Source organism: Asterias rubens, chromosome 15, assembly GCF_902459465.1.
Source record: "Asterias rubens chromosome 15, eAstRub1.3, whole genome shotgun sequence".
NCBI lineage: Eukaryota > Metazoa > Echinodermata > Asteroidea > Forcipulatida > Asteriidae > Asterias > Asterias rubens.
This window is the reverse complement of record NC_047076.1, coordinates 1610578-1754756: the sequence shown is the minus strand read 5'-3', so window position 1 is coordinate 1754756 and position 144179 is coordinate 1610578. Positions and strand designations below refer to the sequence as shown.

Sequence of the window (144179 nt, the reverse complement as noted above, 5' to 3'; positions counted from 1 at the left end):
AAGCTAAGCACATTTGTATTGCTTACAGGCTTTATGAAATTGAGCCATGGTTAGGTGTGATCAAGTAGGCCAAGTACCCATGATTTATAGCTGGCTAATCAATATCATCGATCCGTCCTTGATTACCTGCCGGACAACACGACATGGAGACCGTGGGTCTCACAGTGTGTCCAAGACAGTAGAGTCTTAGAACCCGAGCTTTACTTGGGCTCCTCAGACTACAGGCGGCATCGGGTTCGTACGAGGGGGTTCACTGCGGCTTCCTCTACGGACCAGCCCGATGTCACGAAGCGGAAGCACGGCGTAATATTTAGCCAGGAGGAGGGAGGGTGAGCTGGGGTCAGGTTTGTGGAGGGTTGTTAAGACGTGATTTGGACGATTGTTAGGGGAGAGATCGCGCCGATAACATGGTATTTAGAGAATGGTAAGTAAAAATGCCGCGGGAGTGTTTGAAAATGGAGATTACATATTAGTTTAAAGCCTCTCAGTGTGATCGCTTCTTTCAACAGACTATTTCATGTATCCGACATACCTAAAGACGTGTTCTAAAGTATCCCAAAATGGAGTTATGGGATATCAACATCAGAAGTTAAGAGTTAACAATGAATGAATTAATAGTAAACTTGCGGATACAACCATATATTAAATCTCGTTTGTTTCAGTGCTGGCTCTGAAAAGAGCCGGTGTAGTCTCGACGTTTGAAACAGTAGTCTGCTCGTCTACAGAAATTATTAAGATTTCATGTTTACTTGTTGCTCTTGTTCAAGGATGCTTCAAGCACTCTTGTAGGGCAAATGTTAGGATGATGTATGAACACACATTAGACAAAGTCTTAGATCTCTTCTGGCAAGATTCACGTCCCAGTCAGCAGCAAACTGCATCCTCTGCTCTGAGATATTCGCCCAGAATAGATCTAACAATATCCAATCAAACGTGTTTATTGAATCAGACCTCTTTTTGCTGAAGGGCAAACAAATCTCCCCATTTCCTTTTCAAATCATCCTTGATCCATGTTCTTGTAACACCTTAAGCAACTCAAGCAAGACGACGGTCGTCTTTGATGTTGACTGGGATTTGGGAAAATAACTATTTAGGTTCGAAGTTTTGAAAACCTTCAAACAGAAGCTTAAAGAGATCTTGCAAATGGACGTTTAATCAGCTCATTTTATACCTTAAGATCCTGTGGTGATATCAGAAGCATCTTGTTCACGTCAAAACTAATCTCTTCCTTGAACTTGGTTGAAAATGAAAAAATCAGCTCACTTTACTCTGAGATCCTGTTGTGATTTCTCAGAAACCTCTTAATTATTCACGGGAAGATTATTCCTGTCCTTGAACTTGGTTGTGTGATCGTGTCTTGGTCATATTTGACGTCTATAATTGGGTCACGAGAAGGTCATTTGAAGAACTCTGGATATCAAACTATTTTCTGAGTGTGAACAGAATAATTAATGCTCAGCCGTATTCACATGTCCTTTCTGAATGATTTGCTTCTTATGCAAATGGATGTTAACCACCCCCAATGGTCTGTTTTAGGTCCGTTTTCGTTTATTGTTGTGTATTTATTCGGTATACATAATGTACCTCCTCCCAGTGAGGTCGTAGGTTAGTTGCAAGTGTTTTATTATTTTTTTTTTTTTTGAGTGGTTATTATTGTTCCATAGTCCTTTTTGTTTGAAATTGTAACATTATGCAAAAGTGTTGTTTAACTGACCAAAACTGTAATGCAATTGAATTACAGGTAGCTGCAATGGCTGAAACAATTGTATAGTTTTGATTGGAAACTGTCAACATAATAAAAAGGCAAAAGATGGCCATGCCATTTCTCTCGGTATCTCACTTTAGGTAAAGTTCTCCAATTGCACTATGTTTGATGTTGCGGAAATAAAAATAAAAATATTATATTAAAAAACGACTCATAGGTGATGGTGAAAAAACGCACATTGCTTCCTCAATTTTTTTCACTTGGAATGAAATTTCCATCAAGTCGCCGAGTCGAAATATTCAGTCGATCGATGAAATGAAATATAAGTTATGAAAGAAATCAAGGTCACGTATAAAGGCTGGAAAAATACAGGCCGTTTAAGCCCTTAAAATATACTCAAATGTATAGACCATGTGAACTTTTTTTACAATAAGTGTGACCTTGCATATTCTTTGGGCATTCTGGCAGGCACAATACTGCACAGGTCATTACGGGACAGTTTACACTTTGTGCCATAATTTCCACATAAATCCAAGAATTATGAAAGTAACAGCCTGACAAGTTTTGAGATGTGCCCCCTTTCATCATATCAAAAGTTGATAAGAATTAGACAGTGCAATCTCCATAAAATATAAGATTTTCTTATTTCTTCCATTAGGCTGTGTAGATGAAGGAAGTCCAGGCTCTGTGGCTCATTGAATTTCATTCACAAACATCGGTTTTGTTAACATGCATTGTGACAAATAATATAGCTGTTTCGTAATATTGTCACAAAGACATCAGAGCCATATGACATGAAATATAAGCACAACAACTTGCTAAGCACAGAAGAGTATTCATTACAGAAACTGGTTACCATACAAAACAATATCAAGTTAACATTCTTGCGACTTGTGCCCCACCCATTTTTGCTTATCATAGAAACTTGCCAAGCAATAATTTCTGTTAAACAGCTTTACGAAATTGGGCATTGCAACTGATGAATGGGAGTCATGGTCCCAGGCCAAAGTGACGCGTGCATTTATTGCGTCTGCATCTGGTCCACTTATATTAATCTTCATACATCATTCTCAATATTGCATATGGATGTTATATGAAATTATACAGCAGTGAACGTGGAATCTGGGTCATTGTGATGCGTGGTATTAAAAGGTCGCTCAGCATGTAGCTGGAGTCAGGCTCGGTCTGGTGCCTGGTGGAGGGTCAAATACCAGACCGAGCCTGACTTGTCAAGTCTCTCTGTGACATACTTCTGGTTATAGTCAATCATCTATAATATATGATGTTAAATTTGTATCAGGGATAAAGAGTATTCATTTTAGTTGATCCATATAGTACACAGATGTGTGTAAGAACTACATTCTCGGCCTTTTCCCGAGTTTTGTTGAAAAACACATTCTTATTACTCTGGAGGGATTTGAACCCAAGACCTTTGCAATTCTAAAGTAGTGTCATACCAACTAGACATAGTCAATATCTTATAAATTCTACAATAATTAGCATTTCCACACAAATGCAGTCCGGGGTACAACATTCATACCGATAAACATTGATATCTATGAGTATATAACACATCCATTGATTCAGAAGTTAAAGTTGATCAATTTAATAACAGTGGAATAATAATGTTGGTTAGTCTGATAAATTTCTTACTCCAAAGTTCCGTCGCACGTTATAAAGCTCCTTTAATATTATATCTTCCGCCCCGATGCACTTGGCTTTTGAAAACAAAACAGCACGTGTGCTCCAGTTGTGATGTCCAAGGATTGACATGTATGAATTAACTTACAATGCATATAGGCCTATAATGTTGTTCTAAATTTATAGACGATAGCAAGCACGCTATTGTTTATATTGTTAGTTGCATGATCGTTATTTTAATTAAAGTAAATGATCAGTTGCAATACAAATAAATACCTATACGTTGAAACTGCCCCAGACGTGTACTTTTTTTAATGAAGTGCAGAGTCCATTTCTTTTACGCAGAATGTAGATAACATGTTTAAAGGGAAGATGTATAGCTTTGGTAACACTCTCTACATTAATGACTATAAAACATTTTTGGTAAAGAGCCTACATCAGCTACAGTATAAAGTATTTTGCGAAGGTTTCACTTATACCACGAAGTATTAATCTGCGTTACTGTCAGTATCCTTTCAGTATCTTAAAATAAACACGTCATCATCTTGTTAAGTAAAAAGTCACTCGCCCGTTTCAAAATGTTAGTGTAATTAAACTACCGTTTTTATTATAGACAAGACATTCAATCGTCTTCAGAAAACTTACTTCATGTAAAAAGTCAATTCTCCCCTAAGCTTGTGTAGAAACTGTTAATTTAAATTAGAATCAACTTAAGTCATCACCCGTGTCATCGTACTATATAGGTTCAGCAGTGAAGTCTATAACCCAAGCGTGTTGTGTTGCATTCCTAGCTATAACCCCAAACCAAGATTTGTATCTTCATTTCTTTATTGTTTACCGAGTGTGTCAAATTTTTATTAGTTTTGAGCCTTTTATCCACCCTCGGGTGTGAATTTATCATTTTTCTTGAATGAGTTATTTTTGGAGCTATTTGGACGTGTCTTTCGGGCTGTACGGTAGTTTGTTGTTTCATGAAACGTGCTTCGGATCATGATTGCCCTGCAGAAAATATTTAAATATATCAATGTTAATATTTGTACAGTTGTACACAAATATTTTCACTTTAATCGTAAGTTAAGTTTTTTTCCATCCCTTTAAAACATTTAAATCGGGTTTCTTGATATATTTTAAAGCAAATTATCGACAAAATAACAAATACTTCTGAGTGTAATGGTGCGCCCTTTAATTGTGACCACGTGCTAGTTCGTTTGAGTGAGAATATAATAGTTTCCTCTTACAAACTGATGTGAACATCTTTCACTCCAATTGGGAATGTGATCTTATAATCTTTGCCCAGATCCTCCACTGAGATGATAGACGTATCAGTAGTACGTTATTATAATAATAATAATGATGATGATGATGATGATGATGATGATGATGATGATGATGATGATGATGATGGTGATGATGATGATGATGATGAAGGCCTTTGCACACAGAGCATGACGACATATAAATAAATAAATGATAACGACCAATGTTAATGATTTTTTGTTTTTACATTTTCAGACAGTTCCTTTAAAACCTTATTTTGACACATTGACATAGTTTGTTTAAATCCAATATTGTTGTACCTTGAAGGATTCTTGAAAATCCTAACTCCGATTTTATAAACTTGAGACCCCACAAGCTTTCATTTAACTCTGCAAGCCCATTAGTTACGAAAGTCTGTTAAAAACCAAAAGTGACATATATTTTGGATCCCGACATTAATTCACGGCCATCAGCCAGGTATGTTACATGTGTTTTGTGTATATCCTTGGCAAAGGCCTAAATGCGAAAGTTTGTGAGGCTTCCGTTCTGAAATAGCAGTATTTACGTGTCAAAATTTGTTCAGAGAAAAAATACATACACAAAAATACACATTTATTCAGAAAAATTTGGCAGCGCATTTTAAAAACATTTCGATTACCCCATAAGGAAAATTTCATATTGAATTAGAATATTTTAATAACAATCTTTTACCCTTATCTAGTTTAATAACAGAGGTTTGTGCACACTGAATGATATCTAAAGAACAAAATCTACTCAACAAAATAGACACACAGAACTTTACAAACGCAGACTGAATATAAGGCCTGCATTGATACCTCACCATGCAATGCCTCACAAACTATTATAATAATATCTAGCCTAGATGAACAGAGTTACCTTAAGTTCATTCCCCCTTAATCTATAAAAAATATCTGAGATTTGATGTCGATTTCCTTGTCCCCTACACTTGGCCTATAATAGCTTTGAAATGGCTAGACAAACAATCCATTCCATTGATGTGTTACGGGACTTAAGCAGCCCTCTCCACCATTTCTATAAAAACAATTTCAACCAGAAAAGAAAGAGAGGCAGAGACAGCGAGAGAGAGGTTGAAGAAAAAAAACGAAGTCTAAATCGGGGACATGTTTTCGAATTCGCCAGCACACATACTAGGGTCACCAAATAGCTCTGCCTGACACCAAAAAATCTTTAAAAAATTGTAAAATATTCCGAGCACATTGTCTCGCTGGCACCATGAGCTTCCGTAACTACTTAGGTTTTCGACTCAACTCCGTGTCTGTTTCCGGTGTACCGACAGAGGGCGTGTCATCGCATAGGAGTCGACCAATGATGCGTCTAAGCCGTCGGCTGAAGATTATGTTCTTGGCTTGGGGCTGATAGGGACTGTTTTTAGATGGTCTTATGGTGCTAATTATTTCACTGTTGTGGTGAATAGCAATGACAACAACAACTGAGCCGGATTTGCAATGCTTCGTGTAGTATGGAGCTAGGGTTTAGATTATGCACAGAAACTATCATCTGAACATTTGCTAATCATTATACTACACTTTTACAGCCCTAATTCCAGTTGACCTCCTATATTATTTTTTAAATCTCAATTTATCCAACTAAGCCTTCGGGAAAGACTCTGTTAGGGTCGAAAGGTCAGGCCATTACCTTATTTATTTTATTCACACCATAGGAATTTTGGTTGACAAGCAGTTTGCAACAGTTGTACCTAATGTGAGGAGTTGTTTTAGGTTTAAATACACTGGACACTATTGGTAATTGTCAAAGACTAGTCTTCTCACTTGGTGTATCTCAACATATGCATAAAATAACAAACCTGTGAAAATTTCAACTCAATCGGTCATCGAAAAAACACCCTAGTCACACGAAGTTGTGTGCGTTTAGATGGTTGATTTCGAGACCTCAAGTTCTAAACTTGAGGTCTCGAAATCAAATTCGTGGAAAATTACTTCTTTCTCGAAATTTATGGCACTTCAAAGGGAGCCGTTTCTCACAATGTTTTATATTATCAACAGCTCCCCATTACTCGTCACCAAGAAAGGTTTTATGCTAATAATTATTTTGAGTAATTACAAATAGTGTCCACTGCCTTTAAATAAAAACATCCGGGGAAAAATAATTCAGTTTACAAATCTTAAAAGTTATAGAGTTTGTACATGTACTTGTGAAATATAAAGTGTTAAGTAAAAACAAGACTTAACGATCACTCTTAAGCCATTTGAGACATTATGGTAGAAGCATTATGGTGATACTATGAGGCAGTGGACACTATTGGTAATTAATAAAAAATAATTAGTATCATAAAACCTTTCTTGATTACGAGTAATGGGGAGAGTTTGATATTATAAAACATTGTAAGACACAGCTCCCTCTAAGTGATGTAGTTTTCGAGAAAGAGGTAATTTTCCACGAATTTGATTTCGGGACCTCAGATTTAGAATTTGAGGACTCGAAATCAAGCATCTGAAAGCACACAACTTCGTGTGACAAGGATGTTTTTTCTTTCATTATTATCTCGCAACTCAGACGACCGATTGAGCTCAAATTTTCACAGAACTATTATTTTATGCATATGATGAGATACACCAAGTGAGACGACTGGTCTTTGACAATTACCAATAGCGTCCAGTGTCTTTAATAGGTAAATATATGTTTGTACACTAACCCCAAAAGTGCACTCCATTAGTGTCCACCGACCACCATACCTCTAAAAGGCTAATGAGGTTCGTGTTTATACCAACCCCACGTGAAAGAAGACACCGTCATCACGCGACTCGAGAAATAACTTGCAATCCGTTACCCCAGCCACTCATGCGCGCCTAGTCCAAATAAAGACGGGTATAAATACTTCCCTTCAAGACGCTACAGCAAACTACGATTTCCATCTCGAAAACCATCTCAGGATTTCTGCGCAATCAAACGTGCAAGTTTATTATTTTTTGAGAGCATATTTTTCCCCCTCCCACTTCGTAAATACCTCCGAGGCAGAAGCGGTGTGGTTGTTTTGGTTGTTGATTTTGGGCGAAGGTTTAAAGGCATTCAAAATAATTGTTAAAAAGCACTGGAGAGCTGTTGATAGTATAAAATACTGTGAAAAACGGCTCCCTCTGAAGTAATGTAGTTTTCGAGAATGAGATACAAAAATTCCTTTCAAAATATTTGAATTCGATTTCGAGACCTTAGAATTTACTTTGAGGTCCCGAACTCAAGCATCTGAAAGCACACAACTTCGTGTGGCAAGGCTTTTTTTCTTTCATTATTATCTCGCAACTTCGACGACCAATTAAGTTCAAATTTTCACAGGCTTTTTATTTTGTGCATAATGTTGAAATACAGAAATTAAGCAGACTGTTCTTTGACAACATTACCAAAGGTGTCCAGGGTCTTTAAAGTCAAGTGTAAACATTGCGAGGCCTTGACTGACGAGATAAACCCAGTGGGTGCGCCGTGGGGCTGCCTTAGACTCAGGAGGTTAAAAAAAGAAAAGCCCTCTGTCACTCCTACAGGCAAGTTAATTTTTCCATGTAGGAAACTTCACAAATAATTTGTTTAATACTCCCAAGGGGGAAAACAAAAAAAGTGCTTTCTGATGGAGTCAAACAAACAAGCTTTCCAACCCAAGCCCTCACAATTTGTATAGCTCTATTATTTCCATTGATCAAAAAACACGAACTGCTTTAGAAAGCTTTCTCCAGAAGACGATAAGAGCATACTGATCGAAACATCGAGTTGAAACCAACGGTTCTTTTCAGAACCACCCAAACTCATTAAAGATAGACATTACATGGTGTTACCGCAAACCTTTCTACTTCATAGAGCTGCTTAATCAGAAAACATTGCTGAACAATGTTATGTTTGCTTAGCAGAAATGAGCAGGATACCAGTCACACATGGTACATGAGACATTATGTTTTGACTGGTAAAATCACTCCAGTAAGCATAAGTTTGTTGTGCTTAGCTACAACGGTTGGCTTTATGTTAAGAGGTGTATGACTAATAATTCAAAGCTGATGGGGTATTGTATATTATTTGCTATATTACCATCGCGCCATCACCTTGTTTCATATAGCTATCATGCTTAGTTTATGAACATCCATATTATAGACGCAAACAAAGTCATACATGCATGCACCATTTGCTACGTCCATCTGATGTAATTTGTAATTAACACTCATCACACTGAATATAACTCTTCCATCGTGTGCGTTCTCATCCATCAAGTATTGTCAGAATAGCTTATACAACAGAAAGTACGACCACCATCCAAGGACTAGAAATGTTTTTTTAAAGGCGAAGGAGAGCGTTCCTTTGAGAAATAATTTATAAGAAAACAAAGTATTTTTATTGCACAAAATCCACAAAATAAGTTGCTGGCGCATGAGAAAGAACCCCCACACAGTAAAGAAAGAGGAGAATCAGACAGAAAGCCATTACAAAAAGCCATATCGTAAAAAGTATGTCGTCGTGTGCCCGGCAAAAGGACGTAAGGGAAAGTTCCCGGCAGAAGGACGTAAGCAATTTATGTTAAAATTTGTGTTTCAAGAATTATGAGCGGGAAAGTTTGGTAAATTTGTTGCCATGCAAAAGTCATTCTAGAAAGGTTAAATTCTGCATGGGGAATGGGGAAACATGTCTTCAGGGTAATTCTAGCAAAAGAACAAACAAAAATGACATATTTTTCATGTCAGGAGCCATTTTGTTGCTTACGTCCTTTTGTTACTGGGACGAACTACTTTATGTTCCCGGCAAAAGGGCGTAAGGCCTTACGCCCTTTTGCCGGGCACACGACGATGTTTTCAAACTTAATATGAAAACTTTCAACACTAGAATAAGAATTCGTTGTGGTAAGTCATTCCAGAGAGTGGGTCCACATGAAAATAAAGCAACAATGGTGGGCCTTCCCTTTAAGATGAAGTGCAAGATAACAAAACCGTCTTGGGCAATAAACTTGCTTCCGACTGCAATTCTTGGAGAGAGCATCGGCAATACACATTTACTGTGTTCTCCACCTGCATAAATTGATCCAGTTCGTCCTCTCGCAAGACTCTTTTATTCAAACTTGAATTTCTTTTCTGGAAATCGATGTCTCGCGGGGTGGCACGCTGCAACATTTTTTGTTCCTTCTTAAAAAAAAAAAGAAAAAAAAAAGGGAATTGAACTGCTTCTCAGTCATTAGGTAGATGGACAAGAAAAACCATTCCATTCGGCAACTCTGGTTTCTTTCTCGTCCCTTCAAAAAAAAAAAAAAAAAAAAAAAAAACAGACGCCGAAGAGCATGGTGAAAATACCGACGTAGCAAGCACGGATAAAGCAACGACTGAATTGATTAGGATAAAGTGCAATTCGGACGAAATCTTTCCGTAGAGACTCTCTGGTATACGATGCCGCCATAGTTCCAGCGAGATTCCTTTCAATTTGTGAGCGATACTGACATGTTACACCACTGGTCTCTGTGTCTGGGCCTCGCGTTGGGGTTCTTCTTTTTTGACCGCAGAATTGCTTTAGAAATGGAGACTTCCTTAATACAGGGATCTTGAACTTTGGTGGACAATAGCAGATGAGGAAGATCAGAATGGGGATACCACATGGGAATGGCGTTGTAAGATGGTCGAATCTCAAGAGTGAAGATCCAATTGTATTCGTTTTTTTTTCCTTCTGGTTGACATCATTACCATCAGTAGAGGCTGGTGGGAGATTTCTTCAATCCAGTTAACAATGTCAGAGATACATGACTTGCAACATGAGAGATGAGACTTGGTAACTTTTGGGGGTACAGCTCAATACGAAAAGGGTATCGGAATTAGATCAGCCTTTCCGTTGCGTGGCCAAGCGGATAAGAACACCAAACTCAAGCTCTGGTGTTTCTGATCAGCAGAGTGTGGATTCGAGTCCTGATTGTGACACTTGTTTCCTTAAGCAAGACACGTGCCCAAATTATTGCGTCCTGCGGATGGGACGTAAAGCCGTTGATCCCATGTGTTGTGTATTACACGTAAAAGAACCCAGGACACTTTATCGTAAAGATAATGGGTATGGACAGGTGTTTCTGGTATGATCGGGCGCATATTGCGCCACAGCACCTTGTAAACCACTACACGATTCTATAGGTCCCACTTCAAAAACGTAATGCTCCACATAAACCTTGCAGGACACAAAAATGAGCGCTTTATAGGGGTGTAAAAAAAGCGGTATATAAGAATTTATAACACCCCTTACCAATATTCTGCCTTTTCATCGGTTTAGAGCGCGTCACATGATATGTCGTAGTTTTACTAGACGACGGCCGTGTGATAGTGCATCGGTTTGCCGTGTGATAGTGCGAAGACTATCACACGGCGTGCAGTACCCAGACGTCCGTTGCGTGTACGAGGATGATAAATTAATGGTCTGTAACCATTTCGGATTACATGACAAAAAGTTTTCGCAATCTGCATTCGCGTCGTCCGTGGATGATAGCATTCAGTATTTAGAAATGTTTGGGGTGTTATAAAACAAATGTTGACTACTTCTACTCGTGCAATGGTTAAAACTATGACTCCCGAGGTGATCCCCGGAGCGTTCTATTTTCGCCTCGGGAAAATAAAACCCTCCGGGGATCACCTCGGGAGTCATAGTTTTAACCATAGCACTTGAAGCAGTCAATATTTGTATAATAGTAGAAGTTATTAGTCCCAAGGTTTGACATTGACAAGCTCCCCCCCCCAAAAAAAAAGAAGTCGATTACGACTTATACACAAACTTGTAATTTTCGCCTAACACAGAGTCCGCTTTATTCGTACGGCACCTATTAAGATTGTTTATATTATTTTCTGGTGTACATTTCCAATCTTTGTGCAAAAGGGAGAACTGCACCCTTGAGAGATAACTTTTCTTAGAATTCTATGAATTGCTATCTCTTACGAGACGTGATCAAGAATAAAGACACACAGAACAAAAAACAATCGTGCATTTCCACTTTGTCACTAGAACGCAATTCGTCTTGTGTCAACACTAAATGTTTGTCTTGGCTGATTTCATTTAGTTCGGAAACTACTGTGCGCACTTGTTGAATAATCCGAAGTAAATTAAATTAAAATTCAGACGGGGATTTTTACGGTCCAATTCCCCACAGTCGGTCTACTCAAGTACGGCCCGCGCAGCGTGTTCAGACATTAATGACCGGCCGTTAGATCTCAATATTTCTCCCCCACGAGGCAACTTGGACCCAAACACGAACCAGCTTCGGACAACAACAGGATAAAGCGCGGTTAATTATTGCTAATAGCAAATATTAACCTACAATCAGCCTCTGGTTGCATTGATCTAAAACCTGGGAGTATTGAGGGAAAGAATTATCAATAGTTATCCATCCTTGGCGGACTGTCGTGGTAATGACATGGAAACAATTCACGGAAAAGCTTTGAGAATTAATGTTTAAATGCGGCTTAGGCCGGCGGCCGTCCTTTTTTGATTTGTAAACGAGTGCGTATTTAGCCTACTTCTGTATTTGGGTCAAACCCTTAAAGTCTCCGCTGAGTGGGTCAGGGGTCATACTTTGTAATCAGACTACGATTGGTCTGACCTCTATAAAGGTCAAATCATGATTACACTATTAGCAGTCCGTAACCCTTTCAACTCTGGCTGTCTTTGTGTACACATTTATTTTAAAGGAATTGAGTGGGAAATTCATACAAACCATGTATTTTTTTTTTAATACTTACTAACATGTACTTATGTATCGTCTATCATTATATCTGGCTTTTAAGCACTCAATCTCTCTCCAGACGAGTGTACTCATAAATCAAAACCCAGAAAGCAATTTATATCTAATGTGCATTTGTAAACATATAACCAACTTATCCATTCGTTCAAGGAAGCTGACAGTCTCCTCGTTAAATATGTTTTTAAAATTACAGCTGATTATTAAATGTCTCATCATCAGCAGCCGTTATCGCCTGAGCACCGTTATCATAGCGTACACGCTGTTGTTACTAGGGCAATCATTTTGTGCCTTTAGGGCGGTTTAGGCGCCAATGGCTGATTCCTGAGAGTGTGTGTTGTGGTTGGTCTGTTATCATTATTGGTGGGCAAACGGCTGTACAGTTTTAAGATTTAAAATGGTATAAACTCTGATAGGATGTTTTGCTGTTAAAGGGAAGTTACATCTTTGGATTTTTGAACCGTGCGATTGATTACTCCCATATTATGAATGCACGTAAAGCAGTTGGTCCCATGTGTTGTGTAACGCATGCAAATAACCTGGTGCGCTTATCAAAAAGAGAAGGGGGTTCACCCCGGTGTTCCTGGCTGTGACTGCTGTATGCGCCGTAGCCTCTTGTAAACCCTTATACGGTGCTACATAATTGGGTCTCAGAACTCATCTGTGCAATCCTATCTTTCTGAAAGTTTGTATATGCTCAGCGCCTTGAGTACCTTGTTTGGTAGATACGTGCGCTATATAATACTTCGATATTATTATTAATAAAACAAACCTAGTGAAAATTTCATTTCTAAAGGTGGTCGCGTTTTTTAGTCATCGCCGAAACTCCGGAGCGGCCATGTCCACGCAGGTAGAACAATCCATTACACAGTTTGAGAAATCAAACGTATCTGAGAGCAATGACTCTCAGATTCACATTTAGGGGGATACAAACTCACATCTTTTTCCACAACCACATTACCGCAGCGAAATGGTCCTCACAATGCTTTATAGTATCGAAAGCTGATGTACTGCTATATAAGCCAAGTAGGTTTGTGTTGTCATTATTTTTAAGAGTGATCGCTAAATAGGTTCTTTCCCTTTAAATGCGAACTGATGGCTCAGTGGCTGAAATGAAAACACCCCTTCATTTACGGCTAATTGGTTGATGTATCATAATGGCACAACATCGCGTCTGACACATGTTGGTATAAGGATTCCCTGCTTGTTGTAATAATCTCCTGGGTCATTATTGACCCGGATTCCGGGTCCCAGTGGACTTTTTCTGGGTCAGACTGACTCAGAAAAATGCGAGCACAACTGATTATTATAATAACGATTACAACTCGGATACAGCGTCAGTTTGACCTAATTCTGGGTAATTTTAACACATAATCCGGGTCAGCCTGACCTAGACATGGGTCGAGCCCCACGAGATACGAAATCTGGGTCAATTCTGCCATGGGAGGGCTTTTATAGTGCACAAACGCAGTCGTATGTATGCCTTTGAATGGATTTGAAATTGGCTTCGTTACCTACTAGGGAGTGCGAAAGACAAACAGAAGAAAGGACAAAATAACCAAGTTACACAGACAGGGTTTGGCTTTACAAAATCCTAGGCTAAATATGACTAAAACATAGTCGAATAAATAAATAAAAACGAGCCTTGAGAATACAGTTGAAAGTGGAGGTCACTTTTGGAGGTACCATTTAACTTAGGAGTTGCATTTACAAAAAGTTCACAAAATCATCCTGTCCAAAGAAAATATTCCTCAAAACAAAATTAAGATTGGATCTCTTTCACTAATCATCCACGGAAAACAAGCGTTCTCGAGAATTCAGAGGCAAGTGTAAAAATGTTAAATTCAGTGAATGGCACTTTTGATTTATCATTCAACTGAGGATACCACGAAATGATCAAATGTAAAACAGTACGTGTATCAGCAAGGCTTGGTTTGATTCCCAGTAAACACCATCACTGCAAAGATGTCCACAGAGACGTGTGTCGACGTACGTCGTTCATCAAGCAAGCAGTAGTCTACATTTATACAGCCCATAAGATTCACCATAATGTGCATGTGAACACTCTCTAGCTGTAGTGACTTAGCGGTGATACTGGCAGCCCCTCCCCCGATCGATTTGCCACTCTCTGCCCGGGCTATTAAAAGGAGCCCTCACGCAGATGGGTCCATGATTCTCGGAGATGTAAAAACTGAAGGCGCCTGATGGTGACTAACGCTAAGCCGCTCACTGACGTGCTCGGTGTGTCTTGAATGTGCATCTTTTGCACCAAGCAATGTTTATTATTTATCAGTACAATATGTTGTTAATTAACCGGTATAAGAAGTTTACTGTTCCATCATAGAGGGTCATTTCTCTATTATTTGATATATAGAGAAGTGTACGAGTTGAATTGTTGAGTACCGTCTTAAGAAGTCATCGCACTGTACATCACGTCTCATACAGCGTCTCAATGATATCATTTTATCTCCAAGATACATCAGCTGGTCTCTCTCGCTCCCTCTCTACTAACAGTCATCAATCAGTGGGGTTCTCCGGAGTTATCATGCTCATTACAGATCGCCGCGTCCCAGATGTGGACAATCCGTGATGTTCCGGTTGAAAATTCAGCGCTCACCAAGTATCCTTGGGCACACGATTTAATAAATGTCAAAACGGAACGCCTGTTTGTGAATAGGCCGGAACATTTGTTATACGCCGCGACGAGTAAGGAATACAACCTCTAATTGCCCACTGTATTGCAGAGGGATAAAAGATGACTTTAAACTTCAAGACGCTTGCAGTTCGTCGCACATTTCATCGGAGGACCTAAGTGTTCAGCGAGGCTAGCAAAGCATGCCCTTTGATTACGACTTATTGCGTGTGACGCGATTTGCGTGTAGACTGAGCTATATACAGGAGAGCAAGAATCAGCTATGTTCTTTCAACTAGCTGATATACACAAGTGAGAAGCAACTTTGCAATGACCGTGTGAACAGAGTGGTGGATCAGAGTTTGAGAGATTTAAACTTCGGTTAAATCGAGGTGGTTTAAACTTCGATCAGATTGAAAGGGCAGCGTTCTACTTTGACGACGCAAGGACGACGCAGTCGAAAGCTGGCCTCATCCGAGCGTTTTACTATAGTTTAGATAACTGATTTCGGAAACACTGAAGCCACGAAACTTATATTTATTTTATTAGGACTCTATCAGAAATCTGACTGTTAAGTTTAAGACACTACGTTCAAAAAGTCATCATCACTTACGGGATCATTCTACAAATTTGAAATGGCTGGACGGCAAGAAAGACGTGTTAGCCAACGCGGCCTGCACCACGGCGCAGTCCAAGCAATACCAAGGTAAGTGTTTACCAGTTTCTACATGCGTATTCTACGGGGAAATTATCGATGTTGCACTTAGGACCAGGAAGCTATAAAAATTCAGAGGTGGACTGTCAGAGCTGCCTGAGCAATAATGTCTTCGAGCCTTTGTTGTGTATCGGTCAGAAAAATAGGAAAGGGATCTGGAAAGGTTAAACATTGCGGCTCGATAGGACAGGTCCGTTCGGCTGCATAATGGTGCACCGTTCGATCGGATCTGTAGGGTTTCCCAGTCTTTTTTTACCCGCGCTTTTTTCTACCGGCGCTTTTTTTTTTTACCCGCGCCTTGGTCCGTCAGATTGTGGTTCATGATGACGCGGCAATTACACGCGGAGGTACACACATCAAGCAAGGTTTAAGAGGACTGTCCCTACGTGTCTTGAGGCCTCAATACGATCTGGCAGCATCTTTACAATCGGTTATCTTCCGCGTCGAGTGTTCCTCAGATACTCAGGGTATCCACGCTAGGCAATTAGATGCTGCGGAAGACATGAAGGGCGAGCAAGTTCTAAGGTTCAGATTTTGTCCCCATCTTATTGTGAACTAGTCAGCTAGTGATGAAACGGGGTCAAGGATTCGGGAAGTTTTCAATTAAATAGGTTTTTAAATGCAGATTTACACCTTGTCAACAATTTTCTGTAATTGTTTGAACAAGTTCGACAAAGCAAAATTCCATTATACGGGCAATAAACATTGAATTGAGTTATATATTGTGTTAATAAAGGTCCTCGGTAGTTAGTCTCAACGGTCACACAGCTGTTTACACATGTAGGTCAACTAAAACGATTCCTGTATCTATGCTTTGCATGTCAAGTTATTGTCGTTACGGTAACACTTGCCTCATGGTCGAATATTTAATCAAATGTTCAGATTGAACATGAGGTGAAAAGTGAACATGAGGTAAAAAGTGATTCAGAGGCCAAAATTGCCTCACTCTTTAAATGACTTTACAGACCTGTTTTCCCCTTCTTTGCTTAATTGATACAGTTAGTGTTTCGTCTGGATGAAGTATGTCTTCATTTTTGCCTTCGGGTAAAATCTGAAGCGTTGTTTATTCAGCAAAACACCTCCACAATTCCCGCATGACCCTTACACTCATTCCGGTGGGAAAACTCCTCCACACTCCCCTTACGGGTGTTTTCTGCTCCGCGTATACTACACACGAGTAGACCGCGTCTGATTTGAATACCTAAATGCCTTTATGACCAAATAATTGTGTGGAAACGAAAGTTGTATAATGTGAAGGTACCCCTTTTGCGGTTACTGGATCAGGGGAATTCAATCAAGGGGAATAATTTATAGACAGAGGAGCAAGATAATCAGAAGAGAACTAGAACGAAAGTGACGCTATTCTGAAATCATTACTAACACAATTGGAGCTTAGCTCGACACAAGGTGATCGCGTTTAATCAAATGTTCTTTCTAAACGGCAACATGCCTTGGCGATTATCGCATGCGCGTTTTGAAGTCAAGCTGAAATAATTGAGGTTGGTGTTAACTTCATGATACATATAAAAGGATATTCCAACTTAACTTGATACCCCTATATGAACACTACGGGGATTTTCCTTAACGTTGGTAACAAAACATAACATGACAAAACATAACATCTTCAAGTCAAACTCGTTTTACAAACTTCATGAACATTTCCAAACAGTATACATAGTCAAAAGAATGACTTTAAGTAGTAACGAAGAAGAAAACATTTTTACAAAGCAGAAAACTAATTAAGTATGTGGAGGTATCATCTAGAGGCCAAGGCATGTGGTGAGATGCCTGATGGACAGACAGGTAGAACAAATACAGCATTGATGAAAATAACAATGACGACAATGATAATAACAATGACAACAAAACTAGTAATAAACAATGGAAGTGGCATCACTAATAAGTAAAAATGCTTCTTTGTGCGCGGATGAGTTTTTAAACTTTTCATGACTCTGCCAAGTGGGTTTGAAAATGTCACAGTTTCAGTAAGGAAGTGCTAAAGCCTCGGTGCTGCGCATGTGACCCTGAACACCCATGTGAAGGTACTCGAAATACTATAGACCGGATTCTTTTTTATATAAGAATGTTAAGCGATTTCTGCCTGATGTATAAACCTCTCACGTATTTGCAAACAAAGACTATTGCTGATACGTTTTTCTTGTAAATGTCACATAAATTTATCCTTAAACGAAGATGAAAAATTGGTCAGGATTGTCACTTTCATTTCAAGGGTCAATTCGTAGGCATGGTTACGTCTAAAGACTTTTAGAATTACAGATCAACTAACAGATTCCATACAAAGATGAGAGAGACTGTTCAAAATCATTAGCCCATATAGCATGGGGAAACAAGTGAGTGATGTCAAGTGTGGATTGAAGGAAATCTAGAGGAATGTAATATGACAGTAAAATGGAAAGAAAGTTCCTCACAAAGGCTAAAAGCCACCTTTGGTAAAAGGCTACAAGAACAAATACTGAAGATGAAAATAACCCAGGGGAGTTGAAGGTAACAGTCTAGATAAAATGATGGAAGGAAATATGCACTTGGCACGGAGTTTTAAAGATTGAGTAGTACAGGTGTGGGAATGGCTATTTGTTCCCAATCTCAGAAAAGCAAGTGGGTGAGAAAAAAAAACAGAAATCATGTTTTACGCTCAATTGTACATTACAACTAAAAATGACACATACAAGTAGTATTTACAGTATCTCAAGTCAAAAACTTGTAATGTTGGTGTTCCCACAACAAAACTAAACGTCAACTGAGCATCACTTTAAATCATTCTCTGAGAATCAAACTTGAACCTCGAGCGTGCAGCAGGAGAAGTAATTCGCAACGACTTGATTTACATTATGAATGAAGATTATTAAATGGTCCCTAAGTATTAAACTTGATCGAAGGTCAATACTGCCTGAGTAAATATTAAACCATAAAGCAACATTAACAACAGGGGGTTATAGAAACTTTTCATTATGACAGGAACTTAAGGAGCTTGTTCCGTTTGATCCGGTTTGGATCTCATCAATCATACCCCCAGAGGATGTTAACGGGACTTGAGACTGCCAAGGTGCTCTTAAGATGTAAAGTACATCCTCTGCTTATCATTATACCGTCTTGAGCCTGGTTCTTTCAAGCTTGCATGGTCGGTGTGGCGTGTTTAATAAAATAGTGATGGGGATCTTGATGTACATAGAATGTGTGATTGAAGACTGCTTTCGGTTCTGTGTTAATAGCAAAGCACGCAAGTGAAAAGTACAGTCGTTATGATAGTGTCAATCACTTCAGAAGTGTTTTAAGAACCATTTCAAGATGTAGAGAGACTTTATCAACAAGTCAAATCGAAAACTAAGGGGCACTCCAGAATTAGGACCTTTAACTGACGGTACAACTTAAAGCCACATCATTGGCTGCGGCTATGTGTTATCATAATGTGTAGGCCTACAATGAAGGAAGGAATACCCATAGCAACAGCCGTAGCCGCAGCTGTAGCCGCCAAGTCGGATCCCGCCCTTTCTTTCTTTTTTTTCGCTGGTAACTGGAGAAACCTTTTTTGTTATAGAATACCGGTATCAATGGTACCCGTTGGGTCTTGTCGTACTCCATACGGTAATACGAGTTGCCAGCGTCTACAGGAGTAATCACATTAGCAAACAAACTTTGTAACCAAATATTGAAAAGTTGTGTTCTCTTTTCATCACCCTTATTTAACAACTTGCCGCCTCTTGCGTCTCAGAAACAAGTTCACAGTGTGAAGTCATGGTAACTTGATCGTATATAAAGCTCATGTAATACACCATGTACATGTTGAGGTATTTGCTTGAACACAGTCGATCCAAGGTGTCATGTATACAACCTCGATCCCAGTGATCGGATCTTTTAGCACACTTAACCCCAGGGGAGTTCCGGGATACGTTGGTTTGATTCAGTACTCGCAAATGGATCTTGTATAGTGTGCATATAATCCAATCCAATATGATGTAATACAACCAATGTTATCCAATACGCACCTCTGACAAATCATGTGTCATGTTCTCATGCTGCCGAGTTTTCCGGATTTTGAACCCTTTCAGCTTGAAGTCGGGTTCACTAGGGAATGGTTCCGACTTTAGATTTACCTTTTTTATTAGAAAAGCCCCCCCAAAAACCACCTTTATTATCACTGATGTAATTTAACATGATTTGACATCCTAGAAAATACCACACAGATACATAGTTTATTGCCCTTTGGTTGTTGTAAAACGCGTGACGTGTCATCATTTATTTTGACATGCTTCCGATTCCGAGACGCCCCAACATTTTATGTTGGAATCCAATATGGATAATTATTGGACACTACTAAGCGTCGTTTCCAATATAATCGCTCCCGGCAGTTTGTCCAAACGGGACAAGGTCATGTCACGGAGGAGAAGGTTTTTGTCTAAATGGGGTTCAAGTTGTGTAGAAGGGGGTTGTAGAATTGTCAGAGTGTGATGGAGTGGACGAGTTATGTGTGGTTTTGTGTTTATGTAAAAAACAATTGCCTCGTAAAATGGAATAGTCCCGATTTTACCTTGTGACTGTAACAATGTACTCACATGCATCCAGTATCTGTGTATAATTTTACGAACAGTTTGATGGCATGTCAGAAAGTTAGACAATATTATTCATAATAACATATTAACAAACTTTCCCCAAATCGCACACACCCTTCAAATCCTATCCGAATACTACAACAAAAAACGCCCTTTTTACAGCCTCGCTACCATGGGCAGCGCACCCCATCGATTTGAGCGAGCAAAGCATGCTGGAGAAAATGGCGCGGCGAAATCTATCACGCCCTGGGAACGAAGTGCGCCTTTTTACGCTTGTTTGGTTATAGTCTCAATCCCATCCGAACTAAAAATCGACCTATTCCCCTCTATACCAAGAATATAAATGACCGTGAAGTGATTTGACTTCTTAAGTTTTTTACGCAGTTAATGTTCACTCCCCGTCCAGGGGCGAGAGCTCACGACCCCCCCCCCCCTTCAACCCGGGGCGCCCCTGGCACCCGAGTCAAATCCGGAACAACACCAAAACCACCGGATCGATTAAACCTATACTCACGATCAAGGGTGTTCCGAGCAAGAGATTATCCGGTGAAAATACGTGTAACTGATACGACATTAATGCACTATCGGACACCAAGTCACCAGGATCGACAAAACTAGTCCGGGAAAACCGGGAACCCGACCCCGTCACTTCTCACTGTATTTGCTAGGAGGTTTTTTTCTTCGTTTTCTCCTATCTTTTTTCTTGAGGCGCCACCGTCTTAAGACGCGATTGATGAGCCATTGCAATCTCATTCACTGAGAGGAAAAGAATTGAGAAGGTCTCAGTTTCATAGAAGCTGAAGATATCGCTTGGCGTCTTCAATCGTGATGAGAAAGCCAAGAGGAGAAAGCCAGTCTTTGACAGAAAAATTACAAGATGCTTTGGCCGCTGGTGGCCTGATGAATTGCTATGTATTCCCAGCTGACGATCAGGGCCCAATCATAAAGCTGTTAAGTTTCTTTGCTAAGCAAATATTGAGTGAGGCACCAGTGACAACAATGTAAACTTAATGAAATTATGGATAGCAACCTATATTTGTGTCTAGCAAATTTGTGTGCTGATTTAGGCTTTATGAACTTGAGCTCAGGGCCTAAATTCACAGAGCTGCTTTGGCAGGAAATAGTGCTTAACCATTATCTGCTATTAAAAGCAACAATTGTGTGCCTATTAAACACAGCTCCCATGACATTAAGCCCAGCGCTATGGAACTAACACGGATAAGATGACTTAGTGTCATCGTTGACCATGATGACCATTTATCACTGCTCATTAACAAGGCAAATTTAATGATTTATATATACACACAGAAACCCCATGGTGTGTACACAATTTGTTAAGTGTCACAACATTCATACATTTGTTATGAGAGCCGTAAAGATACATTGCTTTTCTCATTACTAATGCGATATTAACTATAATGAGGTGATTGTACTTTGCGTTGAAAGTAGGGCGTATTTGGATGGAACGATCGCACAATATGTTTAAGAAGAAGTTGTTGTGAGATGAGTTTTTGATTTGCAATTTCTACTCTTCATCCCTGCTGTGTATGAACGGATTGATATTTGCAAATAGGGAACGCTCAACTTTACAAAGGGGTTGTTAAAGCCATTGGACACTTTCGGTAAACAGTAATGTCCAAGGCCCACACTTCGTGTATCACAACGTCTATATAAAAAACAAAACCTGTGAAAATTTAGGCTCAATCGGTCATCGGAGTCGGGAGAAAATAACGCGAAAACCCACCCTTGTTTCCGCACGTTTCGCCGTGTCATGACATGTTTTTAAAATAAATCCGTAATTCTCGATATCGATAACTGATATTGTTTTAATTTTTTCTCAAAAAGTAAAGCATTTCATAGAATAATATTTCAAGAGAAGTCTTTCTGTAAACCCTATAAGTTATTTGTAAATCTGTGTGAACTTAAAAAAAAAAGTGTCCAATGGCTTTTAACGGTTAAAAAGTTACCAATATTTATTGAAAAAAAACAAGTAATGTTGGTTCGTGTTCTTAACAGATAAGTTATTTTAACTAGTAGACTGGTTTTGACACCAACACCGCATTGGTTGTATTTCACCAAAACTTCGGAGTTTTTCTCAACCAATCTGTTTTAAGGGTGTGATCATAATCGAGAGAAAAAAAGAGTTACTCAATTTAATTGACAGCGAGGGAAGGTGGGTCAAATGCTCTTTCCTCTCATGAAAATATGATTCAAAGACTTGGAACTGACCATGACACAACTAAAGCTTCGCTGGAACTGTATTTAAATTAGGGAAGTTTAATTTCGTTGCCCCATTTCTGTGTCGAAGTATATAAAATAATTAAATTATAATTATGGAAACTCCTTAAAGTGTTAATCTTGTTAGAAGCTGTATACTAAACAAGACGAAACTTGTGAGTCACAGTAAAAAAAAAATCCATAAAAAAGAGAAACAAATACAAATTCCGTTGTCCCACTTCTGAGTCGAAGCAAAGAAACATACAAAATAATTAGATTTTATTAATGAAACACGTTTGAGAAGCTGTTTCCATGAAACAAGACGGGACCGCAGCACACATCAAAGACAACTGGACAATTTTGGAAATGGTTTTGGATGATGAGGTCAATGCCATTAGGTTAATTACTGGGCATGGACGAAAAACTAATTACAACAATAGACAGGATTAAGCCTGAGAAATCCAACTAAGCTTGAGACTAGATTCGTTTCCTCTCAATCGCCCATCGATAGACGGGTCGCTTCACCGCTCGATCGTTAGCCTAATTCTTTAGAGTGCTTCTCCCAGACACAGCACCTAGGCAAAACACTGCCTACAATCGACCATCCATTGTCGGTGTATATCACAACGAGCATTCCTTGAGAAACGCGGAAGCAGATTTCTTTCCTCTCTGGCCCTCTAACATTCGGTTTGTTTTTTTCTTGAACGAGCCGAGAGGGTGAGTTTACAGGAATTGTTACTTGATGCTTCTGTTTCAAATCGAAATGATGTCTAGGACTTTTTGGTGCACGAGTCGGATTTCCATGTAAGTAATTACAAATGAAAATGTGAATGGTATAGAGAAATGATCTGTGGCTGAGTGTTTCTTGCTTATGATAAAATATTTTCAAGGAGTGCTCTTTCGATCTTGCCCTTTAGAATAAATAACCGCTCTTCAATCGTGAAAGGTGCAGCCTGATTTGCATTCATCTTGTCTTAAAGTAGCTTTGCCATGTATATTGTTTCTTCAACTTGATTTATCATGATGGTATACTGAAATCTTGAGACCATTAAAAGTGCAAGTTGTGTGGTATCCCCGTGTACGCCTGAAGATACCTATGTTCAGAATAATGATGACGACCTTTAATGACCTAAAGATATTTTTTGCAAAATCTATGTTTACATCACATGAAATTCCGAAGGTAGGTTTGAGTAAAGGGCGTGACCACTTTTGTCCTGAGGAAAGACAATTTAGATTCGTCTTGTATGTAAATTTGGTTTACGATTTCTTTCAGCTAATTAACCACCAAGTAAATTAAGCAGTTTTATTAGGCTTATGACGTGTTACAATGCTAAGTATTTTTCTTGAGAGATTCCACTGCTAACTTGAAGTTGCTTGGATACTATTCTCAACGTGTTGACTTGCACAAGCAAAGGCAAAATTCCCTGCTAACCCGTGAAATACGCTTGACGTAAGTGCAACCGAAAGCGCCGATCATTTGCTAACGGTAAGCACAGCCATGAAATTAGGTCCTGATCTTAACTGCCATAAAGTGCACGTCTGGCTATGCTCTTCGGATACACAGACTTGGAATTAAACCTAGCGTCAAACGAGCCATCAAACTGTTTACACATCTTCCCGTCTGGGTCTTTATTCAGATTAATCCGCTTGATGGAGTCGATATTGAGGACAAAGTTTTTTTTTCTTCTTCTAACTCTCTGCCGCTAGCAACTGCTCTTACATTTCAAGACCGCATCAATTTGCGAAATTATAGATCGATACCGAATACACCGTACACGAAAAGTCGATTAACCGAATAGTGAAGTGACTTTTGTTCGCGTTTGGCGGGCACAACAGGGCGAACGTTTTACCTATGGCCCTTTTCGAAACCACGGCTTCGGCTTTGAATTCGGTTCAGGCTATATAGCTTGGCCCCGTGGTTGTTTTGACAATGTGCGTGCTCAGGGGTTTAGACGAGGACGGGGCCTGAAGCCGAATCCAAAGCCGAAGCCGTGGTTTCGAAAAAGGCCTATGTATGTGCTGTGAGGAGTACCACGTTTGTAAACATTTGTTATGATATGCATATGGATAGAAAGATGTTTTAAAAGTAGAACGTTAGGTTCCACACATATGCCTCGAAGTTGCACTGCTTTCCTTACACGTCAATTTGTGGAGTCAATTTTTTTGTCAAATTGGTTGACTCCACAAAATGGACCGTGTTAGTTCGCAAAGGAAAAGGAAAACCATATGCATATCATATCAAATGGTTACAAACGTTTTCCATAGACCAACTCGCCCGATCCAAGGTAACGCGTCCCTTAAATAAAGCGCGAGACGCAATTTCCGGAAGTCTTGTCTTAAGACTCCGAGGCGTTCAGTTTAAGACCGAAGACGAGTTTAGAATCAGTGTGAGACCGAAAAGAATCGAGAGCATGAAGAGTCGAAGACTGGGATGTATCTTCCGCTGACTAACCCTGAGGTAAGCTCACATACCGTGTTTACAGGACTTAAGACGTGGGTTTGATTCCGCTGAGTGTGGTCAATGGCCTATATTAAACCTCAGTGGAATGGTTAGTGTCTATGAAGGGAAAGCTTTACGGGTCTGGCTTTGTGGATTCAAAGTGTTTCTTGTACGGACCCACATGGGATAGTAAGTCAAGTGAACGCCGTGATCTAACTCTATCATCACTCTTGTTCCGAGTTTGTGCTGTGGTCTAGTTTCACCTGACTGTCGTGCATGTTTTTGCATGAAATGTTTTTTTTTCTCCAATTGTTAAGTTATCTTTTTTCATTCTGACTGCATCTTCACTACAAACAGATCATATTATATACTTGTATTAGTGGTTGTTTACCTTGTCCTGTATAACACTCCCAAACGGGCCCAATTTCATAAAAAAATTGCTTAGCATGAAATTTCTTCCTTGGTAAATCAGGATTACCAACCAAATTTTCATTTGTTGCTTATTGCTCGATACTGCTTTTCAGCTGTTGTTTGCTAAATCCTGAAAATCACGTGAAAACTCGGTTGGTAATCCTGTTTTTACCAAGGAAGAAATTTCATGCTAAGCAAATTTTTGTGCTTACAGGCTTTATGAAAATGGGCCCTGGTTATAAAAGAACTGTAGTGTGGTCAGATGAACGCAAGTGGGAGAAATTGGAATCGAGTTAGGACCTTCTATACTCTTGTCCTCCCTTGTCAGCTTGAGCTCCTCACGGGGATAATAAGACAACCGAGAAATTCGGACAATCTTTGACCAGACACTTTTCCATGAGATTCATCTGGAGTCTCTATACCCAATTGTTATTTTGGGGAAACATTTATTGAATAAAAGTAACGAATAAAATAACTTTTGTTGGATGTTTAATCCAATCTTCTTGTTGACATGACTGGTTTGCTTGTCAGGGATTGAAGTATTTTCCTCATTCCGTCAACTCTAGAATTATAGACTCTTCAGAGTCAGAATGTTTCGTCACTAGTTGTTCTACAAAATATATCTTATACTTGTCTCTCTCTACCCTTCCTTAACACAAAATAAATGAAGGAATGACTTGTAAAAAAAAACGTCTCAAAGGAACTGAGTGTTTGAGCACTGTTCTGAATCTTTGTTAAGAAGAATAATCAACGGAAGTTTAAGCATAGACAAATGTCTCTATTTTATGAAAAGGGGATTTGGGGGTAAAATATCAGATGACTGATATTAAGCCTGGTGCTTATTGTATTCGTCTAACTGCAATACATTTTAATGTGAACCTTGAGCACTCACACGAAGGTTCTCAAAATACTGGACCGCTATCTTGTTTTCTATGAATGTTAAGTGAATTTAACCTGATGTATAAAATCTCTCACGTACCGCCAAACAAAGATTTCCTTTTAAAAGCTGAATTGTTTTTCTTGCAAATGTCACATAAATTTATCCTAAAACGAATATGAAAAATTGGTCAGGGATTGTCACTTTCATTTTTAGGTCAATTCGTTGGCGTGAACACGAGACAAAAACAACACAAAAATTACCTTAAAACAAAATCGACAAACAACTAGATCGAGCGAGTTCACCCATTGCACAAACACGCATGACTTATATTTGACTATGAAAGAAAACAAATATTTACAAATCTATAAACAAAAGCAACGAAACTATAGATCAGACTAGATCATGCCAGAGAAGGTACCAGCTGTCGACTTCACCAAACTCTTCCAACTTAGGATTAATCTTAGGACTTTAGGACGAGTTTAGTTCTGTTTCCAAAGGCGTGGGACGCATTGAACCCATCCTAAGTTAGGACGGGTTTATACTCGTCCTAACTCGTGATAGGATTAGTCCTAGCGTTTCGTGAAATTGGCTGCAGTACACTTATAAGACTCTTTCAGCAAATGCCCAACCAATTATTTTGCAATGACGTCACGACGTCCTAACTTTGATCTGTTTAGATAACAATGTGCTATTGTCTCATTACCGGGTTTAATTATTAAAGAAATGATTGTGTGAGTAAACTGACGGGTACAACCGTGTGTAAAATCTCCTTTGGGAGGAGTGGTATTGACGTTTGCAGTACCTTTAAGAAGTAGGCCAACTGTAAAAGTAAACTTGTGTCACTCTGAAAAGAGCCAAGGTGGTCTCGACGTTTCGAACAGTACACTTTGCTCGTCTTTACGTTTATTTTTGTTGTTTGTGGATTTTTACGAAGCCAGGAATGTCTTTGCAGTCGAGGTCGACTAATTTCCCTTTTGTGCCCTCGGTTTGTTATGACAACAAACACAAGGAGAGTACCGTTAATTACCTTAGTTGATTGACGTTCTTCCTGTTAATGTTAATCCTTAAGTAATACCTTAATTAACCGGACATGAATCAAATACCGAATACCTTTATTAGTATTATAATCATCTGTTTTGTTAAGCTTGTTATGTGAGTTCATGAGGGTTTCATGATAAGAAAATAATCAAACATGCAAACTAATAGTCGAACCTGGTGCACTTTAAGGGTTAAGTTAAACTTCTACAAGTCCCTACAGCATTTACGTCCCGTTTTAAGCTTCTAGAAAATCTGTTAATCCCGGAATCCAGAAACGTCTTGGACTAGAAAGAAAAGAGAGAAAAAGAACTAATGCCTCATCCCTTTGGAATTAAATCACACCGTAGGGTTTGAAGTTGTCATTGTCTTTTCCCAGACACATGCATTCCGTGAGAGGGAATAAATTAGAAGGAAATAAATATATGTAAAAACATGTTTTTCATCTGTGTGTAAACTCTTAAAACAAACCAGGGTGTCATGTTGCAAAGTCTATAAGAAAAGAATTCAAACTCAAAAGGATTCAGGGCGGCATAATGAATAGTAAACACATAGGGGGAAGGTGCATCACCATGGAGGAAAGTAGACTCGTTTCAATCATTGTCATCATTGGAAATGATTTTGAAAGGCAAGAAAAGTTATGCTTGTAGAAATTTGTTCATCGTTACTTCAAAGTGTTTTCTCATGTATGCCTATAACGACTTACAATATTTTGAGGAACTCTTTGGTCCGCTACTTGAAATCTGAACGTAATCACTTGATAAATATTTCATACAGAAATATTTCTGTTATTTAGGGAATAATGTCTCCCTCTATCTAAGATTCCAAATTAATCACTCTTTCTTAAGTAAGATAAGAAAGGCACAAAATTTAATGTTTGAACAATTGTGTTCATCCTTTCTTCGAAGTTTTCTCTTCTTTGGGCATACGACTTACAATCTGTTGACTTCTTCATACAAAAGTCGGAAATAATATGTCAGATTCCACATTGATTATTCTTTCTCAAGTAAGATTTCACATTCTGAGATTCATGTTAACAACAGTGGGTCTTTATAAACTTTATATATGATAACAATTAAGTCGCAGTTTCAATACCTCAACTGAAATAAACTGCGCTTCCGTGAATAGACGTTTCTTGTGTGTATTAAGCTTACGGAAGTGCTCTTGTGGGGGTCTATTGCACAATGAAACAATGGACCACGCAAGGGAAATATTTGTTCAACTTGAACCCCTCGAAAGAAATCTTTCGAAAAGGGATAGATAGATAGATAGCTAGATAAAAGGTTTATTGACAATAGCCATCACAGCATAAAAACTGAATTGCAACTATGATACAATATTTTAAAAAGATTAAAAGGACATCATTAAGAGAACAACAATTAATATACACAACAAAATTATATAAAATACACAAGCAAAAAGGGGAATAAAATTAAACAGCAACCACACACCTTTGGCAAGACACACACCACACCAGCACACACAAAAAGGAACAAAAACGCATGTACACACTTGGACTAAACAAAAACAGCATTTTAGAATTAGAACAGTAATCGCAGGAACCCCACAACGGGATCCGTAAGCAGGCCTGTATGGATATTGTAAACTTCTACTGGAGCATTTCAAGGGCACCAAGGCAATGACCGGGGGCATGGAGGCAATCGCATTCGTTGCCTCCTTGAGGTATCGGGCATGCGATGCCAGTCATCTCGCCCCCTTGCAAAGTCGCCCTCTGCAAAGTCGCCCCCTACAAAGTCGCCCTCCAGCAAGCTCGCCCCTCCGTGTACAAACTCGCCCCTCACAATGTCGCCCCCTACAAAGTCGCCCCGACACACTATGCACAAACAGGCGCGAGGTCCATAAAATCAAGTCATACCTTCTATATAGATTACAGATAATACGGTTAAGTTGGATTATTTTGTAAAATAATAATCCCATCAGGAAAAATGCTTTCTTTTGCGGTCCATTTCCTTTTAAATAAACCTCCTTTTTCAATTGTCTACTTTTGCTTTTCAAGTCTGCAGCGCTGGCTAGCGTCTCTTTAATGGGAAATATATGAATCGTAGATTGATATCTTAAGCCCTTAATTGGATGTGATATTTAACGGCAGGGAAGTCTTAAAGATTGTAAAGACACGGGGGATTTGTGTTTGTAAAGTAAAATTGCTTGCAAGATCAAAAATGAACCTTTTACTTGCCGTTATTTGTCAGTTTTTATTAAATGCTGTTGTTTGTATTGTGTATGGCTTTTTACGTCAAACGTAGTAACATGTAAGCACTGGGTTGGTGTCTTTTTTGAAAATCAAAGCTATATTTTGTTTGCCGTTAAAAAAAAGTAATTAATTCAGTATTGCAGTGTAAGTGAACTAACAAGTATACATATTGGTTAAGATACTTTTTTTCACTTCACAAATATATGACTATATGACTGTTAAATAGTTCTTTTGTAAATTACACTGTAATTTACAAAATAGTTGTTTAACAGTCATTATAAATTAAAATATTTTTTCAAACTAGGTTATTTGAAAACACAAAAAGAAGATTTGAAGCGATCGCACAACAGACAAAACTTGAGTTCATAATTTAAGTTGACAAACTACTCTAGATAACACGTCCCCACCCACATGTTTCTCTCTTCACAGTCACAAACAGTTTAGGGTAAGATGGCATGTTGACGGCAACCTGAGCCCACTTCCACAGATAATTTTTCCATTAGCGTGTTGATTACCAGTTACAAAATTACAATGGGGTCGATTTCACAAAGAGTTAGGACTAGTCCTAACTTAGGACTAGTCCTATAGGAAATACCAAAAACGTATAGTTAGTCCCAAGTTAGGATGAGTAACTATTCCTAACTCGAGGTAAGACTAGTCTTAACTCTTTGTGAAATCGACCCCTGGTTCCTTGCTTATTTTTGATATACGCACCATTTTACTGTTTTTCTGCCAGCAATGGTTGAACCTTGCTCCATATAATTTACTGACATTTGGAAACGAGGTCGTCCCTGTGAGATGAAACTCAGCAAGGTTCTTCGGGGTGAATGTACACGTCAACAGCTTATCATACTATAGGGGACCAGACTTTAAATCTGGCGATCAGCTTTGTCAGACGTCGTATACGTATTAATTATTAAAGAACTGAATTATAAAGGAGTTGCCAGACTAGCTTTCCCTCCAGTCTGTTGCTTGTGTGGAGTTGTATGGAAGAAACTTAAGCTAGATGGAGTAGAAATCGTGTCAGGATTTACCGTCTAATGCGAACAGGACTTCTGACCTCATCTTCTCTCTGATTGTAAAAGGGTTGTCTGCCATATGGCTCTTGGGAATAGTGAAAATTTCACTATTTTACATAAAAGAGTAGGCCTATGGAGTTGTGTGCATGCGTAATGCGTAAATGCGCAATGTCTAGATATACAACTGTCGTTAATTGGCTTGTAGTTTCCCTAATTTTGACAAGACACGTTTATGTAACCAGCATAGTGAAGTATCTACATTCTAAAAACTTCCAGGTCACAATTGAACCCCAATCTTGATCCTGTGGGGCCTGACCCCTTCTGGGTCAGTATAACCCCATTCTGTGCAACAAAGGTGTTTTTTCTTTCATGTTTTCTTGCAAAATGCGATCGTGAGCCCAAATTTTGACAGGTTTGATATTTTATGCATGTCTTGATACACCAAGTGAAGATACTAGTCTTGCAGCTACCCAAAGTATACCCTGCCTGGAATATGAGTTAGACATTTGTATAAAAGTCCTGAAGTTAACGTAGCCCATTCATGATACGACTCCAGACTAATTATGTCAATTCTTATGTTTACAAGCGACACGCGTGAACACCGCTCATTACACCAAAAGCAATGTATGTCCGGTCCGATGAAACATATAAACCGAGTCCCAAGTACAGACATAAATCTGAAGAGTAGCTCGACAACTTAAATGACAAGTTGCTATTTGCCATCACGGATGTCCCAAAGAAGAAAAAAAATACATTGTCAGGCCCAATAACAACACAACATTTTCACTTTAATGACTTCATGTGCTTTCGTAACACTTGCTTTCAAAAACTCCTACATGTCAAAAAGTACACCTCTAGCGTACTGAAAGTTACAGGTGCATAAGATCTCATTCGATTTTGTCTGCGTTCAGAGTCAATGAAGTTGAAAAGGACATTTGGAGACGTTTCTGCACGCTTTCGAGCCTGTAAATTGTCAGCCCTACCCCTTAGAAAATGTGAAAAGCTTACGAGTGTCTTAATTTATTAAAAAGCAAGAGAGGTTTCCGAAGTTGACGAACTTTTAATGGATTGATTTTGATGTCTACCTTTAGTACATTCTGGAAGTACAGGTTTTTCTGAGGCGTGTCGTTGCACACAGTTGACCGGTTACAGAAAGCGAGATCGTACTTCATGTGAATTACCCATGTATAATTTAAAGAGGGTTTTCGAATTTAGTTTTATTGGACATGGGGTTTAAACGAATACCCCTACTGTTAACAATAATTTCTGTTGGGTCTTGCCAAGGGGATCCGGCGTGTAGTCAATACACGAACCAATTTGAGAACCACTGAGCAGTAAGGAAGAGTGGAAGGAAATGTGCGGAGAATACTTGTATAAACAGAGCTGTTTATAACAAAAGGCAATTAAAGGCATGGCCCAATTTCTTAGAGCTGCTTAAGCACAAAAAGTAGCTAAGCACAAATGCTTGCTATCGAACAGGGTTACCAGCCAGAATACCATGTTACATGTACAAGTTGTGACTGATATCCTACTATTTTCTGCTTAATATACTATTTGTAAGCAATATTTTTCTGCTTAAGTAGCTCTATGAAATTGTGCGCAGGCTAAACCTTTTGCAATTACTTCAAAAAAGATTAATGACAATAAAAACTTCCTTTGTGAGAAGCACTGCAGCTGTTGACAATGAATAACAATTTGAGAAACGATTCCCTTCAAATGAATGTGGTCAAATTGAGAGCGATTAGAAAACATTTCAATCTGAGCCACGTTTCTCAGATTGTGTGTTAGATTTATGAATTGTTCTTAATTCTGTGTGGACAAAACCGCTCCAGATGTTCGGCAATATCTCAAAGACGATACCAACTATTGAAATTAACTTTTCACAGGCTGGTTGGTTTTATGGTTTATATCAATACTTGAGCATGGTTAAACAATCGAACGGACGTAGACGTGTTTCAATCAAAATTTTCTATTTGAGCCAGATTTATTATTAGGTGTATCAAGTTATCTTGTACAATCAGCACTCCCGCACGACTCTTTGACTAAAAAGTTAAACAGATAAACTTATATCATTGATCAAGTGAAGGGAAATTTTTAAAACTTAAAAACTGTCGGGAGGATTTATGCCAATTACATTGCTTCGAATTGAGCGAGACGTCACACAAAGTTACGAATTAAATATGTATAGAATGCAAGTACATTTGCGATTAAGTTACCATCATAGCGGTATAGACCTTTTCGCAAATACCGGGGCGCGCGCGTAAAGCTTGGAATTAGGTGCATTGTGGCTTAGCTGGTACCCAAATTTGATCCATATATATCCCACAATGCACCTCATTCAACAGTCTGCGCTTGCGCATTGGTATTTGCGATAAGGTCTATGGGTGTAAACATTGGCAGGGGAGATGGCTTTATATAGCTTTCAATCCAAACCGGACCTTCTTCAGAGGCATATATATATTTAATGATATATCTCCCATTGTTTGCAGGCTGATAACATAATTATAGTGCCAGTGTGATAGTACATACTGGAATGATTAACTGTGTGATCATGTTTCTTCCGTGTCCCCCCTTTGGCAAGTGACAGCTAAAGTAATCAGCCAACAGATATCCCAGGCAACGCATCATCAGGACAAGGTCCTCTTGTCCAATTAGGGCTATGGCCCCTTTGGGGATGCCCGGCCTTGTGTTCGTCTTGTCTCTGCAGCGTGTCCTGAGGGAGGACGCGCTGGGGATCGAGAGATGAGGCTATACGTACTGCCGAGGCCAATGCGGGACTCGGTGCCAAACGAGAACCGTAAGCCCAGTACCGAACATTCAGGCACGGTTGGCTCAAAGAATACAGCCTCGTCTTAATGGAAATAATCATCTTCCTGAAATTGTCTCTAAATGTACACAGGCCAATGAAGCCTCTTGAAGATACCAATAACAATATTTAGTCTTGCATGGGGCACGTAATAGAAATATGCATCTGCCTATTACCAAGCTCATTGGCATCATCTTGCCAAACCATTGATGGATTGTCAAAAACAGAAGACAAATTACGAGCCAGTGAACTAACCCATGGACCAACGTAACCACGTTTCAAAAGCCAGAAGAAAAAACAAGCACGAGAATTTGAGAATCACGTTTGGTCTGAAGAAAAACTGTTGGCCACAAATTGACTATATACCAGCCATTGTGACCGGTTGTTTGCTTAGCAGTATTCATCTAATACACCAAAATAACAAAATATAATTTTCTGTTTCAAACTGCTTACTAACCAAAAGAATAAATGGTATAAAACCAAAGCATATAAGTAATGGCCTAACGGTTTGACTCTAAAAGTCTTTCTCGAAAAATGACAGTAACACCAATTGGTTATTACCGTCGTGCACATTCACTCTGATTTTTGTGATTATAACAACTTATCAAAGCTAATAGTTTTCCGAACGAGACCCGTTCATCCGTTGTTGATATAGCGACGTCTTTATTGTTTAATCAATATCAATTTTTGCCGTAAACCTTTTCACCTTCGGGTTCTAAGTGTTACTCAAATTACAATTTCATTACATGAAATGTTTGCCCCTCTCTAGGCTCTAGTGAATCATCGCTTCTGGTGAACAAACAACAATGTTTCTCTGGCTTTGATGAGACTATACAGTGGATGTTGATTGCTACAGTCAATAATGCGATCGACATTCATCTCTGAATCTGTCAAGAAACACTTCGTCGTTGCCGTCATCCCAATGAAACTAATTTAGTTTTGTAGCAGAGTTTGTTTGTTCAGTCAGTTAAAACTCACTGCTTTTGAGTGTCCTTCAAAGCCTTATCATAGCCCTGTAGAGGAGAGTGATATCTGGTTACCACGGTAACTTCTCATTAACAATAGACCTTTTCCAAGGGTGAATCCATCTTTTGCCCTTTTCGAAGCCAGTGTTTCGGCTCCAGGCTCCGTCCTCTCGTCTGGAGCGTTGAGTGCGTGCGCAAAGCACGCGCAATAATTGTCAAAACAACCGCGGGGGCAAGCTAGCCTGAGCCGAACCCAAGGCCGAAGCCGTGGTTTCGAAAAGGGTCTATTATCTTCCTTGAGACAAAACCAAGGCTATGGAAATAGTCAGGTGCCTGTTTGTTTTCTGAGTGATTTGCTGGGGGAACATTAGGTTTGCGTGACAAACATAGACTGTTATCATGGTCCTCGCTGCCATTAGTTCTCTTCCATAGTAATAAACAAATTGTGTCTGGAATAAACATTTGAATTGAAGCTACAGGGTAAAATTGACATGCTGTAACTTCAACACTTAGCCATCTCAAGATTGATGCCAATAATGCAAAGAGGTACCTATCCTGTCTATACACTCCTTATTAAGTAAAAACCACTCTGAAGATGATTTCCATGGTAATACACAAATTGTGTATGGAATAAAGATTTGAAGCTGGCAGGGGAAAGTTGCCACACGAGCCCACCTCATTCACAAGAAATGTGGCAAAGAGGTATATCTTTCCAGCCTCTAATGCTCATTAATTAGTAAAAAAAAAAAAAAAAAATACATTTCGAAAAAATCATCCTCTGTATACGTTTCTCTTTTGTGGTAATAATCAAATTGTGTATGGAATAAACATTTGAAGCTACGAAGCTGCAAAAGAGAGTTGGCATGTTAAAACTGCAACACTTGAACCATATCTTCCCATTATCTTTAACTTCAACACCTAACCCATCTCATTAAAAGAAATGTGGCGATGATGCACAGAGGTAAATCTCTCCCGCCTCTGTCCTTCGTATGAAGTAAAATCCACTCTCAAGATGATTTCCAATTTGTAAGAGAAAAAATGATTGATTCCATTTTTTAATTCAGGATATGGCTCCTATATAATGCTTATCTTTCCACTGCCTCTAGCTACAACCTGACACGAAACCGTGTTAGTTGATTGCTTTAACATGACTTCCCTTTTTGCCTTTGGTTGCCGGCAGAAACTTGAGATGATATTTAATCATTCCTGTATGCTCCTTAAGAAATTGATGTGAGAATTATCAAGGCCTCACTTTGTGGCGGTGAGTGACATGTAGGGAAATTAATTCAAGACAAAATAATGTTCAAGAGGATGAATGAACGAAAAATGTCCAATTTCGATTAACAAAAATTCACAATTTTGTTGTTGCTGATTTTTCAATCTTCAATCAGTATGTTTTAAACTGACAAGCTACATAATTACTTCCTGAATGTCACTGTTGATCGGAGTTTCCAATTTCCTAATTGTGTCCGGAATTATTAGCAAGCATTGTGATTTTGTGTGACAGTTAAATTAAGCTTGCAGAACGTAAACCTTTAATGCCGTATAACTACATTTTCATGACTTTAATTTCAATTTATAAATCGGTCGCAAACCAACATTGCCGGTCGATTTGACATTTAGGTGATTTTTTACGCTAAACAGACACCATCACGATATTAACTCTTTGACAAAAGAAAGATTGACTGGAGCGGGACTTTAACCAACGACCTCCGGAGTTATATGCCGGCGCTACAACTGGGCTACTAGCCCTATTAGGCAATTTTGTTGTTCGAGGGTGCCAGCAGACAGAAGGTATTTTCAACCGTAAGCTGCGAAAAGTCAATATATTGTTTTCTATGTCGGCGAAAAAGCAAAGATCAATCTATTGTTTCTTATGTCTGCGACAACACAATGCATTCAATGCCAGCCAATCATCCTTCTGAGAGCCGCTTTTATGGAGCCCCTTTAAATAAAATGATTTCTTTGTTTTAAACAAGGACGATTCGACGTTGCTTTTTCTGCCCTTGGTTGCTTCAATTTACGATCCATAACAAGTTTTACATCCGATTAACACTTCAATCTTTCTTATGTTATCTCTAAATAAGTTGTCCCTATATCACCACAGGCAGAAATACATAATATGCATTTATAACTCCACCTCTACCTTCTTTCCGCGCCAATTTTCTTTTTTCCCGCCGTCAATTTACCTCCCACCTGTTCGCGCAATTAGATTTTCTTCCCCCGCGTTTTTATTACCGTGTAACTGAGGGAACATACAAATGGTGCTCACGTGGGGATAAATGTTACCCAAGTGGGGCGACTGGTTACTGAGGCTACAACAACGGCACAAATGTTCAACTCAAGTGAACAAGAATTATCGGTTTGTTTTGTTTGCAAAAGCTTTGTTGTATAGCACCGAGGGAAATTGAGTTATTTTCTTCTTCTTTTTTTCGTAATAACTCGATTTTTGTTGCAGTGAGTTGACGCGGTTCGAACTGGATTAACCTATAAAGAATAATTCAAGTCGGATGTGAGTAAAAATAAGTCTTGAAATACAATTGTATGTAGTAATAATTCAGATAGGATGTGACTAGCAATAAATGTTGAACTAAAAATTCATGTAACAATAATTCAAGCCGGATGTGAGCAATTATAAATCTTAAAATAAGAATTCATGTTATAGTAATTCAAATCGGGTGTGAACAACAATAAGCCTTAAAATAGAAATTCTTGTTACAATAACTCAAACAGCAATAATGCGAGCAATAATACTTATTGAAATAAACTTCACGTTCATTTCGGCAGGATGATAAATGAATGTGTCACTTTAGCTTATACGCTTATCTTTTTGAGGTTGACATTTCTTTGTCACTTTGTCACATAAGCGTGCAAAATGTATCAACTTCAGATGACAATTTAATTTCCCTAGGTACAGGTAGTCGTTATATTCACGACAGCTCAATCTTCCACCATTGGATCCCTTTAAATTACGGATGATGTCATATAATATTATAGTACTGTACCAACGTAGCACCGAAAAATGCACAATTACAGACAATACAGCATAGTCGAATTCGGAATTTTTACTCTTGAAAAAACTGCTCTCTGCTTAGTGTCGGTCACGATTTATTGTTTACATTTTAAATAATAACTGTAATAGTACGCATTTGAAATGCGCCAAATCAATCTAAAGAGATATGGAAAATACTGTAATTCAGAGTAAACATTTCTTACACATCGATGGGAAAGGGTATAACATTATAATAATTTTCAGCACCTCTATCCATGGCAATCTTTCCTTTGATACGTATAGTAAGAGTCAAGGTGGGTATCATTGAACGGAAGCCCTCACCCTATTCATTTTTCTAACGATGGCGTTATGAGAATAGAGAGAACAATCACTGATGGTACCGACAGTGAACAGCAGTTTGGGTTACTGGATATGTTCTTAGCCACTGTGAAAAGATTGTTGTTACTGTCTTCCGATATCATCTCCAGGGTTAATATAACATCAACTACAGTATCCACCCTATCTACAGTATCTTAAACACAACAGCACGTGTCGTCTGATTTTTTCCCGCGCTTTTCAGCTAACCAACAATGTCTCATCGAATTTCAGGCCTGACTTGTTGTCAGCGTATAGTCTAGTTTCCCGAGGCAGCCGTTACGTGAGAAGTCTTTTCACGTTAAGAATGAAATTTCCAGGTAGGTTCGAGCCACAGACGTCAGAATCTTTTTGTATAGACCACGTGCTCTTTTCGGACAATTCAAATGGCCATGAGGTAGTTTGTTAATTTGTATCCTTACGTGTAGGTTACTCAGTCAGCTAGTTTCACCTTGTTTTCATGACTCAAGAAATACTTTACTTTATACTAGAGTTCAGTTAAGGTCTAGACAGTAATTATTCGTGATTACACTGAAAGGTTTTTAGAAAGCCAGTATTGAATTTGGAGCAATCCCTGGAAAAGTTACATTGTTTGAGTGTGACCTGCTTAAGTTCAGGTTTAATCAGTAATTATTCGTGATAAATGTACAGTGAAAGCTTTTCAGAAAGTTAGTCTTAAATTTCGATTAATCCCCGAAATCAGGCAAATTACTTGATTGTGACCACCTCCTCTATTAAAAGATTTTATCAAACAAAATTATGTTTAAAAATACTGTGTATCCGTAATGAAATCCCCAAAATATGTTAATATCCTGACGTTTTGACCATAGCAGACTCGCTCGAAGGCTAAATGACAACACAATACATGAGGATTGTCTTACATGAACATGCGTAAGTGTAACATCAGCAGTTAAGTGGAAATACATACTATTTTTGGGTTCTTTTGGTTGATTGGTAAGCCGTTTGAAACAGTTCTATTTTCTCGAAATGAAATCCATGAGTTTATAACAACCAGTCGTTGGTTGAACCAAGCTAGGAGTGTTCATTAACGTAAACCCTTCAGTCCGTATTGTACCCTTGACTCTAGTTAAGAGTAGAGACGTAAAGGCGCGCTCTGTTGTGACTAGCCCCTCGCTCGTCCGTTTTCATTTTCCTGTCTTTAAGCAAAATAACAAATCGACTTCAGTTACGAAAACATCCATACGAGCTTGTGAGAAGTGTCAGCCATTTTGTCAAACCTACCTCCTGTTAGATAAATAGATCGATAGCAATAAGATTGAATCCCACCCAGTATAAGATACAGCATAGCCTGCTCACATTGTGAAGTTAAAGACAGTAGTGTTTGCGGATTCATCAATAAAACAGTTTATGCACCCCATGAGCCATATTTTAGTTTTAGCGTTATCACAATATTGGACCATGTGTTTCTTACGCTGTATCGATTCCAGCGGGATACCTGTTCAGTCGACTTAATTTTGGACACTGTGTCAGCCGTAATACAATTTCAAATTACATTTTGATGTAAGATTCTTTCATGCAACATACTAACTGACAGACCGTATCGCAGAAATTTGCTCACAATCTGAAGGTTACGAAGTCTACTCTGTAAAAACTCTGTTTAGAGTTTAAAGACACATTATATTATGTTATACCCACATTTTAAAAATGTTAAGATGCTTAACATGTTTATCATTTTGTGAAACCTTCTGGAATGTTTTGTAGCAATCAAACACACACAAGAACATAAATATGTTATAGGTTTTACATGTGTAACAAGTGGGTAACAAAACACTTGCTTAGAAATGTGTTGCAAATTTAACCAGTGTATTTGGTAATACAAAGGAGAGGAGGCGTATATTATTGGACTGAGGTCACGTATTGGTGATTTTAATCTCTTTTTATGATCTTTAAACTATACGAAGGTCGCATAATATAGACTTTACCCTTTGAAGATTTATTTGTCACTAAAATAAACCTTAGTTGAAGTTTATGGTGTTGTTTTGCGTTAATCGCTACTGTTTGGTTTCAATTTACAATCTGAATACGCCAAACTGAAATGAGGTATGGATGAATAGACGTTTTCCAACCGTAAGTTCAGTCTTCAGGATGGTGGCTTACATGATGTTCATCCATGTAATATGCAATTAAAGTGGTTGGGCCGACTTTAAAGGCATTGGACACTATTGGTAATTACTCAAAATAATTGTTAGCATAAAAACTTACTTGGTAACAAGCTATGGAGAGCTGTTGGTAGTATAAAACATTGTGAGAAACGGCTTTCGAGAAAGAAGTAATTTTCCATTAACAAATTTGAACTTGATTTAGAGACCTCGGAATTAGATTTTGAGGTCCCGAAATCAAGCATCTGAAAGCGCACAATTCGTGTGACAAGGGTGTTTTTCGTCCATTATTATCTCGCAACGACCAATTGAGCTCAAATTTTCACAGGTTTGTTATTTTGTACATATGTTGAGATACACCAAGTGAGAAGACTAGTCTTTGATAATTACCAAAGGTGGCCAGTGTCTTTATAATTAAGGCATTCATCTCCTGTGTGAAGTATCCGGTGCATATTGTTTTGATATAATTTGTTACTGTTCTGTGCCACTTTACGCTCCGAAAACGCCAAAACTGAAATGAAATATCAACGGCTATAGATGTATATTCCAACTGTAAGTTCAAACTTTTGATGGTGGTTTACAGGCCACCCGTCCATAATATGCAATCATCAAGTGGTATGGTTGGGTTGTACTTTATGGCATTCATGGAAAACGCACTCTACAAGCTGCAATCAAAACGTAACCTTTTGGGACAGGATTATTTTGGATTACATTTTGTTGGATCAGACCTTCCTTTGATCAATGGATGAATGAGGCTCAGATCATAATGAGACTGCCAATCTTTTCTGATGTTGGACACGTAATGAGAAGTTTGAGGTAGGGTGGACACATGACACTGTTAGGTTCGGGTAAATTTGTCTGAATAGCCACCCAAACAATACAGTGCAATGCCATTAGTTAAAATCTGATTTCGTGCAATATCACACAGCAAAAGTGCCGATTGAAAAAAATGTAGCCATACAATACAAATTATACAAAAAATAGGATTTGACGTAGCCCTAAAATAATATGACTCTTCCTCTGTGCTGTACACTGTGGTATAAAACGAAAGTGTAAGGCCGCCAGGGCTACATACGTCGATAAATCACAGTGACAAAAATAGTCTAAAAAATAACATAGCATTTATCTTAACCATATCTTGTTTCTTCTCTTTATTATATTGTGCAGGTTCACACCCAGAGGTGATCATACAAGCATCTACAAGAAACCTGTCCATACCTGGCTCATTCTCGTTCTAGTTGTTCTTCTAAACGTAAGTATGGCGTAATTCTGACGTCACGTGTTCATTGTTATGTCGAAACGATTAACAAGACCCGCCAAAGAATATCAAACGTAAAATCTCCCAATTAAAGTCATGTTAAAAGCTTCAAGAGCTTGATTCATTATATCTTTGTCATGAATTCAATAATAGATTGTTGTCCTTAATTTGTTTGAACACCATTATAAAAATCATTATTTGTTTTCGTTGTACCCTTACGATGTGTATTAAAGGCAGTGGACACTATCGGTAATTACTCAAAATAATTATCGGCAATATTTGGTAACGAGTAATGGGGAGAGATTGATATAGTATAAAACATTGTGTGAAACGGCTCCCTCTGAAGTGACGTAGTTTGTCTTTAAGCACTGTCTTTATTCAGTAGTAAATGCCGTGGGATTCGAACCCACGATCTTTGCATTGCTATGGCAAAGGTCGTGGGTTCGAATCCCTAACGAGTACTCGGAAAAGGACTGAGTGTATTGGTGAAAAGGTTAGACAAATAATTAAGATGACATTTAAGTTAGGTTTAAGGTCGTGTACACACTTTTTCCACATAAAGGTCGTCAAACACTTTCAGTGACACTGAAAAAGAGTGTGTTTTTATCTGTTTTAGGCCATGTTTTTTTATTATAAAAAACACCAAAAATCCGTTCTTTCTATTATGAGCGTCTTGTCGTAAAGGTTAACACGATAACAAGAAAGACTGATATTAGGTTTGTATATGGGATTTTGTATAAACACAAAATGGCCTTAACCTTTGTCAGTGTCACTGAATGCGTTTGACGACCTTTATGTGGGAAAAGTGCACCGTACTGATTTATTTATTCATATTGAATTTCTATGAGCAGTGACAATTTCATTACAACACGCCACGCGCTAATTGTGTTGACACTGAACCAGAAAAGAGACATTGAGTCCACGATACACAAGACGTTCACTTTGATTCACACACAAGGAAAATGCAATTTACTCGTTTGATGTTTGACTTAAACATGTTTTCAGAGTCAATAGTGCATTTCCTCTACTCAAGTAACTAGATCAAAATAACATGGAAACATCTATGCACTTTGAGATAAACTTAGAGTCCAAATAACCTGTGAATCCGAATACATCGATGTATTCGATTTTTGTTTTGGTGATGGGTAAATCTAGATAACCACTTAGGCTTTCGATGCTCCGTAGGCGACCTTTTTTTTGCTTGTGCAACAATTTAGTAATAATAGCAAATAAGTACTTTCTGTCGGTGCCGACGGCTATTTGGTGCATTACCGAAATATAGAGGCATATTGGTTATTAGATGTATACACAGCCGAAGGGACTTTTACACACATGGGATTCCGGTTATAATTGATTGATATTAATGTTACATTCATCTCAATCAACAGCAGATGGTGAAGATTACAGGAAGTTACCTACAATCAAATTAATTACTTATAAAATAAAATAATGAATGACTAAAACAACCGTCGGCAAGATTCTATCGATTCTTGCAGATTACTTGTATATTAGGGATTGCTTTAAGTTACAGTAGGACTAATGTATACAGTCACCTAAACATATCGTATTACAAACTGGCAAAATCTATAGTCAAAATATTATTGTTGCAAACAATAATATGGATAGGTCCTTTGCTTTTCTCAGTATAATTGTTTGTGTGAAAATTGCTGCAAATGTGTCTGGTCTGGTCACCGTCAGACAGTAATTTGTCAAGCCATCACAGTTAAAGCATATTTTACCGAAGCGATATATCAACGTCAGGGTACCAATCATAAATGTTAACATTGTGAGAAAGATTGGGTAAAATATACACTTGAAGGAGACACTAAATTTTCAAAGAAGCACCGAACATATTCAGTCTCCACATCTCGAGTAATTTAGACAAACCTAGACTTGTACAAGAGAAAGTAATTGCAGAATCAACGAGGAACAACAGTGTGACGTAGTGGGGGAAAAACAGCTATTGACTAGTCTGGTTCCGGCCATTAAAAAGTACTACAAAGTGACGATCGTGCCGTACAGTAATTAGGTACTCGTGCAGTAGTTCACCCATGCATTGATTCATAGACATTGATTCATGTGCCCTTTTCGAAATCATGGTTTTAGTTCAGCTCCAGTGAAGGCTCCGTCAGTGATATTGAAAATGTGCACTTTTTAGTACATCCTCAAATAGGCAGATAGCGTCTAAGCCGTAACTCATTTTACGAGCCGAGAGTGGGTTTTCTTTTGGTTGTTCAGTTATTAAGTAATAAAGCACATGGGATCTGAATGTGTAATGTTTGATTATGGTTTGAACCCCCCGAAATGACAGGAGCGGGACTTGAACCAAACGACCTCTGTTGGCGCTCTACCAACTGAGATATCTGGTTGGCGGTCTTTCTAATAGTCAATATCTTTGTTTGTTGTATATATTGCCAACAGGCTGGGGTGATCTCCGGCGACAAGATGGACACCCAGACTCCACAACAACGAGAGAGACACATAAACGAGAGTGTTCTATGTGAATACCGCATGAGAACAGAGCTACCGCCAGATGACGGTAGGTGTCACTCATATGGGTCGCAGTAGTAGGGGTCAGTTTTGAGTGTCAATGGGGAATTTATGCGACGCTAGGTGGCAACAGAGTTACAATGGGTGCGTTCGTTTAGCTTCCCTGGGTCGACCCCGGTGTATGACGGTTTTATTTTCCAGGACGAACATGTGCAGATAATTACCCACGTTCGTCCTGGAAAAAAAACACTCCACACACCGGTAGACCCAGGGCAGCTAAACGAACGCACCCTTTGTTCAGAACCACTCAAACAAAGGAAAGTTTCCTGATAAGTCTGCTGCCACCTAGCGTTCCAAAGTCTCCAGTTAAACACCCATCTGGACATCAAGGTGTCTCGGAAAACAGTTCCATTTTAACCAGAGGGCAACCAAAGTTATCTAAATCATTAACTGAAAATGATAAACGTGAAGTTTGTGTGCACATGACGTCACTGCAGTGAGGCTTTCTCTAGTAGAGGTCAAAAGGTTGTTGTTCATTGGCTTATCTTATCATTGGCTTATTACATCATCATCAAATATGGCAGCAAGATCCATTAGTAAATAATTACGTTAAAACGATCGCACAAGACAGCTCTAAATCTAGTCTCGTCGTTCTCTAAATGTCACCTTACCATTGTCTCTTCATTCAGAATACGTGTACTGTAATATGACGTTTGACACGTGGGATTGCTGGAACTACACACGTGCTGGATCCACCATAGTGCAACCATGTCCGGAGTGGATACCAGACTCTAATCCAAACAGTAAGTGCCAATTTGTGAGTCATTATAATGCATATTTAAGTGATTAGTCATTGACACTACAAAGACAGTTTACGCATTGAATCAAAACTAGAATCATGATTGATGAATACAATTTACAAGAGTCAAGAGTCTACACCACACCCAAGAGGGATACAGAAATTTTTGAAGGAGGAAGGGGGGCTCGATTTATGTGTTTTCAGATTATAACAATTTTTACGACAGCTGGAATTATTTAACAATATTGGTTTTAGTGTTTGTCTGGCACAGTTATTGTAAATCAAGAGACTTAAGATAATGATGTTATGGGGCAACTGGTTCGGTGAAAACGGTATCAAAATTCGTTCTAATTGAGGGACTAAAGCCATGTATGAATTATTAGAGACTGTGGCAGCGGCAATGTGTATGGCTTTGTCTATGTTCGTTGTCGACGACCATTATAGCCACTGCCGAAGCCGTAAGTTCGCAAGCACGGCTTCATATTCAGTGATTGTGAGGGAAGGTTTAACTTGGTTCGTGGAAAACGTTGAGGTGTTTGGGTGGAAATGGCCAATCTGCTCCCACCCCAGCACAACGATCCCACAAACGCCATTCGGGGACTAGAAACGTATATAGCACAAAGACGTGACTCTACATGTTATGTACAAATAAATATCAACTTTATGAGCCCCACGTCTCAATTGGAGACATCCGTTGAGAAAATTTGATTTTCAAAAACATTTTGTTGAGAAAATTTCATCGTCGGCACAACCATCAGAGAAGCCAGCATGGAGGAATTTTGATCGTAACTGAAGAAATACAAAGCAAAAAATGTTCCTCATATTATCCTTATCATAATGTTCTGCTATATTTTTTTTGGCAGAGACTGCGAGCAAAATATGTATGCCGAATGGGCAGTGGTTTCGACATCCTGAGACGGACGACACGTGGACAAATTACACGTCGTGCAACTACCGTGTAAAAGAAGATCTGGTAAAATGCTATAATAATATTAGCACAGCCTGTGTGTAATGTCTCGTCAGATAACTCAAGGAACAAAACTTGGCAGCTGCAGTTTTAAGTGACATTATGAAGTTGATTTTGTACCCAAGTCCTTTTTTACCGAGTCAAAGTCTGATAGTATGAAACCATATCGTTCTAAAGAATGAACCATCGTTCTATGCTCTTAAACTATCATTCATAGCCCAAGGCGAAGATACCTATTTTTGGACTTAGCTATGGAAATTATTTGATTATTATGGTGAGTTCTCTCGCTTTGCCATGAAAGGGAAGCACGTTGCATTCAGAATTACAACTTCTTTAAGATAAACACAAGTTAGATGGGAAAGCAAAATATCATATTTGTACTGTTTGTGTATTCATGGGTCTTAGGGCCTTGTCAGAAAAGGGAGACACTTTTTACAGGCAACTTGGAAACAACCAACTGCAGTGCATGCTACTTTGGTAGCACATGAGCCAAATTTCAAACAAACTCTTACGATCCTCAAGAAAAATTTGTGAACGTTCAATTTGAATGTGAATGTCCTTTCTTTTTCAAGGAGAATTGCCTTGAATTCATGAACCACTTGCCTGTAAATTACCTCGTGTGAAACTAGTTATAGCACTGATAAGGCTACCCTGACTAAATAAAACTTCAAATAAAACATGACGCGTGGCTACGTGTCCCATTATACCAACAAAAAAACACCACAGTTTGCTCGAGGACGCGGTAAACTTCAAATAGATATCAAAAAAGATACCTTTTAATTTTGTTTAAATTGTTGCATTTATATTTCTTTTTCAGGACTCCAACGTTCACATTGTCTACTACTTTGGCTACGGACTCTCGGTCATATCTCTCTGCATCGCCAGCTTCATATTCTTCTATTTCAGGTAACCAAACTACGTCATAATGACGTCATCCGCAGTTCAAATAAGGCGTTTCTACTTATCTGTTCAACTTCCCGGTTGTGATTTTGAGATTTCGAGTGGGTCTTATCCAATCCATACAATAATGTTTACAGTCGATAAGCAAGAAATCTCGCAACAATCTGTTTGCCTCTTGAATATTATTATTGCTTGGAAAATATTTTGCCATGGGGAACAAGTGTATTGTATTGTTTTGTCGTCAATTTTGGTAAATCTTTGACGGTGCTGGAATCTTAATGGCAATATGTAGTGGACTCAAATTGGAATGTTAATGAAGTGGCGATCCAAGCGAACTTTCTTTTATTTCAATTAAAACTAAAGTGCACTTATAACGTGCTGCTGAAATGTCGAGTACAAAAGGAGCAAGCGAAAAATTTGATAAAATCTGAGGAACACGAGCGTGAACTGATTGTGGACTCAGGCCTGGTTGAATTCAGCCACTCTGCCAGTGAACCATGGCTGAATTCCAATCGTGGACAACAGATACACGCCTCTGATCAAAGTACAGCCATTTAGATTTTTCTCTCATTTGAAACGGTGTACTGATATCGAGGCTTGAAGGAAAAACTGTGCGACCTTCTTAGAGAATGGTCAGTCGCTGTCACCACTGTGTATGAGATTCAAAATTGCACTGGTATATGGGCTGACGTTTCGACCCAAGCACAGTCATTCATGGAGAGTAAAATCTGAGAGTGTATGGTCTATAAAGAGGCGGATGCTAGACGGCAACGGGCGCCACGTTTTCAACGTGTACTGTACAATCGTTACCCTCAAAGTTGAAGGCCGTTGACTTTTTTTGTCTTAGTTCATCAAAGAGGAATGTCCTTTCTCTACATGGTTCAATAAAGTATAACAGGAAATAGTGAATTGCCGGCGTTGGGCTTGCACCTGCGTTCAGTAGTAAGATACTATAAGATTACTGCTTGCATTATTTACATGAATTCTAACTCATCATTGATGTCATTCATGGCTTGAATAACCTAGAAAAGTCACACATTTCTTTATGAATGTTTAAATAGGTTCGATGTAAAGTATTCATTACAATTTAGCATTTAATGAGCCATTAAATTTCCAATTATCTCGCTCAAAAAAATAATGTTAATCAGGTTTGTTGAAGCATGTAACCTGAAAACCTCCTGTGGGCATGATTTGTACATAACCAAATACAGAAGAAATGAGAAAATCTGATATTTTTGTGACTGCATATTATGCTATACTAAGCCTTCAAACACAGCAACAAAAAAAGGTTAAAAATACTGGCAGTCGTTGACTGAATCTAACTAGCTTAAGGGCAAATATCAAATTAATGTATACGCACAAAAAGGTTAGTCTGAAATAAAATTAACTCAAAGGGAAAATCTAATTATATTGTGGATATTTCCCTAAGGTAGACTTATACAATAGACAAATCGCAATAAATTAAAGGGCACAAAGCTCCAACCGTATGAATTAAATGTGCGGTTATACCGTTTGCGTTTGTACTGCACAGTCAATGGAAACATTTTACAAATACAATTCCAAGATATGTATTATAAATTGTACTTGATGCCTTCTGCAATGCAGCAGTAACAATTTCCCTTCTTGAAATTGTGACATCCAAACCGATCGTTGATTCATATTCACTTCATGTTTGATTTGTTTATTTTCAGGAGCCTAGGGTGCCCTAGAGTGACGATTCACAAGAACCTCTTCATTTCCTTCATTCTGTGTGGTATCGTGTGGCTTCAGTGGTTTGCATTGGTCACGCAAAACCCAGCCCTCATCGCAGACAATCCTGTAAGTCTAAGTGTGGTGTTTTGTAGATTCGTGTGCATGAATCTTTACGCGAGTCAGTTCTCTTCACATAACAACACAGCTACAGCTATCACTATATGACTTTTTTTCTTTAGGCTGTACACAGATACATAAAATAAGAAAGTGAAAGGCTGACACGCAAACTCCAGCCACCATCGCAGACAATCCTTTAAGTTTTGGTGTGGTGTTTTGTAGATTCGTGTGACCATGAATCTATTACACGAGTCTATTCTCCTTCACATAACGCCACAGCTACATCTATCCATATTTTATGACTCTTCCTCTAGGCTGTACACAGATACAAATAATACGAAAATGAAAGGCTGCCAGGGCTATAGCCACATCCAATGCTGCTCATTCTTAACCTACATCTACCTTCACTGCCATGGAAGACATTTGCCTTAGCAATAGCCAAAGTCACATTGACTTGGATATGGCTATGATGACTGCATCTTCCTACTCTTTCATAAATGCTACTGAAGCCATAAGCCAAAGTCACAGCCAATTCCACAAGCTTGGCTATGGCTAGATGACTGCACCATCCTATACTATGTCAATATTGCTGCAGGAGACAATAGCCACATACTAGTCAAAGTCACTCTGATTTGGCTCTTGGCTAGATGACACCTTCCTCTAGGCCTAATCTCAATATTGCTGCTGATAGCCATTACCAAAGTCCACGGCCGACTGCATCTTCCTAAACGTCAAAGATGCCTTCGAAGCAAAATGCCGATGGTTCAGCCATAGTCAAGTCCTCCCAATTAAGACACATCTTCATTTCTTATTTCTGTGCAGGCCTTTTGTAAGATACTCCTGGTGCTTGGTAACTACTTCAACACGTGCAACTATTTCTGGATGCTGAGTGAAGGGTTGTACCTCCACACTGTCATCGTGGTGGCTGTGTTCTCCGAGAACCATCGCCTTCACTTGTACTACATTATTGGATGGGGTGAGTAACTGACAGTCAAGGTCAAATGAGGGTCAAGGGTCACGGCAAGGGTCAAGTGTATTAAGACCTTTCAGATAATGTAATGGTAGTAAATTTCCGATGTGTGGTTCAGGAGTTATGTGAACCATCGCCTCACTTGCTTGAAGGGGTAAGTAACCTAAACAAATATCATGCCATAAAGATGTCTCTGTTGTGTTTCTACCAACACTATTATCACTTTTATCATCAAAGGTGGCAGCCTACTTCCACCATCTTGAAACGTGTCAAATGCTTCTATGGACAGAGTGCATGTGAACGCTGATCCAAGAATACAAAGTTGTTGTACTTGGACACGTTAATCGACCAGATACAACAGAGGGCGCCATAACAAGTTCATGGATATACAAAGCGATAGGATGCACAGTGTGGCAGTAAACTACTGTAAACTGCCTCCTTCTATGTCTTCAAGAGAATAAACAATCTCCCAAATCTCTTTCGAGGAAACATTATGCATCTATGTTATACCACTCGCTATATTCCTTCTATTTCTTGAGGATTAGTTTAATAGTGTAATTTTTTTTTTTGTTCCAGTCCTTCCAATGATTCCCGTTACAATCTACACAAGCTTCATGCTGGTCTACCACCAAGGAGTGTAAGTTCTAGATATAAAGCATTTTATTACACTAAGAATATACCTCATTGCGCTGAACAAAATGTAGAATTTGCAAAACAACAACCTTTAGCAGAAGTGCAAACCATTCATTGCAGATAAACAGCACCAAATACGGTCCCAACTGGATCCAATCGAAAACAAGGTTACCATACAAGCTACCTTATGACATCTACAATTAGTGACTGGTACCCTTTTGTTTGTTTTGCTGCTAATCAGAAACTTGTTAAACATTGGTTTCTGCTTAAGAGGCTCTATCACATTAGGCGCCGACGGATCCATAAAGGTGTAAAGCTGGTTATGGTATTTGGTAAGCTATAAGAGGGCTCACCGTGAGCATATACTACTGTTTCATTAATATAGACCAATATACCCTATAACTGGAGTTTCTATTTGGACCCGGCAGGACGAGGTCCTCTAATGGACCTCCCGACCCTATTAAGAGAATCCAATGAACACAGAACAACTCGACTGAAAACTTGACAAACAAACTCACTTAATAACATTTAGTAATTTCGTGTTTGTTGTTTTTTCTCCCACCAGCTGTTGGCTTGCGGAGAGTGAGTACGAATGGTGCGTCGCCAGTTTTATCATACTAGTTCTTTTTGTAAGTATGAAGCGAGATGCTTTTTAGAAAAAAAGGATATACTAAAATTGTTTGAAAATTGTTTTGTAATTTGTGTTTTTCAATGATTTGATATAACTGATGTGCGTTTGTCAATTTTATGCCGTTTATTGTATTTTTGCTTTAAATGTCATAATTACGTTCCAAAACACATTTTGAACTTTCTTTATAAACGAATAAATTATCGCTAAATTTTTAGTTAATCCTTTAAATTTGTAGAAGTTCGTTTGTACCTTGACTTAAAAAACACCTGTTTTTGACATTTCTGATTTGTTTCTTCTTCAGGTCAACCTGATCTTACTGCTCAATATTGTTCGAGTCTTGGTCACTAAATTGCGTGCAACTCCTGCATCAGGATCAAACACCTACACGTAATTAAACCTTTTTAATTTTTGTATGCGTCTGTTGCTTTTGTTGCTGCTGTAAATTTCTTTCGTTTTTCATTTGTCAGAAGGCTTTTCAAATACAATTTTTGATTCCTTTATAACTCACTGAAAACTTCAAAGCAACTTACCCTGTTTGAACAACGTCTAAGATACACTGAACACATCAGACGTCCTTATGAGTACATGTTAGCAGCAAAGCTGTCGCCGAAGTTTGTTCCTCATTCAGGTCTTGGCGCATCAAGCTAATTTCTAGAAATCGGCTCCAGGCAGTATCTAAAGAAAAAGTAAAAATATTTACATATTTTCTAGAGAATGGTGAGAAAATGTTTCAAAAAAATGTACTACGCATGCTGCCAAAGTGCTCCTTTCTGTTGGCAGTGCTGTTTGAGAAACAAAATTCACAATGAAGCAAATCGGTAAATAATGCGAATACACTAAACGAGGTTTACACATGGTGCCACCACAAACACCACATGGTATTATGGCATTGTTTGCAGTGAATTACATTTTGTTTTCTTTCTTTAGGAGAGCTGTCCGAGCCACCCTGATCCTGCTTCCATTGCTTGGCCTACATTATATCCTCTTCCCAGTCAAACCCAAGGGTAACAAGGTGGCTGAAACCTTTTATAACTACTTCATTGCCGTCTTGCTCTCATTTCAGGTCAGAATACATACTTTTGTAACTTAACAACTTTTGTACGGTTTATTTAATTTGTTTACATCCAATTTACACTTACAATTTCCAATAATTGATGCTTTTAAGCAAGTCAAAAGGAGCCCCATGTAACAAACGGCCTACGCAACATTTTAAAAAAAATCTCGGAAACAAAAATATAAAAAAACGGAACAAATAAATCCCCAATAAGCCCACTAAGCCCCACAGTGACATCAATGTAACATATGTAGCGATCTCTGTTGACGTACCTCTTAAATTTTGCAGCCTTCGCCCTTTGACGCATCCCTTAGTTTTTATAAGAGAAACCTTGGACTCCCCATGGTTTTAAAGATGTGGCGGGAAAAGTAAGATATATAAGTTAAATGTCACACACGATGAACCAGACCTTATGGTTGAATATCTTAAAATATCATTCCCAACGAAAACAAGTAAGAACTTTCCCACCTAACTAAACCTTCATTTTGTTTTAGAGCATTATATTTCTGAGCTTGTGTTACGAGTGTGCTTTATCAAATAATTACTGTGCAGTGAAGTGTTTACATTTTCCTGATGCTGTTTCTGGTTTTTTCTACTTTCCAGGGTTTCTTCGTTGCTTGTATATTCTGCTTCTTCAACGGTGAGGTAATGACAAAGATCCGTAGGCGTATGAATAATTTAACTCTGACGCAAACCACACATTCTACAGCCGGCCGCCCGCGTCAGACCAAAGTTAGTCGCTGATTGGGTAACTCCTCGTCACGTGGTCGGTGTCAGTCGTTTGACTTCACAGCCTTGTTGTTGTGTGTTACCAAATCCCTACGCACACTAATTTTACTCTTTTTTTTAATTCAAGTAACAGCACTTCAATTTTTCTTTCTTTTTATAAGTATGAATAATTTGTTTTCTTTTTGAAATTTTCCGCCCCATTTTTGCATGAAAGCCTTTTCATATTTTACAAGTATGACTGTGTTTAAAGTAGAAACACGTTTTCTTTTGCATGCATTCTTGCACCTTTCTTTTTACTTAAAAAACAACATCATTATCTGATGAAGTTATGATTTTATACCAGCTCTGTTCGGTCAGTTTTCAGGAAATTGTCTGAACAGCAGTAAACAGCTTTTACCATTTGCCGAACATTGCTTTTAGCCATCAGCCAGTTTTTCGTGACCTTGAGACGAATTTCATCAAAAAATGCATGTTTAAAAATCAGTTTTTTTATAACTACAACTAAGCAACTAAAGGTACATTGAATGGGGAATGACAGAAGTGCAATCAGGTTTCTTTCAATCGCTCAAGATTTCTCGCATGTCGACTGTACGCCCATTCATCCTGAATTGAATAATCATTTTTCTGCAAACGCTTTCCGACAACATTGGTTACAAACGACTGGCACTTTGATGTCAAACGAGGGCGCCCCATCCCAAGACTGTGACTTCCCTGAATAGTGCGCGTTATAATTACACTGAATATTTATTGTGTGACAAGTTGTCGTTACTCATCAACATTTTTACGTAGTTGCTTTAATTTTACAACTGCTATCAGAATTGTTTGAAAAATTAACAAATTCTAGTCTATTAATGGCAATTAGCAGTAGACGTATGTAGGCCTTACCTGGCAGAGTTTAACATTTTCTTTCTTTATGCTTTGCATTAATTATTACAGCATAACAAAGAGCTCATAATCATTAAGCTCGGGCCTATATTGCACGAGGTGCAAAATGATATAACTTGATGTTTTCTCACTAATAGCCAACTTTGGTTTTGGCTTTAAGCTGCGTCGGACGTTCTTTATAGAGTAATTTATAATTTATTTTTGGCTTTATCAGACACAAAGTAATGTGGCACTTGTACGCACCAAGTATACATGTATCATTATTTTGTTTGCATCTTCATGATATTGCATTGCTTAAAGCAATACATTAGAAACAACTACATATATATACTCGATTTACTAAGTGGGAAATAAAACAAAATTGAGATTAAATTAATTTTTTTAGACCAGGCAGAAGTCTTATTGATGGTATAACCTTCGAAAAAAACGAGAAAGAAAAACATTATCTAAAATGAGGGAAGGGACAAGAACCGTTTCTGGACAGCAAGACATCTTTTTATATCAACACTTTTGGGTAAAGAATTTTATCTAAATGACGGAGTTTTTGTCTCTTTTCAAGGTAAAAATGCAAATCCGTCGCAAGTGGTATTCCTACCGGTGGGGCCACCGAGGAAGTGTATTCGGTGGTCGCTATGGCAACATGAATACAACTATCACTGAAACAGTATCAACCATGTCCCCCAACGACAGAAGGAGTATCGACAAAGGACAGAACAGCCCGTTATTAAATAAAGCGCCCCCACCGGTTGTTCCCACCAACATCGGAAACGGGAGGACGACTGTGTCTGGGCGGGAAATCGTTCCGGACGAAGGGGGCGACAACCCGAAAGAGACCGAGAGCCCAGCAGGGGAAACTTACAACCTCGAGGAGAACAACACCTGGGATTGCAACGCGAATGCAGACCAAGACGTCTGTCCTAGTATCCTCATAGAGGACCATGACGAACAGTCGTCAAAGACAACCGAAGTCTGACTAAAAAACTTGTAACAGCCCTTGATCTCGCTGAGGTTAACTCTGTTGGACACCCTGTATACCACTGCGATCAAGGCATGGATAACCGATACGGGACCAGTCGTCGAAGACAGTGAATTCTGACGTAAAACGCGTGACTTTAAACAGCCAATTATCTCGCTGCGGTTAACCCTGTTGGACACCCGGTATACCACTGCAAACAAAGCATGGATAATCAATACGGGACCAGACTGTTTCCCTGGACATTTGGTATCGCTACAAAACGAGAGGTCACAAGTGATAACGGTTTACTTATGTAACATACAAGCAGCTGTAGAGATGTAAATAAACAAGATGTAGTATACAACATGTTCTTTAGATTTCTAAAAAGGTGTCGGACTGTATACTATAGAGATATGGATATTTATGTCAATTGGAACCGAGTGAAGATGCACTTTGGAAAGTTAGCTCCGCCCATCTTTACCTTAGAAGGACAAGGACAAGGTGAAACCCTATTACGTAATAACAATTCCAGCTTGAACGATGAGCAACTTATTGACAACAGTTTCCGATCATTACAGAAGTTCATCTGGACTGTTGATACTCATGGATTAATCCATGACAACATGTTCACTCTGAAATGATCGCAAGAGGAGGGCATTGCAGAAAAAAGGTATCATCGTGAAATATTATACACTCTTGATGAAATACTACAACTTATAACTGTAGAACTTTTAACATACTTTCTCAGTGATATTGTAAATAAGAAAAGAGTACTACATATTATTATATTAGTGAAAGTGGCCGTGGTATAGTTACGATTAAACTATAGCACCATTGTAGATGAGAAAACTAAACTTGCATGATTTTTAAATGACTTTTGCCTTATTATCAAAGTTTCAATGCATGAATTGCAATTAATGTATAATGATAGATGAAGTAGAAGGGTACTTCACGAGTAAATTAAATTTACAAACTTGATCATTGTAACAAAGAAAGTAAAACATGGACTAAGTGGGACTGCGCATGCTAAGCTAAGCAACTCAACTGTCAACTATTTATGAACAAGCATTTTAATGTTAAAAACATGAGCAAGCATTTTACTATTTGAAAACATTTTATCTGTAGATCGAGAAAAAAACATGGTGACTGAAGTAACTACTGCTCTTGAAAAATTCAAATATAGGGATTATGGTTTTGGTTGGAATATTTAATTAAAACCAACGAGAACTACTGTAAAAAGTATGAAATTAATTTCATATGGAAACCTAACATGAGATGTAAATAATTTTCAGTCCGTCTAAAATGTGCATGCTTGCATGTTGTCTTTCTAGTTCGAAATCGCATGCTTTATATACAAAAATGAAGGTTACTGGTCTGTTAAGGACCACTACATGAGGGGTGGTGAAAGACCAAGCGATTCTGTAGGCCTACTAGGGTACAGAATCACAGTGCAACATTTTAATTTATTTAAACTCAAACGTATTAACATGGAACAAAGTTTCCTTCCACAACTTTTTCATTCATTATGAACTAAATTAGTATCTAATTTACTCAAATGAGATATTCCTTTTTGATAAAATTTTATTAAAAAGTGGTGGCAGGATACGGCTACTGTAATTTCCCGTGTCATTATCTGAGTAGCCAATTTTTAATTATGTTTTATTTAAGGGTGCGTGTTTTGACTGGATCATACCCTCCTTTTGAGACCTGTTATTGGCACTTATCAAAACGAATTTATACAGAGTATTTTACTCACCGACACAGTGCACCATCTCTGGCCTGTCTGCGCTGCTCGTGTAAGTATGGGTTTATAAACGGCCGGCTTGTTGAATGTTGAAGAGCTGTTTTGTAGTTATTATTGCCAGCTGTTTCCATCCAGTCTTTTGTTGAGTTTACGTTAGTCTTTTCCTTTCATTTGCATGAAATCTTTTCAACGCACTGCTTTTGTTCCCAAATATGCTGCACGCATTCCTTGTGTTTAAGTTACTGTCGCAACAATGGTGGCTCGTCGGAGTTTCCTTGCACGGCAACGACTGTTGAGCACGCGTTGCTCATGTTGGTGGGTCTTCTGTAGTGTTTCAACGGCACATTGACTGTCAACGTATGTCCAGTTAATTGTGAATTTTAAAGTTGATGATAATTACTACCTCAATTGAAGGTCAACAACCTTCCATCACAGCACCATCGTTGTTCCACTTGTTATGCTTTAAACTGTACGTGCGACGTTGTTGTACATGAGCACTATTTTGTGTCGGCACGAAGTTGCACTGCCAATGAAATTTGTCCGTCTCTTTCCATAAAATACCGTTACCTTCACTTCCTTAAGACTAGTCTTCATTGTCCACAAAACCAAGGAACTTTTCCCAATGATGTCAGAGTTTCAATAGAGTCTTTTAGTCGAATAAAACGCAAACATGTCTTCATTTTGACATGCGGGAGAACCGAGCAGACGTTTTAAATATGGTCACATTTCCACTATCGCTGGTTACGTACTGTCATGTACATCGTGTATCCAGCGTTACAAACAAGATACCAGTGAACTAAAGTTCGGGTTGACCTTTGACCCGTTGATATCGCGCTTGGTTGGTTGCTGGCGCATAATTGTAACAAGCAGAACAAGCAGGATACCAGTGATCTGGTTGTTAGTGCATATAAGAAAAAAGAAGTGTATTTGAAGAAAGATAAATATATTCTGTGTAAATTATGTCTGCGTAATCGAATAAATAGCTGCATGTTTAGTTTGCTTAGCAAACAAAACGAAGGAAAAAGACTTCAATCTTTGCTTTTAACAAAATGTAAATACAATTGTAAATCATGGGTTATTTTATATTTCTTAAAAACTTGTGTTTCGCAGGCCTTTTCATTATCTGTCTATAGTATCTTTATTCGTTGTGTATTAACCCTATGCTAATGAACGGGTGCTCAGATGTACGTTCAGAGACAAACGAAATAAGTAGTAAACCACGTGATGGCTAATTTAAAATTATACCTCAAAAAACAAAATTGATCTCTGTCAAGATTATTTTACTGCACAGAGATAAATAACAGATTTGCGATTTGTTTTCTAACACTGTATTCCAGCTTATGCTACGAGTGAAAATAGTCTGTGCATCTTTGGAATCCATGCATTTGTATTCATAAAGTGTTGTTCAGCAAAGAGCAAAGGCTTTCAAAGAAATATCGTAATAGTTACTTGTACCCCGTACATAAATGTAACACAACAAATCTAACGTATATGTCTATCAAGATTTGTTGTGTTGCACTTTATAGTTGTTCACTTTCGTTGAGTCCTTTAAATCAAGCATAGAAATATAAAAAGACAACCCACGTTGTTTTCCATTAGATCAAATCAAAGACTGTTACACCTGCAGCTTATTCAAATCTCGTCACAGTCAATCTGAGATTGACTGTGTTCATTACGTAAGCAACGTTCATTGCGATCATTACGTAACAACTATTTGGAAGATCTAAATTCAACCATAGATTGTGTCAACGGCGGCATTAAGTGTGTCTTCAACGTGGGCTTGAATCTCATGTATTATTTCGATTATTTTATTTTAGGGACTGTACCCTCTGCCCCCGATGGGGCATGGCAGTACACGGTGTACCCACAAACCTTACTAGAAAATCTGGTGTTTTCTCGTTCGCTAATTTATGTAGTAAAAAATGCTATACAATACTGCACAGTTGTAGGGCCTACTGCTACGGCGTGTTACTATTAAAGACAGTGGACACTATTGGTAATTGTCAAAGAGCAGTCTTCTCACTTGGTATATATCAACATATGCATAAAATAACAAATAAAGATCAGTTGCGAGATAACTATGAAAGAAAAAACACCCTTGTCAAACGAAGTTGCGTGCTTTCAGATGCTTGATTTCGAGACCTCAAGTTCTAAACTTGAGGTCTCGAAATCAAATTCGTGGAAAATTTCTTCTTTCTCTAAAACTAGGTCACTTCAGAGGGAGCCGTTTCTCACAATGTTTTATACCATCAGTCTCTCCCCATTACTCGTTTCCAAGTAAGATTTTATGCCAATAATTATTCTGAGTAATTACCAATAGTGTCCACTGCCTGCAACGGTAAATATAAATTGTAAAATCTTCATGGAACGAGTCACAAGTACAAGTACAAAATGTTACAATACTGCAAAGTTGTATGCCCTACTGCTACGGCGTGTTACTATTAAATAGAGCACCTAAATAACATACATTTGGTGAAAACTATACTCGTTGATTTTGAATATCAAATATTTATTTGTGTATGTTGTGTACGGATTGGATAGTTGTACTTGTTTGAAGGTGAATATAATGTTTATGTAAACAAGAAATTTAACCAGATGTTAGGATGTCAATTTTAAGTGAATTGTATTTAATATTATCCGTGAGTTTCTTTCATTGTAATGATAATTAATTGATTTAGTTGTATGTTCATTTCTTAATTTTTTTGTTATAGCACAACCTGTAATTTATCTGATTTTCATTTTAACTTAATAATTGATAAAGTTTTAACAGTCACAGTATTTTGGTGTTCAAAACAATGTGCAAATTTGATTCCCCCTCCCAATTCATTCACTCAAACTGACAGGTTCAATATGAAAATGCTTTTGTGTAATTTGGAGCCAAATCACACGACTATGTCCAATTACTGGTTTCACTTAAACTCTCATACCCATTCGCAACGCTAAGTCAAATCATACAGCACGGAACCATATTGATTCTGCCAATGCTCGTAAATTGTTAAGTCACCATACAAATGAGTAGGATTGGAAACTTTACATGGTGGAAGTATAAATAAGATTTCACTATGTGAACATCCCTTTTAAGTAGCGTTGGTTTTTGGAAAGAACCGGTGGTTAACGACTCAACGTTTCGATCAGTATACTCTGATCGTCTTCAGGAGAATGCTGAAGCATCAGTCTCATGAATACGATTTTATTTTATTTATTTTATTTTATTTTAATTCTTCGGACAAAAAAAAAGCAAAACAATAAAACAAGCACAGGCCGTCCAGGAAAGGGCAAAAGTCCAAAAACTGTCATCAAAAAAGATGTGCTCTCCCAGACCTAGCTCATAAAAAGAGCATACTGATCAAAACGTGAAGTTGTCAACCACCATTTTTTTCAGGACCAACCTTTACTTATTTATAAACAGAAAATTAATCAGACCACTATTAAAGGCAGTGGACACTATTGGTAATTGTCAAAGACCAGTCTTCTCACTTGGTGTATCTCAACCTATGCATAAAATAACAAACCTGTGAAAATTTGAGCTCAATTGGTCGCGGAAGTTGCGAGATAATAATGAAAGAAAAAACACCCTTGTCAAACGAAGTTGTGTGCTTTCAGATGCTTGATTTTGTGACCACAAATTCTAAATCTGAGGTCTCGAAATCAAATTCGTGGAAAATTACTTCTTTCTCGGAAACTGCATCACTTCAGAGCGAGCCGTTTCTAACAGCGTTTTATACTATCAACATCTCCCCATAACTCATTACCAGGTAAGGTTTTATGCTTATAATAATTTTGAGTAATTACCAATACTGTACACTGCCTTTAATGGTAATAGAATATTCACCAGGAGAGAAACATGGAATTCTTTAGCGTAAGGTGTATGATGTCGACTCAGAGATTAAGACTAATACAATTAACTAATTAACATTATAAAGAGGTTTAACTATTTATCAGTTTCAACGAACATTGTACAGATATCTTGAAAAAAATATAGGAGTTATTAAACATGCTACTGTGGTAATTTTCAAAACTCCTTACACTTGCACTGAGAAAGTTTATTTGCTTCGTTTAAATTATGCAAAGTCTCCATTCTGACCTGAATATGCCATGTTGTGAGCGCCCTCTGTTGATCTTTGCATAGAAAATGCAAGCAGGATACTCGACATCGGTTGTTATATAGACCTTCATTACCGGGCAGTCTTTTTGACGGTTTGCTTCATGGTGGAGCGATGATAGTAGTAACCCTTTAGGCTTGCATTCCGTGTTGCTCCCCTTTGAGGCTGTGTCCAAATTGGCGGCTATGACTACAACAACGGCTAAATTACCGTGTCTAAATGCACTAGGATGTCCTTTTAAAATAGCTACAAAGTTAGCAGTGTAGCCGCCAATTCGGATACGGCCCAATTCACAATTCCAACAACACAAGGGAAGACTTTGGAACGCTAGGTGGCGGCAGACATACGAGGTAAAGTGTCTAACAGGACTCGCCAAACTCTTAGAATGTACACATTTCAATGAAAAATATTTTTTTCCCTAAAATTCTGTTGCTAGGTATCCCTAGAAGTCTCAAAATAATATTGGTAAAAATTAACGGCAAATACTTATGTCACTTATCGGGGATCCACACTGAAGTCAAATCTTCTGAAGATTAAAAAGTTGTGACAACAACAGAGGGCGCCCTGAGTGCTTGCAGCAGAGAGTGAGGTTGCTTTCAAGAAAGAAATACAATGGTACAAAAAGTTATACTTTGCATTGTCAAGTTAAATGCTTTTATTTATAAATAATGTATACATAGTCAGTGTATGTACAGAGCGGAACCATCGATCTTTAATTGATAAAATATGTTAAGTGTGATATCTTTACAATCTATTTAATACAATACTTAAAGATAACCTCTGTTTGGAAACTTTGTTTAAACTTTTTGTTGAAAGTTAAAACAAAAAAAATCTAAACAAAACTCTCATCATCATTCAAATTAGTTTACTCTTGACGCCATTTTGAATTGTTGCGATCCAGCGCAGTTCCAATCTACCAGCCACCCAATGTTTGAATTTGAATTCAAAGCTTACGGTTCAGTAGATATCAAAGTGACAAGTGGTTGTTAAATTTAGGTTAATTTGATAATTGGCAGTAAATGTTCTTAAGGCTCCTTTTTAACAAGCAAACCCACACTGAGGAACTACAAGACAAAAGGGCAGTAGGGAGAAAACAGGTCACATTTCTAATCATCTATATCTGAATTTTTAACGGATATATTTCTAGGAGCAACCAATGGCTACCTCCAACCCTGGTTCGGTGCAACTGATTATTTCTGAAGAAACATTAGATGGCCATACATGAAAAAGTCTACTGACATACCTTCGCCACCACGACTACCAATTCTCAATTCTCAATTATTTCTCACTTTCTCTCAACTCTGCACTTTTGCTCCTCTCATTTTTCAAATATTTCCTTTCAGCGCACTCTAAAATTCCCTGCACTCTTCCATACACATTCCATCTTCTCTGCATCCTGCCTTTCACAAAAAACCTCAGAAAATAAAAATATAAAGCAAGTAAAGACATTTAATATTTTCACCGTCAACCTCTTAAAGGAAACTGATTACAGTTATTCCACCAAATGTTACACTTGGCACCATAGGCGTTGTCGCACATATACCTCGAAAGAATACAAACGTGCGCCATATATGGTGTTAAAATAACACTAATTTCTGTCAAAACATTATTGGTGTTATATTAGCACCATACAACGTTTATTTTGACACCGTCTTCGGTATCTATGTGACAAAACCCATGTTTTTGTATCCATACAGATTTCGCTGGCGGTTATTATCAGGAGACTCCTTCCATTCACACTTTTTCACATCAACTCCTCAAAAGCTGCTCAGCACTTTCACTCCTCACCTCCACAAAACTCATCTGATCCTCACATACTACCCACTCCATCAACTGGAATGGGTGACTTTGGAACGCTAGGTGAAAGTAGATTTACCAGGTAAATTGCCCATTGTTTTTCTTAGTTTACATTCTTTAACGAAACCACGGCTGAGGCTCCGGATTCGGCTTGAATTAACTTGGCTCGCGGTTGTTTTGACAATTGGCGCGTGCTTTGCGCACGTGCTCAGTCAGGCTTTGACGAGATAACGGAGACTAGAGCCGAATCCAGAGCCGAAACCGTGGTTTCGTAAAGGGCAGACCAATGGATTTTACCTGGTAAGTCTGCACTGCTGCCACCAAGCGTCCCAAACGTCCCCCATTTGCTCTCCTCGTTTTACCATGTCTCACTTTGTGCATACATCGTGATGATGCATTATTAGAAACCGACTTCTTTAGTGTTAATAAACAGTGGATAAATCTGTAAAGTGCAATGAAATATCATAAAATACTTAATGTACAAGATAAATATTACAAGTCAAACACTCAGGTTGAATGTACAAAAGAAAACATCGTATAATGCTTCCTATAACAATAATACCATCAATAAACGGATGCTTTAAGCATACTATTCACAATAACTGTGCATAAATTATTAAAACGAATGAAAGCACCAAGAAAAAATATTTGCCACAATCAGAACTTTAACAGCACAAACAGCAATGAAAGAAAGATATGAAACTAATAATATAAAAGTATCTTTTTACATATTATCAACAGCTGCTCGGAAAAGTAGACTGGTCCCTTTATGCTAAGTGAACTGTACTTTATAGCGCCTCATTTCCGGGATACAACATAGGGTACTCATCGTCAAGAGACGTTTGGGGAAAAGGAAAACCAACACTGTAAAAACTCGGGTGTTAAAATTGACTTCTTTACTTTTGGCCAATACTTTTCGAGCCCACATCCTTGTGCTCGCAAGTTCTGCAGTCTAACCAATGGACGATCATGGCAAACTCTCTTTGGTATTGTTAATTTTAACACACTGATTTTGCAGTGCACCATTGCCACATGACGAAAGACATTTAGTTTCTTTTCTGACAACATTACGAAATTTGCTGCAATATTGTTCTTACTTCCAAATCACCTATATGAAGAGAGACTTGTACCAAATTTCACTCGAGAAAAATGAAACATCAATAAATAATGTCTCATGAAAATGTCTGATTCTTGTTCTGGCAAGTTTTAGGGGTTAGGTTTTGAAATACCTGCAAGAAATCTTTCATGGTATGATGTTTCGACACTAGCAGAGTCTTTCTCCTAGGCTAAATGGAATACCTGTTAATGAAATACCTGTAAGAAGATGTCCAGAACATAGGTTGACGAGTCAGGCTATCATTCTTGACTTGCTTCCCGTGTGCTCGGGGTCGAATCCTACTGAGACGGAAGCCTCCAAGATGGCCCGATAACACGCGACGTACAACCCGCTCCTTGTAGGCCATGTTGGGTTCCCTTAACTTGCAGCTGGGTTCCCTACTTCAGTGAACATACGTAAAGACAAATCTTTTAAGGAGAACAAAGGTCTCCGAGACGATGGTAACATTCAACAAATTTGAATCAAACTTTAAACAGTTCCTCATTCTACACAAAGATCAATCGAGTCTAACACACTCCATGGAATGTTTCTTTTTAGTGGCAGTGGAGACCATGAAGCACGCCCTCAGCTTTCAGCATTTTCCGTATGTTTTGTTTAGTAGTGTGTAGCCTGAACATCTGACGTCACACTTCGAGGCTCGTGAATAAAGCCAGAGGCCTAGGCCTCAGGCCTAGGTCAATCCCCGTTCATAATCACCTTTCACATACATTGATAATACAGACGACCGAATAGTGCAGCTGCCAAACGTACTCTTGGACCAATCAAAACACAAACAAAAAGCCTACGTCACTGCACGTTCATCCAATGAAATCATTGTATCCAATGAAATCTCTGGTTCTGAAAAAGCAAGTACCTGTCTGTATCCTTGCGGGTAAAGACAGGGTACCAGTCTAGTGGAGGTGGTGACCATGAAGCACGCCCTCAGCGTTCAACATTCTCCGTGAAAGGTTTCATCTCCTGTGACAGTTGATCTATTGATGTTGAACCACCAACGTTCTTGCGGAATGTTACAGCCAGAACTACTTCTGATGAGGTTGCCATCACGCATGAGCCATTAGTATGCGTCCGCCGGCGAGATGAAGTTCCAAACTTGTATCGACTCTTGTCGATTCGACGCCTGATGGCCATCCGAACCTGAGGGGTAAAAGAACAAATATATTGTGAGGGGGGACAATTTACCAGTTTTACTTACACTTTATTAAACAACTCCAGTATATTAATTTTGGTTTTTACCCATAACATCTATTAACTCCAGTATACTTAATAATGATACAAGTTGTTTGAAGCCAAACCTGACTTTTTACTTTTGTCGAAAGTAACTCAAATTTTTAACTTTTCCAAATAAAAAATTAAGCTTTTCAAACTTTTCAAACTTTAAACTCGGCGTTTCATTCAAAATTCAGTCCGGCTTACTAAATTGAATCTTGATATCTGCAAGCTTGTTTAACAAAAATACACAAACTATTCTTCGGAGTCAGGCGAGCTTATTAAATCCATAACTTGGGCTCCAAACTTTTAAAATAATTTGTATAAACAAAGAGAGAACCGTTTATTCTCAGAGGCTGAAACTCAACACTGGGTATAAAACCCTGGCCATTTTCCTATGATAACATGTAGTCCATAACATATGCATATGACCAATGATAAAGAGAGTGGTCCCAACTGCCCTTCCAAACTCCAGCAACAAGACAACAATTATGACAAAGAAAGCAAGCATTAATGTTTGGGCAAATCAACCCACCTGCATGGGTCCGCAAACCACAACGATTCAAAAGAAATTCTTCGGAAAATTAAACTCACCTCTGCGTTCATGAAACAGTAAATAACCGCCACGAAAACCCCCTGTAAAAAAAAAAGAAACAAATCAAAACTTCATTAGATCATCATCAACCACCAAAATGTTAAATTTCCTTTCAATATCTAGAAGATAGTCATCTCGGTTCCACATTTGCTTCTATTTCATTTATTGAAAAAAACAGACCCTAGCATTTCTTAGGAGTGGGATGCAATTTATTTTCTTCGTCTGTCGGCGACTAGCCACCCACACATGTCAGGGGATACCCAGTCTTCCCTTACAATTTGTCATCTTGTCCAAACTGAAAGTTAAATTTCCGAGGATACTAAAGCCTAAGTGAGACGTGGCGTGTTTCGGAGATTACCGATCCAGCAATTTTATTTCTATTTTTAATTTCCAGGTGAGGGGGTCGGGACCATGGGGTGAAAAAGTTGCCATCAGTAGGGACTTACTGTTGTTAACATTGTGTTCAAACTTGTCTAAAGAGTTCCATTGGATGATAGGGTTCTTGGTGGATTAATATCTCAAGTCTGCAGAAAAGGTTGACGGGGTCGAGTCTGGGAACGAGTGCGAATTGTTTTATTAGAAAGTACCAAATTAAGACACGTGGGAATTTCAGAAGTGGGGCTGTTTTTCTTTTAAAAGATATTTAAGAATTGTTGTAAATATAATGAGTTAGTGAATGGAACAAAATAAAATTATTTTTCCCTGATGCAAATTTAGCATCTATTAAATCGTTGCAGTATCTGCTGCTAGACTGGCAACGGGTTGTGGGTTCGAATACCACAGGAGTATTACGCTAGTGATTTTTGTTTACAGAACTCGGGAAAGTGTCGAGTATATAGTGCTTAATACACTAATCAGGGCAAGGTTAAAATTCAATAATATTCAGTTTTAAATGAATAAGAATAAAGGGTGTATCTTGGACTTTGATCTTCAGGGAAATATGCACCAGTACGACTTTAACATGTAGTAAAGTTACTGTTTAACACGCAATAAATAGCGAGTCATATATTTTAGATCAAGTGGAACATTTTACCTGTCCCGATTGGAGCACAGCGTTTGTTGCGTGGTACATCTGTTGTGATACACCGCCCTCACTCGGTATATCCCAGATATAAATCAGATACGTCATCCCGAGTAGCGGGAAAAGTACAGCCACGGCTTTCACGGATTTCCTGTTTCAAAGAACAAAGAACAGAAGTGATTTGAGGCAATGGTGAGGTATCAATATGTACTTGGTTTGCTGTAACACCATGTCTAATCCAGGCCTGAAAACGTCTTGACTGTAAATTTACTTGCTGGGTAGATTATGTTCATTTGAGAACGTGACTTGCTATATTATATTCTACTGAGTAGATTGTTTCGGAACTCGGGAAACTTCTACTTTACTTCAGAGTAGATTTTCGATCGAACGATAGAAATAAAAATGATAGAAACATCAACATCAACAAGCAATACTGTGATAGTGAGATTCAGTTTCACAGTTTCCCCACTCCATACAAAACTTGCCTCACCTTAGAGTAAATTGAATCCCACACAAAAGTCGTAGGTGTGGAGGCTGGATAGCATTCTGAATGCTCCAGCAAACATTATTACCATTGAAATCCAACACGTGTTGATACAAACTCAACGAGTGTGCAGTCAATGACATTTCTATTGCTTCAAATCTATAGATGTGAAAACATTGCCACGGTAACCCAAGAATGACATGTAAGCAATGGGTAGAATATGAAAACATTAGTTGAATTCAACTACGCAAGGATGGTTGTCTACTTCAAGTTTGTTTAATATCAGGGAGTTTGGTTCGCCGAGGAGCCAGGGATATCCCAGGGGTTGGTTTAGCGCAATGCTGCCCCCAACAAAACACACACAACATCACTTACAAGCTCACAGTCAGGTTTGAAACTACTAGGGGAGAAGCAGAGAACGGGTCAACAAAAGGGATAAATTTGTAAGAAAAGGTGACGAGGAATTGAGGAAATCGATTGCAAAGGTCGGGTTACCTCATTTGAGCTGTCTCTACCGTGTTGCTAGCTCGGAGCTTGGTGACTAGAATTCTCACTATATTGATCAGGAAAAACGAATTCACCTGTGTGTGATGATTAAAGAAAAAAGGTGGAAAGCAGAGAACGTTAAAGGCACTGTACACTATTGGTAATTTACTCGAAATAATTGATAGCGTAAAACGAACTTGTTAACGAGCAATGGTGAGTTGTTGGTGGTATAGAACATTGTTAGAAACGTCTCCCTCTGAAGTAAACGTAGTTTTTTAGAAAGATATATAAATTAAAAGACTTCAGGCCTAATTCCTTCTATAGGGCATCTGAAACCACACGAACTATTTGTGCAACAAGGGTGTTTCTCTTTCATTATTCTCTTGCAACTTCGATGACCAATTGCGCCAAACATTTTCACATGTTTGTTATTTAATGCAACGTCTGGGATACACCAAGTGAGAATACTGGTCTTTGACAAAATGCTTCAGGTACCCAGCCGTCAATTTCACCAAACTCGTCTTAACTTGGGATGAATATTGGGACTTAATCCATAGACGTTAGGACGCATTGAACCCATCCTAAACTAGTCCTAACTCGAGATAGGATTAATCCTAGCGTTTCGAGAAATCGGATGCAGTGCCTTTAAGGGGGAGGGCGGGGGGTGTTGGAATACAAGACTGTGTAGATAAAATTGACTTGGATGTAATTAGCTCAGGGATATCACTCTGTGTGGGCTCAATGATCACTTCAGAGAAGGGAATTCACAACTTGTGGTTAGTCGCGAAGTCCGAGTCCAATCACCATAAAGATGATACCTCACTTGAGACCGATACCCACCGCGTAGTGTTAGGGCTAGGCACCAGTCTGTCTCGAGACCAACTCGTCATTGGCTTTCACATGCATACGATATGGACAAATTCAAGTTTCAATTACCTGGTAATTGTTGCAACTCATGGAGGGGGGTGACCGTGACATTTGCACGGCATGGATTCTTTAGTCAGAGAGGGCTAGATACAAACTTCATTTGGATTGACTATGGCTGGACTTTACCAGTGTTTGTATTGTACTATGGCGTCACTTCACTTTACAGGGCTTTGGCCATGAGGGCGCTTTCATTAGGCAATCATTTTGAAATATGGTTGCCAAAGCAGGAGTGCGCTGTTTGGTTTGGGTGTAAACAGACAAATTTATCCAAACCTAGATAGTGTAACAGTGTTATGTCCAATGTAACTCAAAATCACCGCAGTTTTATTATTTTTTTGATTGCCATTTGATGTTATGTCGTATTACTAAATAAAACAACAAATAAAAGTTTGTTTCACTTATTTTGAACCACGTTGCTCAAACATGCCCACAAGAGGTCAAATACTGCGATGAAATTTTTTACAATTTTGAAAGAGGTTTCTTTTTTTGCTTAAGCAGCTCTAATGAATCTGGACCTTGTTGATCTGTACTCCTCACTATAGTTTCGACACCGATGCCCATACAGGGTTCGTAGTAACCACTTGATATCTTGGTTTTCTTACAAAACAAATCATATTTATTGCAAATCTGCAGGCATGATTGAAAAAGTGTAAATTACTAACCAAAATGGCAGCGATCATTGGCACTCTGATGAGCCAGATGTACGGAAGCTGGTGATACCTCACCCAGCATGGATCCAGTTCGTTATCGTTGAAGAGTACCATCAGTAATGCCCACACATTGGTGAAGAACAACGGGGAACCTACAGATGAGAAAAAAAATATTTTATTTAAATATTATTTGTATTATTTTTATTATTGCATTGGATAATGTTTAGCGGCCTCAAACCGGTCTGCGCTATATTATATATGAAGAAGGTCCGGTTTGGATCGAAAGCTAAGGCCATCTACCCAACTCATTGCATATATAACATAGAACTGTATAATACCAAGGAGGACAATGAAGTACATTCCGGTTTGAGGCCGTTTTTGAAACCATGGTTGCCTTGGGCCCCGTCACTATTTTAGAAAATACACTTTCGGCTCGGGACGTCATACAGACGGAAAGGGGTCAATTTCATAGAGCTGCTTAAGCAAAAAATTTGCTTAAGCACGAAAATAGCTTGCTTATTTTACACATGATCCTGGCAAAATTTCATGCCATATACATTGCTTGTGACTGGTATTTAGCTGTTGTTTACTTAGCATAACAATTGAGTGGAGTCTTAGCCGGTAATCTGATTTTTCTAAGCAAGGATTTGTTTGCTTAAGAGACTACACCGGAGGGGAGGCCTTAGCCCAAGCTGGAACCAAAGCCAAAGCCGCAGCCGAAGCCTCGGATACAAAAACTGTCTCCTCCTTAATACAAAATGAATCGTTCGCACCCACAACGCACATTCGCTAAAGGCATATTTTAGTTCCTCTTCTTTAACAATAATCCATGACGTCACAGTTCTCTGTCGAAAGTGCACAAGGTGTTTGCCAAGACGACTAGAGGAATCTGGTTCACAGCTGAGCCAATAGTGCATCCCCAGTTATATTGGTTTACTTTCCAAGTACGTCACTGATTATCCACATTAAAACTGTATTATGACTAATGGGCGAATCTGTTTCAGACTGCTTTCGGGATGGACATAATTGCCCCCAGGAATCATCCAAATTAAAAGATTTGTTATGACTAAAGGAATTGATCTGTTTGTCTGCGACTGTTTTGCTTGGGAGATTTAGTTACATAAATGCCCCTTGTGCGTCAACCGTTCTTTATGGTAGATGCCTGAAATTTCTGTACCTGCATTTCTAACAAAATTATACAGTACATTTCCCATATCTTGAAATGAATTTATTATTATTGATCTCGATTCTGAACAATCTAGGAACTATTTGAACAAGACGCGTCTTTGCATTTGGTCGTCACGTACGAGTTCACGCCACGTCTTCCCGATTACTCCCAAGTCTTAAGGCTTCCTCAGCCTTCCCACCTCCCCTACCCTAGCCCTTAGCAAATGCCAGTCGTTTAAAGCAATGCCTGGAAGAGTACATCTGAAAACCACTCACACAGAACTATTGGTAACATAAGCTAAATGGCTTTTACAATTGAAAAAAAAAATCGTGATAAGTATTCCTGAAAAAGAACTTATTGTTGTTATTATTTTGATTATTGGTAAGGTAGTCTCTTTCAGAAAAAAACGGTTGCAAGTTTTCAATAATTGAAAATGAATCTTTTAGTATTGATCTCGATTCTGAACAATCTGTGAACTATTTGAACAAGACGAGCTTTGCATTTAGTCGTCATCACGTAGTACGAGGAGACGCACGTCTAACCGATTACTCCAAGGCTTCCCCAGCCTTCCTCAAACCAATTGCAAACTCCCCTTCTGAAGTCCTGAGCCAATAGCAGTCATTTAAAGCAATACAGGTACACACATGCTTTGTGGATGGTACATCTGAAAACCACTCATAAGGAACTCAACATTAGCTAAATGGTTTTTACAATTTAAGGGAAAATGAAGAAAATTTTCATGATAAGTATTTCGGAAAATGAACTTTATGTTTTTATTATGATTATTGGTAAGGGAGGTTTTATTCTCGGGGAAAAACGGCCGCACGTTAAATTTCTCCGTTTTTTAAGTTATTTTATTTGCCGTGCATGATATATTTGGTTTACGTGCAATCGTTATTTATGCGCTTTTGTAATTATATTTGATATATTGCTGTTTGTATGTTTATATGTTTTAGTATATTTAAATTTATTGCTGGGCTCTTGATGACCAGCTTGAGAGCAGAGCCTCTTGCTGGGTTTCTTTTAGGCAATCTTTCGGACTCCAGCTGTTTCTTTTCCCTTCCTCTGTGTTTTAATTGCTCTTTGTTGTATATTTTAATGTTTCTACATAAAAAATGTGCATTATTGTACTTTTGTACTACCCTTGAAATGAAATAAATTAATATATATACATATATATATTTTTTTTAATAAATCTAAACTAGATTCGAGTCACATGGGGCTTGACCCATTTATGAGTCAGTATGACCCCTAATGGGTTAATTTGGCAGAATCCGGGTTAAAACCCCATATTAAAACCCCATTTTTGTTTGCCATTATAACCGATTCAAGTGAAGTCTTTTAGATTGTAGCATAAACACTGTGTTGTTTATGCTAATATGATATTCATCTGCTGCGTATTATTTGGTACCAGTACAGTTTCAAAACTGATGATTGTTTAACATTTATATCATGAATTAATACTTCAATTTAACGGCCAAACCAAGGGTATTCCTTTAAAAGGTTTGTTACCTTTTGCATATCACATGTTTTGCCATGACATGAATCCGTACTCACTGTGAAAGAAGATGTATGCAATAACACTTACCTGTAAAAATTTTAGCTTCATTAGCGGTCACGTTTTTGAGAATGTTTGTATAGTTTTTTTGGGTGAGAAATACAGAGCGATGTTGTCAGGAGAGTCATACTAAAAAAAGTTGTATTAGTCTCCGAAAACGAAGATGATTTTCGTTACATTGTTTTACTAATTTCTTAAAAACTACAGCACCCCAGCAAGTAGTATATTAAGGGAAGCTTTCTACCATTATTATTGTTTGTAAACCGTGTAAGTTTAAAGTAAATCTGTTGACATTGTGTTTTGTGTCGTACAAAAAGAACCAAAACCCTTTAAAACCGAGTGCTCTTGAACATTCACCACTGACTGACCGTGAAAAGTGCATTCTGCTCCGGGGAGTAATGATGTATGTACACAGGCCTAGTCTTCCGATCAGTCAATAATACAGACTCCTCTTTCTAAAAATTCATTTACTCATTAACTTCATGATGGAACGAGATCCTGAAGATTTGGATGACGTGTTGATAGTGAGGCTAACCACTTGAGATGTAAAGGATGCAAATCGAGACCAACGCGACTGTGTCATTTGATCCAGATCTGGGGCCAATTTCATAGAGCTGCTTAAGCAAAAAATTTGCTTAAGCACGAAACTAGCTCGCTTGTTTTACACATGTTACTGGCCAAAATTCCATGCCATTTACATTGCTTGTAACTGGTAGTTAGCTGTTGTTTACTTAACATAACAATTGAGTGGAGTCTTGGCCGGTAATCTGATTTTACTAAGCAAGGATTTTTTTGCTTAAGCAAAATTTTGTGCTTAAGCAGCTCTATGAAATTGGGCCCTGCACTTGATAATAATCTTTGATCTCTAACTTTATAGATTTTAAATGGTGAAGTACCAACAAGATTAATGATAAGAAGGTTTTTGAAGTGCGTTTTACACATAAATATTACATTTCCGTAATTAAAGGATGGTTACAGAAATTTATGAGGTGAAAAATGCTCACAGATTATTTGGTTTGTAAGAGTTTGTTTCAATCGTAAATTGTGTACACGTTTCTCGATGGTATCTTTATTTCAGGACTCAAAGGACAGTTCACTGGTGTCAAATTGTATGTTTGAGTATGCCAGGCAGCAAGAAATACGCCAATGGTTTCGTCTGTCTTAAAAGCGACCCCTTTCCTTAAAGACAGTGGACACTATTGGTAATTGTCAAAGACCAGTCTTCTCACTTGTGTATCTCAACATATGCATAAAATAACAAACCTGAAAAGCGACCCTTTCCTTAAAGACAGTGGACACTATTGGTAATTGTCAAAGACCAGTCTTCTCACTTGTGTATCTCAACATATGCATAAAATAACAAACCTAAAAAGCGACCCCTTTCCTTAAAGACAGTGGACACTATTGGTAATTGTCAAAGACCAGTCTTCTCACTTGTGTATCTCAACATAATATGCATAAAATAACAAACCTGTAATTTTGTTTAGCTCAATTGGTCGTCAAAGTTGCGAGATATGAATGAAATAAAAAACACCCTTGTCACATGAAGTTGTGTGCTTTCAGATGCTTTATTTCTAGACCTCAAGTTCTAAATCTGAGGTCTCGAAATCAAATTCGTGGAAAATTACTTCTTTCTCGAAAACTACCCCACTTCAGAGAGAGCCGTTTCTCACAACGTTTTATACTACCAACCTCTCCCCATTACTCGTTATCAAGTAAGGTTTTATGCTAATAATTATTTTGAGTAATTACCAATAGTGTCCACTGCCTTTAACAAAAGTTGCAATCTAATTTCGATTCTTAATATGTGTAATGGAGACTGTATCACAGCTATGAGTATTTCAAGTCTCAATCTAGCACAGAAGTTCAAGGGTAAGCAAAAGAAGGGTTCTATACACAAAAACTGTCACATTACAAAATTGCTACCAAAGAGTAACAAAAAGTTACACCATAGGGTGTTAAAAAACACTAATGTCTGCAAAACTATTACACTTATGTATTTTAACACCATTTGACGTTAATTTTGATTATCTTGGCCCAATTTCATAGAGCTGTTTAAGCAACAAATATTGCTTAACAATTTTCTGCTAAGCAAAACCGAGCAGGATACCAACCACCGTAAATGTAATGGTGTATTTTGGCTGGTAACCTTATTCTAGTAAGCTTAATTTTGTTGTGCTTAACTACTTTTTGTGCTTAAGCAGCTCTATAGAAATGGGAATTGTTTTGTTTATATGTGACAACAACCATGGTGCCAATTCCTGGGATTGTTTTATTCAGTGTATAGGAACAGTGGAATGTTATTTTGTCTATGGTGCCTGCCGTACACTCACCCCAACCAATGAAGAGATATAGCTTGAAGTTAGATTCGTTGCTAAACACAGCCACGGCTATTCGACTAGTCAGGAATAATCCTTCCACGAACATCCAGAAGATGTTTGCCATAGTGAAGTATTCCAAGAGTACCTTCAGGAGACGGCAAAAGGCAACCTGTAATGAACAGCAATTACAAGAAAAACAAATGGTCAATCATGATGATTAAATCGCCCAGACAGTCTTTGTCGTACAATTCCCACTGTAAAATCTACCAGGACTCCAATTCACAGAGCTGCTTAAAGACAGTGGACACTATTGGTAATTGTCAAAGACCAGTCTTCTCACTTGGTGCATCTCAACATATGCATAAAATAACAAACTTGTGAACATTTGAGCTCAATCGGTAGTCGAAGTTGCGAGATAATAATGAAAGAAAAAACACCCTTGTTACACGAAGTTGTGTGCTTTCAGATGCTTGATTTCGATACCTCAAATTCTAAATCTGAGGTCTTTGAAATCAAATTTCTGGAAAATTACTTCTTTCTCGAAAAGTACGTTACTTCAGAGGGAGCCGTTTCTCACATTGTTTATACTATCAACCTCTCCCCATTACTCGTTGACAAGTAAGGTTTTATGCTCATAACTATTTTGAGTAATTACCAATAGTGTCCACTGCCTTTAAGCTTGAAATCTAGCTTGTCAATTTTCTGATAAGCAAAAAGGAGCATGTTTCAATCATTAACTGTACACCGTGAATTTGGATGGTAACCTTATTCTTATAAACAATTGTTTTGTGCTTTGCTTCTTTTTTGTCCTCAAGCAGATCTATGAAAGTAGGCCCAGGTCGGAATCCGGATCATAAAAAGGTAGTTACAACGGTATTTCAGCTTTGAATCGGCGTCATTCTGATCCCTTTGTGGGTCATTTTGACCCAGATACCCGGTCATACTGACCCAGAATTGGGTCAGGCCCCCATGGGATCCGGATCCGGGAAAATTCTGACCCATTTTAGAGTGGGTATTTTATGGTCTCACGGGTTGCAGTCATGTATAGTTTGGGATCTTTTGGTTTTATTAACAGATTTTAAATATAATTTTAACATTACTTATTCAGTACTTCATCATTAACCCATTAATATTGGGGTTTCCACCAAACAAACTTTCTTCAAGGAGAAACTTCCACCACTTAGTAATTAAATTGTATACAAAATAACGATTGAAAAAAGCAAATCGAATGAGTGGAAATAGACTGACCTGAACTGAACAAACTTGTCTTTGTTCAATCCAAATTAATAAACATCTTTTTTTTCTAAAACGAACCGAAGTAAAACCTAATCACACACGGCCTAACACACTCATCTAATATCCAGAAACAACTTCAAGCCTGACAACAATTAAACAAAAAAAATTCAGAAAGCTTCCAATCCAACAAGCCACAATTTACTTTCAGTATTTTGTCTCGTGAACCACACACAAGGACAATTATTAATACCAGCATTTATCTACGATAAGGGAAAACCATTACTCACGACACCTGTTCGTCATTAAAAAAGTACATTTCAAATTAAATCGTGGCACAGGAAAAGGTTGAATGCCCAAAATAACAACTTATAAGGACGAACGAATGCCTGGATCGACCGCTTTATCCCTACATCGTCAGACGGGATGATTATAAACTCTAACGGCTGTGTTACTGGCTCGGGTAACATATACGGCCGGTGTCAGGTGCAATTGTGTCCGCCATGCAATGATGTCCGCTCCGGACACTTTTGCATATGCAATCCTGTCCGGGGCTATGCAAAAACCGTCCGGCGGACATGTACATGACTGTACAGAACCAACGTTTATGCAGCATGAATATTCACGTATTTTATGATTGCAGCGAATACCCAACGGCCGAACATTTCCCATGTAATTCATGACATGCACTTAGCTTGTAAAAAACAAAACAAAAATTGCGAACGTGTTCCGTCGACCAAAGGCGTTTATTTTACTGAAATGACGGTTGTGCACGGGCCGGACACAACTGCATTATGCAGCAGCGTCCGGGCGGACATGATTGCATATGCAAGACCGTCTGGCGGACATTATTGCATATGCAATAATGTCCTCCGGATAGTACTGCATAGAGGGCATAATTGCATGCGACACCGGTGTTAAACGTTGGTTCTATGGCCCTTTTTCGAAACCACGGTTTCGGCTTTGGATTTGCCTCAGGCTAGCTTGGTCCCGCGATTGTTTTGACAACTGTGCTTGCTTTGCGTACGCGCTGAGAGGGCTTCAGACGAGAGAGCGGAGCTCGAAGCCGAGTCCAAAGCTGAAGCCGTGGTTTTGAAAAGGGCAACAGATATACATCAGCTTAACTCGAGGAACTCTTATGGTTTGAGTTGCAACAGACCCTCGAGTAGGACTTATGGTGATATTTCTTCCACTTTGAACAAAATGGTTTAATTTTTAAACTCTGGAAGTTTGAAAGAAAGGTGATGAGAAGTTCCGTTGGAGAGTTTCGGATTGTTTTATAAATTCGCAATCCTACAATGCATTGTTTCCTTTCAACGTGAATGGGAACTACATTTTAGATGACGCAATGTCGTCAGTAGGGTGAATATTTCACTAGCTGTTTGTTGTGTGTCTAATGGTACAGACAAGCACGGATAAGTCTTGGGTGCACCTCATTTAATTGGGCACAACCTCATGAGCCAAACCGATTGTTAATACATGTGAAATTGCCCTCACAATTATTTGTAATAATAACGTGTATGGGGTCATGCAATTAAAATTATGTGTAATGATAACAATTTATCAAAACCAGAGGCTCTATGCTTTTTAACGTTTGAGGAACTTTTATAAATTTAGGCTCAAAAAGTTGTTCCTATTTGGCTTGGGAAATGGAGGAGTGCCTCATGAAAACTGAAAGAAGGCTTGGGAAAAGCATTATTATCATTTAAGTTTTGATTTGATTTATTTATTAATTTTAATTATTATTATTTTTTCTTTTTTTTTTCTTTTCTTTTTCTTTCTTTCTATTCTGGGGTAATAAGCAGAATTTCCAGAATGGCTGACCTACCAAAAATTGAAAAGAAAACCGAAGTTTACTTCTTGATTGGTTTTCAACAGGCTGGAAGACATAACATATATTTTGAGCAATTCTAGCATTAAGCATCTAGCATTTAAGCATTGGTTGCTGTTTATTTTGTGTGGTACACCACTTTAGGGTAACAGAGACACTGCCCCTGCGGGTGTCTGAAACTCTAGGTAAATCTTCCTTGGTAATATATATTGGGTTTTGTACCAATTGCAGCGGTGCAACACGAAACCCCCTTCTCGCTTGTTAAAACTTCATGGGTTTCAATATTAGCTTACATTTTATAGACTTGTTAAGAAAAGTGTCAACGATCAATTAGATTTTAATACTTTAGTATGAATCCAATATGTTATTTAAAACTTTAATATAAATCAACGCTATCTATTTCAGTGATATGTATAACTTCCCAACCACTTTATTTCTACTTTTTGTGGTCAACTTGTATTGTTTTTTGGCGTTTAATTACATATCAAGATTCATAAACTCAAATTACGAATTCAAGGCGAGAAGATCAACTTCTTGATAAACAGGAATTGCTTCAAAGCAACTCTCTGGATGTCATCTTAAATTGTCTATATTCATTTTGGTTTGCGCATCCTAAAGACTTAAGAGAGTTTTGGTGACGACAGAAAGTACTCAATTATATTATGTAATAATGCTGGCTTCTTATACTGCGCTCATATCCCTCACTCAGTGAAGCTCAAGACGATTCAATGTTCAGCATTTTCCTGCAAGATATTGTAAAGATACGGTTTTTCAATCCAGAAACCACATTCTCTTTTCGAGAAGAGCTTGAGTCCGGTTATCTTATCCACTCGGCCCCGACTCAAACATGCCGGTGTCGCATGCAATTATTATGTCCCCCATGCAATACTATCCGGATGACATTATTGCAAATGCAATAATGTCCGCCGTACTGTTTTGCATATACAATCGTGTCTGCCCGGACACTGCTGCATAATGCAATTGTGTCCGCCCGGACACATTTGCATATGCAGTTATGTCCGCCCCGTGCAAAACCGTCATTGCAGTCAATTAAACGCCCTTGGTCCATGCATGGAGGTAGAACACGTTCGCCATTTTTTTTACAAGCTATTAAAGTGCATGTCATGGATGACATGGAAACTGTGCGGCCGTTGGGTATTCGCTGCAATCATAAAATACGTGAATTGCTGCATATACATGTACGTAGGTTCAGTACATGTACGCTCGCTTACGCGCGCACAGTACATGTAGAGTCATGTGCATGTCTGCCGGACGGTTTTTGCATAGCCCCGGACACGATTGCATATGCAAAAGTGTCCGGAGCGGACAGTATTGCATGGCGGACACAATTGCATCTGACACCGGGTCTAATTTTGCATGCGGAAGTATAATATTTTAAAGGCCGTATTCGAACTGGCGTCTACAGCTACGGCTACGGCTGTTGCTAAGGGTGTTGCTAAGGACATCCTATTCTTCAACTAATGATGACGCGTAAATCTAGCCGTAGCCGTAACTGTAGCCGCCAATTCGGACACAGCCTGAGGTTGATTCCGTTATGGAACTCAATACAAACCACGACCGAACTTTAAACCAATCACTGAATAACTGTTAACTATAGCAAGAAACTTTTAGATAGCAAAGAACTCGTGTTATTTAACTCACTTGTTTCTACTCTTGTTGCAAGTTGTTTCCGATGATATTAATATTCTAGTGGTCTTTACAGCTGTACATTTTTATATCTCTGTTGCTATTAAATAACTGACATATGAGTAAGTTATACAATATTCCCAGCGTTAATGTCAGACCATGGAGGAAGGATGAGACGAAGTTAATACAAACAGAAAACGGGTAGGTGATCAATTTCGAAAGAACTTCTAGCTAAAAAGTTCAACACAAGAGAGAGGGATGGGGCGAGATGTGTATGCAACATAGCTTAGTTGCTAAGCTTCGTGGGTTCTGAACGCAACGACCCAGACTCAATGACAATCTCTGCCATCCACCGCAGTGGGATTACACACTAATCACTTTGTATTTTGACAAAATACGCAAGACCCCCTGTCCAAGAAACCTCTATTAATAAAACGATTGCTATGGCAACTTCAACCTGTCATGCAACATTTTTTACATGGGCCGCCAGTTATATTTTGCCAGGCACTTTGGGTTTCATGGGACAAAAAAGCCAATGTCTCAATGGTAGAGTTTACAATCAAAATACGTCTGCTGAGGGGAAATTTCAATTGGAATTTCTGATATTTTTGTTTTTGTTTCTTTCGCATTCGTGGAAAAATAAAAGATGATCCTCGTCCAATTCATTTCACGAACCTGTCGAGTATGTCTTTGAATGTCATCGGGTATCTAACCATAGACTGTAAATAGAAACTTGCTGGTCCTCTGGGTTGGATGGCTTCAGACAGAAAACATGTTTTCTCCGTACCGCGTTAAATTGTGTAAATATAGTCAAGCTCATGTCAATATCTAGTCGTGTTGATCCATGAGTTTGTACTAGTATCTGGCACCCTTCGGTGAAAATAGATACAATATTCGAGAGCACTTAAAGACAGTGTACACTATTGGTAATTGTCAAAGACCAGTCTTCTCATTTGGTGTATCTCAACATGCATAAAATAACAAACCTGTATAATTTTGAGCTCAATTGGTCGTCGAAGTTGCGAGATAATAATGAAAGAAATAAGTTCTAAATCTGAGGTCTTGAAATCAAATTTGTGGAAAACTACGTCATTTCAGAGGGAGCCGTTTCTCACAATGTTTTATACTATCAACCCCATTATTCGTGACAAAGTGAGGATTTATGCTATTAACTATTTTGAGTAATTACCAACAGTGTGCTCCGCCTTTAATGCTGCCATTTTATACCTGAATCGTTTTGTCACAGCTCTTGTACACTGACAGCAGTTAACATTTTGTATATTTATCCCAGCCAGAGGCTTCAGCTTTCTACACATCTTTTTTATGTGAAGTCAGCTCATCTACTGTCGTGCAAAGACTGTTTATTTACAGAGTTGCGATTGACATAGAGAGACCAGGGCCCAATTTCATGAAGCTGCTAAGCACACACATTTGCTTAACATGGAATTTATTCCTTGATAAAAAAAAACAGGATTAACAAATCAACCAAACTTCCATTTGTTGTACATTATTGCTTGTTACTGGTATTCAGCTATCCAGAAAATCACGCTGAAATTTGGTTGCCATTCCTTTTTTTTTTTTCAAGGAAGAAATTTCATGCTAAGCAAATTTGTGTGCTGAGCAGCTGGTAATGGTTACTTCAGAGGGAGCCGTTTCTCACAAGGTTTATTTTTACTATCAACAACTCTCCATTACTCGTAACCAAGTAGGTTTTTATGCTAACAAATAGTTTGAGTAAATACCAATAGTTTCCACTGCCTTAAACAGAGCTCTATCAAAATGGGCCCTGGTCGTGCACGTAGCAGATAGTCCAAATAAAACTTACCGCATGGTTGCTAGTTTGCTCTTCTTTAAGCTCCATGAAGGGTATAATAGTGCCTTCGAATTGAGCATCAGTGTCTATGAACTCGGAGTAAGAGTTGTTCCCGATGAAGGGTTGTAAGATAACGATCATACAGATGTACTTCAAGATGAATGAAACCGCTAAGTTTTTATGGATTGAGATTCGTGTGCATTGAAGGGACCTGAAACAGTGAGAGTAATCAACAACAAATTAGCATAAAGCAGTTTATGGTCAACGCACGAATTTAATCGAGTAACGAGAAGAGAGCAAAGTAAACCAGGGGAACTTACTCTTCAAATGAGGAAGGAAATTGTGAAAGACCGATTTTTTGTTAACATGATTATAACTAAGTGGTTTTTTCTTCAGATTCACGTGCAATGAAGGGACCATGGATGGATTTCACAAAGGTAGTCCTAACTTAGGACTAGTCCTAGGCAATCCTAAGAGATAGGACTGGTCCTAAGTTAGGAGGACCAGTAACTCATCCTAACTTAGGACTGGTCCTATCTCTTAGCATTGCCTAGGACTAGTCCTAAGTTAGGACTACCTTTGTGAAATCCACCCATGTTGACAGTGAGAGTTAACAACACCAAATAAGCAAAACATATGTAACCAACCGACCTTGCATTCCGCAAATTCGTCCGATTATTTTTCCTAACATATGCAGGAGTATAAATAAGTCAGTAAGGCTTTCAAGGCTAAAATAATGGTTAAAATAAGCAATCAAGTTTATTTGTAATCAACTAATGATAAGAGTACAACGTAAAAGGTGAATGAAGCAATTCGTTGAGGACGGAAATTTTGTTTACATGATTATACCATTAGTATCTTGTGCAAGTCATAATGCTACGTATATTTGTTTTAAAAAAAGGTGTCACTCAACAAAAAACTTAAATTTGAAGAATGACAGAACATGTGTTCTAAAGTGTTAGACATCACCTGGAATTCAGCCACTCAAATGGATCGCTACACAGATCATCTCTGAACGTTTCAAATTGAATCAGTTGTCATTAAATACACTGGACATAACTATTGGTAATTGTCAAAGACGAGTCTCTTACTTGGTATATCTCAACATATTTGTTTAGCAAAGAGATACATTCAACGTGAACATCATTTCCTTTCTAATTAATACGCATTTTTCATATGAATGACCCTTTTTTATCATTAGGAAAATTGTCATTAAAGACCTTAGAGATCTGAGCAAAAGAACTGTATAATTCCTTTAAAATGTGTTTCTCATTTGGTGCAAGAATCATCAGTGTGGATACACAGAATGATAGGTTATCGTTCAGCAGCATCCATAAGGAGGTAGATAAGACGCAATAAGCATCTTTTCTTAAAGACACGCTAGACCAACCCATCAACGACTACCAGACTACGGTTTCGTCTTGACGGAACACGTTGCCTTGGATCGGACGAGTTGGTCTTTGAAAAGCAAGCGTTTGAAACCGTTTGTTATGAAATGCATATGGTTAGGTAGAACGTAATTATCCACACACAATTTTGACTCCACAAAATGGCCGACCGTGTTTCTTCGCGACTTAAAAGGAAAACCATGCAATTTCGAGGCATTTAAGTGTGGATCATTATATTCTACTTTTAAATTATCTATCTAACCATTTGCATTTCATAACAACGGTTCAACACGCTTTTCAAAGACCAACTCGTCCGATTCAAGGCAACGTGGTCCTTTAAGAGATGGCGAGATCAAGTCTCAAGTCTGATTGATCTTAATAGCCTTACAAGAGGAGTCTTCTTGCTTGTCGAGAACATTCATTTCCTCTTCCTGTGACTCACGTAGACTTGTTTTGTTTTTCTTTAGTGTCCCCAATATCATATTATAATGAATACATGACAGAAACGCATGTTTGAGTGTCTATACTATTGACCCAAAATAGAATGATTTAGAGGAACGTTACAGAATTTGTAAGAAACAAAAGTCGTGAAGATCACAGATTAACATAAAACTTACACGGTCAAATGATGGTGATAGTAGAAAAGATCCCATGAAATATTATTGTCTGAAATATCATATGTGTAGAGAAACAAAATGTCTATTTCGTGTTTGTGGAGTTTATCGCTCAGTGAGCGTTTTATTCATTTTTTCTTAACGCATAGATTCCGTGCAAAAATGGGTTATCGGGTTTTCACTATTTTCTCGTCACCCATATGGCCGATCGATCTCAAACTTCTACAGGTTTGTCAGTTTATGTATATTATGGTGGCTTACATAAAGTGCTTACACTGCCAGCAACTGTTTGGTTAGCAAAAACCAATTATGTAATGTCCCTTTAATGTAGGTAATGAGGCTACGCCAATCCCAGCGACTTTGGTTCATGCCTGTATGCTTTGTTTTAACCGGGGCAAAGGCACCAACTCATTTTCTTCTTGGTAAGTGGCACCAGATGAGGACATTGAAAATTTCTACTGAACACTTCAAGGGCACCAAGGCAATGACCAGGGGCATGGGGGCAATCGCCTTTGTGAAGTACGAGGCCTGATGGCTGAATGGCTGGATCATAATGTCAGTTGCTAATATTAATATATTAATCAGGACAAACCTTAACCACTGTTGGGGAAAGCATGGCCTCAATAGGTCAAGTCGGGAACAAGTGCCTGTGGCTCCACAAGTGACAATGATGAAGTATCGAAATATGCTACGGTCAGGCCGTGACCGTCGCCTATAGCTTGCTCTATGGTTTCAAATGGCTTCAATCGAGGACTTTAAAGTGGTAGATATATAGTCTGGTACCAGCACGGTGCACTGTTTCCACATTTATACGGAAATAAAGTTCACAGGCTAGGACTGGTGAGAGCCATTGCTGATAACCAAAAGTCTCACATTATTATCAAAGGCTTGCACGATGGTTTCAAATGGCTTCATATTCGAGGACTTTAATTTGTTAGATATAATAGTCTGGTAATATTCTTTGTATAATAGGATATTATAATTCAGAGGTGAGAGTCATCGCTGAAAGAAGGATAAAACATGGATCAAAAAGCTTGCTCTACTGGTATCAAGTGGCTTCATATTTGATGTGTTTAAATTTGTATATATAGGTTTTCTCGGTCAAATTCGGCAAATGGGCAGTTAATTTTATTTTCATGCGTTCGAATTAAAGCTGTTTTGCCTCTCCAGTTGTTACTGCGTTTCAAATTCAGAATTCGGTCATTCAATTTCGTTTAGAGTCGAGTCAAATTCCTTTAGCACTCTGTTCAATTTAGCGTACCGTCATTCTTTTTCGTGACACACCCGCCTCAAGAAGCGTCTGTGAATTTGAATGCTGCTTTGATGAATTTTAAATTGAATGACTATTTTGTTAAATCGAATGACGCAACATTACATTTGACTAATCATAAAACGAAATCGAATGACCATTTTCAGTAGCATTCGATTTCGCGCGAAATAGAATAGTCTTCGATCCAGTGCATACTCGATGAATTAAAAGTGGTATATATTATAAGTTTTGTATCCAAGCCACTTTATTTTCATATGATTTTTAAGAGATGAGAGTCATTGCTGACAAAAAGTCTAAAAACCAAGGATCACTAGAGGTGAGTTAAAATGATGTTGCACCTTTTAAGATTTCACAGATTGTTTTGGAAAAGTGTCGTCAGCACTAGAGAAGTAGATCAGAGAGCAGGATTTCATTATAATGTGACAGAAAATAACGGCTGATTTTTTTGCCACATGGCTAATTATCTTCTAAAACGATGAATCATGTTAAACGATTTCACCCCTGTGGCTGTCAAAGGGTCATGAACAATTCAGTAACGCCTGACAAGAAACCGAGTTTCCAAACTCGATTACCCTAAATTGGCAACTTTATACTCGAAGCTTTTCCAACTGAAATAAATGCTTCCTCCCAAATGTGGTAATTTAACCCGTGTATCGACAGACTGTGCCTCCTGGTTTTCAACAATGGTGGGTTGAACAACCACATCAACACACCGGGGTAGTTGTGTCAGATGGTCGGATGAAAGGCTAGGCTTTCTCGTTATCAAATTGAAAGCAATTAAGAAAAACAAGTCAGGTCACTCCAATCTGGTATTGTGTGTCTCTCAAAGGATGAGCAAATTTGTAAGACAATTTAAATATTGGGAGACAAAACACGTCTGAATGATGTAGGTTTATATTCTGGGTCACTTCATACAAAGGCGCAACACAAACTAGACTGGCGATATCACACATCGTATAGGTTGGAAAGCAGAAATGATAGACACTCAAACAAATCTTTTTGAAGAGCTGCTTTTCTCCCAAGAAAAGGTGTATCTCAAATAAACAAGGATTAATCAGGTGAGGTTTTGCAGTAGTCCCAAATGTCAATCTCTTTTGAGTAATGTGTGCTCACCTTCGGTGCCTTATGGAGACCAAGGACAAAACAAAAGAGAGAGTAAAATGTCTCCCCGTTGAATTGCTATTTAATGACCGCGGTGGCCCACAAGGAAACTTGTGCACAAAGTCTATGGGAAACTGATGCAAGGACAAACGAAAGAACACAAGAATGTTTCACAAAATATGCTTTTTTGAGAATGACTCTCTTGGTAGTGGTGGTTCTAAGAAGGCAAAATACAACAACTCTTTTGTCTTGGAAGTTTATTCCTCTAATGGTTTTGGGTTCCTTTTGTATATCACGTTTTTGGTCATGACGTTGATCCTTTGTCACTTAGTATAATTTATCTGTAGAAGTCTCAGCTTCATTTTAGTCGTTAAGTTTTTGAGAACTAAGTGCAAATCACAGTGCAATTTGTTTTTCAGTAGAGTCGCGTAAAATACGTTGTACATGTACAATAACTGCCGTCCTTCGAGACGAAAATTATTTTCGTGACAGTGTTTTACTAATTTCTCAAGAATTACAGCATCTCTCACAGCTAGTAATATTTTAAGGGTAGCTTCTGTCACAATTACCTTCAACTAACTAAGTTAATTGCAATTATGTGGAAATTGTGTTTTGTGTTCTACAAAAAAAGTACGACTATCCCTTTAAGATTTCGAGGTGAAACTCTACATTGCACTATACAGAGGATTTCACTAAGGAGAGCTGAATACAAATGATCCCATATTGTGTGTTAAGAGGTTCGCGTGGTTTGTGTTCTTCCTCATTGACCGAACTCCCCCGTAGGAATATTGAACGTTACGTCGACCAAGCATGCTGCGTTACACATCAAACGGCCCGCAACATACGTAGGAAGTAAAAACAAATGTTGTGATAACAGAAAGGCTAGGCCAAGTCAACAAGGCAGCGTTGGTTAATCGTGTGTTAGATGCCTAATAGGAAACCACATCTTCGCTGGTGTTGAAACTGTATAAATCGTGTCGCGGTTGGAATTGTTACAGTTTAAGCAGATCGATCGATTTGAATTTTAGATCAGACACGTGGTTCACGATTTCAGACGTTGTATCCAATATTAACTGACCCGTTGTATTGGTTTAAGCAAATGGAGCCTGACTAATGGTGGTGTTAATGTGTGCACTTTTCGATGTCAATATGGAATCTTACACTGATGAATTGCAAATACCCTCAATGTTTTTAGTCTGTCATTGACGTAAACATGGTTGACTGTGTTTCTATTATCTAAATTCCTACCTGACCTATATTATAAATCAGTATACACAAATACATTTTGAGCTGTTGCAGTACGACCGGCTTGCGGTTAATAACTTAAGCTCTTGTGGATTGACTAGTTCCCCAAAACAGAATCATCTTGCGAAATTAGAATATATTAGAACACAACTAGCCTGTAAACTTTAATCAAACATGCAGATCTGTGGCTGATTAACCGCACCGGTGCAGTCTTTAAGGAGATGCCGTGTAATATCGAAAAACGACGGTACCTGGATCTGGCGTGGTCCCGCTAATGAAATTGTGCCTTCGTGTTGTCTTTTACGTGGGTATGGAAAGATGACTTGTCCCTATAGTTTCCAGCCCAATTGTTTCGCAGCTTGATCCAGACCGAATTTTCATTATTAAAAATCAATCACTGGATTAAGTGAGGGGTGAAATTTGATCTGAGGGACAGTAGTATACCACAATGAAAACAACCACCTCTGTTGTACAGTAATTGCCCAAAAATAAACTCAGGTTTATTGGGCACAATTAAGTGTATAAATAAACACAATAAATTGTCATCAATGTTTATCATTCAGATCTTAGGGTACACCACAAAAAGAGCAACATTGTCATGGACACCTTTGTACACAGCTTTTGTACACACTTTTGTACACACTAAAATAAATCGCATATATTGGAGCACATCATGTGACTTACTTGAAATAGCAGAATATGAAGAGAGTGATCGTTAGAAAGATGAGTGAGAGGACACATCCAAACATCCAGACGTACTGCATGGTCTGATGGCTCAATGGGGGATTCTCAAATACCTGCACCAGAAAAACAGAAATATGACTTAGTTACAAAATTGTGGTTTAATATATCCAAATACCTGAACCACAAAACATTATTATGACCCAGAGCAAACTTTTACCCTACTCAAATACCTGTCCGAGAAAAACAGAGATTTTACCAAGTACCAAACTTTTACTCTTTACTGAAATGCCTGAACGAGAAACACAGAGTTGCAAACTTGTACATTAAAGTCGAAAGTGGCAAAATGATGCAAAAAATAATATATTGATTCAATACTTATGTTAAACAAATTAATTTCAGTCTTTGTGGAAAAAAAAACGAAAAAAACCCAGGTGATACAGCATAGTGAAGGTGAACAACTTTAACAAGTGTCTACAAAATAAAATAAACCAATAAGAAATACTATTGTATTGTAATAAGGTGAGGTTTGCGGTAATAAGGTGAGGTTTGCGGTATCACCTATAGTATTGGTTCCGAAAAGAACCGGCGATTTACAACTCAGAACCAACACTACTCTAAAGAAATTTACACACAGTGCTACCGTCACCTGACTATCCCGCAACGCAAAGTTATCAATCCTACTTAAAACATATCTACCAATTAATTAGTATAAAGTCATTTAAAAAGCGTCAAGATCTTAGGTTTTTCTCCTGGGCGTTGATGAGGCATAAATGGTGAGTAAGTCTGCTGGACAGGTGAGCTTCGAGGAGTTTCTTGAGTGTGCAAAATGAAATAACATCTCTTATATAATTATAGAGCAATCTTCTTAACAGGAGGAATATTATCCAGAGATACTGATAAAGGTCACAATTTAAAGATGTCAATCATGAGAAACTGTCGTTAAAATGCAGCAGTTCTGTGCTAAATCCTTTGAGAGATGTATTGGTAATCTGTGCTCATCTTATTACTCTTCAGGCGAAGTGGCTGTACACAAAAAGGTGAACATTACACACAAGTACAGAAACACGATTCAAAACTATTAACAAAAACCATAAGCCTTCTGAGATATGAAAGGAGACAATAATTGCACTGTTTGCTATGGGTAAATCTGCCTAAATATACCCAAACCAAGCAGTGTATTCATATGGGGCTATAGCCATACCTCAAAGATGGCCGAGGTTGTTGCTGCTGGGCAAGTATATTGTCATTTGCAGCTACGGTGATAATTTTCTGGCGATACCACCAAACGAATGTTTTGAAAGTGTTGACGGTTATTGCACGTGTTTTTATCGAGTAGAACGAGTATGGTTGTGCAACATGGCGCGTACGTCATTTGCAGCTATGTTAATAATTTTTCGGAGGTATCACCTAAAAGGTTTTGAAATTTTGTTTGGCGCACGTGCTTTTATCACGGAGAAGTGGTATGGTTGTGCCACGTAGCAAGTATGTCATTTTCAGCTATTAACTTTCTAGAGAAAATTTTCTGTTTGCCATAGCGGACCTTGAAGCCTACGTAAATAAGCAGCATCCAGCAACAGGGGCCAGCATTCATCTAAAGACGGTCAGAGCATACTGGTCCACAAATTGAGTCGTAAACCAACTTTTCAGAACCAACACTTTTCGAAAGAGATATTCACTAAAAAGTAATACCGAGAACCTCTCGAAGAGATATTAACCTGCAAGATTTGAAATTTATTTTTTGTGCTCGTGCTGTTATCGCGTAACACGCGTCTGGCTGTACCATGACATAAATAATAAATTTCAACACTTTGCAAAATGCGCAATCTGGACCTCATTATTAACGGTTAACTGCATTTTCAGCTCCTGTGTTGATTTAATTATCGAGAAATTGCATGAACCCAATTAGATTCAAACAACTTAGAGACCGTGAATATATTAATGAGGACAATTGAGTTGCCACCTGGTGGATCTTGGAGCGAAGACATGTCGACCTGGACATCGTGCGTTCCAGTTGAGAGCTTTTTCCAATTCACTTTCAATGCTCCCTGGTATTAAAATGTTCAATGGAAATGTTTCATCGATTGCACCGTTTCAAAGATGGAAAGAACTGGCAAGAATGTGGAAGGTGGTAACACTTTCATGCACCATTTGTTTTAGTGATAAATTGATCATTATGAACACATTAAATGCTATATTGGGTGACACCGGAACCCTCACGAGTCCTCTGTACTTTTCTGAAAACTGTATGGCCGTATGATCTGTTTTTGTTGTTGCTGTTGTTGTTGTTGTTGTTGTTGTTGTTGGTTTTTTGTGTTTTTTTTTTTTTTCAAATTTAAAGAATTTAAGTAGAATTTTGAAATATTCATGGTGGGATAATAAACAGTTAAGGTTTGCGGTAGCACCCTGTGTAAATCTCCTGTGATAAGTGTTGGTTCAGCAAACATCGAAAAGACGACATTCAAGCTGAACTTAAAAATTGAATTCTTTAATTATACAGAAAACATCACAGAATAAAAACTGAAAACAGTTCAAGGTCAACTTACTGGAGGCGTGTATGTCTTCAAGCAGTCTTTGTAGTTTGTCCAACTCGCCCAGTTACCAGTCTCTTCGCAAGCTCTGTACGCCCTGACGTCTATCAGATTCAAGCATAAAAGTGTTTCAACTCAAAAAAAGGTAACACAACATGAAAACTTCAGAAGAAATCCATAAAGTTACTAGATTTGTGATGAAAATGTGATTGTCCGTATTAACGCAATGGTTTTTTTTTTTCTGTAATCCAAAAAAGCCACTGTCGTAGTGCTTTTCAATGGGGCGATAAAAAAAATAGAAACCTTACAACAAAAATCAGGAAAATGGCTGATAATTGAAGGCAACTCTAAAGTGCGGGGAAAAATGCGTTTGGGACTCGAGCTTTTTTTATCAATGAAAATAGTCTATTGAACTATAACAACTCTTTTGTATGTCCATTGCCATGGAGGTCTACGATGTACACTCGTACAAAGAAATCCGTCAGAATTGACCCATTTAAACATTTTGGGTTTCCGTGGGTCTTGACCAGGGTTAGTATGGTCCGGAATCTGTGTCAAACTAACATAGAAATGAGTCAAACGGATACACAATTCGAGCTTAAAACCCCTTTTTAACAAGTTTTGTGGTCAGCCTGACCTTTGTATAAATCAGTGAACATTTATTTTTCATCTCACCCTTTACAGCGCGAGACGCGGGCAGCCAATTTTCAAGTCTCTTAGTTAATAATATTTTCAGCACTCTATTTCTCAACACTTTATTCATCCATGATGAAAAAGAACATGTCAAATATTATGCCTGAAGTCTTCTTTGGTATTACGACATCTCCCGCAATATCCATTGCCATTAAGGAAACGTGGCTGGTAATTTTAATATCATGGTTGAGAGTAATAAAGAATCTTAAAGTTGTACAGGATTAGCAAAAATTTATTACAAAATTACAAACAATTCACACAACTTTATAGCTATATACAGTGTTAATGTTTTGTGTGGTCGCATTAAATAACAAACCTGTGAAACGTTGGCTTTCACGGACTATTTTCAGCATGTAGGCACATTGTCGGTAATTTTGGTTGTTACAGCCATAGAGCTAGGTCCGAACTCTATGTTACAACAGAAATCAGCTGTTGCTTTTTTTTAAATAGGGTTTTGACTTTCTTTCTTTTATCGAATATGACTTCATTTCAAAGAAAATATTTCCATAAAAACATGTTTTTCGTATGAACTTTCTAATCAGTAATCTTTCAGGACTTTACAACTAATCAATGGTGTTGTTTCCTTATCGTGTATAACACCTTAGGGAATGTTCTTGATATGTCTCATATAGGAATTTTAGTGCATCTGAAAGAAACTTCTAGGATACAATAATATCATCAATTGCTGCTTGAGGACATTTTGGAAATTTCCGGCTTTCCAGTAAAAGCAGACAAAGGGACAATCTCGACAATGTTGTACAAGACTTTTGCTGAGGTTTGCAGGAGCAAGTTGGAAAGTTATTGCTTTTGAAAATGTCATGGCCCCGTGTAGGAAATATAAGGTGTTTGCTCGTGCGTAAGAACTACTAGCGCATCAAAAGCTGTTTAGTCAGGCATGCAGGATCCGGTATTAAGATAACTTAATCTGTTGGAAGTTTCCCAAATTGTTTCATTAAAGGGAGGTAATACCTTCAGTAGTTACTCCCAAAATTAATGACCATTATCACTTTGGTTGGCCAAGTGGTTAGACGGCATGACTTGCAATCACAAGGTTGTGGGTGGAATCAGCGGTTAGTTGTCAGGATTCGAACCCACAACCTTTATAGTTTTACATAATTTTTCAAATTATTTTTAGTTTTCAATGTAAACACGTAACATTTAAGTCGTGTTAACTACTGTCGTGTTTTATTTGTAAATGAATACGGACCTTAATGAAAACAAAAACCTTCAAAACGCACACACGCGGAACGCATGCAGACACCCAGGGAAAGTCATAAGACAATATAAGATAAAATGTTACAAGGCTAAATCAATACGTACATGTTGAATTGAACGCTGGGCATGGAATGCTTTCATTGTGACCCGCAGCCTGAGCAGGCCAGCACAGTATCCCATCATATGATGTATTACACACAGGAACTCCTACACATGAACAAACAAGCAAAAATACGAAGAAATGTTAAAGAATTCAGCAAACGTTTAAGAATGCCACCTGCTAGTTTGTTGATTTTTTAGAATGGTGTTCATTCTCCGATCGAGGAACTGCGCCTGCCGGAACGCCCACAGCATACCTCCCCCGGGATTTGGAGCATGGGCACGGTCGAGAAGGTGCCAGAATCTTCGGTGAGGATTCATGTATTATGCTAAAAAGGTACAGAAGGGGGAACATTGGGACGTGAGCTTGCACCCTGTGGCTTATGTAAAGAAAGCTGCACGGTGTTCAGAATTAATCCAAGCCTCCAGATTTCATTAAAAAATCTGCGAGACTTTTGTACCTTAGGTTTGAGGGTGGAGACAGTTTAATGATTGGTACCTTTATGTGAAAGGTGTTCTTATTAAGTGGTGTGTAAACACCCGTTGCACACGGAGTACATGCAGAGGGAAAAACTCAAATTTTGCGGTTGTGTTTTTGCTGGTCTTTTTGCTCAATAGTGAGAGAGTTGTTCGCTTTGGGGTATTCTGTTTTGTTTTTGCTGTATAAGGGCCGTTTCACATGAAGCAATTTATAGGAAACCAGTTTCATGCAATCTCAAAGAAGAAGAGAAGCCATTCATATTAAAACTTCTCATAATGTTATTAGGAATTGTAAGACGGTGTGATTCAGAATTATTCATGCGCTACCAAAGATAACATGCACTACAGTTGGTTGCCTGCAAGTTGGTTGCCTATACAATTGCCTGTAAAAGTTGCTTCGTGAGGCAAGGCCCAAAGAGTTATCTTTGAGGGTTAATAATATTTTAACAATTTGTAATTGAGCCGACAGCTGGTCTGACCTAATTTGTATTCTTGTTGGGTTTGATATTAGAACTATACTTGTTTTGTTTTTGTAAGTTTTGTTTTAAGCATTTCATTCGACTACAAGCGCTTCGAAGAATTTTCACTAATTTTTCACTATTATTATTGTATTATGCTGTTTAGGTGTTGCATTTGTGGCGGCATTTATTATTCAAACAAGATTCCAGTAACGGCACGTATAATGAGTTTACATTTCAGAGAGTTAATACCTAAATCTAGTTCGGGATCTCAAACCATGGGTATCTAGCTCAAACTTAAGTGCGACTCTCCGTCACTGCACTTTTGAGGAACTTCAATCCAAGGTTCTCAGAATATCCCATCAATTTAGAAACTAAGGCGCTTCAGGTGATGTGAAAATAAGAGTTTCTGTAAATCTTAATTTGCAATTGTCCTGGCTTCAAGATGTCAATAATAAAAACTGAATAGTTTATTTTATAAAAAGATGCCTTACAAAACCCTCCCATTCTAGGGACCTGTGTGCCATTAGTGGCAATAAGTTTAGTAGCAGTGTCTATGCATGCTACATTAAGACACGCCTATAGGCCAGGCATGCTGTTGATACAATTCTCCCTACTCTAGACCGAACCGACTACAGTAGTGCCCTATGAAAAGCATGTATGCATCACTGGGGCACGTTCCCGTAAAACGAGACCCTTCCCACTTGGTCACGAATTCCACTTGCCTCTGGCATGAATCGTAAACTATGTTCGACCTCGCGCCGCAGACGGCAAGCAGGCATACCCATGCCGTTTCAAAACAGCGCGCGGTTTTTTCATTTTGGCGCCAAGAGTTCCAGAGTGTAACAAATTCACCGCCATCGGCGTAGTAACCTACGCATACATGATGTCTATCGGGTGGATGGCGACATGGGTATCCGACTACTAGAGGAAAAACGTTCGCAAAGCACGAACCACTTGCAAAAGTACAAGCAACCGAGTGCCACTTGATACTATAACAAGGGGGTGGGTAATTAGTGTCTCTTAATGACCAGTCAATTAACATTCTAATGACCCAGTTTCTAGGCTTAAACGTGGCGGATGGCAACCATACGGTCTCAAGTGGTTATCGTACGGCCTTTGATGTTTACCTACAGTGCATGGTGCTACCCGCGGGAAATTAGCCGAGCAATTGGATTCAATTGGTCTCTGGTGTGACGTGCACATCACACGCTGAAACAATTCCATACATTTTAGCGTTGGGTGAAAGTTGGCAAATACCGCAAAGTGGCTCATAAAAAAAACCCATAAACGATTAACAAGTATCGGGTTTTATTGTATCTAGTTTGTCCGTTTTTAAATCTCAGGGGTTTAATACCCACATGTATATACTGAAATAAAAATGTGTTCCACTCTCATCTGGGATAGCGCATCATGAGTTTTTATTACATCCGCTTACTTTCTATCAACATCATATAGCGTATGTGATGATTAAATTTTCAACATCTATAGTATTGGGTTTCTTCACTGTTTCGATTGCACAAAACTCTTCCTAACTTAAGACTAATCTTATGACTTGGGACGAGTCCCAACCCTGCACTGTAGCATGCAGACCTTAAGATTAATCCTAAGTTAGGACGAGTTACTCGTCCTAACTCGAAATAAGACGAGTCCTAACTCTTTGTGAAATCAAAGAGCTGCTTAAGCAGACTATTTTGCTTACATAATTGGTGCTTAGCATAAGTTAGTGGGATACTAGTGTAACATTGAGCATGTAACATGGTATTATTTTGGCTGGTAACATTAATCTGGTAAGCATAGTCGTGCTTAGTAACTGAATTTGTTTTGCTTTTTATAGCAGCTCTATGAAATTGGGTTGTCACTATAATTATTTCAACATTATGCATAGCCAAAAACAATTTTTTTAAATAAAAAAAAAAACTGGTCATCGAAGTTGCAGGAGCATAACGAAAAAAACCTGTGTTGCAATATTGGGTGCTTTCAGATGCCTAGTTAATGGCTTCAGGCCCGAAGTCTTTAAACATTTGAGCGAGAAATTACCTTTTTCCAAAAGAAAAAAAGTTACTTCAGAGAGAGCCGTTTCTCACCATTTTTTTTTAATTTTTTTTTTTTTACTATCAACATCTCTCCATTGCTCGTTACCCAGTAAGTTTTTTATGTTTACAATTATTTGTCAGTAATTACCAATAGTGTCCAGTGCCTTTAAAACAAGTCACCTTAGACTGGTATGCCGTTTTATTTTCTATTTATTTATTTAGGGAGGGATTGACTTTTGCATGTACAACTGTGATATTACTCAACGTGGATTAGACGTTTTTGCAAAATGGCAAGCCTCACCTCCCCACCTGCTTGGTTTTTTAAATGAAAGTTTGGAGTTTTTGTCAATGAACGTCATCATGACGTCAAGACACATCTTTATATGAGTTCAAACTATATACAGTTTGCGAGAACCGGCGAGCACCTCGTTACGGTTAGTAAAATCTCCCTAAAAATGTTAAAAACCCAGCATTTTCTACATGTACAAAATGCTACGCGGAAACTGTGTAATATCGAATTTCCTTTCTTCTAAGAACTCGGCATTATGGATTCAAATCAAGAGCCAGAGTGTCCTTGTAATAAGGCACATCTGAGGATTAATGCTTCAAGAGAACTTGCTGTGCCATATTGCGACGTCTACCCGCTCTGCCACAGTGCTCAGCTCAAAACGGCACAGCTAAAAGTCCCTCAAAATCCAGATCACAATCGCAGTCTTCAAAACAGAACTCCAAAACAGAACCAGGCATTGAATTATCTCTAGACTCACCTCAAGACGCTAAATTGAGATGAATCCCTAACAAAGAACCCGCAATCTCAAATCCCTAATGAAACTAATTGAATCCTACATTTACAATCAAAATGGAAGACTAATTCTACGGCGTTCCCCCTTGATAATTCACAAATTAACATTCGGCAACATCTGAGAATGTTTGCTCCTGTCACAAGGAAACACAACTGAAGACAATTCGAGCATGCTGGAAACTAATTTAGGTACATATCGAATTAAAACTGAGAAAGCAATTTGTTTTGTCTCCTTTGATGTTGTGTCAGACTACAACTTACAAATTAGGTGCAGCACCACTGATCATTAGCAAGTGGTTTCCATATACAACAAATTCTACACACTCTCAAAAGAGTGTTTAGATTTTCAACACATTGCTAAGCATAAGTTTTGTACCCATTTTTCTGATTATTGTGTGTGGTTGAACGCTACAAACCATGTGAGCAGGTTTCAAAATAACAAACACGTGTATCATTTAAACATGTTTAAAAAGTAGAACAACATATGTGTTGAACTATAAACACAGTCTTTACGGTACACAGTTAGTAAAGCTTGCAACAACAAAAAACACGAAATTAATTAACCATTATTATACGAAACATACCGTGACACCGTGTAAATAGATCTCTTTCGAGTGATGGTAGTCCCGAGAAGAATGCACGGGCTTAATGATTCGGACAGTATACCCCGCCCACCATTAGGCATAATTAATTAACTTACTAATCTCATCAACAGAACTCAGCACGGACTTTTGGGTAATACACACAATGGATATCAATATTTTATAACTCTACGTCAGGAACACCCACACAAATATTGTTAACATTAATACTGATGTTTCATTCAATTGATCATCATTCAAGTATACAAATTCGTACTAACTGCAGATTAACCATGGTAATGTGGAATTGTGGTTTTCTCCCTGCTCTTAGTTTGAAAGCAACATAGAACTTTGTTCTGCAGAGTAGATTTTGATTGGTCTATATCAGTCACACCGTTATTCAAACTTTACTATTTGGAATTTAAAATATTGTAACAGTTCAAAGGTGTGGGCAAATTTTCATTCTAAGAATCGCTTTTAAGTAAATAAATAAATAAAACGGAGTTGGTTTTTTAGGTTTAGTTTTGATCTTGGTCGTTCCAACGCACTGATAAGAAAAGGCATTATTAGAATAAAAGATCCAAATCTAGAACTATCTCGGCAATCGTTTTTAATTTTCTTTAAGATGGCCTGTTACGTAAGCGTCTTCATTCCCAATACACAACAAATATTGTCACTATAAGCGATTACTTCTAAAAGCCCGAATTGCCAAGCCTTGTAAAGTGATGATACAAATTGGCAAAACAGCGAATTAAAACATACTGATTTCTCTTCTGTTTCGATTAATTCTTACCACATGCAAGCATTTAAAGAATATTTGTGTGTTTGATTAATTAACAGAGTGCAAGTAAAAATTTACTGACAATAATTGTATTATTTCCGAGCAAACTGTAGTTACTTTGAAATATTGTAATTCGACAGTACTTTCAGAGCTTTCGGGTATTTTCATTCAACCTTGGACGCATTGAAGTGTCAAATAATTGCATCGATGTAGCTGATTTTTTGTTATTTTGTGTTTAATCAAGCGTCTAAAGGCCAATTTGAATAAAACTTTTTTTCGCAAAGGTAGGATTTGCGATATATTGCATCCCAGCTGTTGAAAGCAAGCTTGTGTCATTAAATGTTACGGCTATTATGCAAAACTAATTCCCAGGTTGTGAATACAGACAGAATAATTTCACCACTAGGCAGAATAATTTCACTTTTAGTTGAATTTATTTTACATAATGCGAAGTTGTGGGATAGCATTAAATATTAGAGGAAATGCAAACTTTATCATTATGTTGTGGATACAGAAGGACTAATTTCACTTTTAGCAGAGTGTCCTTTTAAAACGCAATGCAAGTTCTTTTCGAATGTTGAATTTACATTTCCAGTTGACTTCGTTTTGTTTTATTAATGATGGTTTATTAAAAGCATTCAATTTGGACAAAATTACATTGAATTTACAAACAAGTCTTCTAAACAAGAACATTGTCAACTTATTAAAATCTTGTAGAAAAACGAAACGATTTGTAATGTATTCTTCTCCTCAGTTTGTTTCGATTTTAGAAGTAGACACTGTCCACACAAATATGAATCTTAAGGAGAGCTAAAGACTGACTTTCCATTTTGTTTGACAAAAATGGCTTTTTATATAACAGAGACTACGTGGCCACGCTGACACGCCAGAAATAAAAAGTGCCCGAGGCGCGGACTTCATTTTTACCCACCGTGTATAGTCAGCCACCCACAAGTCCCTTCGATTTTTCCTGATCTAATGAAGCGATGTTTAGGTGCAATTAAGAGAAGGAACCATTAAAACAAAATTGCCTGTATCTCGTAGTCTCGTTTCGCGATCTCGATGTGAAAACTCACAAAATATTTCCTCAAAGTCCATTCTGACGAACTTATAGATCAAAATGAAGCAACGTTTAGGTGCAATTAAAAGAAGGAACCATTAACAAAAAAAATAACTTGCCTGTTTCTCGTAGTCTCGTTTCGCGATCTCGATGTGACATCTCACAAAACATTTCCTCAAAGTCCATATTGAAGAAGTTAAAGATGAAACCGTAATCCTTAGGTGTTGTGGTGGGCGCGTCTTCTTCTTCCCACGCTGTGGCAATCTCCGTATAGGTCTCTTCAGTACCAATAAAAGTGTCCAACTCGGTGTACTCTGTAGTCGCTATGGTGGGTCTTGATGCTGCAACATCCTCATCCAATGTGAGAGGACTTACCTATTGAGAATAAAAAAAGATGTATACTCTATTAGACTGTCCGGGGAAAGGGGTGGCGATGAATTAAATTGAAGTTAGTAGCGGCTTGGATGTGCGGTAAATCTCCCCAGTCTGGTGTTCAGCATGCCTGAGCCAGCCAAGGCACCCGTGGTCTTGACGTTTTAAACGGGATGACGTTTACTCAGTCACGGCTGATCACAATCCCGCAACTTTGGCCTGATCAATAACAGGGGAGTCTTTGAAGTACATATAATATATAAATATATTAATGTATATATGAGAAGCCTACTGTTTTCTGACTGGCCAGCTTGGGGATGAAAATAAACAAGATCCGGGGGAAAAGAAATCCGTAGGCCCTGTTCAAATTGAAAGAAATTTCTCGAGTATGATGGGTCAGATTGCCACGGCACCACGGGCAAGCAAATTGCAACCGTCATCTAATATGAAGAAATGAGCTGTTTGGCTGTCGTAGGAAAGAGCACGGGGGATCGTATTGAAGCTAAGCCAGTTAAATGGGTATTATATGTACGTACAATGAGGCGTAACGTGGGGATACCACAAGCCTATGGGTGATATTTATAGAGTGCTGGGTACTGCCGCCAACATGTGTCCTACTGCACTTCACTTTGTTGAGTGGTCTCGTCAATATCACACTATACGCAAATATAACCTCACCGCTTTCCCTTTTCATCTAATCACTATAGGAAGGTGTGTAGAGGACATCGTATGTTTGAGATAATTTCCTGCAAATTGCATTTTAAACATATTAGGAAAACATATTGCCCTCGAGCATTGGAGGCAGTGCGGTGACGTCATCACTGGCGTGCCATTAGCGCTAATTGATTATTTCTGCACAATGCAGGCTCCTAACTCCTCCTTGTGATTGGTTGCTTTTGATGTTCTCTATATACAACGTAACATCAATACTCAATACTTGAAGGGATGGTGAGAGTTTTGTGATAAATGTTATAAACGGACGTCTGGATACCAAACCTGTATGGGCAAGTTTATCCATAAGGAATAATCTACTGACTATTTTAAGACAACGGGCTTAGTCGACCAGCACGGCTTCATCAATGTTTTAACATTACACACAATATTATATTGACCGGAAAACGGGAATATCCTATCTTTAGAAATTGTACGGTAAAACTTTGTTGCTGGATTTTTCTTAGAACACAAAGTAGAATTAATGTGGGTTCCGGGGACACCAAAAACCGTCACGCGCAAGTCAGTGTGGTGTATAAAGCGGAATACGTTTTGTGATTGGTTGAAAGAGCACATCACACATCGGTGATGGTGTGCTATTATGGTAATCAACGACTGCACGTAACAGCTGTTTCCGTGTGCATGCTTCTCCTATGCCTTTAAGTGCAATAATTCAACCGAAGGGCTAGTATACACTCTAATAATTCCCAGGTCAGCATGACCCCGGTTCTACGTACGTCCCTGGGATCTTCACCTACTGCCGGGTCAGTGTGACCCGGAAACTGTGTCAATATCACCCACAAATGGGTCAGACTGACGCACAGTCCAAGTTTAAACCCAGTTAAAAAAACTTTGAGGTCAGCCTGACTCAGAATTGGGTCTTTTGTAAACATATGTGGTCATAGGTCAGGCGGTCTATTACATAGGCCTATAAATGAGCTACATCCTTTTGTTTAATTCCATGAGAAGCTACATCGAAGGGGCACGGTGTTTATAAAAACTACCACCATTGCTGGTAGATAGGGTTGGCCCTTGACTGTATCAGTAACTAGCCAGCCGGACCAGTTTGTTATTTCTCTAGTCCGTCGAGTTTTCCACTAGTCCATTTCAATAGGGATGCTTTTCATGATTGAACTAGCCTGCCTGACCACTTAGTGTGGAGTTTCACTGGTCACTATCAGCTTGCAGCTTGCATTAAGGCCAGCTGACCAGACCACTGCTAAAAAGGAGAACACTGTTGTTACAGTGTACATCTCATTTGGGGTGTGTTGGCTCTGAAAAAAACCGCTGTTGTCTCGACGTTTCGAACAGTATACTCTGCTCATCTTCCACAGTACAAACACGAGCCCATATAGTGCTATCAGAGCCTTTCTCTATGGTTCTTTATAGTGCCCTTGATTGATATAATGGAGTGGTCAATATAGCTCCTAATTCCTTATTGACATATCGCAAGCTGTTCATTGTGGATGGTTCTCATACCACACTGATACCTGCTTTTTAGACAATACTATATGAACACATTGCATGTATGTTTGTTGTATAAATGGATGCTTTGAAGTATTCGAGTTAATCATTGTTAAAAGGGAAGAGCTGAATAGAATTGTGGACAGCTTTTTATTTGAATGAATTTATTTAAAATGGTACCAGTGGGAATAGTTAAACAAACATACATGTTTGACTCTTTGTTGCATATTGTAAAAATACATTGCACTCAAAATGCAATCTACTAGCAATTCATTACAAAGCTTCATTTTCATTTGCAACGAGACTGATGTGAACAAAAATTAATTAAAAAGTTATTTTTGTCACAATTAAACGTAACTAAAGTTCTTAATAGCCCGTCAATAATTTATTGCCAATTTAACGTCGCAACACTGTCGAGTTTGTGAAGAAAACTGTTTTAAAACAGGATAATTAATCGCTGTAAATAGAACAGGCAGGTTGCACGGAAACGCTAAAATGTTTTATAACATGATTGGTAAGGGAAAACGTCATTGTTAAATTATAGTCTGAAAGCTAAGATAGTTTAAAGTTTAACCCAAAACAATTTTGTGTGAAATTTGTCGTTATGAAATCCAGTCAATATTCGAAAAACTGTCTCTGAAATCTAAAAAAAAAAAAAAAAAAAAAAAAAAAAAAGGCAATACAGTTGATTTCAGTTGTTACAACCCAACCATAAGGGACAATGTGTTTACTATGCTGAAAATTGTATATGTTTTTTCACCATTTCTCTTGACTCACACAGCAGCTTAAAGGCACTTTTGGTAATTACTCAAAAAATCTTACTTGATAAAGAGCAATGGAGAGCTGTTGATAGTATAAACCATTACGAGAAACGACTCCCTCTGTGAGAAGACAGAGGTCGTTTTCACAAAGAGTTAGGACGAGTAACTCGTCCTTACTTAGGATTAATCTTAAGGTCTGCATGCTACAGTGCAGGGTTGGGACTCGTCCCAAGTCCTAAGATTAATCTTAAGTTAGGAAGAGTTTGGTGAAATCGACGGCTAGTCTTTGACAATATTACCAAAGGTGTCCATGCCTTTAAGCCATATCTCACAGGTTTTCTAGTTCATGTACACTAAGATTGATCAAATAAAATATGACACTGGATGTTACTATTTTGGTAATCATGTACAATACCTTCAAAGGCAGTGGACACTATTGGTAATTGTCAAAGACTAGCCTTCACAGTTGGTGTATCTTAACATTATGCATAAAATAACAAACCTGTGACAATTTGAGCTCAATCGGTCATCGAACTTGCGAGATAATAATGAAAGAAAAGAACACAAAGTTGTGTGCGTTTAGATGGGTGGTTTTGGGACCTCAAGTTCTAAATCTGAGGTCTCGAAATCAAATTCGTGGAAAATCACTTCTTTCTCGAAAACTACATCACTTCAGAGGGAGCCGTTTCTCACAATGTTGTATACTATCAACCTCTCCCCATTACTCGTTACCAAGTAAGGTTTTATGCTAAACAAATGTTTGAGTAATTACCAATAGTGTCCACTGCCTTTAGCGTTACAGACAATTATAACTGCGTGACTCCAGAGCACGTAAAGCATCATATCAAATGCTGCCGTCAGGAATAAAAATATTATTAATTGTTCTTTGAAGACAGCGAAAGAATTACACCGCAATAACAATTTGCAATTAAGTGCTTCAAATCTAATCAAGTACGTCAGTCGGGTATCCGATACCAATAGGTATAATATTGACAAATCTGTCAAGCGTATTTAAAGGGCGCTGTTTGTAGGAGTTTTTTTTAATCAAATACAACTCCTCCGAAATCAATTGACTCCGCTTTAAATGTTGTTTGGAAACAAAATAGCCGTAGGGTTCTTGTCATCAATCAGTGCGTGAAACAGTCGCATGATTTAATCAACGCGATAAAAAAATGTTCGACATACAATATGTAGAAAGTGACATGCTTTACTCATCACACAATCATTTCAGAACCGGATTTGTTTTTTTACTGTTGTAGGTCGGTTCCTATTACAACAAATTCACAATGTTTGAGACATTTTCACAAGGGGTGTACAGGACATTTACGAAATTTCTGTCCTTTTAAGCTCATTAATTGCAACACTTTGCAAGCATTGAGCACATCTCGCCAGGAAATTAACACAATCACACATAGTTCTGTTTGCAGTCACTCTGTGACATACCTTTGCTGTGTAGACCTAAATGAAAAATCATATTCTTAAAATAAACCCATTAATAAATAACACTGTGTGTACTACGTAGTCCCTACATTGTGTGGACGTCTTTCGTTCCCAGTTCCCCTCTTTGTATGTAGCCTCCAAACAGACTGAAAACAGCCGTAGAGCGATGTCAACGGTTAACTGTATGTGGATATAACAGATGGTCGAAAAGTGTCCTACTGTCTCTATTTAGGTGCTTAACCATATCACATTTCATAGTTCTAAATAAAAATAAAGTCAAATCTCGGTTCTCGGGAAAACACATAGCGAAATCTCCAGCTTTCCACAGAAAACGATCACCGAAGCTTAAACGTGCTGGAGAGAGAAGTAGCCATCGGCAAACCTAGCTTATTATCAAGCTTAGTGTGACCAGGCTAAGCCATAGGCAACGATTAACATGTCTATAGAGTCACTTCGCATGCAGCATGTATCAGCCCTACGGCGAGTCGGGAATCAGACGACCCCATCGATCACAACCTCTTCTTTGTCAACCAACGAAGAAGAAGGCGAAGAAACGGCTACATAAAGTGCTGTTCTTAAAGATACTCAGTTGTATCCAGTGAAACCATGCTGTGGCTGCCTATACTGTTAAAACCAGGGCGGTAAAACTGACACTATGGGTGTTGCCACACTATATATCAAGCTTCCGGCGAGTCGGGTATCAGACGGCACCATCGATTAACAACCTCTCACTATCTTCTAACGGTTATCAGAACAGAAGAAGGCAAAGGAATGGATACTTAAAGTGATGTGCGTAAAGATACTGTGCTTGGTATCCAAAAAAGAGAATCAAAATTGTCACTATGTGGTGTTAAAATAACACTAATTCCTGCAGAAACCAACTGTTTTGGTGGCAATTTAACACCATGATGATTTTTGTTTAAATTTACGGTTTAAATATGTGACAACATCAATAGTGGAAAGTTTAGAAAGAAATCTCAACGGAAGTGTTTTACTATTTTCTGTGTTATAAGCGTACTTTCTTCTAATACCAAATACACTAACCGATACAAGTAACTTTCCGAACTTAATGCTTACAATTATCAATTGTTTGTGTCTGAACTAAATTTATTTAATCGGTCAGTACTTATCCCCAGTGTTGGGTAATGGTCTATCTATCCTACATCCATAATCTAGCCTATATATCTATATCTAGCAACGCTGCTAGAAGTGCTGTTGGTGGTCGTTGTTTTTTTGCCGTTTATCAAATAAGCTATTTATCTCCTCGTCTTCAAACACTATCAGACTCTCAGACCATTAGCAAGGGAAAGTTGCTGCACTAAAAACAACACCAAGTACGGATGGTTGAATTTATTTCACAACTGAGCGAACAGTTTATCTTTAACGGAAAAGCGCAGCCACAAAGTGCCCCACTTATCTCGGGCAAGAAGCGCAAAGTTGGATAACCGCCGTCAACGAGATGAAAACCTTGTCAGCTCTTCCTACATTTCTCATGAATGTCAGGGTCGCTAGGCCATATTTGACGGGGGCGTAATGGCTTGTTTACCTCGATCGTCCCTACCCGTAGAGTACGCATAGAGTGGTCAGATAAGGGTAAATTTAAACATCTGGCGAGGGAGAATAAGCACCAAACACCTGTAGAAAGTAAAATGCCATTACGATTGCTATCTGGGATGGAGGTTTTATGGATCAACGCATCACGCAATAAATTAACTCTTTGTAACACTTCCCTATTGTATTAAACATTCATCTAGCAGAAAGTATAAAACCATGGAGGTAGGATTGGAACATCAACCCATTCAAAAACTGCATGCATGAAGCGTGTATTATATGCAAACTCTATTTTTAGAATTCAAAATGGCGGGGCAGTGGTTGATGACGTCATTGCTAGCAAAAAAGTTTAGAACCATGTAGGTGGAAATAGTACAACAACCCATTTCAAAAAGAGGTTGAAGCGTATATGAAATATGTACATGTATGAAGCATGTATGCAAATTCAATTGGAATTCAAAATGGAAGGACGTTGGTTGATGACGTCATTGCAAGCAAACTACAATAAAACCATGGCGGGTAGAAATAGTACAACAACCCATTTAAAACCCAAAGTTGAATTATATATAAAGTATGACGCGAATATAAGTGTGCAAACCCCAATAGATTCTGAACAGCAGCATAGTGGTTGATGACGTCATTGCAAACTAGCTGATGAGGCAACCAGAAAAAAAGTATAAAACGATGAAGGTAGAAATGGTACAACACTTTATTCAAAAACTCCAGGTTGAAGTTTATAGAAAAAGTATGAAGGGTGTATTATCTTTGCAAACTAGAATTCAAAATGACGTGGCAGTGGTTGATAACGTCATTGCGAGGTAGCTGAGACTCTCTACGTTGAGGCCGAGTTAAAACATTGATAAAAACCCAATTACAACATTCTCGAATCACATGCCTGGGAGCCATAACGGTTTAAAGAGGACGCATCAAACAACATCTATGTCTTCAAAGTCGTCTCCCTCTTTCCTGTTCCCCACTTCTTTTCTTAAAATACACATTGGATTGACATCTGCGTTTAAGGCTTACGGATTGTATAGAGCTTCAACCGGCTGCGGGAAGAAAAAATCTAATTAAATCATCACTGAGCTTTAATCTCGATTTTCCAATTTAGCTGTTGACGGGGAATGCCCATGGTGCACGTAATCCAATCCAAATCTATTTTCGAAACCACTTTTCTCTGCTTTTCTCCGTCTCGGACGAGGATGCCCACAGCAAGGTGTACCCCCAACTCGAGTACCTACAGGTGTTTGGGGCAAAATCAATAAGAGCCGCTTTACTTGATAATAAGAGCCAATATAGCACCATGTTTTCCCGCGCTTTTTCTATCATTCAATTTTCTTGACTTTTGATTTTACTAGTTGTATTTTTTTCCTTGCTTGAAAACTGCAAAAAGATACATCTGTAAGGTCTGGTGAGTACCACTGATTGATTTTCTGGCAAATCTTGTCGTGAAGTAATCTTCTCTTTGTTGAGGATGATTATCAAGAAACAGCGGATGCAGAATGAGACACAGGTATCTTAGCTTGGAGGTATCTTCAACTTAAACGAGGTAACACTATTCCTCTGTCTGTTGAAGAAGCAATACTAGACCTTTCAGCTCCACGGGTCAAAAATATTGCTGTAAGTTCATGTTCACTTCATGAATCAAGTCTAGCTTATGACGAGCGGCAGAGATTTTGTTATCATGCTTTTCTTATATGTTCCTCAAGGGTGTTTAACTTCAAATGTTGTTCGCAAGCATGCTTCTCGTGAAAAGGGGGGAAGGTTGTGAACCACAGAAAAGCAGAATTGCGGCCTAGAGCTGGGAAAAGAAAATCGAGAAGTCTGGAGTATGGAAACATAGTCTTTTGAGGAGGACGGGGACATAAAAACAACAAGGGGCATGAATGCATATGAAGGAAACATGAGGAAGGAACATCTAAGGGTGAAAGTATACATGATATGATGGTCATGCCAACACATATCGTTACCAGCTTAAAATCACGTCTTAAATCACGACACTCTACGGTGAAACCTTATATGGGCTTTGGTTTCGTAAAAGGTCTTACCTTGCGGGCATTCACCTCATGGCTATCCAGACAAACTCTTAGTCCCCCGAATACGAGGTAAGCCCAACTTGGGAACTCAACGGATCTACTTTAGATACTTCAACATGAATGCAGACTCCAGTACATTGAATAGAATACGGCAATTTATTGTCAATTGGGCACTTCCGGGATTACTAGCTTTTGGATGTTCTGATGATGTTTTATTCTGAGAAAAGGAACAAGCCCTTTGGGGATTAGAGTGTCCTCTCCCTTACCCAGGCATATTCAGTGTTATCTTCAGGTGACGCCTGGCTTTAATAACTGGCTGAGAAATACGTTCGGGAAACATAAGTGTTATAAAAGGCTAGTAGACGATGAGTTCCGTTTCCCTTTGGAGTACTTTAAAGAATAGAATAAGATTAGAATAGAATATATGAGTTTTTTTCTGAGTGCAAGTTGTCCTCTACTCTAAATGAACTACGGTACGGAAGATGACCCCGTCCGAGTTTCACAGTGTTGGAGCCTGGGCTCTCACTTTTCTTTTCTTTTAAACTAATTTTAAATTATTCCTAACATAAATTCAATCGGGAAAATGGAACGCTGTTGTCAGTTTTATTTATATTTATTTTGTATATAATTGGGAAGGAAACACGACCTAAAAATACTAAATTGTTTCATGACAGTCATACAATCCTTAAATATCTATTTGCCAAAATGAAACAGTGAAAGGTCTAGCGTTTTCAGTCGAAATAAACAAAACGGCGATCTTTGCCAAATATGGAAGTATTGTCTTTAGCGCGGAAAACCTACACTGAAATTTCTGAAAAGGTAAATAGTTTTAAAGATTCTTGCAGTAAGTTAGAATTTTCAAAAGATAGCAGATGCTTAATGTATATGCACAATTTGTGTCCTCGGTAATATTTGTTCGGAATTAATATTATGTCCATAGAGAACAGTAGATGCCTTTCGTTAACGGCTATCGGTAATTTGTATTGCGTTTATTTTTACTTGAACACAATAGCTTTTCAATGTTTTTATCTGGTTCAATGCTAATACTGATTAATTGCTACGGCATTAGTTTAATAATACAATATCATCATCGTGAAAGACAATTTCATTTGTGTTTACAATGAGCGTTTTGTTGGGTAAGAGCTGAATTGTTTCATCATCATTAACAGCGTTGACATTTACCAAGTCAACTGTGAAGGGGAAATTAGTCATGATCAAACAATGAGATAGATTGAGTAAATGCGTAATAATGACGTTCATGTTTTATTCTGATGTTACTTTTGTTCTAGAAACAAAAGCTACAGCGAGGTTTCTTCCTACCGCATGTTAATCTTTAGGCGGCTGGGCGGTTCAGTGGTATCTGTTAATGGGAGGTTTTGGAAAGCTGTATCGCAGCAAGCAGACATACCATACGATTTCAAAATGATCACGTCGTTCTGAGCATGCGCACATTTTCGAAAGAAAAGGAGCAAAAAGCACTACCTCCTGTTGTTCACCCACATATGCACACAAACCAACAGTTGCTGTAGATTTCTCCCTCACGCCCATGGGTAAAAAAGTATACAATCTTCGGGAATGTCTGATAAATATTTTCCCCGCCGAAAACGTCGTCGTAGCCGACCTGAACAAAAGTAGCGTTTAGGGTGTCGGGAGTGCGAAAACAACATCCCCTTAAACTGTTCAGTTTCACTCAAAGCAGAATAGGCGGTTGAAATTTGAGAGTTAAACGGCGATGCGGAATTGATTTCAGTGACTAGTTAAGTATGAGGGACTGTCAAAATAACAAGGTATTATTTACTTTTCCCGTCAGCTATTTTGTATAAATCTAAAACTATATTGATAAATAAATATATTTAAAGGGAGGCATAGGACAATTGGTAATCGCTTTTCATACGAACGACAATACAAACAAGGTTAGAAGTCTATGTCAGCTTTTGGTGGCATAAAGCATTAATGAGAAACATTTTACTTCGAAGTATTATGGTTATGTCAAAAGATATTAGTTGTATTCAAAAATAAACTTAGTCAGACGTCGCAGGTTCAAATCCTGCAACATTTTGTTTTTCTTTATTCAAACCCAAATTGTTTAAAACTGTACCAAGTGACTTCCTTTTGTGGTTAATTACTTGATAACATTGAAACACAAATATATCTGGTTCACAGGTTGCATTCAGTAACATGATTTAGTGCAGCATGCAGTTTTTTATTTTAATGTTTACATTTTAAATATACAGTGAAATAAAGACAAGGGGTGCCTTTAACCTTTAACTGTCAGTACAAACAAATGCATTGAATACGGTATTTTTCACCAGAACTCACACGAATTTGATTTGACTTGCACACTTGATATGACAGCGAATAAAACAAACAGCGAAGTGAAAAGTGAAGTACATCAAAGACAACAACATCTGTTGCTATAAAATAATTCACGGTGCGCTCGCAGATCAATCGTTCCGATTAACTGAGGTGAATAACACGCTCGTGCAAAACAGGTATTTGAAGGGGATTTTATAATCAGAGATTGCAGCTGATGGGGTCGCGGGCATTGAAGGGGGATCCAAGGCGTTGATTGACTTCAAAAGGGAACAAATGATCAACACTGGCAGGCGGTGAAGCTCCATCCATTAATCAAATAAAAGATTTGGGATAATTGAATGAAGTGCAGCGGGATCGATAAAAGAGAGTCTGCTCTGATTTTATTTCACTGTTATACCCTTTACTACTACTACTTTCTCTTTCCCCGTGCCACGGAGGAATTCGGTCACGTCGATGTCTATCTAGCCGGATACGCCTCTGATATCCCCCACTAACCACGGCCTCCCTTCGCCATATTTCCCCCCTCATCTAGAGTCTTGCGGCATACGATGTGTCGCAATTCATTTCTGTCACCGTGAGACTCTGTCCAATGCAATTACGGATCAATGGGTTTTTGTTAAAACTTTTTGAGCCCTGGCCGTTTCCTCGTCCCAACTGTGTTTTCTTATTAGAATTTGCGACACAACATCCACAATTACGTTACCTTAGTTGAACCCGGGTCAATTTAGACACAAAGCAGAGCATCTTGGCGTTATTGCCTTCATCTTTGAGGAAGTGTTATCTTTGGTTTTATAAAGCCAACACTGCAAACAAAATTGTATGATGGACCAGAGGTCGGTATCACAAAAAGCTAAGATTGATTTTAACTGCAAATCAATCGTAGTCGAGAGAAAAGTGTGACGTCAAAATACAAATCACCATGGTGATACTGACAATGTGTCTGGCGATAAATTGTATTGCTTTGTGAAATCGAGCCGATTCACGTTTAATATTAGCGCAAGTCGTACTTATATGCCATAAAGGATGCAAAGCTTACACGCTTTTGTTGCACATTAATATGAGTTGACTAATAAATTTGCGTACATCTTAAAATCGGCTGCAGAAGTTTAACATCTTGCCTCGTATAGGAACGAGCTTCGCACTGATGATCCAACCCTCTGCCGTGCACGAGTTCCTGCACGTCTTCCCAGATCTCAAGTCCATTATTGTAGCCTCAAGAACAGGACATACTTATGTGTAACTCCACACGACGCACGAGGGTTAAACCAACTATGCCACACTTGAATGTATCTTATCTCTCAAAAAATCAAACCATGTTCTGATTTTCTTACCTATTTATGTCAGAAAGTGTGTCACTTGTCTTCTCCCGTCACACCTTTAAATATTTCTAAACTCAAAAGGCTTACTTTAACCTCTTTATGAATACAGTTGCAGAGATAAAGTGGTCTCTAAATGAAATGACGGTGAGTGACCCTCTTCACGAATCCGGAATGACGGTGACTGACCCTCTTCATGAATTCTAAACTACAGACCCACTTCCTGTTCGCTTCATCATTTTACAAAACACACCTTCAGGGGTAATTCACTAATAGATGATGTTCTCTTACATTCTTGTGTCTACTGATAGAGTGTCGTCAACGGTAGTTGTTGAGATCAAACACTGATACAAGCGACATGTTCTGGTTAGAATCTGAAGAGGTCTTGAAGATTGGGTTATTAAGACGATGGCAAGTTGTGACAACATTCCTTCTCTATCTTCTCTCCTCTTCTTTTTCTGTAAGAAGAGTCGAGAGTCAACAAGGGTGTTTTTTCTTGTATTATTCTCCTGCAACTTCGATGACCAATTGAGTACAAATTTTCACAGATTTGTTTTTTATGCGTACGTTGGGAAACAACCAAGTGAGAATACTGGTCTTTGACAAAAGAGGTTTACAGTGCCTTTAAGACTATAGGAACTTATGACAACATTCTTTTTCTTTCATTTTCCTTTTTGTGAGAGGAGAATAGTCAAGAGTCAACACACTAGAGAGGGATGGGTCGAGTTTGAATATGTCAGGTGAAGCAGCCACAGACAAAGGAGAGAGACCGGATAAATGAAGATCCGTAGCAGATAATGATACCGTAAAACGTGAGGATTGAGAGATGATAGCGCAGGGACAAAGTGGGAAGGTTGGTGAGACCCTTGCTCTATGGCGAGATAAGGAAACGAAGGGCATTCAGCAATCGATGATGGCCACGACAACAAAAACACAGTGATACATACCCAATGTCACACTGACAGAAAAGGACATCGGGTTAAATAAGTGTCCTTGCACATAGAAAGGCTAGATGCACTTCACGGTATCTCTACAAAATGGCAATTTGAAGTCCACAGTGCACAGACTGCGCACGCATTTTTATATACAGTTAAATATCTATTTAACAAGGGGCAAGCACAAACAGCGACAATTTGTCAACCATTAGTCAATTTCCCATGACGACATACGCATTCTGGGTACCAGGCAAAATCGACCAATTGACTTAAATCCTTCGCTCTGACTTGACCATGGTGGCTGGGAATGGCCAAACAACCTCTTCATAACAGGAACGCTGTTAACAAACCACAAAGCAGAAATAAGATTCGGGACTTCAGTAAGTTCTTTTTATATTAAAAGCAGAACCTCTTTACAACGATGCTCTTTAAAGACAGTGGACACTATTGGTAATTGTCAAAGACCAGTCTTCTCACTTGGTGTATCTCAACATAATATGCATAAGATAACAAACCTGTGAAAATTTGAGCTCAATTAGTTGTCGAAGTTGCCTTTAAACGAGTTCCAACTGCATACGACGCAGTATTTTAGAGAAAGAGAAAGCTCATCAAAGCATCAGTTACCTCAGAAATCATAACCAATAAGAGACCAACAAAATTCTCAAAACAAAATAACCAAGATGAAGAAAAAGAACTCTTCCAGTAAAAAAATGTGTTGTACTCTGTAAGTTAAGCTGACTGGAAAATCGACATTTGATTTAATACGGGCATACATTGATCGCTTGCTGTTTTGACATAGAGTACAATAATTCACAAAGTCTTAGACATTCAATCAAAAGGACAGGTGCGATATCTCAAGATGGCTCTTGAAGACATAGTTTACATCAAGAGATTTTTAAGTGTGTATATGCAATATCTCAAAGATAATCGAAGAATCCAGTTTAGAATAAACAGCGTGCGATCTGTTGTATACAAGAAATTTACGAATAGCGCTCTGGACTATACCAAATACGGTGACATGACGTCACGCCATGTCTGTGAACAGCTAACGAAATTGTTCTAAATGATTCTATAAAAGGGATCCCTCCCATTTCATTTGTCTAATTCAGAATATCCATTAAGCTTCCTGGATCCCACTAAGGGAAAAAGACAATTTTAGAAATCTTTGAAGATAATCCTTTTGTCTAGTCGATCATTTTGTATGGCATTGTAGTTTGGAGTAAAAAAGCTTCTGTTCGTTCTTATTAAAGGACAAAGTAACATGTTACAAAATAACCGAGACACACTTTTCAACTTTATTGCACTTCATCAACGAACATTCTAAAGCCTGAGTTTACCGAGGGCCCAAATGAAGATAACAATACATTATGTGAACATGTTGGCAAAGATTCCAAGATTGTACGCATATAAGCCTGTGCTTCAGGGGCCTTTGAGTGGGCCGAGAATGAAGTCAACTTTCTTCTCCCTATAGATATCTAAAAAAATGTTTTAAATATAGTTATTTCCGTATAAAAACAAGTCAAGATTCTAAAATTGCACACCCAGAAGCCTGCTTCAGGGGCCCTTGAGCGGGACGAAAATAAATTCAAATTTCTTCTCCCTAGATATCTTGACACAAACATCATGTGCCTGTGTTCTAATTAAATCATGCTGAGCAGATACTGTTATCGAAAACCTTCACAAGCCCGAAGCTTCTGGTGTCATTAAGCGGGTCAGAATGTCATCAAAACAACTCTTCGCAGATTAGGTTTCTTTACTAATTACGCTCACGAAAAGCAAACCACAACTATTTATCAAACCTATTCTAGCCTGAAGCCTCCGGGTCCTTGAAGCGGGCCACAATGCCAACAGTGGGTTTCTACTCAGTATGCTTATTCCCTTGTGCGGGGACTTTTACAAAACAAAACAAAGGACCCAACAAGGTATTTCATTGTTCAATCTGGGCCCCACAAGATAATTCTTATGAAAAAAGGGAAAAGTAGAACAATAGCAGGCCCCACAAACCACCGGTGCACAAACATTATCAGTAACCGCAAGGTTGCAACATTCACAAAACAAAACCAAGCAGTGAGAGGCGCCTAAAACCATGAAGTAGACGTCTATTTTATGTCTCAAACCAGAAGATATGTAAAAACACCTGTGCAAAAACAGCGAAGAGGGAAAAACAAATTGCTAACTTAGAACACACACACCAGCACAAACACAATACAACTAATACAAGCACCTAATAGGTAAACACCCACACAATCACACGTGCCATAAGACACCAAGGAGGCATTACACCTTAAACCCAAAACAAAACCAAGCAATTAAAAGCGTCTAAAACCATAAAGTATACGTCTATTTTATGTATCAAACCCGAAGATATGTCAAAACAGCCCAAGTGCAAAACAGTGAGGAAGATGGATAGCTTATCGGGACTTCAGATCCGCGTGAGTCATTTCTCGTTGTAGTACGCAATGTAACTTATATCAGAATGTAATTTACACGCGGATCTAACAGTTGACAAGGGACAAATAACATAGCTCTAGCGATTTTGTTTAGTTAAATCTGCACTTTTTTGAGTAATAAAAGGTTGGCTTTGGTAAGCTGTGCGCATTAAGAGGAAAGCCGTTTCTTGTATGGGTGTATTTGTCCGTGATTCCTTTATTTTGATGAAGGCAAGATGAGCTGATTTTTTATAGACCTGGACATAGTGCAGTTGTTTTTGTTTATCCCTCTCCAATTCATAATTAACGCAGCCAAATCGAGGCTTGAGGGTACTATTCACGTGTCAGCCATTCTGTATGTCTTATTCCTTGACTCAAAATTTGTAAAGCGTGCACCATTTAATGTGTATGTACACAACCTTGCTTTCAAATACCGTTAATTGTTATACCTCTGTACAAATTGTGAAGTTTGATTGGTCAAGAACCAATCACGTGCCGTGCAACAAATACGCATGTTGTATTAGTGATACTGACAACTATCAGGCTTGAGGTTTTGGCTTTGGCTTTGTGGCTCCGAACGATTGAAGGCATGCATTAAAAGCGTTTGGTACTGACAGAGCCTTAGCCGGTGCCTTAAAGTCGTAGCCTTTGTAAAATTCATCGACAATTGCTGGGAAGGAGATACATTGGCTGATTGTGAAATATTAATTTGAAGGGAGTTGTGTCTGAAAAGTGTTATACACTTCCAACAGCTACAGAGTGCTTCTAACTTAAACCATCTTAAACAGTTTTTACGGTTAATTTCTATGTATCTATAGGTATACCCTCCCTTTAAAAAGATTATAAGAAGCATTATTTATTTCTTTTTTTGTTGAAATATTGCATTAGCGACTCACTAACGGAAATCAGCACCCGAGGAAAGAAGATTTAAAAAAATGTCACCTCCCTAAGGAACAAAATACACACCATTGCTGAAACAACATCGCGATGGTTGATTTCACAATTTTTAAACGGGCAAGCCTTCACACATTAGCTCAAGTGACATTTCCCATTTTAGATCTTGTCTTTGTAATACTTAATGGCCTTGTTATCAAGATTGTTTTTACATTATTAGCGCCGTTAACTAACTAAAAAAATCTCTCTGTTCCTCTTTCCTCTTTCGTTACATCAGCTCTGATTCCCACAGCCATCTTACTTCAAGACAAAGGCTGATTTACATTATGGTCTGTTAAAAATGAATTTTCTTTGTCTCTCTCAAAGTTATCTTTTTATACATTTCAGTTTTGTTCTAAGACCACTTTCCTTCAAATCAAACGTAGTTTTACTTTATGGTCAAAAGAAGAAACTTTTATGTTATGGCCACCGTTTTAAGTCCGTTATCAACCAAACAAATAAACGCAGCCCCATCTCCCAACCGAAAAAAAAAATCAAGGCAAACAAAAAGTGAAGAAAAAAACCACCTCGCTGATTTTTATTTCATCGAGAGACCGATCGTGATTGCTTTAACCTGATCGCACTGGTGGGCCTCCCATGTCATATATATTACGCTATGTAATGTTCATCATCAACTTACTGACGTGCTCTACGTAATCTGAGATGCGGATGTTGCCAAGATGGAAGTACACATCGTGGTGGACCACTCTTACTCTGCATCTTACCCAGATGCTCTCTCGTGTATTAAGTCTCAGTGCGTGTCTTAAAGGCGAAGAGTACTTCAAGATTGCAAGAATTATGTATAATTTCAGATGTTTTATCAAATTATTATATTATGGAGGAAGGTATACACACAACGTACATGTTGTAATATTTTATCACTGATTTTCAAAAAGGTTTTCTTGAAAGCGAGACAACGTTTTCAAGATGCGGAGGAAAATTGCTTGGTCTGGATCACTGACCCCTGACTGATGGAAGAAAGAAACTAGATGACTTTTTTTTTTTACACAATGTGGAGACCAAGGACATAGCAAAAAAAGAGACAAAGAAGGACTCCATTATAAGTAGGATTTGAAACTTTCCATGGTGGAAATATGATATTGAAAGGTTTGCGGTAACACCATGTAATGACTATCTCTAATTGATTCGAACTTTTCAGAACCACCAGACTCCATTATAAGGACACTCTAAAGACTAGGGTTGATTCATAAGAATTGTTTGTACAAAAGTTATGAAAAGATTTTAAGCATAAATTCAAATGAAAAAAACGATAGAATACTCCGAAGAAAATAGGCAATTTGGAGACAACGGGGAAAAAATGAAAATAAAAGGACTCCGTTATAGGGGAATTCTAAAGACTGGGGTGCTTCGTAAGAATTGTTTGTACAAAATTTATGGAAAGATTTTAAAGACACTGGACACTATTGGTAACTGTCAAACACCAGTCTTCTCACTTTATTTATCTGAACACATGCATAAAATAACAAACCTGTGAAAATTTTAGCTCAATTGGTGGTCGAAGTTGCGAGAAACTAATGGAAGAAAAAAAGACCCTTGTCACACGAAGCTGTGTGCTTCAGATGCTTGATTTCCTGACCTTAAAATCTAATTCTGAGGTCTCGAAATCAAGTTCGTCGAAAATTACTTCTTTCTCGAAAACTACGTTACTTCAGTGGGAGCCGTTTCTCACAATGTTTTCTACTACCAACAGCATTGCGTGTCACCAAGTAAGGTTTCATGCTAATAATTATTTTGAGTAATTACCAATAGTGCCTACTGCCTTTCAGCACAGAGGGACATAGGAAAGAACACAAATAATGCTTAAGAATGTGTGGACTGGACAGATTCTCTTTACTGACATATGCCTAAACAAACCTATTACAGACATTCCTCATATCGTACTATTCCTGGTCCACTCTCGACCCATGATGACAACATTGACACAGATAAACCACTTTAGATGTGTGTCTTTAAATAAATAAGATATGAATGGTCATTACTCGTCATAAAAGCGGATCACAAGGATCTTAAAATAAATGCATCCATGTCCAAGAACATCTATTTGCGAAACACCAGGATGCGAAAAATATATTCTTTCAACCCTGTGGCCTCGTGCTGATAGATCGCCCCATTGAAATCAAGTAACTTAAAAAAAGGGTTTGAAAGAAGGAGCGATCGATTCTCCTGAAGAAAATTGAATAATGAGATAATGGTGTTATTACGGTGAGGTAGCAGCGGCAGATCTTCCTGGGCGAAGATGATACGTATTAGTTCATGAGGATCAACCCTTCATCCTTGATAGCGTCTTATATACAAAATCTCAAAGGAGGATAGCGATCATAACACTACTGCGTCAACATCACCAAGTGGTTGTGAGCAAATTTGGTTTGCTAATTGGGTGAAACTTTTACTTAGTGTGAAACAGTTTTAGAACTAATAATACACATGTATAAATAATATTAATACTAAAAAAGATTTTTAAAGCGCCTGATGCAAAAGCCAGAGGGCATAAAGAGAAGAAGTCATATAACTTAAGTAAGCAGATTACAAAAACACAGCTTCAAACAAATGGGTTTTTAACAGAGACTTTAAACAGTGTATTAAAACTACCCTGGCGAACATGCACATGAAGACTTTTACCCCCAAAAATTGAGCAAAGTAAGAAAATGATATATGACCACAACAAATGGAAGAAGGCTTCTTCCATTTGTTGTGGTCATATATCATTTTCTAGAAGCTCTAGTAGTTGAAAGCAAAGACTATTGAGATGCTCGTAAAGTCCAGGTTAGGCAATAATGGTGAATAAGTTCAGATAATTAAGTAAGCAGGACATTGACCTGTTTGAGCTTTGAGAGAAAATAAAAGAGTTTTATAAATTGTACGAAACTTAACTGGGAGCCAATGCAGTTCTGGTGCAATGGTGAGAACGAGGCAAGCAAGAAAAGAGTCGAGCGAGCAGTATTTTTGTACTCTGTGTCATTGTAACATATCTTGTGAAAGCTTAAGCAACACCTCAACATTTGGAGAAAGAAACAACCGTGTTTTCAGAGAGTTATCATAGCTTCATAGCATAGCTTTAATCATTATATTGATATTCTAATAAGGTGAAAACGCACTGACTATGAAACAGTTTTAGAACTAATATCTGTATCGGAGTATAAAATATATTGTGAAAGATGAAACAACATCTCAAAGTATGACGACAGAAACTAGCGTATGTTGAAGGGAAGGTACACGAAAACGCTTGATAATAACTCAAAACAAGTTTTTAACTTAAAAAACTGACTTGGTAATGAGCGTTGGAGAGCTGTTGATAGTATAAAACATTGTGAGAAACGGCTCCCTCTGAAGTAACATAGTTTTTGAGAAAGAGGTAATTTCTCACAAAAATATTAAAAGACTTCTAGCTAGAAGGCTTTTATTTCTATCTGAAAGCACACAAATACGTCCAACAAGGGTGTTTTTTCTTTCATCATTTTCTCGCAACTTCGATGACCAAGTGAGTAACGTTTGTTATGGGATACACCAAGTGGGAACACTGGTCTTTAACAATTACCAAACGTGTACAGTGCCTTTAGTACAGTTTGCATCTTGAGAAGAGGGGTATCTAATAATAGTTGACTTGCAGAGAAAAACAGAAAAGACAAACAGAACTACCGTGTTTCCAGTGAGTTCTCTTAGCGCCATAGCGTAGCTTTAATCATTTACGTATGGTATCTCCGTTCGAGCTTGGTATCTTGATTCGAATGGTGAGGAAGAATCCGTGCGCAAAAAAAACGTGCACAGCGCTGCTACGTGTGAGACACGTATAAATCCAACGGCAGAGGCTGCCTCCACAGTTTTTGTGTGTGCACCGAATGAATGTGTTGTATTCTTGATTTCATGTTCACTACTTCAGGGAGACCGAGAATAAAACAAAAAAGGGAGACACAAGGGAATGTTAAAGATTGGGGCACTCCATGAGGAATAATGTCTACAGAGTCTATGGGAGGTTTTTAAGTAAAAAACAAAGATGTCTCAACAGGGATGCACAAACTAGAATGTTTGTATTGATGTATGTGCACACATCTGTATAGTTTTTAATCTTCTCCGTTTAAGATAATGCTTTTCATCACGCGATGAATATAAACTTTAGAGCGCGTACAGTTAACCATATCTCAAAAACCATTTTCTTCCTTGTGTTTATAAAATACCAAGCTATGGGATTTGAGTGTCTTAATGACGTAGAAACTTTATACTGTTACTATTAGCCAACTCCGTAACCCTCCAGGCGAGCTGGGATGAAAAGGAAGACTCCCGACACCCCAAGCCTCCAAGATCATAACCAAGATATTAGATTTACCAGCCACTGTGACAACACACCAAGTCTGTCCAAATACAATTCCCGCGAGAAAACGCGCGGTTTGCTTGTTCAGACTCAACTGCCCACTTGAAGCGCTGCTCCCGAGTGAGGAAGTAGAATAATGTGAGTCCTCCTGCTGTTTTTTCCCCAGAGGAAGAGAAAGAAAGAAACCCCTCCGCGCACCCTGAGCTGGTGGGCAGGCGATAGGGCCCTTGACAGTTCCTTCGTGTTGTCGCAGTACGGTGATTGGCGGTCAAGAGAGTTACCAATCTCTTAACGATAAGCCAAAGAATGGCAAGTGTTTGGCAAGACTGTATACTAAGGAAGTGCCGCTACACTCTTTGAAGATATCTTACCACTTAGAAGTTTTTCAGTTGATTTCAATGTTTGTATTTTTACAAGGAACATAGCGGAAATTAATATTGACCGTTTCCTTCCTCTTGTTCTTTACATAAAGTACACGGTTAAAAGTTAAAGGAAGAAGGAAAACATGAGCTCCTCAAACCGGCTGAGTGTAACAATTAAAGTGATCGGGCCTTGTCGCACGGGAAAGTTTACAGGAAACCAGTTCTAGGTTATCTTAACATTGTATAGTGTGCACATATTTTGTCTTGTGAATCGTAAGACAATTTTGAAGAATGGCTCATGTATCAATATAAACCACAAGGGAAACTGCCTGGGTAAATTTTGAAATGAGTTTTGGGGTTAAACCAACAAAGAATTGACTATAGAGTGGGATTCAAACCAACGACCTCCGGATTAACGTGCCGGCGCTCTACCAACTGAGCTATCTAGCCCTGTATTGGCGGTGTCCCTATTTTGTCAACATCTTTGTTCGGGGGTGCCAGTCAGAAGCCTTACAACCGTTAACTGTCGTGTAGCCAGGGATCACACCCATGTTACGATACAACCTGGGAAGCGGCAGCTATAGGGGATCACCTTAAGGGGATGCGACTTATGGTCCTGCAGCACGCACTGCAAATGGTTGCATCCAAGTTGCCTGAAAAAATCAACCTCATTAGACTACTGTATAACCATCTACAGAACATAAAAGAGATACAAAAACAAGTCCATGCACTATAACGCCATCTTAAAAATTTACCATTTGCCAAGCTGGACGCCATGCTGCAACCTACGTGTAACTGTGGTAGTTTTATAATTTTGTCTACCGCATTACTTCAAAGTCGGCGTTCTATAAGTGGTTCCGGTGTCGCTTGGACTTGAATTTCACCCACAAACCTTTGCGCGCCGATCATGCGCATTGGGACATACATGGGCAATTGGGTTTCTCTTCACTTCTGTCAAGAAAACTGTGTAAGATTTGTAAAACATCTTTGCTTCCAATGGGAGACTTTCTGGGACGATAGAGGGCAGCAGACTTACCGGGTAAATCCATTGTTCTCAGAATTATGCGCATGTTCAGAACTACGTAAACAATGGAAATTTACCCGGTATGTCTGCTGCCACCTAGTGTTGGAAAGTCTCCTATTACGAACTGGGTGCAGTTTTGTTTCTTCACTCTAAACATCTGTATGGTATCTCAGACTTATTCACATCTTCTGGTTGCCTTCAAGTTGCACGTCAAAGTTGCCTCGTGTTGCAAGGCCCTTTTTTGACATGCTGTGCTGATCATGCACAATGGACATGCTTGGATGTTGTGTTTTTCTTTCTCCGTTTTCGCTTGACTTCACTTCTCAAACAAACTGTAAGATTTGCAAACAAAAAGTTGCTGCCAATTATATTGTTGGTTTACGAATTGGATGATATTATCAGTTACTCCAACTTTCCCTCATCGTTAGTGACAAATTGTCATTAGAGGTACGTTGTTATGATAAGAATACCACATGACATCTTAGAATGTATACTTTACGTCATTATGTTTTCTCAATCAAACTAATGACGGTGCATGTTGCCCTTTTGGGAATAGTTTGCACTTTTGTTCATCTCCTAAATACTTACTGTCAAAATGGCCCTCTATCCAAGAAACTATTAGCAACATGATGATGCTTAAGATCCTGAAGCAGACTTCTTGAAAAGACACGATTATGAAAATCTTAATGGTTTTAATCAATTTAATGTTCGAATTTATCATTTATCATTTTATCAATGTCTTAGGGTACTCATTTGTATCCCCACATCACCCATGTAGAGGGGGAAAAACAGTTATACGTCTGGTTTTTATCACCAGAAACATCAAGCGAAAAGTTTAACTTTGGGTTTCTCCAGTTGCGGGGAGAAAATTCAATTATCTTTTAATCACCAACCAAGACGATTTGGAAGGCAGAACTGCAAAAAACATGGCTGAGCGCAAAATACGCAAAGCATATTGTAACTCATCACAAGGAAATGGCAAGATGTTTTTGTTTATAGATCACATGTGAAGACATATGGTTTGTGTATTATGAGTCCAATATTTATCAAGGTCGGAAGATATTCGTACAGACAAACAAAATATGAAAAAGGAGCAGTAAGAAGTGATTAAAATGTAATTTTGAGGAATAGACGACCTTTGGTTTGGACGGGGAAGTTAATCTGAAGGATATACATGAAAGTGGGTTTTCATATCGTATAATATTTCTATATTATTTCAACTGACTTTCCATGGGTGTATTAAATATTAAATTGGATAGTGAATCATTTGTTTGTTGCAGAAAAGCAATAATTAATTTAATTACATTTTGATCTGATGCTGGTCCTTGGCAAAATATTAATTATAATATTATTTATACATATAAATTTACATAAAAGGGCCCTTTTCCCCATTTATTGTGTTTATCGGAATGCAGTTTTGGGGGTTACCAGTGTGTATTTTTGTGTACTGTACTTTACTGAAGTAAAACAATTACTTCGGTAATGTTGGTTTTTGACCTGTTTAGAACTACATAAACAATGAACAATATACCAATCGATTTTCATACAAAACTAATTCATTGTTGATTTTAAAAATAGTAAATTAATTGTGAACTCAATGACAAAGTTATTTTAGGTCCTTTCTTACATGAATATTTTCCTGGCTTTTCTGGGATGTTGGAAACATACGCCTTTTGGTGACAGTTACATTTTTCACTTGTTTTGTATGCTCTCCCAGGCATCTCACTGTTGTTTAGCTGAAGTTTTTTCGTATATTATTTTTAAGGGGTGTACATGAACTTGTGGATGTCTTACCCGAATAAATATTATCATTATAATTACAGTTTGAGAAAAATCCATTGTGCATACCAATCAATAACTGCAATTTATTTACTATGGACAAGTAGTTTACGGTCACAGTTTTATATGAACATAGTACTTTGGATCAAATTGCGCAGATCTATGAATGGAAGTTGACGTCAGTGTAAAAACTCTGTGTGGAGTTTAAACACATTCAAGTGTTGCATATACTACTTTTAAAGACGTTTAAATTATAAATATTATTATTATTAATATTATTATTGTCATTATTATTTATTTGGCAATTTATACGAATAGGATAAAACTCAGAATTATCATTTTGAATTTCATCTTTGCTCAGATGTTTGTAACATACATGTGAAAAAAATGCGGGTACAGAACCTATGCTTAAATATGTGTTTAAATTCTAACCACTGTTTTATTGCTTTTAATGTAATGTCTTTGTGGTCATGAAATCAAGGGACCGTGACAAACACATCACAAGCAGGGACAGTACATGTGTATATTTCCATACAGCTTTGTAAGGAAATACCAATTTTATGTGAGACAAACCACAATAGAGAACACATCTACGCAAGCAGGTACCGCAGGGACTAAACTGAATAGCCCTTGGGCTGGATTTCCCAAAACACCAAGATTAATCTATAGCGTGAGTTGTCAGTATCCCCATAGTGATTTGTATTGTGACATCACACTTCGCTTGGCCAAACATTTGAAGAGTAAATGATGGACTTGAAAAAAGAAGAAGAAGGCACTTCGCTTAGCAGTTAAAAATTTGTTAACACACTTAAAGAGTAATAATTAACTCTGACCCAGGTTGCAGAATGTGACAAACAAACCATACGACACATCTAAAATACTAATTATTGACTATCCTTAGTCCGATATCTGCCATGCTTCAATGCTCAGTGACATTATAAACCAATCAACCAACCAACCAACCATATTATTGTGAAACTTCATCATTCATTATTTATAGATCTGCAACAAAAACGTGCAGTAAATTACGATGGTTCATCTATGGGGCTTTGTCTATGTCTGCACATGAAGGACTAAAATTTGATAATTAGCTGAATTATTTGTCTAAACCTTTGCTCTGAAATAGCGGCAATCGATATAAAGGCCAATGACGACAACTATAAACTATTAAAAAAACATTTTTTGAAGGGGCAAGGGCACCAAGGCATTTTCTCCTATAGGGAAATTATATATTTCTACCGGAGCATTTCAAGGGCACCAAGGCAACGACCAGGGCCCAATTTCATAGAGCTGCTTAAGAACAAAATTGTGCTTAAGCAATAACATATTTGCTTAGTAAAATCAGATTACCGGCCAAGACTCCACTCAATTGTCGTAAACAACAGCTAAATACCAGTCATAAGCAATGTATATGGCATGACATTTTGGCCAGTAACATATGTAAAACAAGCGAGCTATTTTCGTGTGTATGGATCACAAATGAAGACGTTTGGTTTGTGCATTCCATAACAGTAATTAATGCTAACATTTATTGCGCAAACATGGCAACAGACTATTATTTCCAGCCTCAGTTTGGCTACAATGAGTTGGAATGGATTAAAATCAAGATGGCCACACCGTGATGAAGGTCTATAGCATGAAGCTGTTCATGAGTCTATTTCTCCTATCGAATTCACTTGAATGTTTCAGCACGTAATCAAACAATTCATATACCTCAATGATCTAACCAGGTATATACGCGTGACATGCTGGACGGGAGTAGACTTATCAAGTAGGCCTACTTTTTATATAAAGGCAAAAATGAATGTGTGATTTTTATCTAGCGTCTGTGCGGCACCTAAATGTAGCCCGAGCCCTAAATGTAGCCTGACCTAAATGTAGCCCCAAACATGTACCTGTCCGGGCTACATTTAGGGCTCGGGCTACATTTAGGTGCCGCACAAGCGTCAGTAAAAGCTATCTAATAATTTGGTATTGTTGTTAAGCACGTACAAATAAGAGCATGTTGTAATGCACTGTTGCAGGGTACAATATGTGAAAATTTACATGATTTTGCTGGATCAGACCCACTTCTGTGTCTGTTTGGGGAGGGGGAAGGTTGGGACCATACAGATAATATTTTGGGGTTTTGGATTCTACTGCCAAAACCCTGTTTAATAGATAGTTGTGGTACAGGTGCTAAAACACACGAATCAAACTGCCTCTAGCCACCGGGCAATCTCGGTTGTCTATGTATAGTTGGAAAGACACTGTTCAAGAACTGCAAAGGCCGTGGATTCGAATCCCACCCGAGCAATATGCGTTTTTATTTTTTTCACAGAATTCGGGAAAGTACTAAGTATACAATGCTTATAACAGGGGAAAACCACAATTAGACATTCTGTTTAAGTGGAACATGACTAAGATTGTGTGACTATTTTCTGTGACAACGGCAAATTCAAGACACGGATTAGCACTTCATGTGTTCATCACACATTATCCCAAGATTGAGAATAATGTTCCCATCTTCATGAAGCAGCCAGAGACGGGAGAAAGAGAAGAAGACATACAGAGAAATTGGTCTTGTGGGAGCACAGGTAGAGTGCAATTTGTCATGGCTTGCCGCCTCACGTCCTCCGGAACGTTATAACATGATGGTCACGTCTTCGTGTAGGCTATGGCCAAGGCTACATGCACATGGGCTTGTAAATTGGTTGCGAGATATTACGATGAGAAGAAGCAGGTATCTATGGATCAGAAAATGGTATCTCTCTTTTTCTACTTCTGATGATGGAGGATTTAATTCACTGTCATCTTGTTTCCCTTGGATTTGGATCAATATGAGCAAATCGAGACTGAAGATAAGTCTGGCTCCTTGTGGAGAGTGTGTCGAAGATGCACGGGAAGCAATGACACAGATTGAGTAGGGTCAGGATCTCAAACAGACGACCCTAATCAGTGTTGGTAAAGTCCAATACAGGGTGTTAATAACGCATGACAAAGTTAGCAATATCATGAAGAAATGCAATATATATTGTTGATGTTTCACTTATTTCAAACGCCGATGGTATCGCACAATAATTTTGAAGGCTGTCAGAGACAGGTATCTTCGGTGGAAGATTGTTTATGAAAAGAGGGGGCAAGAATGAAAAGAGGGGGCAAGAAGGAAAAGAGGAGAAACTGCCAGGAGCAGACTGATCGAAACGTCGCCACGCCGCGTCGGGTTGTTTAGATCAGTGATTACTCTATGCTCCGGCAACCCAATGTCCTCCGACAACCATGTTCCAACAACCCTATGTTCCGATAGCCCCTCGTGGTTTGCACACAAGTGACGACCAGGGTTGGTTTAGGGATAGGGTCTATAGATTTAGGAAAATAGGGTGTCTTTTCGGAACACCACACTCACATAAAGATATACCATGTACATGGTGTTCCAGCAAACCTATTGTATCTCCACCATGCCAAGTTTAAAATCCTACTCATTTGCATGGTGTTACTGCAAACATTACTAGATTGAATCTCCACCATACGAAGTTTGAATTCATACTAATGTACATGTTCACGGTGTTACCGCAAACCTCACTAGATTGTATCTCAACAATGATAAGTTTCAAATCCTAACCATTAAACAATCATATTAAATGTACTGCTGTTAATGAATTGTCCAACGCTTCTAGTCTGCATGCTCACGTTTGTTTCTGCTCAGAAAAATTAATTACATTGATAAGTTGGGAACAGGGCGAATATGAACCGGTGATTTCTAAATCAGTATCAGATTTGTATAGCATACATGCCGACAATAGATATCGTGCTTTTTGTACTCTAACCTTTACTGTACGTGGAGCAATAAATACTGTGGCAAATTTCATTGCAAGGTAATTTCACTTTAAACTTTCTGCTCGTTGCCGTGAAACAAATGTAAATGAAGCTGTACTTTGCAAGAGCACGTACCCGCCATACGGCAGTCCTCCATTGGCCCTACTACCACGAGACAACCCACTATTAAAGTTATTTCATACTTATCTACAAAAAAAAATCGTTCAAACAATACGGAGATGAAAATATCTTACCGCCATTTTGATGCACGCTCAGCCTAGAGATGATTCGATATTTTCAGCTGTCTTTAAGTGGTTTCCAACATTAAGGAAACATTTGAGGATAAATGCAGGGCGCAATGAAGCTTGCGAAACGTGCCTTTCCTTCGGAGTTAAAGCGATCGGTGCAAACGGGTAAACCTCCAGTTAAAACGAAGAAAACACCAGTTTTGAGCGGGAAAACGATTAATGCAGCCTCTACGTATGGGTGTGTGTGTGTGTGTGTGAGCGGATGTTGCCTGGTAACAGTTGAGAGCACAGACTTCGCTTCTCAGTCAATAGCTTTTATTTTCTCTTCTTCTTCCACGGAAGACGTCCGTTCATTCTTTCCACCTGATGTTGTAATTGCTCGTCCAGTTGCGACTCCGTGTGTAAATCACATGGTACCCCATTGGTATAATCAGTCAAACTGAGTAGCTACTACTCTTTTTCAGCTCCAAGGTACTCGATGATTGCTTGCATTCTCACGGGGGAGAAAAATAATATGAAAAATTACACACGACTGTATGCAAATGTTTTGTTTAGGAAATCTAGTCGCTGATGTTGTCTACTAATTGGCAGTGATTGCAACCAACCCATGCTGTGCTGTTGCGTGCAGACCAGGCCTCGGTGGTTTCTTCATCACTGCCGACTTTCTACCATAATGAAGTATAAATAACACTGGCCTATATATAGTGGTACGCTTGAAGATTGAAACCCCGCGCTTTGCTGCATGGAGGAGACAACCAGGAATAACATATAGGTCTGCGTTTAGCCCAAGGGTGATGGATTTCACCGGCAAGAGGCCGGGCTGACTAGGGTTGAGAATAAGGGACACCTGTTAATTTCTGACTATGTTTCTTAGGGTTACTTAAATCGTGGAGGTAGAACTTCTTTTTTTATTGTAAAGCACATCAGTCTTCAATATAAAGTAATAAGGATAAATTGTGCTTTTCTAAACAAACATTAGAGACAACTCTTCCACCCAAATGTATTGGTTTCAGCAGAGGTCACGTGAGACGTGACCGGTGGAAAAAACATCTCAAAGTTAATTGATGTGGTCAAGGTAACGACAGAGGGCGCTCTACGCCAAAAAGAGTCAATACGAACTCGATAAGCCGCGGTTTAGAGAAAGCAAGGTTGTAAAAGACGCATTGACTCCATTATCCTTCCATTCCTTACGGTAATAAAAAGAAACAAGATACGGGAAAAACAAAAACATCAAACTAAGGTCCCAGCCACAGCAGCTCCTAAAATGATACGCTAAACTATCAACCAAACCAGGATATAGATTGGGGACACAGAAAGACGGGCAGTTATTGACATACCCACAGGTGAATTGCAAACCCCCCCCCCCCCTTTTCCAATTCATTACTCACTCATTTACTGCTCTCTATTCGGCTTCAAACCATCCGAAACGATCCACCCGGAAGGATGAGCGTCCAACCAGATATGCATCCGAGATTCCATTAAATGTATTTTTCCGGTCGGTTCACGATTGGTAGTAAAATTTGAGAATTATGGCTGGGGCTTGGGGGAGCGGGCGGCGTTTTGTACGGCAGTGATCTGCCGTAAAGATCCCTGTTTGCTCCGATGTTTAATTAGATGTTTTTATTCGTTGACATTTAGGGGTTGTTTTTATCACATGGTTTACTTTATTAAAAGAATAGTGTTTGTACATTTCCATCATGCTGATGACACCCTGTATTGATAAACAATACCTGACAAAATAATTTGAAGTCTCGCTTTTAACTTTGCTTAGAATGAGGACGTATTTGTTTAATTCTCCTGTTTCCTGAGATGTATAAAGGCCTTAAAGCCAGTCGACACTATTGGTAATTGTCAAAGACCAGTCTTGTCACTAATTGGTGTATCTCAACATATGCATAAAATAACAAACGTGTGAAAATTTGAGCGCGATCGGTCGTCGGAGTTGCGAGATAAATGAAAGAAAAACTCACCCTCGTCACACGAAGTTGTGTGCTTTTCAGATGCTTGATTTCGGGACCTCAAGTTCTAAACTTGAGGTCTCGAAATCAAATTCGTGGAAAATTACTTCTTTCTCCAAAACTTCAGAGGGAGCTGTTTCTCACAATGTTTTATACTATCAACCTTTCCACATTACTCGTTACCAAGAAAGGTTTTATGCTAATAATTTATGCTAATAATTACCAATAGTGTCCACTGCCTTTAACTTGTTACTGTTATTTTTGACCTACAAATATTTCGTTGGTGTTTGATCGCATGGTTTACATTAAAATAATATTGTTTGTACGATATACTGCTGTCACCCTTTTTTTATAGAACAGACCTGGCCAAATGTTGATAATAATGCTCAGAAAGAGGACTAAACTTTGTTCATTATCCTTTATTTTCCTGGGATATCAAGGCCCCAACTGTTGTTTTATTGTTAAGATTTAAACTCGCTTTTTAGTGTGAAGGAATTCAACAGAAAGTATAAATTCCCAGGAATTAGCGTGTCGTACCATAAAACGGCAGTAGAAAGAACTACGATTCCGACTTTGACAAAACATGATGCTATATAAGCCATCTTTGTGCGCGACCTCTAAAGACTTAAGATGATTTTGTCTTAAACTAGTTTAGAGAAAGAAAAAAAATACTGCTATAAAAAGATAAAGAAGTGTTAAACCGTCACAATGTTCCCAGAACACAAGGCCCCTTGTGCTACACAGAAATCAAATTCAGTCCCAGCTTGTGTTCAACCTCGTTTTTTGACAAGTAGTTGGCAATTTTTTGAGGCCACAATCGATCGATGGGAAGGGGAAATGCAGTGTCTTTTAGCACGCTGTTCGTAGCCGCTGTATGTCCGACTATTCTCTTAATGAAAGAGGAGGAAAGGGTAAATGAAGCGGCTGTCATAACATCAGAGCTGAGACTAATCCGTAAAATGTCACTCATTGAAGATCCGGGCGGTGGAATACAAGGCTAGTCTACAGTCTCTACGGTCATAACAACCAATCAGATTCTAGACAAGAGTGTAATCCCATACAAAGATGATACAACAGAAAAAAAATCACTGTAATGAGTTTGTAAACAATTTTCAAGAAATGACAAAATGTTAGCGTATCCTTGGTCTACATCGGTACCGGGTAAAATCAGAGCAGGGACGGTCTAAATGCAACGATCGAAACACCCACCCGTTCGTTGTAAGGCGATCGAAAGTTTTGAGTCAATGCCTAAAAAAAATGGCTCAAAATGGTTCAAGTGTTTGAAGGACTTGGTTGGAATGTCTAGACCTCTTTTTTATCGGGCGGTTGTATCTTTCTGGCAGTCGACATTTACACATCAGTCTAAATGCTCGCACACTGTTATAGTCAGAGACTGCTCCGAATAGTTTGACTTCATTGGATGGGGCTACGGCTACGGCAGATCAATGTTGCTAACTGTAGCCGTAGCCAAACTCAATTGGCTCAAACTCAATTGGCTTTGTATAGTTGGTGATGAGGGATGGAAGCTCAGATTGATATGGGGGAGGGGAGACACACGATCGTCCAGGTACCCGGATTTTAAAGGCAAAGTATTCCTTTGTTTTTTGTACCGTTCGATTTTATGATTTCATGCAGCTATACTTCTCAGATGCCATTGAAGGGCATTGTTCCTCAAAGTTTCTACCACGTGAGTTTTATGGTTATTATTTTTGTGAGTAATTACCAAAAGGTGTAAAAGCACAGGTTAAGACTATGGTCTTAGCTCAAGTTATGACGAGTTACTCGTCCTCACTTAGGACTGGCCTTAAGATTTTAACATCTCCTAGGGCTATAGTCCTATATAGTCCTAACTCTTTGTGAAATGTATTTGGGGGTAAGTGTGACCACAAATCCGAATCACAGTGACCGTGACTCCGGTCAGTAGTGAAACGAGGCAACAAGTAGTTGGTTCCAAATGTGTCGACCTACAGTCGTATTGAACAATCTGAGTCGTCTGCCCCCTTCACTAAAACCTCCCGTCTCTTAACCCGGATTCCATGTTCCATGGTGCCTGGCCGATTTCTGGGTCATCAGGCTGCCCGGAACTTTGGCTAAAAGATTGAATTAGCTAGGATTCTACGTCAGTTAGACGCATGGGCCATTTTGACAAACTATTCTGGGTCACACTGGCCATAAAATGGGTCAGATCCAGTGAAACCTTGAGTTGCTAGAGTGCCGAAAATAAACCACTCAGTTCATCAATGTTTCCAAAGTTTCTAATTTCCTAAATAGGTTAAATATTTACACAATGACGTAAATAGCACAAGACGATAGAAAAAAACTGATTTCAGAAAATTCAATCGAAGGGCGGATATAAACTTCTTTGTGGGGTGATTTTTTTGGCGCGCTTTCTTTGCTCCGTCACCAGGGTGTACACACGCGCACAATAGTGGCGACTCAATAATCAGCACTACATCGTCAGTGCCATTAGTTTATAAACTCAAAAATGATGCATTGAAGCACGTAGGAACTTCGGGCGTATTTTGCCCAATCGATTTGGCGGGAAAGCTGTTGTCAAGCGTTTGTGTTTGTTTTATGATATACTATTTGAATGTTTTAACCGCCGTAATACCTTTAACTGCCATGTGAGTAGACCACATAACTTAACCATTTATCAATTTAAGGGATTCATCATCATCGATTTGCAAGAAAAACCAACAACAAAAACATGTTCTCGTTTTTAAAATTCCGAGGTTTCCATGGTTTGTAATTTGTTTGGTTACTGCACTTAAAAGTGACCCACATGTGTTCGTAATTGAATAGATGACCCCGTTGTTGGGTTCAGGAAGAGGTTAAGAAACAGAAAGGGAAACAAGTCAATCTTAACACGGTCTAATAAACGAGCTTTTAAAATCATGAGAAAGGTAGGCCTATCTGAAAATGTAAAGAAGAGACCCAAAAAATGTTTGTAGATATCACTTTCATAATGCATTTCAACTACTGATTACCTGGCCAAGGCTACCAACATTGACCTGTGGTGTGCCAACTACTGGAGGGATAGCATTTGAGCAAGAGAAAAATAATGTAACGCGGAATTATTATCACAAAGATGCTCATGAAAAAAACGGCAATTGTTGCATACCCGGCTAACGTAGGTTTATACAACTGCACAAAAAAGAGGAAACTACAAACTTCGTAAGGTTTTGTACAGCGTTTTTTCAAGTTCAATGGCACAATGAGAATCAAAAAGAGGAATTCAGCTGATCCGAGGTAACATTGAATACATGTACAATAAAACATTAAACAAATTACATAAAGATACAAACCTCAATTTAAAATATAAAATCCCCAACTAAATTCCACTTTTTCTTTTTTAATCTCCCGACCAATGCCGCCCTCAGTGTACATGAAGTTTAAAAAGAAACTTTTCCCCGAGTCTCCTGTTGCAAGTTGCTAAACAGCGATATCATAGCCCGACCCATACTGCCCACAGGGGCCACCGATATCGTTCACCTCTGCTAATTCGAGGAGGAATGAGCGATCATTTACTTGGGACAAAAGCACAACAGTCTACTCAGGTTCCACCAACTCGGGCAGTTCAAATTGAAAATCGATGACCTAAAATATACTACTCATTGGTCTCGTATGGTTTTTATGCAGTTTGGTGGGCGATCGAAGCTATGTAGACGGGTAATTCTATAAGTGTACTCGTGTGATATTAACCATAGCTAATGTTGATACCTTATTGTTTCCGGTTAGGTACACAGTTTTAGATTATAGCACGACTGGGTGAAATTTCAGAGGTGTCTGTATAGGTAGAAGTGCACTCGAGTAAAGGTGCATCGCGATGATACGGTGATTATTTCCAGCAATGGAATGATACCTTTTGAATTTGATATCCTGAATCATGGTGGTACAACAACAGTTTTTTAACCACAGATATTTATCCAACCAACATGAAACATAAATTACCTTTAAACATGGAATTGTAACCAATTTACTTATTTCAAGTTTAGTAAAGACCTTTGCACTTGACGTCACGTGAGTAGGGCGCCCTCGCCCAGAAGTCAAAAAGAGGCTGTTCATTGGTCAATACTGCACTTACGTTTTCACTGTTTCGTTAACTTTAAGATGGCGGTTCATTGACGCCAATGCACACGGTAAATAGCTGCATTGTCATAAAAAAAGCTGTGACATATCACTTGTTTTTAAAAGGGTTACACGCTCTTCATTATCCGAGCTCACTCCAAACATATACAAAGCAAGATACCATTTCGGAACAAAACTATTTGTCGTTATTGTTTCTTTAAATAAAAGACCTGCAGCCGATTTCACGAAACGCTAGGATTAATCCTATCTCGAGTTAGGACGAGTAACTCGTCCTTACTTAGGATTAATCTTAAAGTCTGCATGCTACAGTGCAGGGTTGGGACTCGTCCTAAGTCGTAAGATTAATCTTAAGTTAGGAAGAGTTTGGTGAAATCGACGGCTGGCAGTATAGCGAACTTCTACCTTTGTTTCAGTTCTGTATACCTCGATTTACATGCAATGACCAAAGGGAAGGTCCGAGTATTAATTTCCTTTTTATAACCTAACTAGATTTATATGTATGAGGTTCTCTCTTTCAGGCTAACCGGGTGTCCTTTACCTTAAAGTGGTTGGCACTACATGATCAGGGAAGAAAGACATCCAGAGGCAATCCGGGAGGGATTATAACCTATAACCTTTCACTTGCGGAGTGTCTTTTCAACCGTAAAACAGAATAAATCTAGCCTTAGGTCCGGACTTCTAAATGATAAGAGTCCAACAGGGCCCGATTTCATAGAGCTGCTTAAGCAGAAACTGTTGCCTAACAATTATCTGCTAAGCAAATGAGCAGGATACAAGGCACAGATTATACAAGTGGAATGGCTGTTTAGTTGTTAACCTCAGTCTTGTTCTGGTTGAGCATGATTTTGTTGCGTTTAGCTACTTTTTATGCTTAAAGGCAGTGGACACTATTGGTAATACTCAAAATAATTATCAGCATAAAACCTCACTTGGTAAAGAGTAATGGGGAGAGGTTGATAGTATAAAACATTGTGAGAAACGGCTCCCTCTGAAGTGACGTAGTTTTCGAGAAAGAAGTAATTTTCCACGAATTTGATTTCGAGACCTCATGTTTAGAATTTGAGGTCTCGAAATCAAGCATCTAAAAGCACACAACTTCATGTGACAAGGGTGTTTTTTCTTTCATAGTTATCTCGGGTTTCACTGGTTTGTTAATTTATGCATATGTTGATATACACCAAGTGAGAAGACTGGTCTTTGACAATTACCAATAGTGCCCAGTGTCTTTAAGCAGCTCTGTGAAATTCGGCCATGGCCAGTGGGAAGGAAAAGACAGCAGCAATCACATACAATTTGTTATTCTTGTTCATGCCTCTCATGTCAAACAATTAAATTAAACTACAAATCACAGAAACCTTAAACCACCACAGAATCTGACCTCATTCAATAGCCATAAACTCAGAGAAGCAGATCGCAATAATTCTCAATTCTGACTAAGTCAAAAGCTGCAATAACAGTGTTTGGTAACATCAGAATTGCCGGCCTCTACGTAACACTTTCAACCCAGAACAAACACACAAGCCTGACAGCTTTAGCCAAACGAAATTGATTTGCGTGTGATGACGGATTCCCCCCTTAAGCATGTCAATAAAATAGGGACTTTGAAGTCAACAGTTTGGGCGCGAAAGCAAGAAATTGTCGACTGTGTTATTTTAGTCCAGAGTGGATGCATATAGACCAACTGCCAAGAATGTGTCAACTGTCACAAGATAAAATTACAACCAATAATTTGAATGCAGCCGTAAAGTGAATGTGTAATGATCATTTTTCAGATCATTCGCACCTGGGCACATCGTTCACACCTGGGCAGGCTGAGCCGGGTGCCTACTTTCGTATACTATTGGTTTTTTATGAGTACTGGTCATCCTGCGAAAAATATAAATCAAATTATGATAAATTCAATTTGAGGGAAAGGCAACCAAAAATAGTGCAGTTGACTTTCATTTTACCGGGTCTTTAACCTGCAACTATTGAATTGATGTCTTAGAAAGAAAAAAAATTGATATCTGAAAATCAGAATCTTGACATATATAGCTTTATTAGATACAAACATGGATGAAACAATTTGTACTATTTATCCCCGATGCAAAAAAATAATAAATAAATAAATAAATATATGCAATACCTGCTGCTAACACTAGGATTCAAACTGCCTCTTTGGGCTAGCTCTGTAGTGGTGAGACAACATGCTCTAGCAATGCAAAGGTCGTGGGTCGGATTCCCACCCGAGTGACTTGTCTGTGAATATTTTCCCCCAGAACTCGGAAAAGTACTGAGTGCAGGGTTTATTACACATCGGTTAAAAGATAAACACCTTTTTTTTAATCCCCGATGCAAAATTAATTTATATGGGATGAACCCTTTAGTTACAATAATCCTAGACTTATAGTATTTTATAAAGGTTTTGACAATAGGTAGACACAATAAAACTCATCCAATTGGTCAATATGCAATCAGTGATAGTGGATGGACATAATCTAAAAAGTAATCTGTAAAATGGCAGTCTCTCACAAACAACTTTTTGTTGATCACGCAAGGAAGAATCCGCAGTATGACTTTTACAATATTTCTAACATTATTTTATTTTTTAAAATGGTAGACAGACACTGACGAGAAAATTCATCCAATTGGTCAATGCCAATGCAATCAGTGCCAGTGAAAGGACATATCTAAAAATACAAATCTTTAAAATGACAGTCTCCAAAACAATGTAGTTTCTTAAGGAGATTGACACTACAATCATAAATACTTTTATTTGAAGGAGGGACAAAATCAAAAGAAAAGACATACACTATAATAATTACAACAAAAATCATCCAATTGGTCAATGCTTTACAGTCAGTGCTAGTGGAGGGACATATCTCAGAATATAAATTAGAATAAAAGTCTCAAAAGTCTGTTTCTTGATAGGATTGACACTACGGTCATAGGCACTTGTATCTTAAGGAGGGGACAAAATCAAAGGAAAATGAGCTCAAATTTGTATTTTTTTTAAAATACCATATTGGTAAGCCAACCTTTCTAAGAGTCAACGTGATGTCGTTCATTGCTTCATGACTTCTCAATCCAATTACTCGAGCGGCCGATCCTAACGGCAATTTTATCCCGAATCTTTCATCTAAAAGACTCCCTGGATGTGTTTTTTTTTTCTCACACACACAAAAAAATCCCCAGCGTAAATTTCTGTGATAATCAGTGGGGACGCTCGACAGGTTTAATCCCATCAGATGATCTTCCCCGAGAAGGGAACAGACGGTGTAAGAATGTGTCGCTATCACGTCGACCTAGTTTAATTTGCTCTTTAAATGTGGCATGTCTGTTTCATCCCTTCTTTTTCAACTCGAAAATGACATTTTGAGAAAAGCAAGTGGCTAAGCTGTTTTGATATAAGCGGGGATGATTGTGTAAAAAGAGGCCGAGATAGCACAATGTTATATTCACATAAATACATATGCCTTTGAAAACGTTAATTACATTTTGAGAAATGCAAATACAGACTAAGCTGTTTTGCCACAAACATATACAAGTGTGAACAGAGGCAAAGATAGGACAATGTTATACTCACATTAATACATATGCCTTTGAAAACGTTGATTACATTCTGAGAAAGCAAGTACAGACTAAACAAAGCTGTCTTGCCATAAACAGGGATAAAAGTGTAAAAAAAGGGCCGAGATATGACATGTTATATTCACATCAATACAATGTACATAGTATGCCTCTGAAACTTTGAAATTGAATCCCCCCCCAAAAAATTAATTGACCCAGAAATTTTCTTTTATAAAAAAATAAAAACAATTCTATGGCAATGCTGTTTTATCAATGACTCTGGTGAGCACCGGAATCGTTTAAGATCATTGCACGTCGACACCATGGCTTGTTTCAGATCCACACGGGAGCCATTGAGGCCTTGGTGCCCCTTCGAAAGTTTCCCACAGATTTGAAAAAATTTTCAAATGGAAGTGCCCTTTGTAAAACGAAAACGGCTTTGCCCTTTCAAAGATAAAATTCCAGGCTTGTTTAATCCCATAACAAAAACGAAGTGCCCCAAATCGAAAACAGTCAGGTTTCTTCAACTAGTGTTTAAACTATATTGCAAGTAGGACCCAAGGCGCCAGACTAACATGATCATAACAAGTCCTTTTTGTTTTATTTGAATGAATTAGTTATGAGTATATATTTCTTGGTAATTTCGAATCATACGTTAATACGGTATCTTCACTCACCCTAAAACGATGAAATGTCAGATAAATAATTGATTCAGTGTTTAGAGGATCGGGAATCCGATTTAATAATTCATAGTCACATGAATAATAAACTAAAATATATTTGAAGCAACCTTGTATGCATAAATCACTGTAGGGTAGCGATCGGGGGAAATTTTATCATAAAAATGAACAGATCTTTGTCTAACACATTTTCTACTTCAACTGCTTCAAAGTAAAGCAAGGGAAGGGCAAGCAAACTCGCGTTCATAAGAGATGCTTAACCCTTTAAGCAGAAAATATTGCTTAACAATTTTGAGAAAATGCGCAGGACATCAGTCACAGTGCTATACATGTGAGCTGGTAATTTGACTGGTAACTTACTTCTGGTAAGCATAATTTTGTCGTGCTAAGCTTACTTTGTGATATTTGGCACATACCACTGTACGCCAATTGTTGACGCGCATACGTTGCACTGGCACATCTTCTTGACCGTTTAGTATACATCTTTGCTCACATACATTTCCTCCAATACTATAGAAAGCACAATTTCTTACCAGTAAGCTTCTTTTAAAAAAACTGGTCTATGAAAAATATGAAGTGTCACTGGTTCTGTAAGACCAGTATCTGTCTTTATCCTTGCGGAACTTAGGACCAGTCTATTAAGCCATAAGTTGGACTCTGTCCTTGACTTCAACTGTAGATTCAGCTGATTCCGAATTGAGGCCAGTGCACTGGTAACTTAGGAGGACAGGTGGCCTAAGCAGGTGTTGTAAAAGATTTAATTTACAGGGAAACATGTTTACAAAGAAAGTGGATTTCCTCTATAATGAGACTTTAATTATACGTGTTACGTTTATGACGTACAAGCGACTATGAGTTGCGACTCTTTGGTAAGGTGCTTTACATATGACGTCAAGAGTCACCTTTCAGCCATTAAAAGAGATAATATTTCCCTAGTTATTTACAAGGGTCAATCAACCCTTCAACATTAGCACTTTAATGTCTTCGATTAAGCATTAAGCATGCTCCATCTTAAGACAATCGAATATGCGTGTGCGTCACATGCTTTATTCCTTTGTCCTTCCCACGTTACGTGCTATTCTCCCAGAAAGGAAATTTTTTAATGAAGTGTGATTCAATGCTTCACCTCTAAAGGCAGAATAGAGTGAAAATCCCCTGTTTGTTATGATCATTTCAGAGGTGTTGTTGGTAATACCCCTACCGGGCCAAAGGAAAGATTGCCCCGGGGTTGACCATTGTCTGCATCCATCCTGACAATCACAGAAGCTGAAATCTCTGGATGTTTATCCTTCTGTATGGACAAAAGGCAAACCGAGGTCTCCCAGCTCCTTAAAGAAGATGAATTGCTTTTGGATGTGAAGTCAACTAATTTGAAGATGTTTTATTCTCTTGGGGATGAGATAAGAAGTAAGCAGTGAAGACGACCCCCCAGAAGTTACTTCCGAACCTAATCAGAATTACGTACAGATGAAAGCTTCTCATACAAGGATGGTACTGTCACCGGTTCAAAAGAAAGTACAGCAAAGTTGCGCGATCCCAAAACAGAAAGAAAACTACTTTGAAACGCTTCTATATTGAATCCTGATCCAGCATGCACGATTTCGCGCATCACAAAGCAATCCTAAACTATTACTTTATAATACAGCCTGCAGCATCTCCTGATGAAGACAACCAGAACCTTGATCGAAACGTCGAGATGTTGCACCACCTGTTCTTTTCAGAACCATCTCAACTCAAGGTAGTGAGATTTTTGTAATGGAAAGTAAAAAAGTCAAGCGAAAGAAGTAGTCCCGGCTGATTTCTTAAACCTCCCGCCCGGTAGTTTTATAAGGATGGTTCTTTTAAGAACTGAGAAGTCTCCTGAAAACCAAAATCTACTCCGCGGCAGCAGGATAGGTAGCAAGAAAGTTCTCAAAAGAACAACATCTTTCCAGCAAGTAGATGTACACATAGTGCTACCGCAAACAAAATGTACATTGATACCTCACCATGCAATGCCCAAAACACAATAGTAAAATTTGTGCTACTGCAAACATAAAGATGTCCTTGCTCATATTAATTATGATTTTTCATAATATCATTACACTTTTAAGGTAACCTTGATACACAGTTCAAGAAACCCTTTCATTCGAAATAGTTTCACTCGAAATAGATGTTTGTTTAAAAAAATTACAGCAATTAAAATAGCATCCTTTACCAAGTTGTACGTTATGTGTCATAAAAGTACATCATTTAAAAACTGACCAGCTAAAAAAACGTCAATTCAAAATTTTCAACTCAAATTACGTTTCAAATTTCAACTACGTTTTCTGTATCGAACACTAAAATGGCTTCCATGTCAACCTTAGATTGACCCGTATTCCTACTGAACCTTTGTCTTGACCCTAGCCCCCAAGATGTCCGGGACCGAGACCACAGTCCTTCTAATTTCAAACTGAACGGCTTTTACGAGCAGTCCTCAATTTTGTTTCTGTTTATCTACTGTTAGCTATTTACAGTTAAAGGATAACTGACATGTGACTGAGTGTTTACTTGGGAAGATAGCTCAATGGAAGAATTAAGAAGCAATCGAAGAAACCGGTCTTCTTAACGAAGATGGATGTAAAACCTCCTTTATAATGACACCTGCTCCTGGGGTAAAAAGTACACACAGCATGGACCTATTTATTTATTTATTTTGATATATTTTACCTCTGAAAGGCATTGCAAATGAATCTCCATAGCTAAACACAAATCCAATTTATGTTTAATAATGTCAATTCTCGTCAGGAACAGTATCCTCAGATATAAACCAAAGAGCCAAACCTATTTAACTTTGAGAAAAATACACCACTTTTGTATTGACCAGGCAGACTTTCTAAAAACCTTAATTCAGAAAAGAGTCTGAAATTTCTCGTCCCTGTTTAAACTTGATGTTTGATTTTCCCACCAAGTTGGTTTCAATGATTTATCCTTAAGCTCCTGTTCAAACTTTGGTGGTTTGTTTTTCACCTTGGGTCGTGCCTAACCCACCCCCTTGTCGCTTTCCTCCATGATGAACGACTCTAAAGATTCCCCACTCAATACATTCGAGTAAGAAACAAAATCTAGTGACTTAGATTTCACTGTAACCCAACTCAGGCAATAGACACTTATTATTTCCGATTAAAGAGTTTAGGATGCGCTACTTCCCCTCTCACTAAAATGTCTTCACGGGATCTGTGAAATCTTCAAGGGGAAAATGAAGATCCCAATCCGAGGCTGACTGTGTGATACACAAGACTGATATTGGATTGGTTTACATATCAAATAGTGGTATCTAAGCTTTGAATAACCATGGAATAACCTACTATAATTAGTTTCTTAGAGCGGAAATGATGTTATAACACCCTCGCTCTTTCGAGAGATCGGGCAGAGTTGCCAACCACCTCGGGGTACAATACGATACCCAGAATAACTGTTTTGAAGGGGGAAATTTATTTGATGGAGATATCTGTGTTTTTTGTTCTTTTTTGGCCAATGAACTTCGCCAAACAACAGAGATAACACAGTATTTTTGCACAGTCAAGCAGTTATTTTTCTCGACCTCATGCACATGACGTCATTTGAGAGGGCACCCTCGGCTAAGAGGTTAAAAGAAGGTTGCTCATTTGCGTTTTCCAAGATTTCATCTTCGATTGACCTCTAAGATGGCAGCGTGATGACGTAAATGCAAAAGGTCAATTGATTTCCATGATTAATGGAGATTAACGATAGGTCAATGTTGACCCTATTCGCAACACCCAGTGCACTTGAACGCGCACAGCGCGCCTGCCCACCATTTTGATAATAAATTGATTACTAAGGAATCAACCTCGTTCCCAGGGGTGATGTATCACACTTTCCTTTCCATAGCACGCATTTAGAGGTATCGATAAGGGGGAGGAGCACCGTCCATGGTGGCGAGGTTGCAAAGGAATTGACTCTCAAATGGTGGAAATTTTGCACGCACAGTGTGCGGGGCGCGTCCTGCGTTGGTAATTATGACTGCTGCACTAATCAGGTCAATGATCTTGACGATCACGTGTTAATAAACTTAATCGGTTATAACTCAGATTTAAATTCCAAAATTTACGTCAAATTATATAAACCGCCAAGATCAAACGCACAAAAATGTTTTACTCCAACCCAATACCAGAGTGAAGTTTATTAAAAACGCACGCATAATTAACCAAACTCTGTTTTTGATCACATTCGTGTACCGTATATCTAATTGAAACGAACAAGCTTCTTGTTATTTTCGCGTCCGATTTACAACGAGCTCGCACAGGAAAGTTGGCCAATTTATGGGGGTGCCTTCGAGCGGAGGTCCGCCATCCCGGAGGCAGGAGGTGATGAGAGCTCGCAATAATGCTGCGACACTCAAACCCCAGGTAGAAATGCCTAGTCTCTGACAACACGACTTATTAGGTCTCTGTAACAGAGGCACGGCTAGGAGGCCCAGCTTTGCTTTGTCAGTTTGTGTTTTCAGGGCAGGCTGTGATGATGAAGGGGGAACCAGATCAGGTTTAGGGGATTGTGACCGGGTTGAGCTGTGATGTTGTACTGTGAGATAGATTTGGTCAAAATTGAATGTGAAAATGAGGGGAAATATTTTGCATCGGCTGCCTTTGTTGTTATTATTGGGTTAGAGTACACAACCTGTTGGCTTCATTCCTGTATTAAATTTTTGCTGTCTGATTCTTCGCGTTGATGTATTGAATTCAGTCGATAGTGAATACGCCGCTGGGGGACCTGTTTTTGGGTCTGAACAAAGCAACCCGAAATGAAAACATTCAACTTTCTACTTCTATTTGGATGACAAACCACCATGGCGCATCGTGCTTTTTAAGAATACATTGTACCTGTAGGTGCCTACTATGTGGTACCACATACCTCTGTGCTTATGGCACCTTATGAAACACCATGAGACTAGCAGAAAGCGCAGATCCAAGCATAGCGGTGTCAGGACTGATCCGTCCCCTAGCCCTGTAATAAAGGACTCTCCCTCTGTACACAGATACAGTAGTATAATACGAAAGTGTAAGTGTAAGGCCGGCAGGGCTAGTCCGTCCCTGTCTTTAAAGCACAAGTAAAGACATAATGTTTTCCTTGTACAACGAAACTTTTGAAAGGACACCAAGGCCAAGACCAGGGGCAACGAAGGCCATGGCCTCCGTGTAATTCCAGGTCTAATGGTCAGGTTGTTTAACTAGCAGTGCCATCAAGAAAGAACCAGACCCGGGTCCAGACTACAATGGTCATCTGCTGACACGTCCTTCAACATAAACTGATGGCGCCCTTCACTACACAGCAGATTGCACTCAGTGACTGGTAGTGAGCATGCAGGCAATATTGATTCCATTCACATTTAAGTGCTAACGATTACCAGCGAAGACTTGCCATTGAAGTGAAACTACTCGACCTGGTACTCCGTGTGTCCTTTCTCTGTGCTGATATACGGGCCATCGATTTTTAAAAACAAATGGCCTTGCGGATAACCTGAGTTTCAGAAAGTTAATACAATCTTACAGAAAGAGGTCTTCTGGAAGGACAATTTTAGCAAAGACAGAGGAGATTTTAAATTCGATCAATGGAAGACCAGGGCAGACGGAAACAAGTATCCCATCATGCGTTGCGGTACAAATCTTCATCCGAAACAAACACCCCTTACATTGTCCGCCATCTTTGATGAAGCGTGCACGCGTGAAGTCGCGCTCCTCAGTGCTTACACGAGTACCTGTTTCCATTGTTTTTATCAAAGGTGGCGGCCAATGACGTCATAACTTGACTTAACTTGATTGCATTTAAAAAGCGCTTCAACATTGCTTCAAAGCGCTGTCATATGAAGTCTATCTATAGGTATCAGTTAACAACGTATATTTTTTAAATCGAATCAAATAGACCGGTGTAAATAACCAACAATGCATTTCAAACGCTTCCGCAATGTACACTTTTCGCGCCATTTAGGCCTTATAATTCCATTATCCAATCAAACTAGAATCAATCTCGAGATATTTTTACTTTTCCCGCGCATTTGGCGTGTTTTGGCATGCAATGAGATCAATTGTGTATGGAAGACTAGACCCACATCAATTTTCTCTTTTAAAGGGCAGGTATTATCTCCGCCAAGCTCCACTTCCTCCTTCCTAAAATGGGTGACAAGCAGCAGAGAACTATAAATATCAAGCTCGTTTTCTTTATTGAGTTATGTTGCCATAAAATTGTTTGGTTTAATACAGTTTTACTGACATAAGAACAAGTTTTCGAGTTACCGCGGACATTATACCAATTTTCATTTATAACGGGGTGTTACATAATTCCAGGAACTCAAAAGATAAATTGGCATTAAGGATTGTGTTTGATACCAAGAGTCACCATGACTCAGTCATATTCTAGATTGTTTCTTCGAGTTGTATCTGGAGCAAAAATTGATACCCAGGTTTCGTATAATAACGACCTACATAATACTGTATCCAACTAATTTGACAGTATGAACAAACCATTACAAAGTAGTTTTGTAGTTTATAACGAAAGTAAACACTGCTTTAAACTGACAATATCCATGGCTGGCATATCTCCAAACTTGATATGGAGCACCGGTAAGTATGTGTTTGTGAGATGATATCTCTTTGGTTGTCTTATTGGATTTGGAAGGCGCCGCGCACGAAAGGTATTCAATTTAAAGTCAAGTCCCATTCAATTAGGCTCGGTCTAATTATCGAGCCAAGCTTGGGGTAGTTTTTCCCCCGTCAATTTGAGCCTGTATCCCCCCTTCAGCACGGACGAGCAGTTCGCACAAAGACCGGGTGAACTTGTAAGAGAACTTTTTGTGAGATGTTTTTGTTTTGATGATACGATAAAATAATTAGATACAAATTGCTTCAAGATGCATCACACTAGGGTTTTTCATCATTACTTCCCACAGGCGACGACAATGAGTATGGTTGGAATATTGATGGAATCCAGATAGCCACTTTGGATACACCACATTTAAAACCTCACGGTCGCTTTACTGTTTTCAGAAATGAAGTTTCTGGCTGTCGCATGTACTGTGGCTGCTCCAGGTACTGTGGCTGAAATGTTGTTAACAACATTGGTTTAATATCTTGTGATAAAATAATGTTTTCTTTCCTGTAAGTTTGTGTTAGTTTTTGAAAACTTTTACGGGGTATCAGTATTTTTGTTTCAAACAATGCTAGTACTGTTTTTACTTTATAAAAGGACATTTCAATCTGAACCACTAGGAACAGTGACAGTGTTGCAATAACAAAAGGCCACCTGGAAATGGTTTAATATCTTTTGACAAAATTTAATATCTTTCTTTCCTGTAAAAATTTGCTAGTTGACAACAAAGCTTTTGAGTTTTCAAACACCGGTTCTTTTCAGAACCAATACTAAGGTCCTACACATGGTCCTACCGCAAACCTCACCAAATTATACTCCCACCTTGCAAAAGTTTCAAACCCTATACTAACATAGATGTTAAGGATATCATTATTTGAGTTTCAAACAATTTTAATGTTGCTCCTTTACTTTACAACAGTAAAGTTCACCCTGAACCATTGGGAACCTCTCCCTCATTACTCTTCCATGTCCAGCCATTCAGAACATCAAGCGCAGCAATTAAGTTAGAACCCGGTAAACTGCCTCTTTATCAAACACAAAAGTATTGCTAACTCTTAGCACGGTGCAAGGATCTTAGCAAAGGTGAACAAAAAAAGTAATCCGAAACCGCTCGGAGCAGTACCTCAAAGAGGACGTGTACAGAGTTGACTCAAGCGCAGTGTATTATAATAAAATAAAAGCACTGATTTGATTTAACACCCGAAAAGGTTTCACCAAACATAAAGATTTATCCGTGATTACCATTAGCCACGAGTGGACGACTCCGGACAGAGTACTCTTCGTCGTGTGCCCGGCAAAAGGACGTAAGGGAAAGTTCCCGGCAGAAGGACGTAAGCAATTTATGTTAAAATTTGTGTTTCAAGAATTATGAGCGGGAAAGTTTGGTAAATTTGTTGCCATGCAAAAGTCATTCTAGAAAGGTTAAATTCTGCATGGGGAATGGGGAAACATGTCTTCAGGGTAATTCTAGCAAAAGAACAAACAAAAATGACATATTTTTCATGTCAGGAGCCATTTTGTTGCTTACGTCCTTTTGTTACTGGGACGAACTACTTTATGTTCCCGGCAAAAGGGCGTAAGGCCTTACGCCCTTTTGCCGGGCACACGACGTCTTGTGCTCCCCACCTTCTTAAGTAAGCCTTTGGGATATCCCTGACTGTTCATTTTCTTATTGTCAAGAGGTGGGTGGTGTTACTACAGCAATGGTGAGATGGACCTGCCCACTTAAGCAGTGTTTACACTGTCCTTGGGTCATGTTATTGGTTTTTATTATTAATATATACTGTTATTTGAACGTTGGATACCCATTGTTTGGCTGGGGACAATAGGTACTTTGTGGTACCAGGTATTGTTATCGGGCGGTGAGTGAGGCAATTGACCGTTATACATGGTGGAGAAACTGACCGCTAAGTGGGGTCCTTGCGACCCGGATTCAGGGAATCTGGTGCTCTGCTCTTTTTTTTGCAGAGAATTTTTGCAGCTTCTTTATACACAACCTTGTACTATTTACCCTCCAATACAAAGCCACGCTACCAAAGTTTGAATCAAAACAAAATGGCGTACATTTATTACAATAAATTTATTTTATCCAACTGTTTGTAATAATCTAGTCTGATTAGCAGACTCTTCGAATCTTCGTTCCCATCAAAGGCTCACTGCAACTATCTGACCATTACATCTCAGCTATTGCAGGGACAGAGCTTCCCAGTGGGCTCAACTTCTTTCTTTTAACAACTTTATGGTGTCCAAAATTTGTCCTACTGATTTCATTTATAACTCTCTCATCTTTTTGTAGTGTTTTAGTATTTTACATGTATATTTAAATGTACATTTTTAATTTGCCGTTTCAATGTCTTATCATTTTTCATTTGGCAATAAGAACCAATGGGCCTATTGATCCATATAATACTTTAAGGTTTTCATTTTCATGAGTAGTAGTGTAAAAGCACTATATTTAGACATACATCAAACGGACCCATAACGGTTCAGGGTTGACTCGGGAACGGAACGCTCACCTAGTTTTTGAACCATCGCATAAACTCTGCTACATCAACAGACCCATTACGGGTCAGAATTGACTCGGGAATGAAACACTGAACCATACACACACACACTATGGATATACTATACATCAGCTGACCCTGTGGTCAGATTTACCTGAAATCCGCAGCTAATTAAAAACAACATTGAGTCAGAGTCACCAAGGGTCAAAGTTGCTGCGCTAACTCGTCCCCGGTATGAACTATTATTCCACTTTTATTCCAAGCGTGCGTGTTGGGACAGAAATCCGTTTCCGCGTTGCAGCATACGTGCTTGTCGGCTCGCTTCATCCGTGATACACCATTTCTTGAATTATTTATAAGAGTTAATGAAGTGTGTGGTGAAGGTTTTTAAATCCCCCATCCCTATCTCATTATTTTCTACTCTGCCTCCATACATCTATA

The 144179-nt window shown here is 38.5% G+C and overlaps 2 protein-coding genes across 5 annotated transcripts; one reads left to right on the top strand and one right to left on the bottom strand.

The window, feature by feature from the left end:
• Positions 1–14424: 14424 nt before the first annotated feature.
• Positions 14425–55016, top strand: LOC117299934 (calcitonin gene-related peptide type 1 receptor-like). Of its 4 annotated transcripts, none has more exons than XM_033783544.1 (14): positions 14425–15670; positions 40887–40971; positions 43399–43516; positions 44157–44270; positions 45130–45239; positions 46051–46139; positions 47825–47951; positions 48765–48918; positions 49489–49549; positions 50111–50174; positions 50478–50563; positions 51104–51239; positions 51834–51962; positions 53404–55016. In XM_033783544.1, exons 1-14 carry the CDS (start codon positions 15600–15602, stop codon positions 53815–53817), a joined length of 1758 nt encoding a protein of 585 aa, XP_033639435.1. In that variant the 5' UTR covers positions 14425–15599; the 3' UTR covers positions 53818–55016. The 4 variants fall into 4 exon arrangements, with proteins under 4 accessions (XP_033639435.1, XP_033639437.1, XP_033639436.1 ...); XM_033783546.1 differs by having other exon boundaries at positions 14448–15670; positions 51834–51875; XM_033783545.1 differs by lacking the exon at positions 14425–15670 and adding an exon at positions 23192–23268.
• Positions 55017–63376: 8360 nt separating this feature from the next.
• Positions 63377–124991, bottom strand: LOC117299997 (corticotropin-releasing factor receptor 2-like). Its single transcript, XM_033783639.1, has 12 exons — positions 124341–124991; positions 96655–96910; positions 90344–90445; positions 88346–88434; positions 85803–85915; positions 79513–79711; positions 72989–73145; positions 67942–68081; positions 66362–66447; positions 65395–65533; positions 64361–64402; positions 63377–63694 (listed from the first exon to the last, which is right to left on the bottom strand). The coding sequence occupies exons 1-12, from the start codon at positions 124344–124346 to the stop codon at positions 63482–63484; spliced, it is 1542 nt and encodes a 513-aa protein (XP_033639530.1). The 5' UTR covers positions 124347–124991; the 3' UTR covers positions 63377–63481.
• Positions 124992–144179: the final 19188 nt, after the last annotated feature.

Bases quoted from the DNA above. Each gene is read 5' to 3' on its own strand.
- LOC117299934 (XM_033783544.1), top strand. From the start codon at position 15,600: ATGGCTGGACGGCAAGAAAGACGTGTTAGCCAACGCGGCCTGCACCAC. The intron at 15,671-40,886 runs GTAAGTGTTTAC...TATATTGTGCAG, and splicing joins GCAGTCCAAGCAATACCAAG to GTTCACACCCAGAGGTGATC. The intron at 46,140-47,824 runs GTAACCAAACTA...GTTTATTTTCAG, and splicing joins TTCATATTCTTCTATTTCAG to GAGCCTAGGGTGCCCTAGAG.
- LOC117299997 (XM_033783639.1), bottom strand. The intron at 73,146-79,512 runs GTAAGTTTTATT...TGTTCATTACAG, and splicing joins AGCAAACTAGCAACCATGCG to GTTGCCTTTTGCCGTCTCCT. The intron at 63,695-64,360 runs GTGAGTTTAATT...TTTACCCCTCAG, and splicing joins ACTGTTTCATGAACGCAGAG to GTTCGGATGGCCATCAGGCG.